The 131,486-nt window shown below is 42.7% G+C and overlaps 2 protein-coding genes and 1 long non-coding RNA gene across 3 annotated transcripts; 2 read left to right on the top strand and 1 right to left on the bottom strand.

Moving 5' to 3' along the window:
- Nucleotides 1–44,548: 44,548 nt before the first annotated feature.
- On the bottom strand, nt 44,549–101,416 carry LOC140206372 (uncharacterized). The gene is made up of 3 exons (XR_011888131.1): nt 101,391–101,416; nt 98,669–99,030; nt 44,549–46,268 (listed from the first exon to the last, which is right to left on the bottom strand). It is a non-coding gene; the product is annotated as an uncharacterized lncRNA (long non-coding RNA).
- LOC140206075 (regulator of G-protein signaling 21-like) lies at nt 93,475–98,401 on the top strand. The gene is made up of 5 exons (XM_072274199.1): nt 93,475–93,644; nt 94,453–94,563; nt 94,878–94,939; nt 95,047–95,213; nt 96,425–98,401. The coding sequence occupies exons 1-5, from the start codon at nt 93,490–93,492 to the stop codon at nt 96,611–96,613; spliced, it is 684 nt and encodes a 227-aa protein (XP_072130300.1). The 5' UTR covers nt 93,475–93,489; the 3' UTR covers nt 96,614–98,401.
- An 11,578-nt stretch (nt 101,417–112,994) lies between the features above and the next one.
- Nucleotides 112,995–116,591, top strand: LOC140206074 (regulator of G-protein signaling 21-like). The gene is made up of 5 exons (XM_072274198.1): nt 112,995–113,214; nt 113,644–113,754; nt 113,869–113,930; nt 114,549–114,715; nt 115,271–116,591. Exons 1-5 carry the CDS (start codon nt 113,108–113,110, stop codon nt 115,454–115,456), a joined length of 633 nt encoding a protein of 210 aa, XP_072130299.1. The 5' UTR covers nt 112,995–113,107; the 3' UTR covers nt 115,457–116,591.
- The last annotated feature ends 14,895 nt before the right edge of the window (nt 116,592–131,486 follow it).

Here is a 131,486-nt window from a genome sequence, read left to right as displayed (position 1 = left end):
GAAAAATAAAGGGTTAGCAGAGACAATGAACTGAAGATGCTGGAAATCTGGAGCAACATACAAGAAGCAGGAGGAACTCGGCAAGTCGGGCAGCATCAATGGAGAGAAATGGATAGTTGATGTTTGAGGTTGAGACCCATCATTAGGACTGAAGGGTCTCGATTTGAAACATTGACTGCCCATTTCTTCCATAGATACTGCCTGACCCACTGAGTTCCTCCAGCTTGTTGTACACTGTGTAATGAGTTGATAGGCCAGCTTGATTTATGTAGCATATAAGAATGTTATGTGTGGACAGGCAACCAAGTGGTTAAGGCATTGGACTAGTGATCTGAAGGTCGTGAGTTTGAGCCCCAGCCGAGGCAATGTGTTGTATCCTTGAGCAAGGCACTTAACCACACAGTGCTCTGCGACGACACTGGCTCTGCGACGACATTGGTCCCAAGCTGTATTGACCCTTGCCCTTCCCTTGGATAACATCGGTGTTGTGGAGGGGGGAGATCTGCAGCATGGGCAACTGCTGGTCTTCCATACAACCTTGCCTAGGCCTGCACCCTGGAGAGTCAAGACTTTCCAGGCGCAGATCCATGGTCTCACAAGACTAACGGATGCCTTAAAAATAAGAAGGTCATTAATAAAGCTAATTGGGAAATCAAAGATGGTACACCACGGTGTAAGAAGAACAAGAATGCATTATCACAAAGAGTAATTGAGAGAACTAGCATGGATACATTAAATCAGCACACGAAGGACACATTGATAGTGTTGAGTTGCAATGTGGTAAAAATCGCTCTGTTGGTAACCACAGTTCTGCTCCTCAGGCCCTTATTCAAGCATCATTATGGCACTGGTGATTTTAAATTCAATCGAATAAATGTGGAATTAAAGCTCGTATCAGATCATATTCTCATTCTATACTACTTTCACCATGACATATTGCTGGCGTATTTGATGACTTCCCCAACCAAGGGCTCATCACAACTATCAGCAAATCCTTAGAGATTTTGAAGTCCATCACTGACCCACTGAGAAAAAGAAACTGACTAATTTGGAGCTTCATTCAGATTCTGAATAAAAGGCAGATTCCAGGGAGTCAACGTTGAAATTACCCCTGAACCCCAGCAAGGGAAGGAATCACTGTCTTGATAAAGGGCCATACCCAAGCATAATCCAAAGTGCCCAATCTCAGTCAGTGCTTGGCTCTACCAAAAGCCACAGAAGAAGAATGTTCAGAAAAGAAAGATTAAGGAACACTGAAGTTAGCTTCATGGGAACTAAAATGTTAACGATATCTCAATCTGCAGATCTGCTGTCATATAGCCTGGCTTTATTTTGTGTTTGCATGCAGTATTTGCTTTCATAATCTTAAGGATTTGGCACCGCTCCGCTTTCATGTCTGCTCCAAAGTGACTGCAGATAGAGTTCCTGGAGGCACTGAAGCAGATAGATATAAAAGATCTTTATCATCATGACAAGCAGGCACTTTGTTGGTAGAATCTCTCCCAAGCTTTTGTACGTCAAGCTTTTATATATCTGAGAACAGAGATAACAGCAGGTAATTCAATACCATTTCAACAGCTGCTAAGACGTTGTTTACTGCAATACCACGTTCCTGACAAAAGGTTTCATTACCTGTTTGTGGATGGCATTAATCTAGTATTTCTTCAGGATACCCAAGATCCTTCCAGAAACTGTGGAAATATTGGGAAGGCAGACGGTAGTAATGGAAAGGATCATCAGAAAAACCAGGAGACCTAACAACGAGGAGGAAGCCATTGCTACCACCTTTCTTCACTATATTTCCACAGTTTCTGGAAGAATCATCAGGATCCTGAAGAAATACTGCATTAATAACATCCACAAACCCATTAGGCAGCCCAAATCACAGCTTATGTTGGTCAAAGGTGACCTGGGAGTCAGGACAGCTGCCATTTACAGAATTCACTGTGAATGCAGAGCAGCATATATCAGCCAGATGGGACACATGGTGGAAACCCCATTAAGCAGCACAGAAGGTGTATCCATTTGGGTTACCCGGAGAAATCGGCGATAGCAGAACATTGCATTTGTAATGGTGAAAGGATTGGCTTCAATGACACAAAACTGCTGTGCCACGCCAGTGGCTTTTGGGTCTACCTGGTGAAAGAAGCCATTGAAATAAAACCAGAGGAAAATAATTTTAACAAAGACAAAGGTCTCACTCTAATTAAGAACTGGAATTCGATTGTAAACAAGGTGGGACAACAGAAACCTGATTGGATGAGGACTAACCAATCAGGAGGGACTGACGATGGGGGTATAAATACCACCGGACTAGACATGCCCAGGTACCATCCCTGATGAAGACAGCAGAGTTTGTCATCGAAGCATCAGTTATAATCAATACGTACCTGGCTGGAAGCCCGAGAAGTGTTTATTTGTGGCTATAAGTAATTTATTCTTATGCAGAATATAAGTTGTGACAAGAATACACATAGACTACGATGTAGCTGTCCTGTGCTGGCACCAGTGGAATCAGCAGTTGATCTGCCACCTGTCTTCAGGAGAGAGAGAGATAAGGAAAGCAATGGAGCAGCATTTGGAGATGTTAATGAAGGAGGGAGAGCTGGCAAAAGCGGCTCCCCCTTTGAACCCTGAACTGTTGAAGTGATGGACAGGCGATACCCCAGCAGGGGGATAAAAAGGGACAGGTTCGCTAAGGCAGGACACACACACGACACCCGAGGTAACGAGACCCTGGAAGCAGTGAGTCTCTCACAAGTCAGTGGGAAGTACCAGGCCATAGACGCACAGGGTGGAAAGGCACGATCGGCGGGAACCTGGTGTGTTTCCACCCTTGCCTGGGTGCCAGGTCCACCGCAGGGAAACGGTCGTATCTGGAAACGGAGGGGTCACGGTCGGTGACCTCAGACGACATCACAAAGGACTCGCCCGACAGCTGACTGCTAAGGTCTGTGTGTGGAAGCCTTGAATATTCATTCGCTTTTGCTCTCTCTCTCCTTCCCCCACACTGTCCATCTCCCACGGCAGCGATTACTGCGAACTGAACTGAATTAAATTGAACTGAACCTTGCGTCACTTTGAAACTGGTCATTTACCCCTAGACAACGATAGAGCTTGATTGATCTTGTTATCTTAATTCTGTGTACATGTATGTTTATCATTGCTGAACTGTTGCATTTATTATCCTTTTGATTAGAGTACTGTGTTGCTTGTTTCTTTAATAAAACTTTCTTAGTTCTAGTAATCCAGACTCCAACTGAGTGATCCATTTCTGCTGGTTTGGCAGCCCAGTTACGGGGTACGTAATAAAGTCTAATGGGAAATTTATGAGAAGTTTACTCATGGAATAGATAGAATGTGAATTAGTTGCTGCAGGGAGTAGTTGAGAGAAACTATAAAGAATGGAGTGGGGAGTTAAGGGGAAGGACATATTGATGGTACAGTTAATAGTATTTAAATCACAGGATTAAAAACCAGAGTTTTGGGCCAGTGGTGTACAAGCCCAAACGTGACAGCTGGGTAATTATAATTCAAGTCACTGAACAAGCCTAGAACTAAATTTAGTATCGTGAACCTGTTGGGATTGTCAGAAAACAGCCATTTGGTTCAGAAATACCCTCCGGGTGTGGGTGGGGAAAAGGTGCTGATTCTTTGCTGCCTCCTCCTAATAAATGCTGGCATAGTGCCCACAACCTGAGTACAGAAAACAAGATGAAGAGGTGAGAGAGTTGACTCATATGAAACAAAGCTTTTGGACTGAATGGCCTATTCTTATATATGTATACTGGGCACTTGACTACAGATAGGTCTGGCTGAAGGGCAAGTGTCCGAGCTGTGTAACTTTTTGACTCAATGATTCTATAAGTTCCAACATCTTCTCACCATTTTTCTGATTGACTACAGATGTTTTTCTGTCCAGGTTACACCCTACAAAATTGATTGGATGTCAATCTGGAAAATGGGAAATAAGATAACTATTTCTCAAGACAATTAAAAGCCCTGCATTCAGCACAAGACCGCCTGCGCTTTCTGAGCCCTGCCCAATAGTTTTCTGAGTGAGCTGGCTTGGCAGCAGCCTCACGTCGAGCTATTTCTAGCTTCCATAGTGGGGAGGAACATCAGTTTACACTGCAAATGTGCTGTTTGAAATAACCAGCAGGCAGAAATTCTTTTTATTCCACAGGGCAGCTCTGAGGGATTACAGGATCTTGGCTAGACAAACATCTAATGTTACATTTTTTTTATGACCAGGCATCCTATTTCAAATCTCACATAAGAAAATGAAATACTGGTTATGAAAGAAGCACAAGAGATTCTGCAGATGCTGGAAACCCACAGGAACAAACACAAAATGCTGAAGGAAATCTGGCAGCATCTATGGAGGGGAATAAACAGTCAAACTTTCAGGGTCTCAGCTCAAAGTATCAATTGTTTATTCCTCTCCACTGATGCTGCCTGACCCGCTGATTTTCTCCAGTATTTTTTTTTGTGTTACTGGCCAAGCAAATTGAGTTCAAAGGAAATGGAAGAAATGCCACTGTATCCCCCATCTCTCTGCTACACTATTAGAAACATTTTCATAAATTCTCTCCAACCACACAGGACACGGTGCTTAAGTAGCAGAGATAGGCTTGTTTGCCATTACACCAAACTGTGGCACAATAATGACCCAACACTATATTCTGCCTGCTACACCCTCCTATATATAAACTTCACTCATCATCCAACTCCTGTGTTGTGTGTAACTGATATGTGCCCCTGAGTGAGTCCTTCACTGTGTACGGATTGATTACTTCTTCCCATTTGCCTGTAAAATGACAATTGTTTTCTCTAAGAAGCACACATGAAAGACAGATCAAAGCACCTTTGCATAAAATTTACTTAGCATCATTTACAGTTTCCACCTCACACTGGCTTTTAACGAAGTCAAGTTTTAAATTTTCAACCTTTTCCAGCTCACTATTGCGGAATGTAGTGATAGCCATGACTCCCTGAGGGGGGTGAGGTCTAAGTCTTTGTTCCTCACCAACTTACTCTTTTATAGCATATATTAAAATGTGTACTGAACATCATTAACCCAGAGGTCACAGACTCAAATCCCATCAAACCAAAATTGGATTGAACAAGCCATTCATTGGTTTGAAAATTGGGCTGCCTCTAACAATAGACTTGGTAATGAAGGAAAAGATTCTCCCTGATTTGTTTTAAATGACAGAATTATAGTCAGGTTCCAACTATATTTACATTTTGGGTTAAGAATACCAGAATGGGTCACAGAGCCCTTTGAATCTCCTCTATATGTAAATAAATGCATGTTCTATCACCTATGATACTCATGCCAAACATAAATGTTGGTGCTAACATTTTCAATTGAATCAGCTTGAAAAGCTTTTTGGGGAAGTGTTCTAGATTTACAAAACAACTTTGTGTTTGTTGGCCTTACCTCTGAAACATTTGGCTCCAAGTTTAAAGTGTACACAGCCTTTGAGTATGTCCACATAGCCTCTGTTTGTGACATTGAAATAATGGGCAATTTTAACAGTGCCAGCTTAGTCCAAAAGCACTCAGAGTTAGCTTCCTGTCACTCACACCATAAATTCTTGTCTTGTCCCCAAATGAATTGCCCAGTTTGATTCTTGTCACAACTGAATGGTGGACAATATCATGTAAGAACCTGTCCCTGAAGACCTCTAAAGACATAATTCATTTATCTTTCATTTAGACATTGCTTCCAGGGGTTCAGGATATCTCAAGTCACCTCCTTTAGTGCTTTCTGTTGAGGTCAACCAAATAGCAGTCAATTTATACACAGCAAGATTTCACAAGCAGTAATTGAATATATGATCAGGGATCCAGATTGAGAAGTCACCATTGATTGGTTTCTGGGAGAACATCCCATCCTTCCTTGAATAGAGCATTGGATCTGTTGCCAGTGTCTGAGTGAGCAGAATCGTCTGTATTTTAAGGCCTCTTCTGAAAGATGTCTCCTCCAACAGTGAAATCATAGTATTGCTTACACAAAGTTCTCAAATTTTTCGTATGAGACTTAAATGCACAAGGTTTCACCTTCAGTGTAATCAAGATTCTATGAATCAACAAAGAAGGAACCCACAATTTCAGGGCAACATTCCAATTCAGTGAATATCCTAAGCCAACTCTAAACTGAATTTTGAAATATTTTAAAATTGCTTAATAAATTTGTTGATTTTTATCAAATGTTTTGTGAGTGAAAACAGGCTCAACTAAAGCCTCATTCAGGAAGCTGTTTATTCCCTAAGCACAGAAGTTGCAAAATAATAGTAATTGATTCTGTGAAAACCAAACAGAAAAGGCCTGAAGATTCTAAAAATCTGAGAAGTCTTGAAATCACTTAGCAGATCATGCAGCATCTGTGGAATGGGAAACAGACTGGGTTCTTTAGGTCAAAGGCCCTTCATCAGAACTCAGTTCAACATCAACAGAGCATTAGTGCAAGGGGTTTAGAGTCAGTGGAGTTTGTTAGGTGTGTTCAGGAAGGTTTCCTGATGCAATATGTAGTTAAGCCAACTAGAGGAGAGGCTGTACTTGATATGGTATTGGGAAGTGTCAGATCTCTCGGTGGGACAGCATTTTGGCGATAGTGACCACAAATCTATCTCCTTCACCATAGCGCTGGAGAGGGATAGGAGCAGACAATTTGGAAAAGTGTTTAATTGGGGCAGGGGGAAATATGATGCTATTGGAGAGGAACTTGGGAACATAAATTGGGAGCCGATGTTCTCAGGGAAATGCATGGCAGAAATGTGGCAAATGTTCAGGGAATATTTGCATGAAGTTCTGCATAGGTATGTTCCATTGAGGCAGGGAAAGGAGGTAGGGTTAAAAAACCATGGTGTACAAAGGATGTAGAAAATCCAGTTAAGAAGTAAAGAAAAGCTTGCGAAAGGTTTAAGAAACTAGGTATGGTTCGTGCTACACCTGTCCCTACACCTCCTCTTTTGCCACCATTCAGGGCCCCAAACAGTACTTCCAAGTGAGGCAGCACTTCACTTGTGAGTCTGTTGGGGTCATCTATTGCATCCCGTGTTCCCGGTGCGGCCTCCTCTACATCGGTGAAACCCGACGCAGATTGGGGGACCGCATCATCGAGCACCTCCGCTCCGTCCGCCAAAACAGACAGAATCTCCCAGTAGCCACCCACTTCAACTCTGCTTCCCATTCCCATTCGGATATGTCCATACGTGGCCTCTTCTACTGCCATGATGAGGCTAAACTCAGGTTGGAGGAGCAACACCTCATATACCATCTAGGTAGTCTCCAGCCCCTTGGTATGAACATAGAATTCTCCAACTTCTGGTAATACCCTCCCCCTCCCTTCCCCTATTCCTATGTCACTCTGCCCCCTCCCCCAGCTGCCTACCACCTCCCTCTTGGTTCCGTCTTCTTTTACTACCCATTGTGTTTTCCCGTATTCTTTCTTCACCTTTCCTGCCTATCACCTCCCTGCTTCCTCTCCCCCACCCCTTTATCTTTCCCCTTACTAGTTTTTCACCTGGAACCTACCAGCCTTCTTCTTCCCACCCTCCCCCCACCTTCTTTATAGGGCCTCTGTCCCTTCCCCCTACAGTCCTGACGAAGGGTTCCAGCCCGAAACATCGACCAATCTTTTCCACGGATGCTGCCCGACCTGCTGAGTTCCTCCAGCGTGTTGTGAGTGTGGGTATGGTTAGAGCTCTTGAAAATTACAAGGTAGCTAGGAAGGAGCATAAGAATGGAATTAGGAGAGCCAGAAGGGGCCATGAGAAGGCCTTGATGAGCAGGATTAAAGAAAACCCCAAGGCATTCTACAGGTATGTGAAGAGCAAGAGGATAAGCCATGTTAGAATAAGACCAAACAGGTGCGATAGTGGAAAAGAGTGCATGGAGTCGGAGGAGGTGGCAGAGGTACTTAATGAATACTTTGTTTCAGTATTCACCAGGGAAAAAGATCTTGGCAATTGTGGGATGACTTACAATGGACTGAAATGCTTGAGCATATAGACATTAAGAAAGAGGATGTGTTGGAGCTTTTGAAAAGCATTAAGTTAGGTAAGTCACTGGGACCTGACGAGATATACCCTAGGCTACTGTGAGACTCAAGGGAGAAGATTGCTGAGCCTCTTGCAATGATCTTTGCATCATCAATAGGGACAGGAGAAGTACTGGAGGATTCGAGGTTTGCAAATGTTGTTCCCTTGTTCAAGAAAGGGAGTAGAGAGAACCCAAGAAATTATAGATCAGTGAGTCTGACTTCAGTGGTGGGCAAGTTGTTGGAGAAGATCCTGAGAGGCAGGATTATGAGCATTTGAAGAGGCATAATCTGATTAGGGATAGTCAGCATGGCTTTGTCAAGGGTAGGTCGTGTCTTACGAGCCTGATTGAATTCATTGAGGTCGTAGCAAAATGCCTTGATGAAGGTAGAGCAATGGATGTAGTGTATATGGATTTCAGTAAGGCACTTGATAAGGTTCCCCATGCAAGGCTCCTTCAGAAAGTAAGGAGGCATGGGATCCAAAGAGACTTTGCTTTTTGGATCCAGAATTGGCTTGCCCATAGAAGGCAAAGGGTGGTGAAAGGTAGTTCATTGTCTGCATGAAGGTTGGTGACCAGTGGTGTTCCGCAGGGATCTGTTCTGGGAACCCCTCCTCTTTGTGATTTTTATAAGTAACCTTGATGAAGATGTAGAAGGGTGGGTTAGGAAGTTTGCTGATGACACAAAGGTTGTGGATAGTCTGGAGGCTTGTCAGAGGTTACAGCGGGACATCGATAGGATGCAGAACTGGGCTGAGAAGTGGCAGACGGACTTCAACCCAGATAAGTGTGGAGTGGTTCATTTTGGCAGATCCATTTTGAAGACCGAATATAATATAAACAGTAATGTGGAGGAGCTGAGAGATCTTGGGGCCTGTGTTGACAGGACACGCAAAGTTGCTGCGCAGGTTGACAGTGTTGTTAAGAAGATGTATGGTGTGTTGGTATTCATCAACCGTGGGATTGAGTTCAAGAGCCGTGAGGTAATGTTACAGCTATACGAGACCTTGATCAGACCCCACTTGGGGTACAGTGTTCAGTTCTGGTCACCTCACTACAGGAAGGATATGGATACTATAGAGAGAGTGAAGAGGAGAATTACAAGGATGTTGCCTGTATTTAATAGGTTGAGCGTACTTGGCCTTTTCTCCTTGGAGTGACGGAGGATGAGAGATGACCTGACAGAGGTGTATAAGATGATGGGGACATTGATTGTGTGGATAGCCAGAGGCTTTTTCCCAGGGTTGAAATAGCTAACATGAGGGGGCATAGTTTTAAGGTGCTTGGGAACGGGTACAGAGGAGATGTCAGGGGTAGGTTTTTCATACAGAGAGTGGTGGGCACTGCCAGTGGCGGTAGAGGAAGCAGATACAATGGGGTCTTTCAAGAGCCTTTTAGATACATGGAACTTAGAAAAATAGAGGGCTATGCACTGGGGAAATTCTAGGCAGTTTCTAGAGTAGGTTACATACTCGACACAACCTTATGGGCCGAGGGGCCTGTAATGTGCTGTAGGTTTCTATGTTCTATGTTTACAGCAAGCAGTTTTGTAACTCTATTTCAAATTGCTCATGATTTCTTTGCCCTTAATGTAACTTAATGACATTATTCATCCAGCAATGTACCATAAGTCACAAGGGAGTTCTTCCCCATTTTACTACATGATACAATAAAGCAAAAGTGTTTCAAAGTAGCATTTGATATTTGCTTTTTGCCAGGAGTACATCTGGCTTTTAGCTCCCTATTTAGAAATAGAGATGGAGGGAAGAGAAGATGGCGGCGCAACGCAACGCACAAGCCGTTCCGAATGATATCAATATGTGTTAACTAGGGGCCGTGCACAATCCTGATTTGATGGAGACAGCCATGCGAAGCACGGAGGAACACCTGGACAAACTTCTGAAATGCCTGCTTCGCTGCCGCTGCTACTGTGCGATCGAGAATCTCCGGAGGGGAAGGTCCTAAGTCCTCGGCTTTGCCTATTGCCTGTTGCCGGGGCCGGGGTCGAAGCACTCGGCAGAGATGGTGCTCAGTGTCGGAGAGCTGGTCAGAGGCTCGGAATTTTCGGACGGACTCGGAGTCAGACTGTGGTCGGATGCTTCCGGGATGCTGCATTGGCAAGTTTGCGGCGCTGGAGGTTCACCGCCTGCGTGAGATGATGGGACTTCCGAGAGACTTTGAGACTTTTACCGTACCCATGGTCTGTTCTTATCAAATTACGGTATTGCTTTGTACTGTTGTAACTATACGTTATAATCATGCGGTTTCTGTCCGTTTTTAAGTTGGTTTGTCATGTGTTTCTGTGATATCATTCTGGAAAAACATTGTATCATTTCTTAATGCATGCATTACTAAAATGACAATAAAAAGAGGACTGCGTGTACTCAATCTAATCTAATCTAATTTTACATCATTCATTTAAATATTCCTTGTATTACATCTGGTTAGAGTGCCTGAACTACATGGAACTTTATTTTCCTTTAGACTGCTCTGCACTTAATCTAGAACTGTTTGCGACTGACTTCCATGTTAAAAGCCAAAAAGAAAACAACATTTAGTATTTCATTCCTCACCTTGAAGTTCATAAAGTGCATTATAAATGTAAAGTTGGATTTTGTGTTGAGAGTACCACTGAATTAGGTTACTCTGTAATAAAAATGTTGGAGTCAACTGTAGTGCCCTGGTTAAGAACATGTTTTATTGTATTCCTACTGCAATGCTGTGAGGTATTTTATTCTGCAAAACACAATGTGTCCTGTTAGTAAGCTTCATAGACTAGTGTTTTAGCTTTGGCTAAATATGAGACATTTGTCCAACCTAGGAATGTTGTGTCAGCCAATCAGGTTTGCCTTGGGAACGTGATGTAATCTTTTGTCCAGTGGGATGCTATGGAAGATTTGGGAGCGCTGGGCGTGGTCAGATTTCTGAAGGACAGTAGCCTGGATTGGGGTCTTTTGTGAGGAAGTGCGTAGAGAAGAACACAAGGGAAGACATTCGGGGACCACACCCAAAGTGAAGACCTGTTGTAAGAAGTACTTTGTGCAGGCAAATGGTTGCAAGGAGGAAGTGACAATACTCCTGAGTTAGTCAGTTTGTTTGGAATGTCCTTCAAGGGAAGTTCAAGCTGCGGCTGGTATCCTTCATGCAGAATGTGGGTTCAAAGTGAAGCATTCAGAAACGAGCTCTAACGTTTATGTGCATATTTGGACTGGTTTAACTATAATGGGCCCTTTACTTCTTTTCTTTTTTTTCCTGTTAACTGTTTGTTAAAGTTCAAATATTTGTAATTTTTTGCCCTGTACAATCTGTCTATTTTCTGGCAAACAATAACTTTGAATGGGGCAGTATTTACACAGCATTTGTTACAATTTACATCCTTCCCTGGAACATTCCAACTTCCCTGTTTGGTTGGACCCAAATCATACTGACCCTAGACATGGGTTGCTTATGGAAAGTGCCCTTCTCACCGCTGAGTTACGGGGCTGTTTGCAAATTTAGCTAATAAGCCAAGTTTGTATACGAGTCTCGGTGAAAGGGTTACACTATGTTAACTTCTGCTGATGGTCAGACAATATCACGTCCAGGAATGGGCCATTCAATTTGCCTCTCCATAGCCATCAATGGGAAGTAAAATCAGGCAGGGTGGTGCTGATGCAATGTTGCTCTCGGCAAAAAATTACAATTACCCCCGGTTAATGAATTCAAGATTTCAAGAGTACCAGGAAAACAATATATGACCAGCTGAAAAGAAGAGGAATCTTTTGGGACATGAATGTATCAGTGCCTTATTTATTAAAGAGGCAAGTTGCGACCAAATCAGACTGAAAGCAAAAATAATTTTTAAAAATCTTTGTCGTTATAAATACTTGAGAAAGTGCAGGCCAGATGAAAGAACATAATGTAGTGATGGGACTGAATAACATATTGATTTATGGAAAAGACTGGAGGCCTAGTGGAATGAACAGAAAGAAAAGAGAAGTGAATTCAGATCATGGAAAGTGCTTTTGCCGTAATCTTAACTCACACATCCACCCCTCCCCGAGAAGCTGTCATGGGGCCCCATCAGCAGAGCAATAGGTCATTATATTAAACTGGTTCAATTTCCTATTCAGTTATCACTATGATTCATATTTATTTCAAACAATCCATTCCTGCCAATTACTTTCCGGTAAACACTTGCTTCAGTTTCTCTCATCGCTCTCACCCTGCTTCGTTTTCCTTCTTCAATGACCTTGCATCCTGTCTCCACCTCTCCATTTCACGCTGCTACTGCTGAAACTCGTATTAAGTGGGTTGCAAAAGATTTCATGTGTAAAAGGTGCTGTGTGTATTTCAGATGTAATGACAGCATTAGGCTCAGTTTACAGGTTGTCTGTGGCTTTTAGCAGTACAGAAAAGGTTTTATATGGCAATCCAGACACTTAAATGAATGACAATGTCTGGTGAATGCTTTACTAAATAAGGTAAAGTAAATAATTACATTATATAAAGGTTGTGTTTGAATAGCTAATATAAATATTGTTTTTATAGCAAGGAGCTTGGATCAGTCCTTCAGAAAAACTGACCCACTCAATGATTCACTGATATCCATTATCTTGTTTGTTAAAGTGGACAGCACGGAGGAGAGGTGATACTTGTTTGCTGTTAAAGCTGCACATAAGACTGGTTCAGTTATGCTCTACTGGCGAATCTACGATTGCATTTGTATTCAAGCAGGTACTATCTGACACTTGGTGCTATGTCAGCTGTTTTAACTTGTGTTTTGTTATATTCCTCCCACACCAATGCACCAGGAGTTCGGTTCAATTTACATTCAGGTTCTATTAATCCAAAAAACAAAGCACTGTTGATGATTCAGAGCTGCATTTGTATTTAACCCTTTTCATCTTTTAAACATCCAGTCATTTTAAACCAGTAATCAACATGGTTTATTATAAAACTCTGTCTGTAAATACATTATCTTGGAAAATAGTGTCAAACAGATTGAAAAAAGAAGCCCAAAAATATTTTTTAACAAAGAAGATTTCAGCATATTAAGTTTTATCAAACTTGCAAAGTGCAGCTAGAGCTATCAGGTGTCCTCCTTAACAATATACAATCACACCTATTTCTATTAATACTAATGATCATCTCAGTCCTTGAGAGGGAGAATTTTCGTCAGTGCCATCCAGCAAAACCACAAACTAGGCCAATAAGTGCCTTAGTACTACCTCCTAGCCAATCCTCATTTATTTATTGTTGCTAAACTAAGATCCTCCCAAGAGATTTCCTGTCATTCAAGCTGAAATATGTTCATTATCCAATATGGAGGAATTGTTTGCTACCATGACATGTAAAGGGTTCTTCAGGAAATTAGATTTATTTTTTACACTCCGGCTGGTGTCACATCCAAAGTCAAAAGACAAACTCACTATTAATGCCCACAGAAGGCTATACAGATGTCATGGATTCCTAACCTTTAGACTTCATTAGAAGTGTCAATTTTCCAACATAACTTGGACTAGATTTTGCAGAGACTTGACCAAGTCACCTGCTTCATAGCTGATGTCCTGTGTAGAAGAAGGGTCTGTCTTTATCATATCTACACAGAATCAGAGTGAAGCCAGCAAGTGAAAGACATGGGAGATTTTGTTCCTTCTCTTGGAACTTTTTCCAGACATTCCTGACCATCCTGCCTCGCCAGCATTTATTGCTCCCAAGCGAAGATTCTCTGTGCACCGATGGGAGGAGCCAGGCATAACCATTAAAATGGATGTAGACTATAGTATTTTATTAGTCAGCAACCAGTTTGATATATGGGTAGAATAACCTCCTGAATTTATTCTGGGAGTGGAACAGCATACTTCAGTAACTGATAGCTTCTCTGTCAGTGATGAAGAGCAGATAATCCAGAGCTGGCAGCTTCTGGAGGAACAGCACATGGACCAGCCTTCCTAGGCTCATGCCCAGTATGATCCTAAACATCTCCTTATACCTCTTGATGTTCCTAAGTTACTGAGTACATGCACGACCTGCTCCGTTATTCTTTCAAGTAACACTGTCTCAAGGCTGCTGTCAGTCTAGTATCTTTGTTGTTGCTGCTTGTATAAGCAAATAAGCAGGAGGAGAAGATGGCAGCGTGACACAGCGCGTGCAGCTCTCCGGTGAAATGATATCGTATTTGTTAAATAGGGGCCATGGACAATTCTGATTTGATGGAGACAGATGTGAGAAGGCACAGAGGAACATCTGGAGAAACTTCTGAAATGCCCGGTTCGCTGCTGCCGCTGCTACTGTGCTATCGAGAATCTCCGGAGAGAAGGCCGCAAAATCCCTGGCTTTGCCTGCTGCTGGTGACCGAGGCTGAGGCCGAAGCGTCTGGCAGAGATGGTGCTCGGTACTCGGTGTCGGAGGGCTGATCAGAGCTCGAAGTTTTCGGACGACTCAGAGTCAGACTGTGGTCAGACATGGCAGGGAGAGTTTTCTTCCTTCTCCCGTCTGCGTGAGATGTGGGACTTTCGAGAGACTTTGAACTTTTTTACTGTGCTCACAGCCTGTTCTTCATCAAGTTATGGTATTGTTGCACTGTTGTAACTATATGTTATAATTATGTGGTTTTTGTTAGTTTTTCAGTCTTGATCTGTCCTGTGTTTCTGTGATATCACACCGGAGGAATATTGTATCATTTCTTAATGCATGCATTACTAAATGGCAATAAAAGAGGACTGCGTGTCCTCATAATCTAATCTAATCTCATAAGCAAAGCTATGAACAGAATGTCACCTTGGACAGCATGACCTCTCAACTAAACAGCAATGTCAACAAGAACAATGTTTCAAAGTCCAGCTATGTGGTACACTCAATTGGGCAGCACAGCAGTTAGCACAACGCTATTACAGGTCTGGGTGTTGGAGTTCAGAGTTCAATTCTGGCACTGTCTGTGAGAAGTTTGTACGTTCTTCCTGTAACCGTGTGAGTTTCTTCTGGGTGCTCCAGTTTCCTCCCACAGTCCAAAGAGGTACCAGTTAGTAGGTTATTAGGAACTTATCATGTGATTAGACTAAGGTTAAAAAGGTGGGTTGCTGGGTAGTGTGGCTCGTTGGGCCAGTAGGGCCTGCTGCGCACTGTATCTCTAAATGATTAAATAAATAAATAAAAGTAAAACAAGTTGATTCTTAAAGATGAAGTTATAGATACATATTCTTCCCTAAAGAAAGGTTGTGGACTCTTTAGAGAGGCTGCAGAGGAGATTTACCAAGATGCTGCCTGGATTAGAGAGCACGTTGAGTGAGCTAGAGGCTTTCTCTTGGGGCAACTTGAGGTGTATAAGATTAAAGTGAACATCCAGCACCTTTTCCCAGGGCAGCCATAGCTACTACCAGAGGACATCTGTTTAAGGTGAAAGGAGGCAAGTTTAGGGGAGATATCAGAGGTAGGATTTTACACAGAGAGTGGCAGGTTCCTGAAATGCACTGCCAGGGATGGTGATAAATTTGCTAGATAGGCACACGGATGTAAGAAAAACGATGGGTTGTGGGTTGGGTTGGAGGGAAGGACTAGATTGACTGTGGTGTGGTTTTATTTAGGCCGAAAGGCCGATGCTACTGTGTTCCATACTCCTAGCTCTCTTGAACTGACCCATGTTATTCACCTTCAATACTCCATGTGGTGGCAAGTTTTATATTCTGGCTATTCTCCATGTGAAATATATCTGCTAAGTTCTTTGCAGGATTTATTTGCAACTATCTTGTATTTAAAGCACCTAATATGAAGTTCTAAAGAAATGGAAACAGTTCCTTCTGCGTTTAGATGCTGCCCATGGCTCATGAGTGAGAAGACTGCTTTTGTCCTTGTTGCTGGGTGTGATGATAACTGTGCAAACCTGCAGTGTTGCCATGAGCAGTCGCTGCATCTTTCAAATGTGACCACAGGCTTGTGGAGCAAGCCTGAGAGCTTGGCTTGACAAATATTAAGATATATTTGCTTTTTGTATATACCGAGACAGAGAGGATTCATGGAAGTATAAACACTATAACATTAGATGTGTATGTAATAGTAATCTGTCAGGGCTTGCAGTCAGCAGTGATTTTGGGTTCAGTAACCTTTCACTCAGTTACAGGTTGTCATTGCTTAACTCAGCACCAGAGACTATCACTTTCAGATACACAACATCTAATTGAAGAAAGATTTCTCTATTGCCATTTTAATTGGATTGCTCTTATGCTAATTGCTTTGTCAATTTCCAAATTTCCATGGCCATACTGACCTCGGACAGGGTTTGTCTGATGTTGTGCATTGAGCTTGTCCCAGCTTCATTTAGTCATCCTGACAGCAATGAATAATTTCTATCAATACCAGAGATGTGTATATTCTATCCTTATGTGTATATTTTCACCCAGACTAAAGTCTCCTCCAGCACAATAACACACTGAAAACTCCACGCTCCTACAAATCAATGCTGGTGCTTGTCACCATTTCTCAGTGCTCACTGTAGCGTCCAGTGTTTAGTTACCAGTGCCCTTACATTTTGGAATTCATCCCCAAAACTTTTTTCTTGTCATCTCTTCTATCCTCTTTCAAAATCTACCTGAGTGTCCATAATCATAGATGGCTAAAATTAATAATGAATAAAATCAAATTAAAACTATTACATTGTAGAAGCAGGCCACTTGGGTCATCAATTCTAAACTGGCTCCATTAACTTTACTTCCCCCACTTTGGTAGGCAACATACTGTATCTCATTCCGTAACCCCACATTAAAAAGTTTATCTTTTTATTCTTAATGACTCTTTTACCTGTCACTTTAAAACTGTGTGTCGCTGAATCACCTTCTGTCTATTTACCCCACCTTAACTCATGGGAAGCAGGCTGGGACATTTCTGCTGCATGAAAAGAATTCTGCAAATCTTTTTTTTTTTTTTTTTGCATGATTTGCTGCCCTGCCTTCAGGCTTAAAAATTCCCCTTAATTGGTAGGAAATCACACGCCACAGAAGAAAAGTGATGGAAGAAGAGATGAGGGATTTTTTTTTAAATACTGCTTTGTTTGATCTGGCGTTCACTGCATAAGTGGGTGGTGAAAGCAAATCCAATAATAACCTACAGGTTCTACACTGAAAAGGGACAATATTGCAGGGCACAGAAGAGAGACTAGAGAAGGGGCTAATTGCATAATTCCTCAAAGAACAAACATGGGAATGATGGGCCAAATGGCTGCGTTACCCCAAAAGTTAAATAGAATGAAAATAACTTTTTAAAAATGTAATTTGCACAAAAATGGCAGCAGAGTTGTGCAACAGTAAGTGCTTCCGCCACACAGTATCCGGGGCTTTGATTTGATCCTGAACTCAGGGTGGTGTCTATGTGAGTTTCCCCTGGGTGCTCCTCCCACATCCCTAAAAGATGCGGGTGGGTTAAGTGCCCACTGTAATTTACCCCTTAGTGTTGGTAGCAAAACAACCAAAGGGAAGTTCCCAAGTATATGTGCAGGAGAATAAGTTGTGGGAGAAAAGGGAATGACTTATTCTTCAAAGAGTCAGCATGGATGTGAGAGACTGAATGACCCTTTTCTGTGACATAATAAGTATACACTTTTGCAAAAAATCAAATGCAATTAAAAACAAAATTATGGTGGTTTGTCCTATTGCCAGATGAATTACGTTTGAAAGTTTGATTAGTCTGACACAAATTTATTGAAACATTATCTTTTAGCAGACTTTAAAGCTTGAAATCTTATGACATTGCTTTTGAAAATTACTGGGCAATTCTTATCTCCTAAAGTTTTACTGTTTTCGAATGTTTTGATAAAATATTGCCAGGACATGATGACGACAAGGAACCATTAATATGAAAAGGACATTCTCGCTGTCTCTGAAGGTACTGCTCTTTTCCAATAAAATAAGATCCTGGCAAAGAATATACAGATAAATTGGCACACTTTGAAGGAAATTTAAAAGCAAATAAACTAACTGTCATGTTTTATATTCAATATTGCATATACTTCATTTCAGTTGCCATAAATAAAAAGGGAAAATGAATTAGTTTTATTTACTATAACCATGGCTTATAGTTAAGCAATAGCATTGACACAGAACACAATATAAGATCACAAGCCCATGAGATACAAGAGCAGAATTAGGCCATTTGGCCCCATTGCTCCACTCCAACGTTCCATCATGGCTGATTTATGATCCCTCTCAACCCTATTTTCCTGCCTTCTCCCCATAACATTGATGTCCTGACTAATCAAGACACTATCAACCTCTGCTTTATGTACACTCAATGACTTGGCCTCTGCAGCTGCCTGTGACAATGAATTCCACAGGTTCATTAGCCACTGTCTAAAGAAATACCTCCACAAGTCATTGTAAATGGATGTCCCTCTATTCTGAGGCTGTGTCCTCGGGTTCTAGAGACTCATACACCAAGCATTCTCTCCACATCCGCTCTTTCTAGGCCTTTCAATATTCGATAAGTTTCATTAAGATCCCCCCTCATTCTTCTAAACTCCAGCAAGTACAGGCCCAAGTTCCTTCAAATGCTCTTCACACATTAACCCTTTCATACCCAGAATCATTCTGGTCTCTCCCCAATGTCAGCACATCTTTCCTTAGATAAGGGGCCCAAAACTGCTCACAATACGCAAGTGTGGTCTGACATTACAACCTCAGCATAACATCCTTGTTTTTACATTCTAGTCCTCTCAAAATGAATGCTAACACTGCATATGCCTTCCTTATTGCTGACTCTACCTGCAAGTTAACCCTTAGGGAATCCTGCACAAGGACTGTCCCTTTGCACCTCTGATTTTTGAATTTTCTCCCCATTTTGAAAATAATCCTCCCCTTTATTTCTCCTACCAAAGTGCATGACCATAAACTTCCCTACACGATATTCTATCTACCACTTCTTTGCCCATTCTTCTAAACTGTCTAAGTCTTGCAGACTCCTTGCTTCCTCAACACTACTTATCACTCCTCCTATCTTCATATAGTCTACAGATTTGACCATATAGCTCTTGATTCCCTCATCCAAATCATTGTGAAAAGAAGCAGTCCCAACACCAACTGGTACAGACATCACTAGTCACCAGTATTGAACCAGAAAAGGCCCCCTTTATTCCCAGTCTTCATCACTTGCCTCTCCTTAGTAATAGCAACTCACTTCTGCCCACTGACACTCACATTTCGAGCATACTGCTAGTGTCTTACACAGAGAAGACCGACTCAAAAGTCTTCTCTGGCTGGATGTGGGGGTAGAAGGGTGGGTTGGCAAGTTTGCAGATGACACAAAGGTTGGTGGTGTTGTACTTTTGTAGATTGTTGAAGATTGCAGAGATATTGATAGGATGCAGAAGTGAGCTGAGAAGTGGCAGATGGAGTTCAACCCGGAGAAGTGTGAGGTGGTTTACTTTGGAAGGACAAACTCCAAGGCAGAGTACAAAGTAAATGGCAGGATACTTGTAAACACAAAATAATCTGCAGATGCTGGGGTCAAAGCAACACTCACAACACGCTGGAGGAACTCAGCAGGTCAGGCAGCATCAGTGGAAAGGATTGATCAACATTTCGGGCCGGAACCCTTCGTCAGGACTGTAGGGGAAAGGGGCAGAGGCCCTATAAAGAAGGTGGGGGGAGGGTGGGAAGGAGAAGGATGGTAGGTTCCAGGTGAAAAACCAGTAAGGGGAAAGATAAAGGGGTGGGGGAAGGGAGGCAGGGAGGTGATAGGCAGGAAAGGTGAAGAAAGAATAGGGGAAAACACAATGGGTAGTAGAAGGAAGCGGAACCAAGAGGGAGGAGGTAGGCAGCTGGGGGAGGGGGCAGAGTGACATAGGAATAGGGGAAAGTAGGGGGAGGGAATTACCGGAAGTTGGAGAATTTTATGTTCATACCAAGGGGCTGGAGACTACCGAGACGGTATATGAGGTGTTGCTCCTTCAACCTGAGTTTAGCCTCATCATGGCAGTAGAGGAGGCCATGTATGGACATATCTGAATGGGAATGGGAAGCAGAGTTGAAGTGGGTGGCCACTGGGAGATTCTGTCTGTTTTGGCGGATGGAGCGGAGGTGCTCGACGAAGCGGTCCCCCAATCTGTGTCGGGTTTCACCGATGTAGAGGAGGCCGCACCGGGAGCACCGGATGCAATAGATGACCCCAACAGACTCACAAGTGAAGTGTTGCCTCACTTGGAAGTACTGTGCTGAATTCAGGGCCCCAAACAGTACTTCCAAGTGAGGCAACACTTCACTTGTGAGTCTGTTGGGGTCATCTATTGCATCCGGTGCTCCCGGTGCGGCCTCCTCTACATCGGTGAAACCCGACACAGATTGGGGGACCGCTTCGTCGAGCACCTCCGCTCCGTCCGCCAAAACAGACAGGATCTCCCGGTAGCCACCCACTTCAACTCTGCTTCCCATTCCCATTCAGATATGTCCATACATGGCCTCCTCTACTACCATGATGAGGCTAAACTCAGGTTAGAGGGGCAACACCTCATATACCGTCTAGGTAGTCTCCAGCCCCTTGGTATGAACATAGAATTCTCCAACTTCCGGTAATTCCCTCCCCCTCCCTTCCCCTATCCCTATTTCACTCTGCCCCCTCCCCCAGCTGCCTACCACCTCCCTCTTGGTTCCACCTCCTTCTACTACCCATTGTGTTTTCCCCTATTCTTTCTTCACCTTTCCTGCCGATCACCTCCCTGCTTCCCCTCCCCCACCCCTTTATCTTTCCCCTTACTGGTTTTTCACCTGGAACATACCAGCCTTCTCCTTCCCACCCTCCCCCCCACCTTCCTTATAGGGCTTCTGCCCCTTCCCCCTACAGCCCTGACGAAGGGTTCCGGCCCGAAACGTCGATCGATCTTTTCCACTGATGCTGCCTGACCTGATGAGTTCCTCCAGCGTGTTGTGAGCGTGGCAGGATACTTGGTAGTGTGGAGGAGCAGAGGGATCTGGGGGTACATGTCCACAGATCCCCGAAAGTTGCCTCACAGATGGATAGGGTAGTTAAGAAAGCTTATGGGGTGTTAGCTTTCATAAGTCGAGGGATAGAGTTTAAGAGTCGCAATGTAATGATGCAGCTCTATAAAACTCTGGTTAGGCCACATTTGGAGTACTGTGTCCAGTTCTGGTCGCCTCACTATAGGAAGGATGTGGAAACACTGGAAAGGGTACAGAGGAGATTTACCAGGATGCTGCCTGGTTTAGAGAGTATGCATTACGATCAGAGATTAAGGGAGGTAGGGCTTTACTCTTTGGAGAGAAGGAGGATGAGAGGAGACATGATAGAGGTGTACAAGATAATAAGAGGAATAGATAGAGTGGATAGCCAGCACCTCTTCCCCAGGGCACTACTGCTCAATACAAGAGGACATGGCTTTAAGGTAAGGGGTGGGAAGTTCAAGGGGGATATTAGAGGAAGGTTTTTTACTCAGAGAGTGGTTGGTGCGTGGAATGCACTGCCTGAGTTAGTGGTGGAGGCAGATACACTAATGAAGTTTGAGAGACTACTAGACAGGTATATGGAGGAATTTAAGGTAGGGGGTAAAATGGGAGGCAGGGTTTGGGGGTCAGCACAATATTGTGGGCCGAAGGGCCTGTACTGTGCTGTACTATTCTATGTTCTGTGTTCTATGTTCTAAAATACTTATTCAGTTTGTCTGCTATTTCTTTGCCCCCCCATTATTAACTCTCCAGTGTCATTTTCCAGCAGTCCGATATTCACCTTCGCCTCTCTTTTATGTTTTATATATTTTTAAAATCTTTTAGTATCCTCTTTTATATTGTTGGCTGCCTTAACTTCATATTTCATCTTTTCTTTCCTTTGGCTTTTTTAGTTACTGTCTGTTGGTTTTTAAAAGCTTCCCAATCCTCCAACTTCCCACTAATTTTTGCTCTATTATATGTCCTCTCCTTTCCTTTTATGCTGCCTTGTCAGCCAAGGCTGCCTCATTCTCTCTTTAGAATACTTCTTTATGTTTGGAATGTATTTATCCTGCACCTTCAAAAATACTCCCTGAAACACCAGCCATTGCTGTTCTGCCATCATCCCTCTAGGGTCCCCTCCAATCTACTTTGGCCAGCTCTTCTCTCATGTCTCTGTAATTCCCTTTACTCCACTGTAATACTGATATATATGACTTTACCTTCTCCCTTCCAACTGTCGGGTGAATTCTATTATATGATTATCAATGTTTCCTAAGGATTCCTTTACCTTAAGCTCCCTAATCAAATCTGGTTCATTACACAACACCCAATCCAGAATTACCTTTCCACTAGTGGGCTCAGCCGCAAGATCTTTCAAAATTTTTATTAATATTATATAAATTTCATGAATACAAATACAAAGTTCATAAGGATACAAGTAAGTAATATGAATTACATTACATTTAAATCACAGTAATATGATCACAGTATCCCATATTCCAAATCAATCATGTAGAAAAAAAGATTGAATTATGAAATGAAATAAAATAAAATAACTTTATTTTATTAAAAAAAAATCTACCCCCACTACCAAAATGAGCTGGTTGGTAAAAAAAAAAGAGAAGAAAAAATACCTTACCATATGATATTATTATAATAATGGCTCAGATCCATACTTTAATAACAGTTCAAAGATTATGAAAATAATTCAGAAAGGGTCCCCACAACATTAGAAAATCATGTTTAGAATCAGAAATCGAATCTTCTCTAGATCTAGGCATAACATAACATCAGATAGCCATTGAGCATGAGTGGGCGGGGCGGCCTCCTTCCACTTGAGCAAGATCTTTAATTTTATCTAAAGAGGCCTTTTTCAGTCCCAACAGCAGACCGTAAATGTAAGATATTGAACCGTTGTCAAAGGGTTTCAGATTAAAAATTGTATCTATTGTATTCCTATCTGGACTTGTAGGAACGTATGTAACTGAGATCTTAAAAATCACTAATCTGTAAGTAACGAAAAAAGTGGATACTGGAAAGGTTAAATTTCATTGAAAGTTGCACAAAAGAAGAGAGATTCCCTCCATCAAACAAACTCTGAAATTGTTTAATACCCAATCTATCCCATTCTTTAAAAGATAAGTCGAATATAGATGGTTTAAAAAAACAATTTGAAAAGATGGGACTCAAGAGGGAGAATCTCAATAAACCGAAATGTTTTCTAAACTGTAACCAGACCCTCAAAGTATGTTTGACCACCACATTGTCAGTTAGTTTATTTAAAGGTAAAGGAAGCGAGGACCCAGCCACAAGCTGAAAAGCCATATTGTAGACTCTCTACAAATTCCCTCTCTTGGGATCCAGCACCCACCTCATTTTCCTAATCTACCTACATATTGAAATCCTCCATGACTATCATCACATTGCTCTATTTACATGCCATTTCTATCTCCTTCCATAATTTGTATCACACATCCTGACTGGTATTTGGGAGCCTGTTTATATCTCCCATCAGAGTCTTTTTACCCTTGCAGTTCTTAAATCTAACCACAAGGATTCTACATCTTCCGATCCCATGTCACCTCTTTCTAAAGATTTGATTTCATTTTTTACCAACAGAGCCACCCCCGCTCCCTCTGCCTACCTGTTCAGCTCAAAATGCCTATTACTGTAAATGGTTTCATACACTTAGACATTTAGATTCCAATCAGAACATTTCTTGTTATTCCTGATAAATGTATGTAACGACCTGGGAAAGGGTTCACTGCTGACGTAATGATTTCTCTGTAGTGCAATGTTTGGGTTATGACTAGAGACAACGGAGTCTTTGGAATGTGCACTGGCCAATATTTTATAGGGGAGATATTTTTCTTTCTTGTGTGCCCGAGAGAAGGTTTTTGCCGTCTTCTGTTGGACAGAAGATGGAGAGAGAAGATGCCAGAACAGAGAAGTCGTAGACTGCAGGACGGAGTGGACTTGGAATGAGGTCGGGAGTCGACGCTGGGCGGCGGGGGGGAGGGGGGGTGGAATTGATGAAGAATGAACAGACAGGAAACAGTGAGCTCCAACGTTGTGCATTAGACTGTTCCATGAGAATGGGCCCTTTTTCTTTTCAGTTTTCTTTACTATCCCTATAATCAAAGTAAGAATTATAAATCTCAATCGCTTAACTGCATATTGTGTACTGTTTGTTATTTTGTGGTACTGATTTGTAATGGGGAACACATCACACAGCATCCACCCAAACAAGATTTCTCAAGTTTGGCCGGGTTGGAGGCTGTCTTCCCCTAGATTAAGCCACCAGCTGAACCTAAAGGTTACATGTATATAAACAAGGCACAGAACTCAATATCTCTCAGACATATATATTCATATAAAACTAGACATCTTACAAACATCAAGATACCAACATTCACAGAAAACATGCTCTGCCTGCTCATTAAAAAGTGTCTGGAAGATTTTGCAAAAAAAAACCCTTTAATTATCATCTAAAAAGATGCTATTGGACAGATTGGGACTTTGCTTGATTGTTTTTCCAATTATAATTTTGACCAGTTGCAAAATTGAAATCAAATATGTGACTGTGTAGTAATATACCATACAAAAATGGCCCCATTTCAATGTGGTGTTTCCCCCACAGCAGCTATTTCAGACAAATAAAAGATTAACTTGAGACTGAATTTTTTAACCACATTAACAATCATCATTCACACCATCAACTTACATTTTTGAATACAAGAACCTTGGTTAGGGAGTAATTAATACTTCTCATTATCTAATAAAGTGGCTTAGCAAACTAAAAAAAAGATCACCATAAAACCATAAGATTAATGATATGAATGTCATGCCTGCTCCAGAGATAAAATTGCTCCCACTAGCTTGCACTGTCATTACAACTCTGCAAATTGCAAATATTTATCTGATTCCCTTTTGAAGATAACATTGAATCTGCTTTTAATCAAGTAATACTTTCCAGAATTGAGCTTTTCTTTTTCTCAGTTGTGATTAATTCAGGTTAGTACACCTCCTGCCATGGGAATTTTTTTTTACATTTCCTCTATCTAACCTCCTCCTGATTGTGGACACCTCTATTAAATCTTACTCTGTCTGTCCTGAGAAGAAAATCTTCATCTTCTTGAGATACTCCAAAGACGTCGTTCCTGTAATATTCTCGTAGATCTCCCTGACTTCCTTACCAAAGATTTAGCTTCTTTCCTCAGATGCAGATACAATTTTCCAAATGGAACTGATACAATCCAATTTAAGATGATCATGACAGTAATTTGCCCATATGACATAATATTATCACAAATAATAAACTATATTGGCTGACCCAAACTAAAATTGAAATACTCTATCCCCAAGTCATCCCATTATTAATTTAAGGCCTTAAGCCAACACTTGGAATTTAGATGAAGGTCGTAAAGTGCTGATGCTCTGCTTTAATAGTTTATGACTTTATGTAATAGACAGCTCATTAACCTTACAGTAACTGTTAAATCGCAGTCTGCAACTCTCCCTTTAATTTGTTGTTTACCCATCCAGTTATTCTATTCCTTTCGTATGGTTTTTATTGGGACCAAATGATTAGACGAGAATGGCACCAAGGGAGTATTAATTCTAAATTTAGAAACTGATTGGCTGAACATTGTCACTGAAGATGTGCCCAGTGATTTATAATACATCACGATCAATTAGTTAATATTATGGGATTCCATGACCTGCAGGAGGTGATAGCTGCTTCTGTTGCATTCCTGTCCAGGGCACAAGTAACTGTCATTAAAATAATTAATTATTGACAATAAATTTGTTTTATTAGTGCATGTAGCTTCAGGAGTTATGACAGCCACTGAGCTGATCAACTTTGAAATGTTAATTGCTTATACTGTCAAACCTTTTTAATGGTTTAATAACTTGGAGAGTTAAGGAATGTATTGTTTTATGATCAATCCCCAGTGCCAGAAGCTTAAATGAATCCGGTAAACAAAATGTTTTAACTATTTTTGATAAGCATGTGAAACTCTATTAGTCAAGTGCCTTCCTCCACCAATGCAATCACTTGCTCCAGGATTCTTACTATGAATCTGAGTTACTTTCCGTCACTACTAAACATCTTCTTAAACGCCTGTCCTCTGCACCACCATCATCACCTGTAATACACAAAACAAACTCAAGGACTTTCTTGTCAGTTAGACTGAGACCAACCCTTCACTTTCTCTTACCAAATGAAAGCCATTCCTTGCTCACATGGACAAATTTTCAGAGTTAATGTTAATTTTATCCTTATCCTGTCTGCTCTCCCTCATCAAATTCTCTCTAAGCTCACCAAGGCCTTTCTCATGTTCTGTTGGCCCATATTTCCCTTCCAAGCCCCGTGCTAATTGAGATGGCTGGCAGTTTGCTTTCCTTGGGTACTTATTTGCTCCTTTTCAGAACTGTCACAGACGACTCCCGATGAGAAGCCTCATCACTGGTTCTGTTGAGAGTGAAATCATCACCAATATCTAATTCTTCACCAAGTTATTGCCTCCCAAATCTATGCCTAACTTACTCTTAGCTTCGTTAAGATTTCCCTCCAATTTGATTTCTAGCCCGCCTCAGCTGTTCAGACACTAGGATCTGAAATTTCCTGCCTTACTTAATTTAGGGTCCTTGAAACCTACATTTTAGACTAATTTTTGAGTTATATTCAAAGAGCCATATAGGCCTAGTGAGTCTGTACCAATTTTCAAAGTTAATCCCAGGGCTCCTGGAGCTCTGAAGCAACAGCACTATTAGATAAGTTACTATACTGCCCAAATAAGATGCCTCTTATAGCTTCTTCCAGGGCCCAATCTCAACTTTTGCCTGATTTTGTAACTTGAAAATGCCTGAGGAATTTCCCTAGGGCATAGGTATTTGATACACATGAACAGGCAGGCAATACAGCCGAGTTCTGTCTTTTGTGCAAACTTGTTGAAAGACTAAATGTTTCTAAAATCATCACCTCACAACCCAAATGGATGAAAAACAAGAATGTCAGCAAATACTTTCTGCATCATACATGGAGCTTTACACTAGGAGTTCAGCAAGTGTGAACTGATGCAATCTTCGATACAGCCATTCAGCTCCTAACCACAGTATTCAGAAAAACACCAACATAACCTCCTCGTGGCAGCTTAATTTTCACAAAGACACAACATAGAGGAGTATTATCACTAAATAAAACTATCAAAATGATCTCTTAGCTGGATTCACACATAACGTTCTTTTAACTCAACTTCAGTGATGAGCTAAACTCTGTCTCTTATCTTGGTCTTAATATGGAAGTTAAAGAAACTGATCTTAATACCATTTTAAGACTGGACTCTAGCTATCTGTAAGGGCATACTTTTCGCACAAATTTGGCTTGGAGTTAACCTCTGTTAAAGCATTTTCTCAGCTTAGTTTGGACGTTGATGTAAACTAGGCTTTTCCAGGAGTTACTCAGAACATCTTATCATATTGCAGTTCCTCCCTGTATCAAGAACAAAATACAGAATCATTTGCAGAACAGAATGAATAATTAAAATGCAATCCCCCCCACCCCCAAGTCAGATTAAAACTATGGAAGAAGAGGCTGGAAACATACTAGAATCACACAACACTGAAACAGACCTCTGACCTAACACGTCAATCTTCAATTAATTAACTACAATAATTCTGTTTACCAGCACTTGCTATGATCTCCTTTGCTTTCTTTACATGATGATCTTGCCATCAGAATTGATAACAGTCAATTGCTCCTTACCCTGCAGCACCAAAAGCAGGGGCACCATCCTTATTCCCATTCTGGTTTTATTTCAGATTAATTCATTGGATGCTGTCCGTTTGGAGTTAATGGCACGGAGAAAATGGTGGCAAGCTGTTTACTCAAGTAGGAGTCATAGAAATGCATCATTGACACAGGCTGTTTGGCCCGCTGATACAAGGGACAGTCTTTCAACAACTGGGGCGAGTTGTTACAAAAAAAACAGATGCTGAAATGATAGAAGAGTACAGGGAAGTATTCCCATGGGGTAACTAAAAAATGTCATTAAGAAGGTAAAGATGGAATATGAAAGTTAGCTAGCCAATAATATTAAAGAGGATACCAAAAGTTTCTTCAGATACGTAAAGTGTAAAAGAGAGGCAAGACTGGGTATTGAACCATTGGAAAAAGGTGCTGGAGCAGTAGTAATGGGGAACAAGGAAAGGGCAGACAAACTAATTAAGTATTTTTCATCAGTCTTCACTGTGGAAGACACAAGCAGTATGGTGGAAGTTCCAGGTGTCAGAGGCCATGAAGTGTGTGAAGTTACCATGACAAGGTACAGGAGAATGTTTTTGAGAAACTGGAAGGTCTGAAGGTACAGAATTCAAAGGAGTTTCAAGAAAATGATTCCAAGATTGAATGGCTTGCATATGAAGAGGGTTTGATGGCTCTGGACCTGTATTCACTGGAATTCAGAAGAATGAGAGGTGACCTCATTGAAACCTATTAAATGGTGAAAGGCCTTGATAGAGTGGATGTGGACAGGATGTTTTCCATGATGGGAGAATCTAAGACCAGAGGCCAAAGGACTCAGCCTCAGAATAGAAGGTCGTCCTTTTAGAATGGAGATGAGGAGGAATTTCCTTAGCCAGAGAGTGCTGAATCCACAGAACAACCATGGAGATCAAGTCTTTATGTTTATTTAGAGCAGAGGTTGTTAGATTCTTGATTGGCCTGGGCATAAAGAGATGCGAGGAGAAGGGAGGAGACTGGGACTGAGAGGAAAATTATATCAGCCATGCTGAAATGCTGGAACGGACTTGATGGGCCAAATGGCCTAATTCTGCTCCTATATCTTGTGGTCTTATTGTCTTATAAAACACTTGGTCTAGATGCTGTACACCCCGTGGTTCTGAAAGGGGTGGCTGAAGAGATTGTGGAGGCATTAGTAATGATCTTTCAAGATACTGGGATGGTTCCAGAAGACTGCAAAATTGCAAATGTCACTCCATTCTTCACAAAGGGAAAGAGGCAGAAGAAAGGAAATTATAGGCTAATTAGTCTGATCTGACTGGTTGGGAAGATGTTGGAGTCGATTGCTAAGGATGTGGTTTTGGGTTGCTTGGAGGCACATGATAAAATAGGCCATAGTCAGCATGGTTTCCTCAAGGGAAAATCTTGCCTGACCAATCTTTTGGATTTTTTGAAGAAATAGCAAGCAGGATAGACAAAAGAGAATCGGTTGATGTTGCGTACTTGGATTTTCAAGCCTTTGACAAGGTACCACACATGATGTTGCTCAATAAGCTTTGAGCCCATGGTATTACAGAAAGATTCTAGCATGAATAAAGCAGTGGCTGACTGCCAGGATGCAAAGAGTGGGAATAAAGGGTGCTTTTTCTGGTTGGTTGTCAGTGACTTGTGGTGTTCCAAAAGGATCTGTCTTGGGACTAATTCTTTTTACATTATATGTTAATAATTTGGATTATGGAATTAATGGCTTTGTCAAAGTTTGCAGACGAAACAAAAGTAGACAGAGAGGCAGATAGTTTTAAGGAAGTAAAGAGGCTATAGAAGGACAGACAGATTAGGAAACTGGGCAAAGAAATGGTAAATGGAATATAGTGTTGGGAAGTGTGTGGTCATGCACTTTGGTCAAAGAAATGAAAAGATAGACTATTTTCTAAATGGAGAGAAAATACGAAGAACCAAGGCATAAAGGGACTTGGGAGTCCTTGTGCAGGATTCCCTAAAGGTAAATTTGCAACTTGAGTCTATCATGAGGAAGGTAAATGCAATGTTAGCATTCATTTCAAGAGGACTAGAATATAAAAGCAAGGATGTAATGTTGAGAATTCATAAAGCACTGGTGAGACCTCACTTGGATTATTGTGAACATTTTACGATCCTTATCTTAGAAAGGATGTGCTGAAACCAGGGAAGGCTCAAAGGAGATTCACAAAAATGGTTCCAGAATTGAATGGCTTGTCATATGAAGAGGGTTTGATGACTCTGGGCCTGTATTCGCTAAGACTCAGAAGAATGAGGGGTGAGCTCAATAAAACCTATTGAATTGTAAAAGACCTTGATAGAGAGGATGTGGGGAGGATATTTCCTATGGTGGGAGAATCTAAGAATAGAGGACACAGCCTCAGAATAGAGGAGCATCCTTTTAGGACGGAGATGAGGAGGAATTTCTTTAGTCAGCGAGTTGTGAATCTGTGGGATTCTTTGCCACGGGCAGCTGTGAAGGCCAAGTCTTCATGTATATTTAAGGCAGATGTTGACAGATTCTATATTGCTCAGGGCATGAAGGGATACTTGAAGAAGGCAGGCAGGAGACTGCAGCTGAGAGGAAAAATGGATCACCCATGACGAAATGGTGGAGCAGACTCGAAGGGCCAAATGGCCTAATTCTGCTCCTATGTCTTATGGTCTTATGGTCATGAATCTGTACAGACTGGTGAGGAGTTGCTGACGGGAGCCATGTTCTTTGTGCACGGCCTGAGCCCATCAGGACAATATCATGTGCTCCTGGTTGAAGGTTGCTAAGAAGGTCTTTGACAAGACAAGAGTGCAGTCTGTGAAGGATTGTGGCCATTCTGCCTGTCCCTGTGGGCTGTAGGAGTAGACAGAACCAGAAAGGAGTCAGATTTATAATCACTGATTTCCATGAGGAAGGATGTGTTGCTTTTCAGCAGCATTATGGAGCAAATTTCTATAAAATTACTATAAATTACAAAACTAAATAAATAATTTTTAAAAAAAGAACAAGGTTCATGAACCATTCAGAAACTTGATGGCTGAGGAGAAGAAGCTGTTCTTGAAATGAAGAGTATGTGTCTTCAGGCTTCTGTACCTCCTCCCTGAAGGTAGTAACATGCCTTCTTCTAGTACTACCATCAGGGAGAGGGTACAACAGCCTTAAGGTGTGCAGGATGGTGAGCATCTTTATGATAGACGTCAAAGTAATGGAGAAAATCTCCTTCCCTTGAGTTTGGAGTTCATACCACCGAGAAGCAAACAAGGAGACGTGGCAGAAACATAAATGAAGAAACCTGATATAATCCAGAAGTCAGGAAGTTTGAAGTAGTCAAGACCTTGACCTGCACAATCAAGGCACATGTGAGGTTATATCTGGGGTCACAACAAATCACAAATATCAGTGAGGTCAAAGAATGCAATCTGATTGTTTGCTTTTTCAATAATAAAGTTTCAGGGAAATCACAGTAGCAAAACCTACTTGTTCTGTAAATAAATATGGAATGTTGCATTTCAGCCCAGTGGGGTTGAAATCTCACTCAAGGTAAATTCAGTTGTTGATATAATTTTGGTGAACGACATCAATTCTGTTAACTGATTTCATTATGAGAAGTCCAAGGAATGATAAAAAATACTACTGAAAAATCAAAAACTCATTTCCCAGCCAATTGCTAAAACACCATGGAATGTGTACAATTTTGCTCTACACTGGGTTACCTGATTTCTAATACCACAGCATTGTTTGCTTTCAAGTTGTGTGAATGTATTTCCAGCCCAGGACATTGCTCATTAGCAAATGAGAGCAAATGGACATGGAACCTTGAAGGGAATTACCATATCTTAGACAATCGGCAGAAGAAAAACTGAAGAGGACAAATTCATTTGAGTGACGAAATGGACTAAGATGTGCACTGACTGAAAAATGATCAAAAGAAATTCAATAAGAATTTTCTGTCGAGGTTAAGTACCAGAAAACACTACAAATTAATATGAATTACTGGGGAATAAGAGTTGAGAAACGGTTCTTAATGGAAACCTTTTAAAGAACCAGTAGGTGCACAATGAGCCAAATGATTGCTTTCTGTGCTATGATGGTTTTACTTCTATTTTGCATTGGCTACCAACTAACACTAGGGAATGAAACACATTTTCTACATTAGACACAGTCAAAAGTAGTTTGGGAAGATGTTTTCTGTGCACTGATCCATCTTTCAAGATCCTCTTATTTCAGAAAAGTAACCTCCAACTGTAGTCTGATAAATGTTGCTGTTTTCCATTAAACCATTCTAACAGCCAGCGCAGATTTGCTAACTCTCTTGACAATTAATAGACAGTTTTATGCTGTGAACCTAGACGCACCATTTCTCTTACCAAGTGAGTTGAAATCATGCAAATCCTTTAATGTGAGATATTCATAGACAGCCAATGAAAAGACTTGGTACATCTTTCCAGATGGATGAAATAAAGGCTAAATGTCAGCTAAGACAAAGTAGTGCAGAAACTTATAAATGCAATCAGATCCAAGGGTGCAAAACGTTGAGAACAGTGAATGCTAAATATTGTAATATATATTATGTACAATATCATATCCCAACATATGTAGAATTAGCATTAAATATAATCTGAGGATGATTCCCTCTGTGCGCTGTGCAATAAAACTATATGAAAAATTATGTTTCAATGTAAAATGTAAATGAATGTGACACACAGTGATGTTTCAGTGATTTCGTACCTTAGAACCAGAACCATTAGAACCAGAACCAGAAATTCCAACTACCTAGTTATCTCAGAAAAATGTATATATGTCAGGACAAACAAATGGCATGATTTATGGGGAAGGTGATGAATTGTAATAAGTAAAGGAAGTCCAAGTTAAAGACAGTGAAATCTTTTGTGAAGAGCAAGAGTGGTAAGTGAAGGAGGAGAGACCCAAGACCGAGGAGGCGATTAAGGGAGGTGGGTCTAATGGGGGAGAGGATTCGAAAAGGTGAGAGAGAAGCAACCCCTCATCCTCACCACATTCTACAGAGGATGTATCGAGAGCATCCTGAGCAGCTGCATCACTGCCTGGTTCGGGAATTGCACCGTCTCGGATCGCAATACCCTGCAGCGGACAGTGAGGTCAGCTGACAAGATCATCAGGGTATCACTTCCCGCTATTACAGACATTTACCCCACATGCTGCACCCGTAAAGCTAACAGTATTGTGAAGGACCCCACAAACTCTTCTCCCTCCTGCCATCTGGCAAAAGGTACCGAAGCATTCGGGCTCTCACAACCAGACTGTGCAACAGGTTCTTCCTCTAAGCCATCAGACTCCTCAAGACTGACACCTACATCATTTATTATTATATTGTAATTTGTCCTCTACTTTGCCCATTGTCTTGTTTATTAATTATTGTACTGCCCTGTGCACTGTTTTGTGCACTTTATGTAGTCCTGTGCAGGTCTGTAGTCTAGTGCAGTTTTTATGTTGTTTTACATAGTCTAGTGTAGCCTTGTGCATCTCACATAGTCTAGTGTAGTTTTGTGTTGTTTCATGTAGCACCATGGTCCTGGAGAAACGTTGTTTCATTTTTACTGTGTACTGTACCTGCAGCTTATGGTCGAAATGACAATAAAAAGCGACTTGACTTGAAAGAAACAAGATGTACACAAGATCTCATATGCTTGTGCACATGCTTGTTTGTTTGTGTGTGTACATATATATATACACACACACACACATTATATACATACATATATACACATATACATACTGTATACATGTGTGCACATGTATGTGTGTGTATGCTCAAGCATGTGCAGTGCATCTCTACTTTAAAGTGATTAATGGAAATTTGCCTACAAAATTCAAAATTCATTGACAAACATTTTGAGATATAGAATAAAAATGTATTTTCATAGATTCATTTCCCAAGTTTAAATCCATGCATTATGAGGCACAAACAACACACAAAATACTGGAGGAACTCAGCAAATCAGGCAACATCTATGAAAGGAATAAATAGTCGATGCTTTGGGCCAAGACTCTTCATGAGGACTGGAGTGGAAGGGGGCAGAAGCCAGAATAAGAAGGTGATGGGAGGGGACTGAGTACAAGCTGGCAATTGATAGATGAGCCCAGGTGAGGGGGAATGTTGGTAGATGGATAGGGGTGGGGAAAAAGGGAGGAGGAATGAAGTCAAAAGCTGGGAGGGGTTGGATGAAGGAGGTTAAGGACTGAAGAAGGAGTCTAGTAGGAGACTGTGGACCATGGAAGAAAGGGAAGGAGGTAGGGAGGCAGGGCAGACTTTAACACCACTAATCAGTGGGGTGTTTGTTTTTGTTGGTCTCCCCTCTCGCTGTGTGACACTTCTCTGTCCCTTTATTAGGGAGAGAGTGAGCCTGTGACATGTCGAATTTCTTTTGCACAATTAGCTTTTGTTGTACTGCAGATCATGGTCTTTCTTGAGGGCTTTGCTATTGCTTACTTAGTTGATGGAGGGGCTGATGCTTTTTTTTGCTGAAGTAAGTGAGGGAGAGGGAGGGTCATTGCTTTGTTGCTGCCTGGGCATGGAGGAAATGGGGGAACTTGCAGTTCTAATGTTTTTACTATCGCTCATTCTCTGGGCCACCCTCCTGTTTTGTGGTTGTCGGTGAAAAACAAGAATTTCAGGTTGTATGTTGTATACATTCTCCGATATTAAATGGAACTACTGAGCTATTGAACCAGAGGGAGGTGACGTGCTGTTGAGGAGAAGAGAAGGGTTAAGAGGGTAACCAGACAGGGATAAAGAGAGAAATGGGGAGGGTGGATAAATGAATGGAAGTTGGAGAAATCAACATTTATGCCATCAGGTTGGAGACTACTCAGATGGAATATGAGGCATAGTTCTTCCATCCTGCGTTTGACCTCATCATGGTGGTAAAGGAGGCCATGGACAGTCATGTCAGAATGGGAAAGACAAGTTGAATTGAATTGATTAGCCATTAGGAGATCCTGCCTTTAAGGGTGCTCAACAAAGTTGCCCCCCAATCTGCATCAGATCTCATCCATGCAGAGGAGGCAGCACCAGGAGAAATTGACTTCTCAAGTCCATGATTATTTCATTCAGACCCTGTCCTGCCCTGTCATTTACCCCTTGTTCACAAAGAAATTACATCTGTCTTAAAAATATTCAACTTTTCTACTTCCACTGACCGATGATAAGATCCAAAAGCTCATGAAACTCTGACAGAAAAGGATCAGCCTCATCTCCATCTTAGTTTTAAACAACAACCCTTAATTCTAAACTTCTAAACTCCCTTACAAGTGAAAAAATCCTCACATCACAATCCAGTCAAGACCTGTCAGGATCTGAAATGTTTCAAACAAGTTGCTTCTTGCTTTTCTAAACTCGAAAATTGCAGAAGACTAGTATTCAGGTGCAGCATGTCATTAGAAAAGCTAACTGAGTGTTATTGTTAAGAAGGTGTGGGGAGTGGGGAGGAAAATGTACTTCCCCCTCCACACACCCCCACCTTCTTAGTCTGACTCGTTCACCCTTCCTTTCCAGTCCCGATGAAGGGTCCTGGCCTTCAGAAACATTGACTGTTTACTCTTTACCATGGATACTCTCTGGCCTGCTGAGTTCTTCCAGCATTCTGTGCACGTTGCTCTGGATTTCCGGCATCTGCAGGTTTTCTCGAGAATGTTAGTATTTTGGTAAGGGCATTGGTTCCTTTATTAAGGAAGAATTATGACACATTGAAAACAGTTCAGAGAAGGTTCACTGCCCCTTCCAGCTTCTCATCCTCTTCATCCTCCCTCCGGCCTTTCCCCTCTCACCTATCACCTGCCTGTTCCTGTTCCTTCCCCTCCCACTACTGCTACGTCGACTCAGGCCTAGAGGAACGATGACGGATCCTCCACTTCTCCCTCTCCCTCATCAGTGTGTTCAGTTCATCTACATTAGCCGCACCGCTGTCTTCTAGGAGTGTGTTGACCATAGTCTTGGGAGGGTGCCCAGGGTTCATCCTCCCGTGCTTGGGCTGGCAGCTAGCTCGGGGTGGCGTAGACAGTGCCCCGCTAGTTGCAGTCTTCTCGCCTCGATTTTAGTGGTGAGCATCGGTAGGTCGTTATAGAGCTCGACGTTCGTCATGTGCTGTTGCCAACTCACGTCAAGAGCCATCCGGAGCATTCGTGTATAGCAACCATCTAGAGACTTTCGCATCATCTTGGTGAGTGTCCACGTCTCGCATCTGTACATGAGAATGGACTCTATGACTGCTATGAAAATCCTCTTTTTAAGCCCTTTGGTCAGGTTCGACTTCCAGATTTCCTTCATGTCGTTCATAGCCCTCCACGCCAGCGCCTTCCGTATCTTTATGTCCTTCTCCGAACTCATCATTCTTGACCCGAGGTACTTGTAGTCAAAGACTTTCTTAATGGTATCGTTCTTTACGGTCTTGAGAGTACCTTTGTCGCAGTTAAACGCCATGTACTCTGTCTTTTTAACGTTTAGGTGAAGTCCAACTTTATTGCGCTCAATTTCCACTTTTGTCAGTAGCTGCTGTGCTTCCTCCACCTGGTCAGAGAGCAGGACTATGTCATCTGCAAAATCGAGATCTGTGAGTGTAACTGGTCTGACCCTTTTGGTTCATCCTGGTTTTATGGTAAAACCAAGCTTGTCATGATCTTTGGTAGCTTGACGCAGAGCGTAATCAAGGATGATTATAAAGATGTAGGGTGCCAGAGTGTCTCCTTGCAGCACACCAGCTAGGAGCTCGAACACGCTGTTTCTCCATCTGGTGATACAACTGTCGCCATGGTTTTGGTATAGCTGGACTCTATTGCTCTCAGTAAATGGTCTGGCACTCCGTAAGCTTTCAGGATCTTCAGCATTTTACCTCAGCGAATGGAGTCAAAAACTTTGCGAAAATCGATGTGTAAACACGGCTGGTAGGTTGTTCTTCTTGACTTCCTCAATGATCCTACGGAGAGAAAGTATTTGCATCACTATTGTGCGCTTCTGCCGTAAACCATTCTGATTGAATCTTAGCTTAGGATCAATGGCGTTGCAAATCCTGTTCAAGGTCATCGGATTGTATAGCTTTGCTAAGATGCAGGTCAAGCTGATACTGCGGTAGTTATCTGTCTTTGTGAGGGATCCAGACTTGGGGACTGGGATAATGTTTGAGAGTGACCACTGTTCTGGTTTGTCGCCTTTCATTAGTGCCGTATTATGTATGTCCAGCAAGATATCATCCAGGTCACAGTTCTTCAGGACATCTGGTCCTGCACTCCTGCCCTGCTTGAGTGCATATTTGGCCTTCTTCAGTTCCTTAATGGTGAATGGGCCATCATCGATATCGACTTGCGTTAGTATCATGGGTATGTCCTCTTCCTCTTCCATGATCATTGGAGGACTTCCCAGCAGGTTCTTAAAGTGGGTAAACCATGTCAGGACACGGTCCTCTGCTGTTTTACCACTTATTTGACCTGATGGGGACATCTTCCGTCTACTGATCTAGTTGACTAGGTGCCATGCTTCTCCATGCTGCTTGTCTTCATTAGCAGCCTCTACTTCTCTAATCCTCTCAGCTAGTTCCTCTTCTTTCAATCGGTCGTAGGTAGCAAAGAGATTCTTCTTTGCTGTCTTGAACTTGTCTCTTAGCTCCTCTGTTTCACTCCTTCTAAATTCAGCATGACAAGCATTGACCACACTTCTTGCTGTGACGACATCAGGATGTTTCGAGATCCGGCTCTTCTTAATCGCTTCACAGTAGGCAAACTCTTTGTTGCATCTGTGTATGCGTCAATGAGCCGTTGATAGCGGTCGGTGGCTGTCTCTTCCTCCTCCCTTTCCAGTGGGCCAAAGCGATTTCTCACCTCCACTGTCTACTGGGCTTGAAGAACAGGTGTGAGGAGAATGCCTTCCAGTCTATCTTCTCCTTGGGGCCTGTAGCTTTGGGCTGCCGCAGGCTCAGTCTCACTTGCCTTGACACTACTCTGTGATCAGAACTGACCGAGTTGAAGGTGCTGTAGGCTTCTGTGTTGATCACACAATTACGCCATTTTGTTCTTATGAGGATGTAATTGAGCTGTTTCTTGTAGATGGAGGCTCTGTTTTCATATGTCCACAGTTTACCAGCTTGCTTCTTGAATTGTGTGTTGGCGGCAATGAGACTGTGTTCCTGGATGAAATCAACTAGATATTGTCCATTTCTGTTGGTAAAGTCGGTATGAGTATGGAACATCTTGCAGTCCAACCTGGGCGTTAAAATCACTGAGCACAGCCAGGAAGTTATGTGCCGGTATTGAAATGACAGCTTTGTGAAGTTTACTGTAGAAGGCCTCCACCTCCTTCTCCTCGCTGCAGTTGTGCGGGGAGTAACAGGTGATGACAGAGGTTGCCGGGTTTCCGTCGAATTCCGCAGTAAGGATTCTGTCACTGACTGAGACTATGCCCCTCAGTGCCTCCTTCGCCTTGCGGCTCAACATCAGCCCTACTCCACCTCGTGCTGACATCGTCGTCGGCTCTCTCCATGCAGACGAGGTGATGAGCTGCATCCCCTCTACCTCTGTGAACCTTATCTCTTTGTCAGGGTGTACATGACAGTGTTCTTGGATCCCCAGGATGGAGATCTCGTAGCTGCTTGCCTGTGATGCCAACTCTGTGCTTCGAGGCAGGAGGCAGGTGGTGTTTGCGTTGAAGGTTGAGATAATCGTTTTTACCTTACAACACAAAAGAGGCGCAGTTCGCTCAACCCCCTTGTCGGACTCAACCCTCCCTGTGGGGTTTGAGGTTGCATCTTCATACTGCCTAACTAGGCCAGGGTCTGGGCATCCACAGAGTTCCTGAGCACTCCCGGCTCTGGAAGTATAGAGTTTGTTGGGTTGTCTGTCACCATAATGCCTTACAAGGCACAAAGCGGAAGACTGTGTGGCGTGCCACTCCTCACACAGACAGTAGGTGGTCGTTGACTCACAAAGAGTTCATCCGCACTTTGACAGGTTTTTTTTTTAGTCCTGCTGGGTGCCTACACACCCTCCTCCCTGGTTAACCAAAGAGGGGATGTGCTGGTTGAGCTGCCGACAACCTGACCCAAGACAGGTAGTACTGGGTTACGTGGTACCAGTCGCAAGGCAAGGCCCTGACCTGACAGGGTCCCCTCCCCCTACTCTTTTATTCTGGCTTCTTCCCCCTTCACTCCCAGTCCTGATGAAGGATTTTGCCTGAAATGTCAGCTGTTCATTTCTCTCCTAAGATGCTGCCTGACCTGAATTCCTTCAGTATGTTGTATGTGTTGATCCAGATTTTCAGTATCTGCAGTCTCTTGTGCCACTAGACCAGCACCTGGAATGGGAGTTTTGTCTCATGAAAATATCACCCTCCCCTCCCACATCGTAACATCATTTCCCCTTTTAGAGGTCCTGCTCCTTTCAAACTATGCCAGAGAATCCTGGAGGCAGCACTAGTCTGGAGAATTTGTGGTCCCACTATTTTCCACTGTGTGCAGGAACTGTAGTAGGCGAACAGAACCTTATGTAGCTTACAGCTTTAGAAAGCATTCTCAGGCATTCAAGGATGTTCAAAGCTGAGCAGCTTTTCTGTAATCCAGCTCACTGAAAAGATTTCCCTTGTCACAACATAATCTCTCAATGCCAGCTTTTCTGCTTTTGGCAGAAAGTTACACTAAATGGGGAGAGAACCTTTGCTAAGTACTGACGTGTAAGAGGCATGAGAGTTCCAGTCAGGGAGTGTATAAGTGGCTATCACACTAAGAAAACTGCCCATAACTTATCCTAATGGAAGCTTCCAAATGGGACATTTGTCAACGTTTAAACATCCAGTTTCCTTGGTTCTACGGCTTGATGCAGCTGTTTTCTTCAACACCAGTGTAGCAACGGATAGTTCAAAAGGAGCTACGTGACTTCCTGGCAACTTATGATGTTCTGGCTGTGACTGATTGCTTAAGTACTTCCCATGAGCATCTTCTCAGTGACAAGATGATGCCCATAACAGGAAAGGTTTACACTTACTGAAGCTGCGTGCGGAGAGCAATGCAAAGTTCTAATAAATTCTTTGTCATGCCTCCAGAATCCTGGTGTTAATGCAGCCACTAATTACAACTTGGCTGTCTCACTGAACCGAAATGAACTTGAAGGAGGCAGATCGTGCGAGGATATTTGGTTGCTGCAGGTTTTGCATTATGCCTGTGCCGGCTTATAATCCACCCTTGGAACTCCAGTAGTGTTCTGCAGTGCAGAGCATTATTTAGGACTAGTTTTGCCGGAAAGCCTGAGAGCATCAAGAGGTACAGTGCCTTAATGTTTCAACTGCGGTAATGCAACCTAGCACCAAAATCTCTTTAATGTTATAGTGGGGTTGAAATTGGGCATGGATGCAGTGAAGATTTGGGTCTCAAAAGTGGGTAAACCTGTGTGCGTACATGTCCTAGTCCAGAGGACACTGGACACCATAATAATAAAGGAACATCTGACTGAAGCGTGCAGAATATGATGCTAATTAGCACCGGCAATATGGACTACCCATTCCAGCCACTACCATCGGAGCACGCCCACCATGTGTGCCACAAAAGCAAAAACACCTTTACGTATGCCTTGGACCACTCGGGAGTAGCCAGGCAACTCTGGGAGGAGCAGAAGCATTGGCAGGATGATGAGCAAAAACAGAAGAGGAAAGGAAATAACTTTCTCTCAAGAGTTATATGTGAATTATGTCATTTCTGTTTACTACCAGTAAACTCAGACTCAATTCTCCACGTATCACATGCCTCACATCCTACCCTTCCTTTGTTAATAGTAAATATGTTTACAGTCAGCCATAAAGCAAACAATAAAACTGATCCCAGAATACATTTTTAAGCTAAAAGTATTCACAATTGTGCCTGTCTTTCTGAGAATTGCACGACCTTGGCATGTTAACAAAATCTGGCTGGGATGGCACAAATGCTGCAGTGCTGAGGGAGGGCTGGAGGTTTGGGCTCCAAGGAGCCATCAGAGGACAGATCGTTGGAGTACTGGACAACTATTAGTATCTACTGCCGTGGCAAGGGTTGTTTGAGCTTCCAGTGTGATACTGGCTGCTGCTTGTGCTGCAGCGGGAGCTGAGGCAGGGTTCACGATGCTGCAACACACACAAAATGCTGGAAGAACTCAGCAGGCCAGGCAGCAGCAGTGGAAAAGAGTACAGCCAATGTTTCGGGCTGGGACCCTTCAGCGGGACTGGAGAAAAAAAGATGAGGAGTAGAGTTAGAAGGTGGGGGGAGGGGAGGGAGAAACACAAGGTGATAGGTGAAACTGGGAGGGGGTAAGGGGTGAAGTAAAGAGCTGAGGTCGATTGGTGAGAGGGATACAGAGGGAATCTGATAGGAGAGGACAGAAGGCCATGAAAGAAAGAAAAGGGGTAGGAGCACCAGAGGGAGGTAATAGGCAGGTAAGGAGATAATATGAGAGAGGGAAAAGGGAATGGGAAATGGTGAACAGGAAGGGCTTTGCCAGAAGTTCGAGATATCAATGTCCATGCCATCAGATTGGAGGCTACTCAGATGGAATATAAAGTATTGCTCCTCCAACCTGAGTGTGGCCTCATCGTGACAGTAGAGGAGGCCATGGACTGACCTGTCGGAATGGGAGTGGAAGTGAAATTAAAATGGGTGCCCAGTTGGAGATCCTGCTTTTTCTGGTGAACGGCACGTAGGTGCCCGGTGAAGTGGTTCCTAATCTACATTCGGTCTCACCGATATATAGGAGGCCACACCGGGAGCACCAGATAAAGTAGGTGGCCCCAGCAGACTCCCAAGTGAAGTGTTGTATCACCAGGAAAGACTGTTTGTGGCAATGAATGGTAGTAATGGAGGAGGTGTAGGGGCAGGTGTAGCACTTGTTCCACTTGCAAGGATGTGCCCGGAGGGAGATCAATGGGGAGGGATGAATGGATAAGGCAGTCACGTAGGGAACAATCCCTGTGGAAAGCAGAAAGTGAGCAGGGGAGAAAGATGTGCTTGTTGGTGGGATCCCATTGGAAATGACGGAAGTTACAGAGAATTATGTGTTAGACATGGAGGCTAATGGGTTGGTAGGTAAGGACAAGAGGAACCCTATCCCTGGTGGGGTGGCTGGAGGACAGGTTGAGGGCAGGCATGCATGAAATGGAAGTTCCTATCAATCCTAGATGTTCCTGTCTCCCCAATGGAAAATATAGGCTCTGTTCAAAGTCTTGTTAGTGCCAAAATTCTGCAAGCTGTCTGACAATAATATAGCATTTTTGGAATGATTTCTTTTGGAGTAATCATACCCACACATCGGCCTTGTGGAATCCGTATATAAAAGTTGAGAATGCTGAAACAATCAGGCGGTCAGGCAGCATCTGTGGAGGGAGAAGCAGAATTGACATTCCAGGTTGAAGAGCCTTCATCAGGACTGAGAGAAAACAAATTGGTTTTAAGTTGCAGAGAGGGTGCATTTGTGATGGACAGGACAAAGAGAATATATGAAAATCATGGGATTCACTCTTATCCACTGCAGCAGAACTGACTGTTATCTCAGCCTCAGTCAGTGCTTTTGTTTCTTCCTTTCCTGGAAACAACTTCCATTAGTTTTTACATATCATGAGTCACAACTCTAGCAGCAACGATGTCCCCTCACTTTAAGAGATACTGGCCAGGTTAAAATATGGTGATTCTGCCAATACCAGCAGCCAATCAAAAGTGAAGATACTGTTGCCAGACAAGCACAGCAAACTCTGCACCCAACAGGCAGCACCAGCTTTTCACATCTCTTGCATTGTACTGAATGACTGCAGGTTTGATGTCATATCTGCACATCCTTGGTTGTTTTAAATGTTGCCCTCTATTTCTTACACACAACAACAAATCTTACTTTGTGTATCTGCCAGTATATGTAATTGTGCCAACTAAAAAAATTAACGCACATGGCAGCTCTCCAAAGTCATAGACTGCCCACCATATTGTAATGACAAAACCTTTACTGAAATAGGAATTGGGCCTTTTGCATATGCAAATAAGGAGTCTTACACGCTGTATGAAACCTAATACCAGGAACTGTATCTTCTGAGGCAATTATTGCCAGACCAATATCATACTTATGCTATACCAGTTACTGTCACTCCTGACTTATCAAATAGAATCACTGACGTATTGTTTTATTAACTGTATTAACTGAAGTTATGGTTTACCCTGCATTTCTATACATGGGCTTGGTGGCAGTATCATCCTTGGCTCAGAGATGGAAGTCTCCGACTTCACTGGCAGGCTCAGGCTTTGCTAGCCAGATCTTTCAGCGTATTTTTGAGGGAACACTGCACAGTTGAATGCCGTGCTTCAGATAAGAGGCTAAAGATTGTTTGATTTACAAAAAAAACTCTTCCCTCAGGCAGACTCTCTTCTGCAAACATTCCCAAGGAGATCACTGCCTGTGTGAATGCAGCTGTAAGAACATTTTTGCTGTGGTTTTTAGAGAACATTAATGGAAGTCCCTATAAGGAATTGATATTTCTATCAGGTGTTGAAAAACATAAGCTGATTATCCTGAAGCATATTACCTTGACGGTGTTTTCTTGTTCTCTCTCTCTCTGTTGAAATGCAACAGAGAAGGTGTCTTTCTAAAGTACACCATACATTTATACATCACTTTTGCTGGAATATAATGTCTCAGGGCACTTTTACAAAGCATGCACATGCAAGGAAAATTAATACCACGTTAAAGAGGTGACGGAGAAAAACAGCAAGGAATATTGTAAGGAAAGAAAGAGCGTGCAAGAGGTTTAGGTTGTAAGTTTAACCTGGTCATTGGGAAGGCCCAGCCATCAGAGCCAAGTCAAATCAATCATGCTTTAACTGCTGCTGGAGCCCTCTCACTGGAGAAGTGACAATAATGGTGTTTAATACATTAAAGGTTCTAAACAAAGTGAAATTGATATGTTTTTCCCACATAACATATTCCATGATACGCTGAAAGATAAGGACCTTGTCCCTAACTGAAAACTTGCACATTCCAGGTAAAATATAAATTGCTTAAACAGAACATTGCTGCTACTTCCAGAAGAAGGGGAAAGATGAAATATGAAAGCAAGCTAGCAAATAGTATCAAAGTGGATAGTAAAAGATTTTCAAGTATGTTAAAAATAAAAGAGAAATGAGAGTGGATATAGGACCGCTAGAAAATAAGGCAGAAAAAATAATAACGGGGGCAAGGAGATGGCTGATGAACTAAATGAGTATCTTGCGTCAGTCTTCATTGTGGAAGACACTAGCAGTATGAGTGATGTTGTAGTGTGTGAAGGAAGAGAAGTGGGTACAGTTACTGTTACAAGAGAGAAGGTGCTCAAAAAGCTGAAAGACCTAAAGGTACATAAGACACCTGGACCAGGGGATCTGCACCTTTATAAAGGTACCCCATAAATCCTACCAGATGTAGGCATTCCTTCATCTGTACATCTGTACAGCCATTTCCATTGGCAGTACAAGTAAAAAGATTTGGCTAATTCTGGGTTAATATGCTCCATCCCTAATGGTTAGCTCTGATCACAGCGAACTACAGGACGACTGCCTGCTACAGTACTGTGCAAAAGGCTTAGGCACACACTGAATATATGGCTAGTCTGCCTAAGACTTTTGCACAGTACTGTATGCGTTAACGTGGAGCAGAGAACCAGTTTGTAATTCTGGTGGGAGTGAAGGATGTTGGAATGGCAAGGGTGGGGTGCCTTGGGACAGGTGGCAGATAGGGAGTGTCGGGGCAGGGATGTTCAGAGTGCAGACACACCCAATCCTGAGTCACCAGGCAAGGTCATTTGATTCCAAACAACTGGTTTATTGATCTTTACAGAATGTCTAAGAAGAGCTACCTTTCAGTCAGATCCACATTCAAGATTTAAAAGCAGAACTTGGCGCCAGTTTTCTCCGTGTTAGACAATCCGCACCAGGGCTGCGTAAAAGGAACTACCTTTCAATCAGGAGGATGATCGAGATTTCAAAGGCTGAATTTCACCACAGTTTCTGAGTTGAGGAGCGAACAATCAGCAAGAGTGATTTATTAGAAAGGGCCAATAAGAATAACTCAAGTGCAAGTGGAGTGGCCACTGCTTTGGGGTGTGCCGGTGTTTAGAGTGGCTTTGGCCAATGAGGTTTGGGTGAGGCACATTGTCTTGTAAGCTACTCTCTCTCACTCCATCCTTATTTGTTCATTCCACATCTGTTAGGGCAAAGTAGGTTCATTGGAATGCCTCCAGGGGCAGTGTGAGATGTGGGAAGTCTGGGAGACCTCCAGTCTCCCACATAAAAACATCTGCGCCATGTGCAGCGAGCTGCAGCTCCTGAGAGAGCATATTAAGGAGCTGGGGATTCAACTCGATGACCTTTGACTCAGACAGGAGAATGAGGAGGTGATAGGTAGGAGCTACAGGGAAGTAATCATCCCTAGGTTGCAGGAGACAGGTAACTGGATGACTCAGGAGAAGATGCGGAAATGCACGCCAATTCAGAGTACACCTGTGGCCATTCCCCACAGTAATAAGTATACATTTTAGATACTATTGAGGGGGAACAACCTACCAATAGGGAGCCACAGTAACAGGGTCTCTGGCACTGAGTGTGATGCTGTGGCTGAGAAGAGCAGAGAGGTGAAGAGGACTGCAGTGTTGATAGGAGATTCCTTAGTCAGAGGAACTGAGATGAGGTTCTGGGGGCGCAATAGAGACATCCAGATGGTATGTTGCTTCCCGCTGCCAGGATCAGGGATGTCTCATATCAGATCCGTGGCATTCTCAAGGACGAGGGTGAGCAGCCGGAAGTCCTGGTGTATATTGGCACCAATGACATAGGTAGACAAGGTGAGGAGGTCCTTTTATGGAGTTAGGTAGAAAACTAAGGGACAGGATCTCCAGGGTGGTCAGCTCTGGATTGCTGGCTGTGGCACTTGCCAGTGAGGGTAAGAACAGAATGATTTGGCAGGTGAATACGTGGCTGAGGAACTGGTGCAGAGGGCAGGGGTTCAGATGTGTGGAACATTGGGATTTTTCCTGGGGAAAGTATGATCGGTACTAAAGGGACGGTTACACCTGAACCCAAGCGGGTCCAATATCCTTGTAGGTAGGTTGGCTAGAGTTGTTCGGGTGGGTTTAAATTAATTTCGCAGTGGGACAGGAACTGGAGTGACAGTGCTGAAGATGAGATATTGGGTTTACAAACAGAGACAATGTGTAGAGAGACTTCTAGCAAGGAGAGGCTGATGATAGGGCAAACTTGTTGTTCGTCCTTCGTAGTCGAAGATGACCATGGCTTCAAAGTCAAACGGGAGATTGGTGGCTGTGGGTCTGGAGGTGACTGATGAGGCCAATCCGGGCCCTGAAGGCTCGCCCACACGTGGGATACAAGTGGGTGGGTGCTGTTGTGGCAGTGGATGCTGCTCGGGCCTTGTGCACAGCACGCTTTCGTTGCGCCTCGATGATGCGCCTGACTTCAGTTGCACGGGCTCCTGTGGTGATCTTGCTGCGCCAAGCTGGACGGTCAAGGGCAAGCGTCTCCCAACTTACAGTCAACAGAATAAGCTGCAACATAAAAGGAGGACAAAATCAAAAAGGGCGATTACAGGACTGAAGGTGTTATATTTGAATGCATGCTGTATGTGGAATAAGGTATATGAACTTTTCACATAGTTACATATTATTTAAGTATGATGTTGTAGGCATCGCTGAATCAGGGCTAAAAGAAGATTATGGCTGGGAGCTCAATGTCCAAAGATATACATATCCAAGAACAGGCAGGAAGGCAGAGGGGATGGCATTACTCTGTTAGTAAAAAATGAAATAAAATTATTAGAAAGAGGTGATATAGGGTTGGCAGGTGTTGAATCATTGTGGATAGTGCTACGGAACTGCAAGGGTAAAAAGACCCTGACGGGAGTTATATATTGATCCCCAAACATTTGTAAGGATAGGGTCTACAAATTACGATGGGAGATAGAAAATGCATGCTAAAAGGTCAATGTTACAGTAGTCATGGGGGATTTCAATAGGCAAGTAAAACATAGAACATAGAAATCTACAGCACATTACAGGCCCTTCAGGCCACAACGTCGTGCCGACCATGTAACCTACTTTAGAGGCTGCCAAGAATTTTCCTAGCGCATAGCGTTCTATTTTTCTAAGCTCCATGTACCTACCTAAGAGGCTCTTAAAAGACCCTATACCAGGCACCCACCACTCTCTGTGTGAAAAACTTACCCCTGACAGCCCCTCTGTACCTACTTCCAAGCACCTTAAAAACCCTGCCCCTTCGTGTTAGCCATTTCAGCCCTGGGAAAAAGCCTGACTATCCACATGATCAATGCCTCTCATCATCTTAAACACCTCTATCAGGTCACTTCCCATCCTCTGTCACTCCAAGGAGAAAAGGCCAAGTACACTCAACCTATTCTCATAAAGCATGCCCTCCAATCCAGGCAACATCCTTGTAAATCTTTGTAAGTAGATTGGGAAAATCTGGTTGGTGCTGGATTCCAAGAGAGGGAATTTCTAGAATGCCTACAAGATGGCATTTTAGAGCAGCTTGTGGTTGAGCCCTCTAGGGGATCAGCTATTCTGGACTGGGTGTTGTGCAATGAACCAGAATTGATAAGAGAGGTTAAGGTAAGAGAACCAAATTCACCCTGAAATTTGAGAAGGAGAAGCTAAAGTCAGATGTATCTGTGTTATAGTGGAGTAAAGGGAATTACGGAGGCACGAGAGAGGAGTTGGCCTGAATTGATTGGGGCTCACTGGCACACAAACTGTCAGGATGCAAGATAGCTTTAATGCAAGGAGGCTATAGGCGGTGCAATGACAAGGGCCTGCTGTCCCTTGTAGACACACTGAAGCAGGAGAAATGTAAAAAGAGACAGCTGGCAATGATAGAGGCCAAAATCCAATCTGCTGCAAACTGCGAAATCATAGGAGATGAGGGTCGATGTGAGGAGGAAGCTGCAGTTCCCGGAGGTGGTGTAAACCACACTTCAACCAGACATCGTACCCAGTTTCTTTTCTTGTGAATTGGTCTGTAGAGAGCACACGCTATGACTCAAGAGCCAGTACGTGCAAGGTAGACTCCCCAGCTGCCCTGCAACATGTGATGTGTGCCCTCACTGTAACGCATATGAACAGATGGAGTTAGGGATGAAAAGGCCATTCCCTGGGTCTGCCTCCTACTGTTCACTCTCCTGATGCTGATCGCAACCTCCCATCAGATCAGTGCCACCAGCCTGCACCTCGGAAGGATAGGCTCTGGGACAACGACTAGGTCTGGCTGTTCAGACTGCCTGGAGAGGGCGTCTGGCTTCTGGTTCTTCGAACCTGCCCAGTAGGTAATGATAAAATCAAAATGTTTAAAAATGAGACCCCACCGAGCCTGGCGCAAATTTAACTGCTTCGCCTCCGAACACCGGCCAGGTTCTTGTGGTCACTCTAGACCACAAAATGGATGTTTGACCCCCTCCAGCCAATGTCTCCACTCCACCAGGGCTAATTTGACTGCTAGCATCTCTCTATTCTCTATGTCATAATTCCTCTCCACAGGAACGAGCTGCCAAAAGAAGAAAAAGGTACGGGGAGTAGGTTTCTGGTCAGACGGAGATCATTGTGAAAGAACAGCCCCAACCAGGTTGTATGCATTTTGGAGGTGCAGTTCAGTAAAGGTGGTTGGCCCTTAGAGCAACTCAAAAGCCATGGTCATCAGTGGAACGATGTGCATTCCAGTTCTTCTCTGTGACCTTATTGGGACCTTGATAATCTCTACATGGTAGGAGTCCACCATCCTTCTTTGCCACGAAGAAGCTATCATCAGCAGGGGATGTGGAGAGTCGGATGAAACTAGGTGCTAGGGCATCACAGATGTACTTCTCCCTGGCCAGCTTTTCTGGAGCTAACAGGGAGTAGAGTTTTCCTAGGGTCGACAGGGTTGCAGGCAGCAATTTAATTGCGCAGTCATAGGTGTGATGAGATGTCATCAGTGATGGTTGTCATTCAGTACAGTCTTGATTGATCTTCCCCAAACCTTATCTCCTCTTCTGTCCTAGTTTCGCATAGCCCCCAATTCCCCAATCTTTCAAAAATGCATTCACTTCCTCTTTTAATACCTCTAGCTGTCTGTCCTTAAGACCACTCAGGGTGGAGAATTCCAGAGATTTGTCTCCATCAGTGAGAAGAAATTTCTACGCATCAAGTTTTAAATGACTACCTCCTTAACTTTGTAACTTTTCCTTTGTTCAGAGCTCTCCTACTCATCCTGCGACTTCTGGGAAGTTGAGGAGAACTCCTTCTCTTTCTGGCTCTACAGGAAGATTCCTCTTAATGAAAGGAAACAAATAAAATAATTCCCTTAGTTTTGGGAAGTGATAAAGCTATCCAAATTTATGGAAAAGACGAAGTATAAATGGCTTTGCACCTATCCAAGGCCACCTACAGTATGTTTCAGATGAGAATATCAATTTGTTAGATTACGCTGATATCAGTAAAATCATAAATAATAAATGCATGTATTCATGTGGCCTCCTGTCTTGAAAGTGATGACAACTAGAGGTCACGGGTTAAAAGTATATCACGAGGAATTCCTTTGGCCCCAAGGTCTTGTTTTTCTCAGTTCAACTGTTCATAAACCATTTTAAGCACACTACCTCACTTTTGGCTCACAGCATGATGTGTTTTTTTCCAGCATGTGAACCGTAGATACCTTTAAAGTCTTGAAGAATGTACACATATTGTGGTTATTGGCTGGGTCCTGAATCTCTCATGTCCTTGCAAATGCAAATCAATTTTCCATTCAGTTTTGCATAAGAAAATTACATAGTCATTGTAGATTTAACTCCTGCAGCAGGGAACTAAAAAAAGCAATAATTTTTGTTTTGGCAGGTTAGTAGATATAAATAATGTCCCATAATGTTCTACAGATATTCTATTTGGCAGGGATACATTTAAGTCTGTTTCCTTATTTTGCACGATATTCTGCACCTTTCTTCAGGTCTGGTTGTCCCAATTTAAAACCAGTGACGTACATTTGAAAGGGAGCCACTGTTATAAAGTAGGAAATCCAGCAGCTAATCGAGTCAAGTGAAGTTTATTGTCACTTAACTATATATAATGTACATAACCATATAATGCATAGAGAAATTAGACAATTCTTCATACCAGGGTGTAAAGCACATAACACACATAACACATGATAATTTATGTAGGTAAGGGTAAAATCTACAGATGAATCACACATAAATAACAATCTAAAGTGCATTAATATTAAATACTGTAAGGTACGGAACACTTCGAATACGGTGCGGCCAAAAGTTCAGAAGCCTAATAGCCTGGGAGAAGAAATTGTTTCTCATCCTGACCACTCTTATTTCTATGCATCATATTCTCCCACCTGATGCTAGAAAGTCAAAGAGGGTGCTGGGTGGGTGGGTGGGATTCTTAATAATACTAAGGGCCCTGCATATGCAGCGCTCCTGATAAATGTCCCTGATGGATCATAGGAAGACCCCTATGATCCTCCCGGCTGTTCTCACAGTCCTTTGTAGAGACTCCTGGTCTGATGCGCGGCTGCTCCCATATCAGATGGAGATGCAACTTGTCAGCACACTCTCAGTGGTGCTCCTGTTAAAAAGAGTTAAGTTGGGGGATTGGAGTCTTGAGCCTCCATCTTCTTAGGAATTGGAGGCGCTGCTGTGCCTTCTTGTTCAGGGAGGGGATATTAAGGGACCAGGTGAGGTCATCCGTGATGTGAACTCCCAGGAACTTGGTGCACTTAACTCTTTCTACAGAGGAGCCATGTATTCCAGAGGGGGGTGGTTTGTCTGCAATTTCCTGAAGTCCACAATGATTTCCTTTGTCTTTTCCACATTCAAGTTGTTCTTCTCACACCAATCTACCAGCTGCTCCACTTCCTCTCTATCCTCCATCTTGCCCATCATTCTTGATTTCACAGTTGGAGCCGGATCCTGCAACTCAGTCATGTGTTACACAGGCTTGTACTTAATAAATGCCCCAAAGCAACCAGGTAATAATGGCTATGAAACTCATTGTGGAAAAATTGCTGGTGTGGATAATGATTTTTCTCATTATGTTTCATCTTTAACTAAAACCCACATTTGCAATGCATCTGATTTCAAGTTGTCAGAATATTCAATACAATTCAAGATCTGCTCTCAATCTAAACATTCATAAACGTGAAACAGCACTTCCCATGTAATACTTTGTTCACAGTGACTGTGCAAAAATTCAGTTACAACTTTCTTTTGTCTCAGTAGAGCTGCAGGATGACTATTTCCATCATCACAGCCGGAATTAATTGGGACAATAGGCAATGATTATGATAAGAAATATTTGAAGCTTAGTCAGTGTTTAAATGTGGGGAATACAGCAGTCAATTTCTCTCTGCAAACTCCTATAGACATCTTTATAAAAATGGCTAGGACATGTGGGATCACTTCATTGAAATATTGCTGCAAACACCTTTACATATACCTTGTGGAGCACCAATAGCCTTATTTTCAGATCTATTTGGAAAGATGACAGCTCCAACAATGCGGAGAACATGTCTTGGACACACGAACTTCATAGACAACAGTGGTTCAGATCAGCCCTCACTAATTTTGGAATCTGACGAAGTAGCACTTGGTGTGCATGCAGAATCAAAAGACAAGCTTGCATGAGCTCAGGATCATGTTTGCTAGTTGAAACTACCCATGGTCTGGCTTTAGTCCTTACACATTCAATAATTAAGCTCAACAGAAGCTTGGAGAAAATCACCGCACGTTTTGATTTCTTACTTTTTTATATTACGAACAGAACGTTGACCTCAGCAAGTTCAAACCACAATCATGATTGAATTTCAGCCATGGCCTCCTACATATCAGTAACCACCAAGGCTTACAACTGTTTCTGATTGTGCACCCTCATTTCAATGGTGATACAGGCTTGAATTGTTCTATAACATGTGATCCTGAGTTCTGGCCCACATAGCAATGGCATCACTGAGCCTGTCTATTTTTGGAGTCATACAATCGTAGATGGTTACTGCACAGAAACAGGTCCTTTGGCCCATCTAGTTCATGCTAAGCTGTTATTCTGCCTAGACCTATTGATCCATACCTGCACCACAGCCCTCCATACTCCTCCCACGTATGTGCTGATACAAACTTCTCTAAACATTGCCATCAACCTACACCCACTGCTTTCACTGTCAGCTCATTACACACTCACACCACCCTCTGAGTGAAGAAGATGCCCCTCAGATCCTCCTCAAATATTTCACTTTTCACCCTTAACCTATGACCTCTAGTTCTAGCCCAACCTCAGTGGTAAAAGCCTGCTTGCACCTACCCTATCTAATCTCCTCTTAATAATTTTGTATACCTCTAACAAATCTCCATTTATTCTGCAACACTCGCCACAGTAGCGTAGTAGTTAGCACAACGCTGTTTCTGCTCGGAGTGTTAGAGTTCAATTCAGCCATCATTTGTATAGGGATTCTAAGTCCTCCCTGTGGAATGCCTGCATTTTCCCCGGGCACTCCAGTTTCCTCCCACAGTCCGAAGACCTGGTTAGTAGATTAATAGGCTATTATAAATTGTCCCGTGATTAGTCTAGGTTTAAATCAAGGGTTACTGGACAGCGTGGCTCAAAAGGGATGAAAGGGCCTATTCTGTGCTGTATCTCGCTAAATAAATAAAATCCTAACCTAGCCTGGCCTGCTGCATTCCACCAGCATTTTGGGTGAGTTGCCCTTTTTGATGTTTCTCTAAAACTGGAAAGATTCCCCTAACAAAATCAAAGATTACTCAGGGACGCAACCCACTCCATCATGAGTAGAGCCCTCTCCACTACTGAGTACATCTACATTGTGTGTTGTCACAGGAAAACAGCATCCATCATCAGGGACCCCACCACCCAGGTCAGGCTTTCTTCTTACTGCTGGCATCAGGAAGGTGGTACTGGAGCCTCAGGACTCACACCTGCAGGTTCAAGAACAGTTATTACCCAAAACATCGACCCTGTATTCCTTTCCACAGAAGCTGCCTGATCTGCTGAGTTCCTCCAGCATTTTGTGCGTGAAGCCTTGGATTTCCAGTATCTGCAGATTTTCTCATGTTTGTATTTCTACTCTGTTTCCTGAAATCTTCAAGAATTGAATATCACTCTTTTGAACACTGCTGTGGCTCATTCAGGAGAAAGTTCATCAGAACACTAAAGAAATTGCATTCAATGTTTCCTTTGTATTAACCTCGGTTGGAATTAGGTATAAAGCTACCAGAAATGAGATGAAACATCATATGGATCAAAAAGAATATACCGGAATCAGAGGAGGAAGGTATAGTGATAGGAGACTTGATAGTGAAAGGGACAGATAGGAGATTCTGTGGCCACAGGAAATAAAACAGTTTAGCAATCTGTATTTGATTCTGTGCCTCAAGAGTGGTTTATGCACGTGAAGTACCCCCATGCTACATGTGATTTATCCACATCAAGTTACATAGAGGATCTTATCCACATTACTCCAATGGATTACATGTCAGGGATTGGATTCCATTCCTGAATAACCATGAAATTAACAGCACTGCAGAGTTGAAGAGTATTTTAGATCAAGTATCATTCAGAGGGTCTGCCCACACTCTCATGTGGACTCCACGACATTATTTCCAAGAAAAACAAGCAAATTTTCAGTGATATCTTGACCAATATCACTCAATCCTTCACTCTACATCATAAAGAAGGATTATTTGTCTATTGTAGTTTTTGGCACTTGTCTGCAAATTGACTGCTGTATATCCCATATTACAATAATGCCTGTGATTCCGAAGGACTTGCTTGTCCTTAATGAGCTTTACAACATTCTGGGACTATGCATAGCAGAGTATAAATGTCAATCATTCGTAGTGCCATAGAAAGTTGTACAGTATAGAAACAGCCCAGCTCATCCATGCCAACCAAGTTGTCTATTTCAGCTCGTCCACTTTCTCTATGTTTGCCTCATGTCTCTCTAAACCTTTCCTATCTGTGTACTATGTCCTATTATCTATTAAACAGTATAATTGCTCACCTCTATCACCTCCTCACCAACAAGCCTTTGTGTGAAAAAGTTGCCCCTTAGATCCCTTTTAAATCTGTTCCACCTCACCTGATAGCAATGCCCCCCAGTTTTGACTCCCCTCACCATCCACCGTATCTATGGCCTTCATAATTTTATAAAACTCTATAAGGTCTCTCTCAGCGTCCTATGCTCTAGGGGGTAAATCTCCCAACCTAACCAGTTTCCCTTTATAGTTCAACCCCTCAAGTCCTGGTACAATTCTTGTGAATCCTTTCTGCACCTTGTTCAGTTTAATGACATCCCTGTCCTACCCAGGAAACCAGAACTGTATACAGTATTCCAGCTATAACATAACATCCCAAATCTTGTGCTCAGAACCCTAACAGATGAAGACAAGCACGCCAAAGGCCTTCTTCATCATCTAGTAATCTGGCTCACATTATTTAACACTGTTTTCCAGGGTGCTCCCAGGTACTGAGTAAGTCCATACTTACCAAAGGGCATTGCCTCACACTTACCCAAGTTAAATTCCATTTGCCATTCTCTGGCCCACTTCGCACATTGGTCAAGATCCCCTAGTAAACTTACATAACCCTCTTTACTCTGTCCTATACCACCAATGTTGCTGCCACCCACAAACTAACATTGTCATCCAAATCATTAATAGAAATTACAAATGGACAATTCTGCATTGTTCCCTACAGCACGCTGTCACTCACAGGCCTCCAAAACAATTCTCCATAACTAACCTCTGCTTCTTTCCACCTTTCCTATTCTGTCAAGAAAGAATAGAGACAGACTTGAAACTGGCATCCAATGTATAGAGGTGGTGATTACAGTAGGTGTCATTTGAATTTAGATTATCTGGGGATTGGGATTGGACTGAAGAGCTAAATTTGCGTGTGTTGGCAGTGCAGTGTGAAAGCTTAGAGCCAGTGCTTTTCATTAGTGCTAGTTACCTTGCACATTTGTTTCTTTACCTAGTCATGTGTGACCAAATCTTATACAAATCCTCTATTACAGAGGATTATGTGCATCATATTAATAAACCAGATGTCATCATCCAGAAAAGCAATATATTCGTTTTGTTGTGACAACAGATGGGGCTCCCTATCATCAGCTATAAGGAAACACATTGTTAGGGTTCCCCCAGTAACAGAGACATGTGAAGGTTTGCATAGACTTGCCTTTGCTTACTATCTCCTCCTTATTGACCCATGCCTAACCACTCCACAATCCATTGTCGCCCCTCATTCCATCCCACTACAATCTGACCTGACAATTTTTTGGACACTTCCATCTGATCCCGCAATCTGTTCCACCTCAGCGTCTGTGTGAACATCACAATATCCAGCACCCTCCCAATGGTGGAGCCCTCCTTAGAGATACTTTTGTCAACACCAGACACAGGTCCAAGACCTCCTGTTCTCCTGCTTTAATCTGCTATAGCATGCAATCAAGGAATTATTTGTAATATCATCGCAGCCTAATTATTTACTTATTTGCCACACAGAACAAGTCCAACAAGCCACACCTCTCAGAAACCCACCAATTTAAACCCAATCTGAGCATGGAACAATTTACAATGACTAATTAACGACTAACTGGTCTGTCTTAATTTTGTGGAAGGAAATAGGAGGACCCAGAGGAAACCCCCCTGCTCACAGGAAGCACACACAAACAGTCTGGCCCTGTGGCTCAGAAGGGTAGGGAAAGGAAGAAGACAGCAGTAATAATGTACTCTATAGTTAGAGGGGCCTGACGAGCGATTCTGTGGACGCAGGAAAGAAACACGGATAGTAGCTTGCCTCCCAGGTGCCAGGGTCCGGGATGTTCTAATCGCGTCCACAATATTCTGAAGTGGGAAGGTGAACAGCCAGAGTTCATGATACATATTGGTACCAACGACATAGGTAGGAAAAGGGAGGAGGTCCTGAAAGCAGACTACAGGGAGTTAGGAAGGAAGATGAGAAGCCGGGCCTCAAAGGTAGTAATCTCAGGATTACTGCATGTACCATGTGACAGTGAGTATAGGAACAGAGTGAGGTCAGGATTAATGGATGGCTGAGGGATTGGAGCAGGGGACAGGGATTCAGATTTCTGGATCATTGGGACCTCTTTGGGGCAGGTGTGACCTGTACAAAAAGGATGGGTTGCTCTTGAATCCGAAGGGGACCAATATCCTGGCAGGGAGGTTTGCTAAGGCTATTGGGGAGAATTTAAACTAGAATTGCTGGGGAATGGGAACCAAACTGAAAAGATGGAGGAAGGGGCTGTTGGCTCACAAATAGAGAAAGCTTGGAGACAGTGCGAGAGGGAGGATAGGCAGATGATAGAGAAGGCTGTGCTCAGACCGAAGGTTTGAGATGCATCTATTTTAACGCAAGGAGTGTGGAGAACAAAGCGGATGAGCTTAGAGCGTGGATCAGTACTTGGAGCTATGATGTGGTAGCCATTACGGAGATTTGGATGGCTCAGGGACAGGAATGATTACTTCAAGTGCCGGGTTTTAGATGTTTCAGAAAGGACAGGGAAGGAGGCAAAAGAGGTGAGGGGTGTGGCACTGCTGATCAGAGATAGTGTCATGGCTGCAGAAAAGGAGGAAGTCATGGAGGGATGGTCTACTGAGTCTCTGTCGGTGGAAGTTAGAAACAGAAAGGGGTCAATAACTCTACTGGGTGTTTTTAATAGATCAACCAATAGTAACGAGCTGCAGCTCCTTAGGGACCGCGTTAGGGACCTGGAGCTGCAGCTCAATGACTTCATCTGGTCAGGGAAAGTGAGGAGATGATAGAGAGGATCTACAGGTGAGTAGTCGCACCATGGACTTGAGAGACCGATATGTGGGTAACAGTCAGGAGGGGGAAGGGCAAGGGTCAGATACTAGACAGTAACCCTGTGGCTGTCCCCCTTAACAATAAATACTCCTGTTTGAGTACTTTTGGGAGGGACAGCCTGCCTGGGGGAAGCAACAGTGGCCGCGTCTCTGGCACAGAGTCTGACCCTGTGGGCTCAGAAGGGTAGGGAAAGGAAGAAGGCAGCAGTAATAGGGGACTCTATAGTTAGGGAGTCAGACAGGCAATTCTGTAGATTCAGGGAAGAAACTTGGATGGTTGTTGGCCTCCCAAGTGCCAGGGTCCAGGATATCCTGAAGTAGGAAGGTGAACAGCCAGAGGTCGAGGTCCTGAAAACAGACTACAGGGAGTTAGGAAGGAAGTTGAGAAGCAGGACCTCAAAGGTAGTAATCTCGTAATCTGGGGCAGGTGTGACCTGTACAAAAAGGACAGGTTGCACTTGAATCTGAGGAGGACCAATATCCTGGCGGGGAAATTTGCAAAGGCTATTGGGGAGAGTTTAAATTAGAATTGCTGGGGGGGTGGGAACTGAACTGAAGTGACGGAGGAAAGGGAAGTTGGCCCACAAATGGAGACAGTGTGAAAGGGAGGATAAGCAGGTGATAGAGAAGGGATGCACTCAGACCGATGATTTGAGATGTGTCTATTTTAATGCAAGGAATATTATGAATAAAGCGGATGAGCTTAGAGCGTGGATCAGCACCTGGAGCTGTGATGTTGTGGCCATTACAGAGACTTGGACGGTGCAGGGGCAGGAATGGCTACTTCGAGTGCCAGGCTTTTGATGTTTCAGAAAGGACAGGGAGGGAGGCAAAAGGGTTGGGGGCGTGGCACTGTTGATCAGGGATAGTGTCACGGCTGCAGAAAAGTAGGAAGTCATGGAGGGGTTGTCTATGAAGTTTCTGTGGGTGGAATTTAGGAATAGGAAGGAGTCAATAACTCTACAGGGTGTTTTTTATAGACCACCCAATAGAAACAGGGACATCGAAGAGCAGATAGGGAGACAGATTCTGGAAAGGAGTAATAATAACAGGGTTGCTGTGGTGGGAGGTTTTAATTTCCCAAATATTGATTGGAATTTCCCTAGAGTGAGGGGTTTAGAAGGGGTGGAGTTTGTTAGGTGTGTTCAGGAAGGTTTCTTGAAGATGTAGATAAGCTTACAAGAGGAGAGGCTGTACCTGATCTGATATTGGGAAATGAAACTGTTCAGGTGTCAGGTCTCTCAGTGGGAGAGCATTTTGGAGATAGTAATCACAATTCTATCTCTTTTACCATAGCATTGGAGAGGGATAGGAACAGACAAGTTAGGGAAACTTTTAGCTGGAGTAAGGGGAAATATGAGGCTATCAGGCAGGAACTTGGAAGCATAAATTGGAAACAGATGTTCTCAGGGAAACATACGGAAGAGATGTGGCAAATGTTCAGGGAATAATTGTGTGGGGTTCTGCATAGATATGTTCCAACGAGACAGGGAAAGGATAGTGGGGTACAGGAACTGCAGTGTACAAAGGCTGTTATAAGTCTAGTCAAGAAGAAAAGAAGAGCTTACAAAAGGTTCAAAAAACTAGAGATCTAGAAGATTGTAAGGCAAGCAGGAAGGAACTTAAGAATGAAATTAGGAGAGCCAGAAGGGGTCATGAGAGGGCCTTGGTGGGCAGGATTACGGAAAACCCCAAGGCATTCTACAAGTATGTGAAGAGCAAGAGGAGAAGACGTGAGAGAATAGGACCAATCAAATGTGACGGTGGAAAAGTGTATATGGAAACAGAGGAGATAGCTGAGGTACTTAAAGAGTTACAAAATACACGTGGACTAAGATGTTAACTGTCCTGTACTATCACCAGTGGGATCATCAGTTGATCTGCCACCTGTCTTCAGGAGTTTCAGCCCGCTTATGATCAAGACTCCCTCAAGGTGGTGGGCCAACAGTGCTAAAGCACCATATCCCACCGGTGAGCTTAAAAACTTGGCATCTGCCTCTGTCAGAGTTGTTGGCCGCTTCCATCCAACAGATAGTCTGCTCTTCAGGTGCCTATGCAACTACTGAAGGGTTTGCAAGATATGTGTACACTGTCTGACTATCTGCTCCTCTGGACATACTTGGTCCACACCCATGCTGATCCTTTCTCTGCTGCCTCAGCTACAGCCCTGCTGGTTGACTTGATCTCTCTTCTAGTGAAGCCAAGGTCACGCAGCCACTTCTGGAAAGTGAATACAATAAACCCACAGCAGCCTACTTTGAATGGATAGCATGAGACCTTCCACCCTCTGTCTCTGCACTCTGATCTTAACTCTGCATACTTGGTTAACTTGCGCTCATGGGCTTCATCGATGTTGTCTTCCTAGGGGACTGTGAGTTCACCAATAACCACTTCTCTACTGGTGTCAGACCATACGATTATATCTGGACGCAATGTTGTGAAAGCTATTTGCTCCGGGAAACTGCCTTTCCCGCCCAGGTCGGCCTTGACACACCAATCATTGGCTGAAGAAAGTATGCTTGATCGTGAGCCTGCGCTGTACACCCTTGACTTGGAGCCTTCTTTCACAAATGATATGCGATGTTCTGTGCAGCATGGGGCATGAGATAAGTTGTGCTGCAGTACTCTCCGCTCAACCGCTTCTGTCACAACTTTGAGAACGTTGTTATGTCTCCAAGTGTACATGCCGCTGGAAAGATTGACTCTGCATGCACTCAAGATATGTTGAAGTGTTCCCTTCTCGCCACAAGCAGCACACCTGTCTGTCTTATCTTCATACCAGGTGCTGAGGTTGGCAGGTGTTGGGAGCAGATCGTACGCTGCTCTGCATAGAAAAGAAATGATTTACAGTGGATTGAAAAGCTTGAGCATATAGATATTGAGAAAGAAGATGTCTTGGAGCTCTTGGAAAGCATCAAGTTGTATAAGTCTCTGGGATTTGACGAGATGTACCCAAGGCTACTGTGGGACGCAAGGGAGGAGATTGCTGAGCCTCTGGCAATGATCTTTGCATCTTCAATGGGGACGGGAGAGGTTCTGGAGGATTGGAGGGTTGCAGATGTTGTTCCATTATTCAAGAAAGTGAGCAGAAATAGCCCAGGAAATTATAGACCAGTGAGTCTTACTTCAGTGGTTGGTAAGTTGATGGAAAAGATCCTGAGAGGCAGGATTTATGAACATTTGGAGAGGCATAATATGATTAGGAATAGTCAGCATGGCTTTGTCAAAGGCAGGTCATGCCTTACGAGCCTGATTGAATTTTTTGAGGATGTGACTAAACATGTTGATGAAGGTAGAGCAGTAGATGTAGTGTATATGGATTTCAGCAAGGCATTTGATAAGCTACCACATGCAAGGCTTATTGAGAAAGTAAGGAGGCATGGGATCAAAGGGGACCTTGTTTTGTGGATCCAGAATTGGCTTGCCCACAGAATGCAAAGTGTGGTTGTAGACAGGTCATATTCTGCATGGAGGTCGGTGACCAGTGGTGTGCCTCAGGGATCTGTTCTGGGACTCATTCTCTTTCTGATTTTTATAAATGACCTGGATGAGGAAATGGAGGGATGGGTTAGTAAATTTGCTGATGACACAAAGGTTAGGGGTGTTGTGGACAGTGTGGAGGGCTGTCAGAGGTTACAGTGGGACAATGATAGGATGCAAAACTGGGCTGAGAAGTGGCAGATGGAGTTCAACCAAGATAAGTGTGAGGTGGTTCATTTTGGTAGGTCAAATATAATGGCAGAATATAGTATTAATGGTAAGACTCTTGACAGTGTGGAGGATCAGAGGGATCTTGTCATCCGAGTCCATAGGACACTCAAAGCTGCTGCGCAGGTTGACTCTGTGATTAAGAAGGCATACGGTGCATTGGCCTTCATCAACCATGGGATTGAGTTCAAGAACCGAGAGGCAATGTTACAGCTATATAGTACCCTGGTCAGACCCCACTTGGAGTACTGTGCTCAATTCTGGTCGCCTCACTACAGGAATGATGTGGAAATTATAGAAAGGATGCAGAGGAGATTTACAAGGATGTCGCCTGGATTGGGGAGCAGGCCTTATGAGAATAGGTTGAGTGAACTCGGCCTTTTCTCCTTGGAGCAGCCAAGGATAAGAGGTGACCTGATAGACATGTATAAGATGATGAGAGGCATTGATCATATGATAGTCAGAGGCTTTATCCCAGGGCTGAAATGGCTAACACAAGAGGGAACAGTTTTAAGGTGCCTGGAAGTAGGTACAGAGGAGATGTCGAGGTAAGTTTTACTCAGAGAGTGGTGAATACGTGGAATGGGCTGCTGGCGATGGTGGTGGAGGTGGATATGATAGGGTATTTTAAGAGACTCCTAGATAGGTGCATGGAGCTTGGAAAAATAGAGGGCTATGGGTAACCCTAGGTAATTTCTAAAGTAAGTACATGTTCGGCACAGCATTATGGGCCAAAGAGCTTGTATTGTGCTGTAGGTTTTCTCTGTTTCTATGTTTCTACCTCCCAGAGGACACCGGAATTGAACTCCAAGGTCCAACACCTTGAGCTGCAATGGTATCACATTAACGGCTACACTACCATTGGCACCCTACCGTGTTTGGTACAGCAGATCTCTCAGTGCTTGCTGATCTGTTGTCTGCTAAGCCTCCCTCCATTCTACTCGCCCTTTGACTCAAAGCTGCCCATCGACATTATGGGCTTCTCCAAGGAAATGGCTGCCTCTCCAGTATTTGATGAATGCTCTCGGGGCATAATCCCTTACAGATGAGCCCGTCCTCCAACCACAGAGGAATACGATCTGGATATTACGTCACCAGTGCTACAATGTGGCACAGTAATATTTATTGAGCCATTATTTTCCGATGGATAGCAAGAAATGGAATCAGTTGTCCAGGAAGATTGAGGGTATGTTTTCCTAGTCATCTGATTTCAATCAGTGAAACAGTGAGGGTGATATAGTTGACCTTACCAACCTGAAACTGGGCTGTGTAAACAGTTATTTATCGACACATAAACAATACTGGGATGTGCCCATGACTGACTCAGATCACTTCCTGCAGCTCTGTAATACAGGATGCTGTGTTCTGTTCCCTGCGAATCACTCTCCATGAAAGAGAACCAGTGGTCCTCCTGAAACTTGCTTGAACTCCCATCTGAAGGACAATGGCATGACTTAAGTTTTGTCAAGGCAGGGTGCAGCCTAGGTCAAAGCACACACTGTTTTACATCCCACATTGTTTTTCTCCCCTATTTCCTCACAGTTTTAAACCAACCAGTACATTCTCATTAAAAAAAACTATATATATGAGAAACACATATCAAAGTTGCTGGTGAATGCAGCAGGCCAGGCAGCATCTCTAGGAAGAGGTACAGTCGACGTTTCAGGCCGAGACAGGCCAAGAGCTGGACAGGTGATTGGCAAAAGGGATATGAGAGGATCATGGGACAGGAGGCCCAGGGAGAAAGAAAAGGGGGAGGAGGGGGGAAATCCCAGAGGATGGGCAAGGGGTATAGTCAGAGGGACAGAGGGAGAAAAAGGAGCGTGAGAGAAAGAATGTGTGTATATAAATAAACAACGGATGGGGTACGAGAGGGAGGTGGGGCATTAGCGGAAGTTTTGGGCCTCCTGTCCCATGATCCCCTCATATCCCTTTTGCCTGGACCTCCTGTCCCATGATCTTCTCATATCCCTTTTGCCAATCACCTGTCCAGCTCCTGGCTCCATCCCTCCCCCTCCTGTCTTCTCCTATCATTTTGGATCTCCCCCTCCCCCTCCAACTTTCAAATCTCTTACTCACTCTTCCTTCAGTTAGTCCTGACGAAGGGTCTCGGCCTGAAACGTCGACTGTACCTCGTCCTAGAGATGCTGCCTGGCCTGCTGCGTTCACCAGCAACCTTTATGTGTGTTGCTTGAATTTCCAGCATCTGCAGAACTCCTCGTGTTTGCGTTTTTAAAATATCTACGAGAAAATAAGTTGTACACGCCAGCCCTTTACTTTTCCTGCCCACCTGGCTTCACTTATCACATTCCAGCTATCAGAATCAGAATCAGTTTTAATATCACAGGCATATGTTGTGAAATTTTTTAACTTAGCAGCAGCAGTACAATGCAATACATGATAATATAGAAAAAATAAGTTAATCAATTACAATAAGTACATATATATATAATAGTTAAATTAAAAATAGTGTAAAAACAGAAATAATTTGAGAAAGTGAGGAAGTATTCACGGGTTCAATGTCCATTTAGGAATCAGATGGCAGAGGGGAAGAAGCTGTTCCTGAATCACTGAGTGTGTGCCTTCAGGCTTCTGTACCTCCTTCCTGGCGGTAACAATGAAAAGACGGCATGTCCTGGGTGATTGGGGCCTTTAATAATGAACGCTGCCATTCTGAGGCACCGTTCCTCTGTCCTGCTTTCCCTCTCCCCAATTTTTTATTCGGGTCTCTTCCCCCTTCCTTTCCAGTCCTGCTGAAGGGTGTCAGCCTGAAACATTGACTGCTCATTTCGATAGATGCTGCCTGACTTGCTGAGCTCCGCCAGCATTTTGTGTGAGTCGTACTTCATGTTTTGAAATATGAGATGTAATACATGTGAACTGCAATGTGTTAGTTGGAACCACGTATCTCCGTATTCTATCTTTGTACCTACAGTGGGTATGTATAACTTTCCTTGTTGAAAAGTAATGTTTTTACATTCCTTAAAAAGTCCATGCTTCTACACCAGGGCAGTTAAAAACCTACTTGTCATGGGCATTGCAATTATCAGAGTGTAAATGCCACTGGATTTATGTTTGAGAAGGGCTCTGCGCACAGCAGGATAAGACTAAGGAGGGGGATCATCAGGTGATGTCAAGTACCAAGTGGCGAAAATTTTTATCTGCCTCCCTTAAAAAGCAGACATGAATCTAAATTTCAAAACTGAGATAGATCTTTCAGCAAAAAACAACCTGCTGGAGGAATTCAGCAGATCAAGCAGCATCTGCGGGAGATGAAGATTTGTCAACATTTCTGGTCAAACTCTTGGATCAATGTCCTAAAAATGCCACTGTTCCAGCAGGCTCTTTGTTGTCCAGATTCCGGCATCTACAGTCTCTTACGCCTCCTCTAGGAACATCCTTGTTGGCCTACTGTTATTAAATGGTTTGTAATCAATGTCAGCAGGCTCAAATCTGCCCTAATCTAATTGAATGGAACAGGCAGAAAGAATGAATGTGGTAAATGTGGTAGGTGTATAAAAGGCAGGGCCAAAGGGGAGAAGCCCATTCTAGTAATGCTTCTTCTACACAGGTACCAAATAATGGAAAGTATGAATGTCCTCAGACTCTCCCTCAGTTTAATCCCCTGATGATCTCAGGGAGCTGAGTGAATCAGTAACCTCATGATGTCACAGCCAGCCAAAAACTAAAGCTCTCCCCCAAGCTTCATTGCTAGATTATTCATCTTGTGTAAAGCCCGTAAACAAAATTTCCCTTTCATACTTCAAAGCCAGATGAAGTACTTTACCGGGGTCTGTACTACCCTGAAACTCTCCAAGACCCCACCCTCATAACTTAGCTCATGGGCTTTTTATTTAGTTATTTCCCCTGCTGCCTAAGCACCAGTTTCACTTCCCTTTCTGTTCACATGACAAAAGGTTTACCTCAGCAACAGACATCACATATTGATACTAAATGCTCCTGTTTTAATATTAGCTGCACATCATGTGTTCTGAATGAAAGCTTATCACAAAAATAACCTTGGAATATTGAAAGTCCCACGCAGTTTACTGTGTTTTGGGTAGGGGAAGGAGGGATGAACTATGACTTGTCTGTACAAGAACCTCAATGTAAGAAGTTATACAGTAACAAAAACAACCTTCATTTAAAAACAGAAATCGGTCACTATATTGTCACATGATTCTTTCCTTATCTTAAGATCTCAGCATTTTCAGATTCAATGTGAGCTTTGGAATGTTTAGGCAATGATCCATTTCCCAGGCTTTCTGTTGTTTCCCTGCAATGGTGAGATAGAGTGTAACTGACATTGGCCATTCCTGTTTGACATGGCAGATTCTAGTTCAGAATATAGGATCCTTACCATCAGCTGGCCTTAGTCCTTGGGCACAGCATTGCTGAATTATACCCTACAGTGGAGAAGGGACAATTACTGAGGCAAATCCAACCTCAGCACTCCAGCTGTAGAAAACATTCTAGCCATGAAACTGTTGCTCTATAGCAAATACTAAATGCTAAATGCAATTAACTATTTTATGATGTTTGAGCCCCAAGAAATGGCTCCCAGCAAACGGCTAGCAAATTTACCAGCTAAAATATTCATTACTGAAATCTATTTGGATAGTTTTTAAAAGTCTCTGACTAGCAGATAAATGGAAAGGCTTCTATGTCTGAAAGAGGAGCAACTAAACCAAACCCAGCACCACCCTAGCCCTGGCATCTAAATAATTGGCCCTCTCTTCGAATGCTAAATTTTGGGTGTTCCATGCCCATATTAAACAACCTTCCAAAATAGTTAGATAGCTTCTTAGTTGCTTGAGGTTTGAAAACCCTACCTTAAACATTTGAGACAACAACCTCCAGAAATCTGAAAAAAAAACGGAAAATGTGGAAAGTACTCAGTAAGTCAGGCAGCATCTGCAGGGAGAGAAGTAAAATCAATGTTTCAGATCAACCATCTTCCATCAGAACCCATAAACGAAGGTGAAAGGAAATGGGGGTAAGGGTGGAGAGACAAAGAGATGTCATAATAATGCTGTCAAGGTAATAATTCTGTCTTAAGATGGCTTCTGATTTAAGATGGCACTGCTGAAGTTCGATGACTACTTGCTGGTGGCCAGTGAAACAAAGAAATCAACTAAATACTTTGCTGTTCACACTTCTCCTGGTAAACAATCGCTGCAAACAGAGGCCTGTAGCTTCCCTATCAGAGATGAGTGGAATCGCCAGTACGATCTGGCACTTTTACGATATAGGCTGAGATTTCAGAGAGGTACGACAGTAGCAGCAAGCCCAGGCCAGAGTTGCTGGAGTGGACTTGGAGGCAATTCGATGCATCGAAGCTGAGGCGAAGTCGATGAAAGATCAGAGGTTTGGTTGATTCAAGAGCCGAGCCTAATTGAAAAGTCGGGTACTGTCTGAATCAAGGTGGCAGAGCGTGAGCCCCAGGGCATATCGAAGTGGAAGAGGCCTGCAGCTAGGGAACTTCAGAACAAAAACTTCACTACCGAAAGCTGTTTGCTTGCTTTTATTGTTTGCACGATCTCTCTCTCTCCCCCTCCCCCCTCCGCCACATTGAATGTTTGATGGTCTTTGTTTTTAATGGGATCTATTGGGTTTCTTTGTTTCGTGGCTGCCTGTAAGGAGAAAAATCTCAAGGTTGTTTAAAGCACACATACTTTAATAATAAATATACTTTGAACTTTGAACTTTGAATTACTTCAAAACTTGTCAGTCAGAGACAGAAGGGAATAAAATCAAATTAAAACAAGAAAGCACAGCTGTATCCATGGAGAAAAAATAAAAGTTTTGTGACCAGATTGATAAATTCAAAGTATTGAGTTCCAAAGACTACAGCATTTCCAAGATGAAAGATGAGGTGATTTTACTTGGGCTTATATTGGACAGTGTTGTTGCCATCTAGCAGGATGAAGGCACAGAGGTCAAAGACCGGGATGGAGAATGAAGCTGCTAAGCAACTCAGAGTCACCTCTGAAAACTGAACAGAAGTATTTTACAATTAGGTTACCAGCCTTGTTCGATCTCTTCAACGTAGAGGAGACCATAGTCTCATGAGAAGGAGAGGGAGTGCTCGTGGAGGTGCAAGAACCACCAGGGTGTTGTGGAGGCAAATGACCTAATTGAAATTCCAGAAGGAAAAAGGGAGGGGAATCTTGGTAGCCATGATAGGAATTACAGAGGATAACCTGTTGAAGGTAGAAGCTGTTAAATTAAAAAGGGGAATTCCATCAACCTGGGAGGAAGTGCAGGAAGTAGAAGATTCCAGTTTAACAGCCCTGACAACTCTGGAAGGGGGAAACCAGCAAAAGAGATAAATAGAATTTGTCTTTAACAAACTAGCACAAAAAGCCTATTAAAATGTCAGAGACATCAGATGTATTCCTGATGATGACACATTTTCATTGTTGGTATAACCAGTTCCCTCCTTCGTCTTTTCCATGTAGACACAGGAGGTGCAATGCCCTTCCTTTTTCCTCCTTCCTTCCCTTCGCCCAGAATCCAAACAGCTCTTCCAGGTGAAGCAGAGATTCACTTATGCTTTGTCCAAATGAGTACATTACATTAGATATTGAAGATGTGGTCTCCTCTACATTAGAGAAACCAAATGCAGTTGTAAGACCACTTCGCAGAACATCTAAGAGCACGTTACTTGCCAATTTTTTTTTCTTCAGCCAGTTTCTGATTGCTCTCTGTCTTTATTGTTTCAAAACATTCTTAACATTGGCTTGAGGAAAATCATCCATCTGAGTAGGTTGCAGTCCTTGGATGTAATTTAACATCCTTTTTCATTCTCTCATCAGAGGTGGTTGCACTTTCCTGTTTCAGATTGATTCTTTTTTTTAAATTTTTATATCAATCTGCCTAACTGTCACTTAGGCAACTTTGGTCTCCATCCTTTGGTCTTTTATCTCCACAAACACCCCTTTGGTTCTCTCCATCCTTCTCCTCTCTGCAACGTCAAATACGTTTGTTGTTTCAGTTATCCTGTTCTGATTATTTTTTCCTCTCCCCATGGTTGCTGTTTGACTTGTAGAGTCTTTGCAACATACTCTATCCTGGATAACTGACCCTCCCTTGCAATGGATTAAATTTCCAAAACTGCAGGTGAAAAATGCCTTCAGAGAAGCTAGTTTGATTTGTGGTCAACAAGCTGTCCAAGAGGATGAGCTGCCACAGGAGGAATGAGTCTCTTGTTTTTGCTGGAAAAATCAAGATTTGCTGCACCCCTCATACTCATGGTGAGCTGCTCAGAGTTAAGGAACTTCCAATCCATAACAGTCAGCGGAATACGGGATTTACTGTTGCCAGGTTCGAATATGGCCCAAGTGTGGAATGAGAGACACTGAAGCAGGTCACTACATCACAGACTTTAATGCGAACATTGTTAGAAGGAAAAAGAAAACAATAAATGCTAGGCCAAACAGGGTTGTTGACTAAAACACTCAAATGGAAAACGAAGCCTACACTGCAGCTGAAAAGAACAACTAAGAATAAAATGAATTCCGCTAGTCTTCAGAGTCAGTTGACTCCACAGTCCAATTTCTCAGGCAAGGCGGAATGCAGGTAACGAAGTGTAGCTATGTCCATTTCCAAGTCTCGACCAATACTATGATGGAATGAATAGAGTTAATACTAGCACAATTAAGTAATAATTAGCTGACATGTGCATATTCACGAGCGCAATTTCCGAATCTGTTGTTCCGCTGAATCCGTGGTTGTGACACTTACATTTCATCTAAGTAAAGACTAACACTGGGTCAGATGTAAAACTGGAACTATCCTCCCAGGAGTCCAGAACAAGTTGCAGCTGGGCAATATGGAAATCCAGTGTTAGCTCCAATCCCATCACATAAATTATATACAATTTTTACAAGAAACATCACAATTGCAATAAAAGAAACAAAGTCCATTGAAGTGAACAAAGTGGTCACAATGTTGTTATACTGAGGTAGTGATTTGTGTTGTGCTGGTTAGTTCAACAAACAAATGATTGAAGAGAAGTAGCTGTTCTTCAAGCTGTTGGTTTGGGACTTCAGGCTTCTGTGCTTCCTGCTGATAAGTGAGATAGAGAAGCCTGTACCTTTAAAACTGGGCAGGATGCAATTCCAGTGTTAGTTCCAATCCCATCAGTTTCCATGTGGATAGCTCAAGTTACAATTACCGGGCCCAGACTCCCTCCTGTAATCCATGTGCCCATTTTCAGATCAACTTACTGAACTGTTCACTCACACTCATCCACTTTCACCAGCATTGCCTTTCATCCTGCAACAAAATGTCTCAATCAGACCTACCTTTGAAATTACTCAGTAAGAACATCAAGCCAAATGGGCAATTATTGGCCAGACACCAGAGGTTTCATAGGGTTTCTCAGCTGGTGAGGCAGCAAATGCAAGCCTTGTCCAAGTTTGTGTTCACTCAACCAGCATGAGAACTGTCGGATAGAATTCATTTGGAAATTGCTTCACTGTTTAAAATAACTCACTGGAATGCAACTCGTGCTAACTGCACTGTTCAGTGCCTTCATGGCACAGAGGAAGACCACGTAATGTAACTAGTTAAAGCCAGTTAAAGCTACACGGTATCTCTTAAAAGATGGGGACATTGTGAATTCAGTGGATGAGTGCCTGAAGTTCTTCAACTGAAGATTGATCTGCCACTGAAAAATGGCAGGGCAGGCTTTGCATCTTACTTAGAGGCTATATCAGAGTACATGGAGAGGAGGAAAGACACCTTCCTTCTAAAGTGATCAGGAGACCTTCCATGCACACGTTCAAAAGGTGGATAGAGGAGAAAGAAGTGGACATCAATGCCAAGAGTCAAGCCCTGATGACGAAATGCAGAGAGGCAAAAATTTCAGTGACTTCACCGACAAATACAAGGAAATAGAATGTGTCCGAGACTTGTAGTTACCTGATCAGATCATTAAATTTTACATCCTAAAGTCAGAATTGGGGTCTGTATCTGGTGAGTTACCAGGATAAGTAGCTTGAGGATTCCAGCTTTTGCGAGGCTGAAGTCACATGCAAATACTTGATGTGAAGGGCTCAGCCAAGGAATACACATGAAGGCTGATGCCCGTGTACTTCAACGACATGCCCAAGTGATGGCTAACTACAGCCTTTGAGCCCAACCTCACAACAATGGAAGGCTAGTGTCTCAACAAATTCACTGTCCCAAGCTCATAAAGCATACAAATATCATCTAATCACCTCCCTTCTGTGTAATCTTATCCCCTCATGAGCTTTCCTAACCCCTGGTCAGGCTGCACACTTCAAATCCTCAGTGTTTTGCCGGGTTCAGAGTCTACCTTTGAGATACCAATTAAATTTCACACAGCATCAGTGTCTATGCCTTTGGTTGTGTGTGTGCCCACTTTGTCAATGCTGTTCTATACTCTTTCCTAAGCGGTTTGAGATCTTGGAGATCTGAAAGGTATGATGAGGTGGGGAGGGGAGCATGCTTACCTCATCTGCAACCTAGGAAAGAGATAGCAGAGTGAAGAGCAGCTGGATTATAAGGATAGCATTATCTTCAATGATTTCAGCCATACTGCTGACACAGATTCAGCCACAGCAGCAATAAAGGCCACCATCCTCTCATCTATAGGAATTGTGAAGATTTCTATCCGCCCTGATAAACTACGGCTACCTCCGGTCATAAACCCAGTTGAAATTCAGACTGTTCAGCAAGCTGAGTGATGTGGCTTTCATGGTTGAGAAGGTGATACAGCCTCTGAGAGGTGGGTGGGAGATTCAGTCAGATGCAATAACCATGCACCTATGAGGTGGAGCATGGTTATAAGCCTGACTGACAGCTATTGTTGGGAGCTGAGTCACAGGGTCTGTTGTACTGAAATGTGTCTGAGTTGAAGCAAGCAGTTGGATAACTATGGCACTTGAAGGTATACTCACTTAAGCATTTATTTCAGACTTCTGACCTGTATGCAGTATTGCACCCAAATGGTTAGGAATGGCTCTTAGCTGTGAACTCCATGGCTTTGGCTATCAACTTTTACTATTTTCCAAGTATGTGCCAGGAAGGCCTTCCAGCTCTCTTAGATACGGAATATCTCTCCCTCTCTGCTGGGGGGAGCACAGTGGTACAGCGGACAGAACTCCTACCTCCCAGCTCCAGCAACCCAAGTTCAAACCTGACCCCAGGTGCACTCTGTGTGTGGTCTGCATGTTCTCCCCACGACCACTTAGCTTTCCTCTGAGTGTGTCAGCTTCCTCCCTTATCCCAAAGATGGGGTGAATTGCCCATGGTAAATTGCCTCTGGCGTGCAGGTGGGCCGGAGGAGGAGGAGCAAATGGGAATGTAGGGGAATAAAATATGGTAGATGGTCAGAGGTTGGTGGCGGACCAAATGGCCTGTTTTCCTGCCGTATCTCTCCGTGACTCTATCATCCTTCTAGTATTGTGTCTGAAAGCACTGAAACCTTTGCACTCCTGTGCGACGTTTTTTGTCACTGTTTCCCCAATCAACCAGAACCAGTAAATGTTAACTGTGAGTCTCTCTCCATGGACGCTACCTGACCTTAGAACATTCAAGAAAGAGTATGACAAGTTTTTAAACTCTAAAGTAATCAACAGAGTTAGAGCAGAGAGGTGGCATGAAGGTTAAAAACAAATCCATGATCTTATCAAATGATAGAACAGGGATGGCCCCCACCTGAACCTGCTTCACATGCCCTCCTAATGAGTGATGCATTGGCTGCACACAGGAATCCTACAGATAATCAGGCAGCTTATGATGCAAACAAGAGGCCTGAAGTAATTGTCCGTCGGGATCTCTGTGCTTATTTTTGGGTGTTGTCCATTTTGTCCACAAGTAGTACAGGCAACGCCTGCTATGCCAGAATTTGATGTGAAACACTTCTGTAATCAAGGTAAACCTCCTGTCTCATTTCAGCCCAAACAAAAATTGCCTGACATAAGTAGTTGGTCGGCACTTTGAGCAACAGATGGGACTTTCGTGCTCCCTCATGATTCTTTTACTTGTACAATGATTCAGATCACAGAATGAACAGAACGCCATCAGGCTGGGTACTGTGGTGGACCACAGCTTTGCATTACCAAAATGCCTGACGGAGCACTAAAATTATATATTTTTTCCATTGGAAATGAGATGGGCTTTTGTTTAGAGACAAAGAACCCATGTTCATGATGACTTAAGCTCTATAGTTTTAGTTCCTGTTTCTCAATTGGTCAGGGCAACCCTTTGTTTGTGGTTGTAAATATGATCCACAGTAGAAGCTGACTGATTATTATCACCGACTGGGTGCTATATTGAAAATATGAGAAGCACGGATGTACAGCGAATGAAAAAAAGTACCATGTGTTTTATGGAAAGTAAGACTGGCACATAATTCAGCAACAAAGTTGAAAGCCAACTCTGAATATCCAAATATTATGTAAATAAACAGAAGGTATCAGAGTGTACTGTGCTAGTTTATAGTCCGTGATCTCACCTTGGGAGCCCAGATCCATTTCCTGTTCAAATGGGAGGAAACCCCAGAGGGAGATTGGTCTTAGTTCATCTGTGCTGCACTGAATGTCGAAATACACGCCATTGCATATCTAAGGAAACCCACAGCAACTTCTTCTAATGCCATGTTCTAAAAAAGGCATACAAGCTGTCTAACGTCCGCAGTCTCCCTTTTTACAATTACTTCAGATCTGATAGTAAACAATATAATTAAGATCGGTTAGAATATGGTGGAGTTACATTCAGGAGTGATTTTGATCAGGATAAAAGTTCAAAGTAAACTTATCGAAGTATATATATGTCACCACATACAATGCTACCTTGAGATTCATTTTCTTGCAGGTGTTCACAGTAGAGCAAATGAATACGACAGAATCAATGAAAAACTCCACACAAAGACTGACAGACAGTGCAAAAGAAGATGAACTGTGCGAATAGGAAAAATAATAAATAAATTATCAACAGATACACAATACTGAGAGCATCAGTAGTAGAGTCCTCGAAAGTGAGTCCATCATTTGTGGAATCATAGTCATAGTCATAGTCATACTCATAGTTATACTTTATTGATCCCAGGGGGAAATTGGTTTTTGTTACAGTTGCACCATAAATAATAAATAGTCATAGAACCATAAATAGTTAAATAGTAATATGTAAATTACGCCAGTAAATTATGAAGTAAGTCCAGGACCAGCCTATTGGCTCAGGGTGTCTGACCCTCTAAGGGAGAAGTTGTAAAGTTTGATGGCCACAGGCAGGAATGACTTCCCATGACACTCTGTGCTGCATCTTGGAGGAATGAGTCTCTGGCTGAATGTACTCCTGTGCCCACCGAGTACATTATGTAGTGGATGGGAGACATGGGCCAAGATGGCATGCAACTTAGACAGCATCCTCTTTTCAGACACCACCGTCAGAGAGTCCAGTTCCATCCCCACAACATCATTGGCCTTACGAATGAGTTTGTTGATTCTGTTGGTGTCTGCTACCCTCAGCCTGCTTCCCCAGCACACAACAGCAAACATGATAGCACTGACCACCACAGACTTGTAGAACATCCTCAGCATCGTCCATCAGTTCAGAGATGAGGTGAGAGAAGTTATCCAATTATGCACACTGGTTCAGGAGCCTGATGGCTGAAAATTTGTTCCTGTACCTGGTGGTGGGGGACCCAAGGCTCCTGTACCCCCTTCCTGATGGCAGCAACAAGAAGAGAGCATGTCCTAGCTGAATGGGGTGGATGCTGCTTTCTTGTGGCAATGCTCCGTGTAGGTGCTCAGTTGTGGGGATGGCTGTGTACATCACCTTCTGTAGGCTGATGGTGATTGTGTATTGTGGATTATCGTGCCCATTTTCCAAACCAGTAGAGGATGTACTGGGTTTAAATTCACGGTTCTAAGAGTGATGAAAGGCGATGTCATATACTGGGATAGCCAGGTTGTCATGCAGTGGTTAGATATAGACGTGAAATTATGTGTGGTGCTGCCTTATATTCAATCACAGATCGCAAGCTGCAAAAAGAATTCTTCAGATTAGAAACTCACAGCCTTTGACCCAAAATTGCAAATGGAACCTTTTCAATTGCAGCTACGCTTTTACTGTAACTGGCTTTATCTGGACTGCCTTTTCAATTTCACAGAACACGCAAAAGACTTAATCTGCTTGCCTCTAATAGAGAGGAATTCCTGATATATTCAGGATGATGTAGATAAGCCAAAGGAGTTCTTACCTTATTGAGTGACAATGTGGGAAGCGAGATATTGGAAAGCAAAAGAAAGCATTTAAAGCAGTGTAAACTGAGGGGGATATATCCCAAAGATAAACACAAGTGTTTCAATTGTTGCAACTATTTAACCACCAAAAAAAAAGAAAATATCACCAAGTCCCTTCTTTTAAGTACTGTGGATTCCGGTTAATTGGAACACATTGGGACCAGTACATTTTGGCCCAATTAAGCAGCTGCCCCAATTAGCCAAAGTTTCATGGAAATAGTTAAAAACATATTAAAAAGACAAACTAATACTGAGTAACAAATTATGTATTTAAATCAGAGCACTAAATAATTCTTAATACTATAATAGTTCTTAATAGTTATCGACGGCTGAATTCATCCTGTGTGTTCATGCCATGTTCCTTTGATTGACTGTAAATGAACAAAATCAGCATAGAGACCTAGTGCGGGTAATGGATGTCCTTCAGAAAATGCTCTTGACAATTGCGTCCTCCAAATCTTCATTTTCATTGTAACATTCGCGATGATTGTTGACACTTTCAAATTTTTCGTAGCTCCTAAGGTACTACTGCTGTCGTACAAGGCCTTGGTGAGACCACACCTGGAGTATTGTGTGCAGTTTTGGTCCCCTAATCTGAAGAAAGACATTTTTGCCATAGAGGGAGTGCAAAGAAGTTTCACTAGATTGATTCCTGGGATGTCAGGACTTTCATATGATGAAAGACTGGATCGACTAGGCTTATACTCTCTGGAATTTAGAAGTTTGAGGGGGGATCATATTGAAACATATAAAATTCTAAAGGGATTGGACAGGCTAGATGTAGGAAGATTGTTCCCAATGTTGGGGAAGTCCAGAACAAGGGGTCACAGTTTGAGAATAAAGGGGAAGCCTTTTAGGATCGAGATGAGGAAAAACTTCTTCACACAGAGAGTGGTGAATCTGTGGAATTCTCTGCCACAGGAAACAGTTGAGGCCAGTTCATTGGCTATATTTAAGAGGGAGTTAGATATGGCCCTTGTGGCTACGGGGGTCAGGGGGTATGGAGGGAAGGCTGGGGCGGGGTTCTGAGTTGGATGATCAGCCATGATCATACTGAATGGCGGTGCAGGCTCGAACGGCCAAATGGCCTACTCCTGCACCTATTTTCTATGTTTCTATGTTTCTAACTTGTTGAAGTAATGAAATTGTTTCCTTTCCACTCCTGGCCATTCCTTCAAGCCTGCAGTAAGGAAAACATTTCTGAATTGTCTTACTGCTTATTAATCATCAACCAGTGGCATGCAAAAGTTTGCACAACCCTGATCAAAATTTCTGTTACTGTGAATAGTTAAGTGAGTAGAAGATGAACTGATCTCCAAAAGTCATAAAGTTAAAGATGAAACATTCTTTTCAACATTTTAAAGCAATATTAGTGTATTATTTTTGTTTTGTACAATTTTAGAGTGTAAAAAAAGGAAAGGAGCACCATGCAAAAGTTTGGGCACCCCAAGAAATCTGAGCTGTCAGATAACTTTTACCAAGGTCTCAGACCTTAATTAGCTTGTCAGAGCTATGGCTTGTTCACAATCATCATTAGGAAAGGCCAAGTGATGCAAATTTCAAAGCTTTATAAATACCGACTCCTCAAACCTTGTCCCAACAATCAGCAGCCATGGGCTCCTCTAAGCAGCTCCCTAGCACTCTGAAAATTAAAATAAATGATGCCCACAAAGCAGGAGAAGGCTATAAGAAGATAACAAAGTGTTTTCAGGTAGCCGTTTCCTCAGTTGGTAATGTAATTAAGAACTGACAGTTAACAGGAATGGTAGAGGTCAAGTTGAGGTCTGGAAGACCAAGAAAACTTTCTGAGAGAACTGCTCGTAGGATTGCTAGAAAGGCAAATCAAAACCCCTGTTTGACTGCAAAAGACCTTCAGGAGGATTTAGCAGACTCTGGAGTGCTGGTGCACTGTTCTACAGTGCAGCGACACCCGCACAAATATGACCTTCATGGAAGAGTCATCAGAAGAAAACCTTTCCTGCGTCCTCACCACAAAATTCAGCGTCAGAAGTTTGCAAAGGAACATCTAAAGAACCCTATGCATTTTGGAAACAAGTCCAGTGGACTGATGAAGTTAAAATAGAACTTTTCGGCCACAATGAGCAAAGGTATGTTTGGAGAAAAAAGGGTGCAGAATTTCATGAAAAGAACACCTCTCCAACTGTTAAGCACAGGGGGTGAATCAATCATGCTTTGGGCTTATGTTGCAGCCAGTGACACGGGGAACATTTCACTGGTATAGGGAAGAATGAATTCAATTAAATACCAGCAGATTATGGAAGCAAACATCACACCGTCTATAAAAAAAAGCTGAAGATGAAAAGAGGATGGCTTCTACAACAGGATAGTGATCCCAAACACACCTCAAAATCCACAATGGACTACCTCAAGAGGCACACGCTGAAGGTTTTGCCATGGCCCTCACAGTCCCCCGATCTAAACATCATCGAAAATCTGTGGATAGACCTCAAAAGAGCAGTGCATGCAAGATGGCCCAAGAATCTCACAGAACTAGAAGCCTTTTACAAGGAAGAATGGGTGAAAATCCCCCAAACAAGATAGGAAAGACTCTTAGCTGGCTACAGAAAGCGTTTACAGGCTGTGATACTTGCCAAAGGGGGTTTTACTAAGTACTGACCATGCAGGGTGCCCAAGCTTTTGTTTCCCGCCCCTTTCCTTTTTTGTTATTTTGAAACTGTAAAAGATGGAAATAAAAAAGTCACCTTGCTTAAAATGTTAAAGAAATGTGTCATCTTTAACTTTATGCCTTTTGGAAATCAGTTCATCTTTTACTCGCTTAGCTATTCACAGTAACAGAAATTTTGACAAGGGGTGCCCAAACTTTTGCATGCCACTGAGAAAAACGGTTCTGAATTGTCTTACTGCTTATTAATCAACAACTATAAATGACAAAAAAATATTTTTTGAAAAGAAGCACAGTTTAAAAACTGTTTGCTCTAAGCACGTGTATGTAGTATTTAATGGCCACACAAGTGCACGCAACTGATGCTAATAAAAAACTGTTTGGCAACAATGTCCTGTCCCAATTAAGTGGCATAATATCCCAAATAAATGAAGGGAATCCCAGCTACTTTCTCGATTGGCTTTTGTTCTTTAACATTTGTCCCAAGTAAGCAGCTACCCATGGTCTAATAAACTGGAATCCTCTGTGTGCCCAAGGGCACTGCACAGGCAAATTCGTATTTTCATCTCTATGGATAGATAGCAATCAGATGGGCGACCAGTAAACATGTTTCAATGAAGATAATTAAGGGAGAATATCAGAGGAGGTCCTTCTGATCTTCATTCAATAACTCCTTCGCACTTTAATGTTTTATCTGAAGGACATTATTGCACACTTGGATAACAGGCAAGCTTTTGACTTGGGGTAGGTTTTAAACTCATGACTCCCTGACTCTAAAGCAAGAGGCTATAAATGTTTTATTTATATCTGGAACATGCATTTGATGATAAGCCCAGCACTTCTCATCTGGTGGTGATAGATCACATTCTTAAACAACTTCGTCCTCTGCTAAATGCCATTGTTGGGAAATTAGTTTCAGGATTTAAAGTGACACTGAAGGATGAGCAATGTATTTCCAGGTCAGGATGATGTGAGGGGAGGAGGGGAACTTAGACACGTTGACAAACCCAGGTGCTGTTGGACAAACCCAGGGAGCAACTGCAGCACATTCTGTATGATGGCACAAGCTGCAGTCACTGTCTGCCAAACCTGCTGGGAGAGCTATAGAAAAAGACCATGCCAGACTGTGAGATAACTCACACAAGGGAAAATCCTACTTAATCAGGTCCTTCCTGATCTACCTTTTGCAGATTTGTCCATGTTAAAGTAATTGCCAAATGTTTTTGGTCGAGATAAATTTTTGTCCTCACACTGAAGAAATCCCCCAAAGGTGTAGCTATTCTTCTAAATGGGATGGTTGGAAAATTGGGCAACCATGAGATGCAGTGAACATAAAATCATAAGATATTAGAAATAATTCAGAAAATGTGTAGCTCAGGAGATTAATGATTAGGTTGAGCTGTTCTCTGATCCAGACCACAATGTACGAAGTTCACCACACAGCCAATCAGTGAGGAGATTTCCTCCCCATATCACAATGAAAGACTATTCAGCTGATTGATAAGCAAAATGAAGGCCAAGCATTTGGAGGACACACCAACCAATACATACACTGAAGATGTCTCCTTGTGTGGTGATAAAATGTTGCAAGTAAGTTATCAAGATCGGAGAGCAACTCAAGGCAACCACCCTAAGATATATATTAGAGATTAGATGTTCCATGTACAGTGAAATGTGTTGCTTGCATCAACAACCAACACACTCTGAGGACGTTCAAACTAGAATTGCATGGGGATGGGAACCACAGTGTCTGAAAAGATAGTGGATTGGGTGTGGAGTCAGATGTTGCTAAGACCTCAGACAAAGTCAGTAATCAAAAGGCTGCACATGGTGGGACAAATGTTCTGAGTTGTGTATATTTCAATGCAAAAGTATTATAGGAAAGGCAGAGGAGTTCAGGGCATGGATCAACACATGGAATTATGATATTGTAGCCATTAGTGAGGCTTGGTTGCAGGAGGGGCAGGACCAGCAGCTCAGTATTCTGGGGTTCCATGGTTTTACACATAATAGAGCAGGAGGGATGGCATTACTAGTCAGGGAAAATGTCACAGCAGTGCTCAGTCAGGATATATTGGAGAACTCGTCTAGTGAGGCTTTATAGGTGGAACTGAGGAATAAGAAAAATATGACCACGTTAATGGGGTTATATTATAGACCACCCAACTATGCACGGGATTTAGTGGAACAAATTTGCAGAGAGATCACAGGCTGCTGCAAAAAACATGAGGTTGTGATAGTAGGTGATTTTAACTTTCCACATATTGACTGGGACCCCCATATAGTAAAAGGACTAGATAGGACAGAGTTTGTCAAATGTTTTCAGGAAAATTTCCTTAATCAGTACGTAGAAGTCCCAATGAGAGAGTGTGCAATACTTGATCTCCTATTAGGGAATGAGACAGGGTAGGTGTCAAAAGTTTGTGTAGCAGAAAACTTTGCACCTAGTGAACATAGTACCATTACTTTCAAGGTAATAATGCAAAAAGATGGGTCTGGTCCGCAGTTGAGATTCTAAATTGGAGAAAGGCCAACTTTGATGGCCTGAGAAAGGATCTGGTAACTGTGGACTGAGGCAGGTTGTTTTCTGGCAAAGATGTACTTGGTAACTGGGAGGTGTTCAAAAGTGAAATTTTGAGAGTACACACCTTGTATGTGCCCGTTAGAATAAAAGGCAAGGATAACAGGTCTAGGAAACTTTGGTTTTCGAGAGATACTGAGGCCCTGGTTAAGAGAAAAGAGAGATCCATAGCAGCTTTAGGCAAGTAGGAACAATTGAGATACTTGAGGAGCATATGAAATGTATGAGAACACTTAAGAAAGAAATTAGGAGGGCTAAAAGAAGGCATGAGGTTGCCATAGCAGACAGGTGAAGGGGAATTCTAAGGGATTCTACAGATAGGTTAAGAGCAAAACGATTGCAATAGCCAAAGTTCTGAAATGGTAATCAATAAGTGGAGACAAAAGATCTGGGTGAGATCTTAAATAGATTTTTTACATCTGTATTGACTCAGGAGACAGACACAGTGTCTATAGAAGTAAGCAAAATAGCCACAAGTTGATGGACACTATACAGTTTACAGAGGAGGAGATGTTTGCTGTCTTGATGCAAACTAAGGTCAACAACTCCCCAAGCCCTGACAAGGTGTTCCTTCGGATCCTGTCTGAAACAAGGTGCAGAAATTGCAGGGGCTGTAGCAGAGATATTTAAATCATCCAGAGTGACAGGTGAGGTACTGAAGGACTGGAGGATAGCTATTGTTGTTGCTCTGTTTAAGAAAGGCTCTAAGAATAAACTAGGAAATTACAGGCCGGAGAGCCTGATATCAGTACTGGGACAGTTATTGGAAGGTATTCGAAGGGACTGGATATGTGAGTATTTGGATAGACCTGTTTGAGTCTGCATGGGTCAAAGCCGTGCACTCATTTAACTCCATTCCTTTTGAAGAGTTTGGCAAGCTCAGCATGAATGAAGCCACCTCTAATGTCTGTCACAAGTAACTCTGGAGGACCATGCTTAGCCAAGATCTTTCCCAGCTTTGAATCTGTTGCTTGAGGAGCAAATGGTGGCGATGCATTTGAGTGGATTGGACAAGAGCACAAGGGAAAAGGGTTTCAAGGGATACACTGATAGATGAAGAAGAGAAAAGATGGGATGAGGTTTGAATGGAGCATTAGTACTAGCATGGGTTGCTTTGCCCAAATATTATGTTAGTGTATCATAAATCACCATGCATGTACAATGCTCAGTTTATCTCCTTATCCCCCATACAATGAAGCAGTCAATCCCTGCAGGTAGCAGGACCTGCAAAACATTCAAGCGGTGCCTATCGAGCAACGAGTGCCCTTCACGCTGCACAGGCCCGTCTCCGATAAGGAAGAGATGTACCAACTGACAGTGATGCCCAACAGCATTACCAGTGGTGAGGCCACCTCATCCACATCCTAGAGCTCACACGTGAACAGAAAATAAACTGGACCAGTCACACAGACACTGCAGCTACAAGAGGAGGCAAAGCCTTTTCACCATCCATAGGACATGTCAGGAGTACACAGTAGTTGGACATTTATCTGAATAGGTACAGTTCTAACAACTTGCAAAATGGCGGAGGACATCTGGAATCAAACAGCCTACCAAACTAACTACTCAGCTAGTTTCCTGAATACTCCCTCTATTTCCAACCGTCCCCCCACCCCCCCAACACACATGTGGCCACATTCTGACCCACCTACAAAATACGCCATTGCAGCTTGAAAGGTCAAAATACAATGGACAGGGGAAAGGATATTTCCAGTAGTGAGAGAGTCTAGGACCAGGGCCACATCCTCAGAATAAAAAGACATCCCTTGAAAACAGAGGATAGGAGGGATTTCTTTAGCTACAGAGGGCTGTGGAGAACAAGTCATTAGGTATATTTAAAATAGAGGTTGATTAGTAAAGGCACCAAATGTTACAGGGAGAAAGCAGGAGAATGGGGTTGAGAGGGAAAATAAATCAGCCATGATCGAATGGTGGAACAGATGTGATAGACCAAATGGCCTAATTCTGCCCCTGTATCTATGGTCTTATAGTCTTTCCAAGGCATCCTCAGCTGCATCTGTCTGCTACCAAAAAGCATAAGGACAGTGGGAACACCACCACCACCTCCAAATCTATTCCTAATTCTTCAAGATGCTTGGTCTCATCTGAACTCCCAACCCAACAGCATTGACACCAAGGGTTCAATAAGATGGTTCACCACGACCTTCTAAGGAAAAGGGAAGAATGGAGATTGTCTCATCTCCCAAATGTCTCCTGTCCATGATTTTCTCAGCGACTGGCAGATGCTGTTAAAGAAGGCTTGTAAGGAATGAGGAAAAATGTGCACTTGAATTCACAAGGAACTACCAAAGCAGCACTTCCAGATATACTTATATATTCACACCTTCTTTCTTACTCTAAATCAATATGGAAAAATTTAACTGACCAGACTTTATTTTTTTAGTTGCAGGCACAGCAAAGTGAAACAAGAGAAGCTGTGTGCCCTTTCTTTGAACTTCACAGTTTTGTGGCCTTTGGGGGGTTTCTACCTTCTGCGCATTGAGTAGCAAGAAACTTGCCATGTGTGCCTGAGAGAGAGAGAAAGAGACAGAGTGAGGCAGACAGACAGACAGAGTTATATCCTGTGCCCTCGTCCAGTTTGTCCACTTGTAGAACAGATGCCAGGCAACAGTAAAAAGTTTCATGCATGCCCTGCATTTTGCTTCTTTAACACTTTTCTATTTTTGTGCTCTTAAAAGCAAGTGAAGCCCAAATTGTGGTGGAAAGCTCGATTTTATTTCCACCGCTTCTCTCGCCTGTGTGTCTAACAATACAACAGAAACTTACTGTACACTAATCCTAAAACCCATTGCACAAATGTAAGTTTCTGCATTTCATGTCACAGTCCATACTATGAATGAAATAGATGATGGTTGTGCATGGCGTTGGAACAGATTACTTTTATTTCTTATGTTATTATGCCTGCACAAGCTTTTGAAAATGGTGGGCTTCTTGTGGGCATTTTCTCTATCCATTACTTCCTAGTGCAATGACACAATGGGCATCAATCAGCATGTCAAGCCGGAACAGACATATGAAAAACATGGCTATTAATGTTTGATGAACTGATTTCACATACATGCCCACCCAGTATGTGAGTAACTGAACCCTCAGTGGCTGACCACACAAACACAGATATCATCCGTCTGTAATGTTTCCCTAAGCACAACGAGATGAGTCATTTATTATCATTTCTACCTGTGCTGTCATAAGACAGTTCATTCATTTCCCAGCACTTAAGCACCAAGATAATTTTGTGGATATAGAGCAGGAATGTTTTCCAATGTTGGGTCGCTCTCTCTCCAAGCACCAGAGGCCGAGAAGGAGGCAGGCAGAGTTTTTTTTTAATTAATGAGAGAGGTAGGTAGGATAAACAGTCAAAATCTTGTCCCTAGGAGAGGAATGTCATGATTTTAAGGTTAGAGCGGGGAAGTTTAGAGGCGATGTGAAGGGCGAAAGTTTTTACACAGAGTGCGGTAGCTGCCCAGAGTAGGTTGTTGGAGTTTAAGAGGCTTTAAGATAGACCCATGAATATGAAGGGAATGGAGGGGTTATGGATGATATGCAGAAGGGGTGGTGTGGTAGTGTAGTGGTTAGCACAATGATTTACCGTACAGGTGGCATGGGTTCAGTTCCCACCACTGTCTGAAGTGAGTTTGTACGTTCTCTCTGTGACCATGTGGGTTTTCTCTGTGTGCTCCGGTTTCCTCCCACGATCCAAAGACTTTCCGGTTAGAAGGACAATTGGTCATTATGAATTGTCCTGTGACTAGACTAAGATTATATCAGGGGATTGCTGGGTGGCGTGGCTCGAAGGACTGGAAGGGCCTACTCCACTCTGTATGTCAACAGTCTAGGGTTAAGTTAGGGGTTTCTGGGCGACATGGCTCAAAGGGCCAGAAGGGCCTATTCTGCACTGTATCTTAATAAATAAATAGGTTTAGTATAAATCTGCATAAATATCGTGAGCTGAATGGTCTGTCCTGTGCTGTACTGTTCTATGTTCTCTGACAGTCACGAATGATTTGTGCTTAACTGGCAAATACAACCAATCATTCTCTCTCTTTTACTCAGCTTCACTCCTGGGATTGTCTCAGGACATGAGATGAGCATTGAAATGGACTAGAAGATTAAATTACACAACACTTACTCATAGAGGTTAAGACAAAACTTAGCCCCTGCAGAGAGATTGCAAGCTAAACAGGAAAGTGAGTAAATATTGCTAAATGCTTGTTCTAAAAGGAAAACTTCTATTTCAAAAACAAAGTTTATTCATAATAAAATATCTGTATGAAAAGAAAAACAGTTTTAAAATATTCTACATTCTTAGTCAATATAATTAGTATTGATATCACTTTTGTTAAAACTGTGGTGGTTGTCTGTAGTATCCAATGCTGACAGGAAACCTGTGAGCTAGTGTTTTTAAAGTGGAAAGCCATTGCACTGGGGCAGTTCCATTCCCTTGACCTCAGAACTCCAGGTCCAGTGATAGGAACAAGCGTCAGAAACTGGGGGTTCTTCCTTGGTTGCAGTGGATGACTGTGAAGTCTTCTGTGCTTTGTCATGCCCTTCGCTCTCCATGGAGTGTTACAGTACACATTCCTGGCTGTTAGATTTCACTATAGATCTTATTCACCCAGACCACCCAATCTACGCCAGGTCTCACCGATATACAGCATATTCTCCGCAACTTCCGCCGTCTTCAACAGGATCCCACCACCAAGTACATCTTTCCCTCCCACCCAAATTTATGCTTTCCGCAAGGATCACTCCCTACGCGACTCCCTTGTCCATTCGTCCCTCCCAACTGATCTCCCTCCTGCCACTAATCCTTGCAAGCAGAACAAGTGCTACACCTGCCCCTACATCCCCTCCCTCACTATCAGTCAGGGCTCCAAACAGTCCTTCCAGGTGAGATGACACTTCACCTGTGAGGCTATGGGGGTCATACACTGTGTCCTGTGCTCTTGATGTGGCCTCCGATATATCGATGAGGCCCGATGTAGATTGGGACTGCTTTGCCAAGCACCTACGTTCTGTCCACCAGAAAAAGCAGGTCCTCCCAGTGGCCACACATTTTAATTCCGCTTCTCATTCCTATATGTCTAACCATGGCCCCCTCTACTGTCGCAATGAGGCCTCACTCAGGCTGGAGGAACAACACCCTATATTCCATCTGGATAGCTTCCAACCTGATGGCATGAACGTCGATTTCTCAAACTTCTGGTAATGGGCCCTCCTCTTCTTCACCGTTCCCCTTTTTCCTCTCTCGCCTTGTCCCCTTGCCTGCCCGTCACCTCCCTCTGGTGCTCCTCCCCACTCCTTTCTTCCATGGCCTTCTGTCCTCTCCTGTTAGATTCCCCCGTCTCCAGCCCTGTATCTCTTTCACTAATCAACTTCCCAGCTCTTTACTTCACCCCTCCCCCTCCCCGTTTCAGCTATCACCTTGTCCTTCTCTCTCCTCTCCCTTCACCTTTCAATTCCACTCATCTCTTTTTCCCCAGCCCGAAACGTTGATTGTACTCTTTTCCATAGATGCTGCCTGGCCTGCTGAGTTCCTCCAGCATTTTCTGTGTGTAGCCTTAATCTGTTGTTCTCTCTGCGTTGTGGGTCCTTATAAGGGTAAATGCATTGTGTAATTTGCCAGTAAAGTGTCATCGTCCAATATCAAACTCAGTTCACTTGGCCATTAATTGATAGTTACTAATGTGGTGAGGGGAGACAGTTTTGCTCCCCTTTTGAATACATCTTGCCTCCGGCTATGATATCTGCACCTGGAATGTGGCTCCATTGAAGCAAGATAAAAATAGGGGAAAGGCCTCAGTGCAAGATCCAACTTTAAGTTCCTTGTCTGATGATTGATTGAGTAATTCTTGTCCTGTTTTTACACTATTTGCCTGGCTAAAGGAAGATTATTTTGGTAAAACAATAAAAGGAATGGTGGGCTGGGGTGTGACTGAGAGCAAATGGACAGTGGGCAGGATACGAGAGTTATCCAACTGTTCTCACAGAGGTTTCCTTAACAAAAGCAAGGGTCCCAAAGTCACCCATTCTCCTCATCTTGCCATTCACATCACTGTTCAAAGACATTTTTCAAATCAGCTTAAATACGAGGAATTCCGCAGATGCTGGAAATTCAAGCAACACACATCAAATTCGCTGGTGAATGCAGCAGGCCAGGCAGCATCTCTAGGAGGAGGTACAGTCGACGTTTCGGGCCGAGACCCTTCATCAAGAAGAGTCCTGACGAAGGGTCTCGGCTCGAAACATCGACTGTACCTCTTCCTAGAGATGCTGCCTGGCCTGCTGCGTTCACCAACAAATTTGATGTGTGTTGCTTTCAAATCAGCTAAGGGCCAGTTTTCCAAACATTGGCTAATTATTCTCACCACACAGATGCACATACAAATTACACAAACACACATACAAGCTAGCAAGAAAAGAAAATGCCAAATTTAGTTAAAATAATGTAAAACTTTGTTTCCTGTTCAGCAAGATTGGTTTTCACCTCCTAGTGCCAATAGCTTGCAAATGCTCAAGGTATTGATTTTTTTTTTCTCCTATCTGATAGGTGAACTAAGAAAAACGATAAACAGGTTCTGGCCTTCAGTGCTGTCTGAGTAGTTTGCACATTCTTCTTGTGGGAGAGTGGGTTTCATCTGGGTATTTCAGTTTCCTACCACTTTCCAAAGACATGCAGGGTATCAGTTTACCCAGTAAGTTGTCCTTCAGGTATTTCGCATGGGAGAAGCAGCTTCGTATTACAGGGCATATGAAAGATAATAGGTTGCACGAAAATAAGGGTGGGAATGGGATTGGTCGAATTCTGTTTAGAATTTGGATTGGCCATATGACCTCCTTCCCTGTTGTAAGAAAAAAAATGGAAATTCCAAAAATCCCCATTTCAGTAAATTATCTTTTGGCATTTTTTCATTAATTTTCCCTTTGAATTTTGTTAAAGCATGTCAGCCTTCCAAGACAGCCATTTTCTATTGATTGATCTATGGGATCAGAATTCAGTAATTTAATCGTATTTCTGCTTCTTGCCCTCATGATACCTTCTCCATTTCCAACGATGTCAAAGGAAGAATGAGCATCAAATATCAGCACCAATCTTTATTCCTAAAAGATCTGTGTAACATTTCACTCTCAGCATTCTACAAAAATCTGTTAACAACTATGTTTCTATGTAATTTGTTGCCCATATTAATAAAAATAGATATCGATAGGCTTGCATCTTTAAATTACGGAGAGCGGATGCAGTGCAGTGCGGGTTCCACCTGCCCAGTCACTCGTTCTGCCACTTATGGAGATGTACATCAATGGTTTACCCGTATACCTGCTCTTTAATGCAAATATCTAACCAGCCTGTCACGCGGCAGCAACACAACACATAACAGCATGCCAAGACCTTCAGTTGTTGCTCAGAACAAACATCAGAATAAGGAAGAAATGTGATCTAAGTGACTTTGACTGTGGAATGGTTGCTGATACTTGGCGGGGTGATTTGAGTATCTCAGAAACTGCTGATCTCCTGGGATTTTCACACACAACAATCTCTAGAGTTTACAGAGCATGGTGCGAAAAACAAAAAAAAAGACAGTGGCAGTTCCGTGGGCGAAAATGTCTTGTTAATGAGAGAGGTCAGAGGAGAACAGCCAGACTCGTTCAAGATGACAGGAAGGCAACAGTAGTTTAAATAACCATGTATTTTAACAGTGGTGTGCAGAAGAGCATCTCTAAACACACAACACATTGAAACTTGAAGTGGATAGGTTACAGCAGCAGAAGATCACAAACATACACTCAGTGGCCACTTTGTTAGTTACAGGAGGTACTGAATAAAGGGACCAGTAAGTGCATGTATTATATAGCAAAAGGAGGCAATTCAGCCGATTATACCTGTGTTATCCAACTGAAACAGTTACATCTTAATGCATGTAATAAAGTTACTGTTACTTTCGTTTCCTCTTTAATCATCGCCATACAGATTATGATTTACAAATTTAAAAACAAGCTCATTTCCTGCCCTCCTCACATTTTTTGCAAGTGAAAGCAGTTTCTCCAACTAGTATATCAAGAATCCAAATAACCTTTGCCACCTTAACAAGAACCTTGACATTCAAGGACCAAGGACCCTGACACTTGTGAGAACAGTGGTATGCTAAAAGGTGGTTATACTAAAAAATGTCACCATTAAGAAAGAAGATGCTGGATCCTTCGAAAAACTTTAGGATAGATAATTCCCCGGAGCATATGGGATTTATTCCAGGTTACTCGGGGAAGTGAGGGCAGAGGTTGTTCACCTTTGGCAATGATCTTCATGTCCTCATTGACTACAGGAGTAATACCGGATGATTGGAGGATAGCAAATGGTATTTCCTTGTTTAAGAAAAGCAGTAGAAGTAACCCTGGGAATTATTGAACAGTGAGTCTTAATTCAGTGGTGGGGAATTTATTGGAGAAGATTCTTAGAACAAGGTTTACAAGCATTTGGAGAAGCATAGTCTGATTAAGAATGGTCAGCAGGGCTTTGAGAGAGGCAAGTCATGCCTTACGAGCCTGATTGAATTCTTTGAGATTTGGGGAAAAAAACACTGATGAAGGAAGAGCAGTGGATGTGGTTTATAGGGATTTAGTAAGGTGTTTGATAATGTTCCCCATCGTAGGCTCATTCAGTAAGGCAGGAGGCATCGGATTCAGGGAAAATTGGCTGCATGGATTCAGTATCGGCTTACCCATAGAAGGCGGAAGGTGGTTGTAGATAGAGCATATTCTGCCTGGAAGTCAGTGACCAGTGGTGTTCTGCACACATCTGTTATGGGACCCCTGCTCTTTTTTAGAATTGACTTGGATGAGGAAGTGGAAGGGTGAATTAATAAGTTTGCAGATGACATGAAGGTTGGTGGTGTTGTGAATACTGTAAAAGGTTGTTGTGGGTTACAGTAGGACATTGATAGGATGTAGAGCTAGGGCTGAGAAGTGAGAGGTGCTTCACTTTGGATGGTCAAATTTGAAGCCAGAATACAGGATTAATGGCAGAATATTTAACAGTGTGGAGGAACAAAGGGATCTTGAGGTCTAGGTCCATAGATCCTTCAAAGTTCCTTCACAAGTTGATAGGGTGGTTAAGAAGACCTGTGGCAAGTTGGCCTTCATTAGAAAGGAGGTGGAGTTCAAAAGCCGTGAGCCAGTGTTGCAACTCTATAAAACCCTAGTTAGATCACACTTGGAGTAATGTGTTTAGTCCTGGTCATTTTATTATAGGAAGGATGCGAAAGCTTTAGAAAGAGTGCAGAGGAGACTTACCAGAATGCTGCCTGGTTTGGAGAGCATATCTTATGAGGGTAAGTTGAATGAGCTAAAGCTTTTCTATTCAGAGCAAAGGTGGATGAGAGGTGCCTTGATAGAGGTGTACAAGATGATAACAAGCATAGACCGAGAGGGCAGCCAGAGATTTTTTCTCAGGGCAGAAATTAATAATATGAGTGGGCATTATTTTAATGAAATTGGAGGAAAGTATAGAATCAGAGTCAGGTTTATTATCACCGGCATGTGACGTGAAATTTGTTAACTTAGCAGCAGCAGTTCAATGCAATACATAATCTAGCAGAGAAAAATAAATAAATAAATAAAATAAAAATAATGATAATAAATAAACAAGTAAATCAATTATGTATATAGAATAGATTTTTTAAATGTGCAAAAACAGAAATACTGTGTATTAAAAAAAAATTGAGGTAGTGTCCAAAGATTCAATAACCATTTAGGAATCAGATGGCCAAGGAAAAGAAGCTGTTCCTGAATCACTGAGTGTGTGCCTTCAGGCTTCTGTACCTCCTACCTGATGGTAACAGTGAGAAAAGGGCATGCCCTGGGTGCTGGAGGTCCTTAATAATGGACGCTGCCTTTCTGAGACATTGCTCCCTAAAGATGTCCTGGGTACTTTGTAGGCTAGTACCCAAGGTGGAGCTGACTAACTTACAACCTTCCGCAGCTTCTTTCAGTCCTGTGCAGTATCCCCTCCATACCAGTGAATTTTTGAGTGTATTTGTTGACATGCCAAATCTCTTCAAACCCCTAATGAAGTATAGCCGCTGTCTTGCCTTCTTCATAACTACATCGATATGTTGGGACCAGGTTAGATCCTCATAGATCTTGACACCCAGGAACTTGAAGCTGCTCACTTTCTCCACTTCTGATCCCTCTATGAGGATTGGTATGTGTTTTTTCGTCTTACCCTTCCTGAAGTCCACAATCAGCTCTCTTGTGTTACTGATGTTGAATGCCAGGTTGTTGCTGCAGCACCATTCCACTAGTTGGCATATCTCACTCCTGTATGCTCTCTCGTCACCACTTGAGATTCTACCAAAAATGGTCATATCGTCAGCAAATTCATAGATGGTATTTGAGCTATGCCTAGCCACACAGTCATGTGTATATAGAGAGTAGAGCAGTGGGCTAAGCACACACCCCTGAGGTACGCCAGTGTTGATCGTCAGCGAGGGCGTGATGTTATCGCCAATCGACACAGATTGTGGTCTTCCAGTTAGGAAGTCAAGAATCCAATTGCAAAAGGAGGTACAGAGACCCAGGTTCTACAACTTCTCAATCAGGATTGTGGGAATGACAGTATTAAATGCTGAGCTTTAGTCGATGAACAGCATCCTGACGTAGGAGGTATGTCAGAGCTAAGTGTTTTATACAGACAGTGGTGGTTGCCTGGAATCAAGGGTAGTGGTAGAGGCAGATACATTAGAGACATTTAAGAGACTCTTCAATAGACACATGGATGATAGTAAAATGAAGGACTATCTGGACAGGATGGGTTAGGGTGATCTTAGGTCAGCATAACATTGTGGTCTGAAGGGCCTGTACTGTGACGTGCTGTTCTATGTTCTATTTTCTATTTTCTTTGTTGTAGTTCCAGCTTTCCTATTCTCTACTGAAAACATTCTCCTTTATTACTAACCTGTTAGATCAACACATTATCAGCTTTAATTTAAAAACATTAGTATTTTCGACTCTTTTATGCGTCTTAACATCGTTTCTGCAAATCAGAGCCTTTGTGCTTCTTAGATGCAGAGGATTGTAGATAAAAACAATAACCTGCTTATTTTATAAATCCTACATTAAAAAGGGCACAAATACATAGCTCTTCAGAGACTAGACCAGGAGTCAACACATGATTACAGCTGAAATTCAGAAGTGGGTTGATCAGTCCATGGCAGACACTGGTAAATATAGTAACTAGCAAATACTGACAACAAAGTAAATAAAACTTGTCCATAGCACCCAGTAATCACTGACAGTTCTATGTGTTCAAAGTTCAACACAAATTTTATTCTCAAAGTACATATACGTCACCATACACAACCCTGAGATTCATTTTCTTATGAGCATACTCAACAAATCTAAAGAACAATAACCATATCTGGATCAATGAAAGATATCCTAACAAGAGCGTTCAATCAGAGTGCAGAAGACAACAAACTGTGCAAATGCAAACAATAGTAAATAAATAAATAAGAATAAATATCAAGAACATGACATGAAGAGTCATTGAAAGTGAGTCCATTGGTTGTGGGAATATTTCAATGATGGGGCAAATGCAGTTATCTCCTTTGGTTCAAGAGTCTGATGGTTGAGGGGCGGTAACTGTTCTTGAACACGGTAAACTAAGTCAAAACTAAGTATTGTAGGGTTCAAAGCAGGAATTGCTTCTGCAACATGTGTAATAGAGAGAATCAGGAACTCTCTCCCATACAAGGCCATTGAGATGAGGCAGACAGGAAATTTCAAAAGTGGGATTGATAAATTTTTATATGGCCATATTACTGTTGGTAAATAGTTTTCAACTGATGGTAAATAAGATAGTAGAACAAACTGAGAAGGCTGAATCTTGTTCTTGTGCTTGTGTAGAGTATCTGTAATGAGCTTCACGGGATTGAGGAATTAACTTGTTGGAAGAGTTCTTGTGGACATTGTTTTACAGCTTAAATGATTCCGACCAAGCAGATTTTGTAAATATAAGATTCTCCAAAATGTTGTTCCTTGCTTGGTGGTTTTATTCCTTTTATAGACATAATAAATACAAATATTTTCAGATGAGTTCCCTGGAATATCAGTAAAACCTGATTTTAGTTTACTTCCGTTATCTTTGTTCATCTCGAATTACTTTTTCTCTGCCTGTTATCTTTTCTTAATTATCATCGATTATTATTAACAGGGTGGAAAGTCTCTCAATCAGATATTTGTTTTGTGTGAACGGTGTGGATTAGACAGCAATCACAGCCAGCCAATTCCAAGGTGTGATTCTCACACTGGATTTGAATGCACTCTAAAAGAGTAGATTACCAGGTAATTCTTTGTATTTACAGGAAAAACTCAGTGAACATGTTTAATCTTGGTGGTCAGCCCTCCATTAGATTATAGCATTTGGAGTGTCATCTCAGGACATTTTATTATTTAATGAATATTATTGAAATGCAAGTTAAAAGGCAAGAAAGTGTAAATCTCCTTCAAAAACAAACTTTAGAACTTTAATATTTGTAGAAAATGAAAATGGGTTACAGATGTCACTGACTGACTATAGTGTAGTGCTTCGTGTAATGCATTACAGCACCAGTGACCTGGGCTCAATTCCCGCTGCCGGTGCCAGTGATAATAAACCTGATTCTGATTCTGTCTATAAGGTGTTTGGACCTTGTAAATATATGCTGGTATTTATCTGGGGCACCATGGTAACGTTGGGTAGCATGATGCTACTACAGTTCGAGGTGTCAGAGCTTAGACTTCAATTCCGGCATTCTCCGTAAGAAAGTTTGTACGTCATTCCCATGAAGTGCGTGGGTTTCCTCCAGGTGCTCCAGTTTCCTCCCACAGTCCAAAGATGTACCTAGTGTGATTCTTTGAGGTAGACAAAGGAGATGAAGTGGACATGGTGTACTTGGATTTTCAGAAGGCCTTTGATAAGGTGCCGCATATGAGGCTGCTTAGCAAGATAAGAGCCCATGGAACTACAGGGGAGTTACTAGCGTGGGTGGAGCATTGGCTGATTGGCAGAAAACAGAGAGTGGGAATAAAGGGATCCTATTCTGGCTGGCTGCCGGTTACCAGTGGAGTTCCACAGAGGTCAGTGTTGGGACCGTTACTTTTTACGATGTATGTCAATGATTTGGACTACAGTATTAAGGGATTTGTGGCTAAATTTGCCAATGACACAAAGATAGGTGGAGGAGCAGGTAGTGTTGAGGAAACAGAGAGCTTGCAGAGAGACTTAGATAGTTTAGGGGAATAGGCAAAGAAGTGGCAAATGAAATACAATGTTGGAAAGTGTATGGTCATGCACTTTGGTAGAATAAATAAACGGGCAGACTATTATTTAGATGGGAAGAGAATTCAAAATGCAGAGATGCAAAGAGATTTGGGAATCCATGTGCAAGATACCCTAAAGGTTAACCTGCAGGTTGAGTCGTTTGTGAAAAAGGCAAATGCAATGTTGGCATTCATTTCTAGAGGTATAGAATATAAGAGCCGGGATGTGATATTGAGGCTCTATAAAGCACTCATGAGATGACACTTGGAGTATTGTGTGCAGTTTTGGGCTCCTTATTTTAGAAAGAATATACTGACATTGGAGAGGGTTCAGAGAAGATTCACAAGAATGATTCCAGGAATGAAAGGGTTACCGTATGAGGAACGTCTTGCAGTTCTTGGGCTGTATTCTCTGGAGTTCAGGAGAATGAGGGGGGATCTCATAGAAACATTCGGAATGTTAAAAGGCCTGAACAGATTAGATATGTCAAAGTTATTTCCCATGGGAGGGGATTCTAGAAAAAGAGGGCATGACTTCAGGATCGAAGGACGTCCTTTTAGAACTGAGATGCGGAGAAATTACTTTAGACAGAGGGTGGTAAATCTATGGAATTTGTTGCCACGAGCAGCTGTGGAGGCCAAGTCATTGGGTGTATTTAAGGCAGAGATTGATAGGTTCTTGATTAGCTGGGGCATCAAAGGGTATGGAGAGAAGGCAGGAGAGTGGGAATGAGTGGATGAAGTGGATCAGCCCACGATGGAATGGCAAATGGCCTACTTCTGCTCCTAAATCTTGTGTTCTTATGGTCTTCTGGTCATTGTCAACTGTCCTGTGATTAGGCTAAGGTTAAAGCAGTGTTTGCTGGGCCCGAAGGGCCTGTCCGTGCTGTATCACTAGATAAAAATAAAATAAATATATTGGCCATCTTATTATCCAGCTGTATGAGTATTTCTTTTAGATGGCAATGCCAATACAACTTAGACCCTTAACATATACCCAGCAGCAACTTAGAAGTTGCAGCAAAACATCGCAATAAACACCTGGGTCTTCCGTCACACTTTGGACAGTATAATCATAAAATGAGAACATTTGCATGATCTTGAGATATAGTGTTTATTTGAATCTAAAACCAGAGCGTAGCTCTACATGCACATGAGGCTGCTGCCTGATTGAGCAATCACGTCAATGATGGTTCAGAAGAAAAACTTCCTTTTTTTGTGGTGTGAATTCGCATCACCCAGTTCTACTCACACAAACAGTACTTCCCCCAACCCAGCCCCACACTCCACCCCTCCACCACCATAAGCCCTGCCTATATATGACCCAGTGTGAGAGGAAGAAACATTACAAATGAAGCAGAATTTACAGAATCATCCAGAGCACATCAACCAGACAGACATGCCTGAGTTCATGCTCCCCTTGAAAGCATTAACCAAACAGAAGGACATCAATAACGGTGCCGCCACCAGAACTCAACTGACTGAGGAAAGGAAAGCAAAGTGTCTGTAAGCATTATCTTCTTACTATTACTCAAAAAGCACCCTAAATTATAACTTTGTGAGTAGATTTCATGAACTGTACTGCAAAACATAACTGACCCTTGCCTTTCAGACTGCACTTCAACAGATATTCTCTTTTATTTCAAAATTATTTAAAAACAAACCAGTAACTTTTTTTTACTAATTCAGTGTTAGATATTTGAAGTTATATTTTACATGTACATAGTGAGCTGCTTCACTTCTTGATAAAGTTACCAAGTGCAGAAGGGTGTGTGTAAAAACAGAAGTGTAGATAATAATGGATTCATACTTCAGTATAAATACTTTGCTGTTCATTGTGTTAGGATATGTAAATATCACACTCTTAACTTAGATCTAAAATGGAAAACAAATGCAAATTACCTGAAGAAAATAACTAACGTCATCAGAACTCAAATCAATTTTAATAAACGGACTTTATCTATAAAGCATAGTTTGCTGGCATTAGTCAATCAATAGCTCAGGTCATTTCAACAGCAGATCCGCAGAAGGCAACCTACTTTATTATACCTCATGCTGTATTTCCTGAACAAGCTTAACTAGGCTCTCTCTTAGTAACTTCCATATGACTGAGAATGATGTTTTTATTAAAATATTCTATCAGTTTGTATCTGAGTAAAGAAATGCTAAAGTCAAGAAGTCCAATTATTGGTTCTTAAGTATAGAATACAATAAGTTGGAGCAGAAGTAGAATTCTTCACCGTTCAGGTATTGCAGTTACTTAATTTAAAATAATATTGTTAACACTGACCTTTCTTTTTTACTTTTTCCTTAGACCCAAGGACTTGAAATCTCGCCTGCTTTCCATTTGGCTGAACTCTGAACCTCAACATCCAGCGTTTAGTTTTCTATCCAACATGTCAGGAAAACTGGATCTGTCCCTGGGGTAAGTATATTCTCTTTCATCAATTTTAGAAATACATTATTTCTAAATTTAAACATTAGGTGATCATCAGACTACAGATTATAAAAGAGAGTACAGTATGGGAGCTTCATTATAATCATTGCACTAGCAGTATAATATATATTTCAAAAGCAAATTCACTGAAATGGGTCAGCTCCTTACTCCAGTATTTAAAAGTAAATTTGTACAAAAGGGATATAAATTTCAGAACAAAATAGTTATTTTAGGCAATTGAAAGTTGAGTTGAATTTAGGAATAAAATATCCATGTAACTCAGTCTATTCTGTTTTCCATAGGATCACACTTGAAGAAGCAACAGGATGGTCTAAGTCTTTGGATATTCTCCTTGCTGATCCATGTAAGTAACAATTCCTACTCTGATGCTGGATGATCACTACCAATGATTCCTTTCATGAATGTTCTCTCTAAATAACAAATCTAAAGTGATACTTTCTCTTCCTCAAGGTGGCCTTGCAGCTTTCAGGGCATTCCTCAAGTCAGAGTTCAGTGAGGAGAACATTGATTTCTGGTTGGTCTGTGAGGACTACAAGAAGACCAAATCTACAGATAAACTGGGTTCCAAGGCACAACATATTTACAGAGAGTTCATTCGAAGTGATGCTCCAAAGCAAGTGAGTGCTTTTTTTTGTAAATAGACATTGTATCTAGACTGAACTGCACAAGTAATGATGGTAGAAATAATATTTTTTTCCAGTAATTCAGTTGCATCTATTATTTTTATTACTATTACTTCAGTAAAATTGATGCATTCATTACAGGTATTTTACTGGTCTGTTCATTCTGAATGTCACCAAGCCTTTATTAACTTCTGTGGCAAAACCAAAGAATGTCATTGTAGGTTGGTCAATCCCAAGAAAATCACCCAAAAATCTTTAACGTATTTAAGATCAGTGCCCAAGTGAAGCAACTGTGAAATATGCCGTTCTCTCCTCAAGTTATAGTGCATCCTGTTCGACTATCACTTCAAAGGAAATGTTTGAACTCTTACCAGTGCATTTCCAACTCACCAATCGTTACATTTCAAAATTTAAGCTCTGCTTATCTAACAGAAATTTTCTAGCGCTTTTTGCGCAGTAATTAATAGGAAGAAGATGCGGGGTAAAAAAACAAATGTGTTTTTTTTATTCCATACTCACATCAGTCTTTTCACTCAGATTTCCACTTGTGTGGACATTCCATAATAAGGGATTATTAATAAGCATAGCTGGGAAAATGCATATTGGTATCTCCTAAAATTCTGCAGAATATCTTTATATTCCCTCCCTGAAAACAGTATGCAACTGCATGGTATTTCCAAGAAACCTCCACAAGATAATAAGTCCAAGATTGATCAAAAATATACTTGACACTGAACTTCAAAGACAGCTTTGACTTTTTTTTTCATTCAGATTTGAATCCAAAGCAAATTTATGTGTACCAATACTGAGTAAATCTAACACTACTGCAAGCTTGGTAGTTCAATATATGAATAGACAGCAGGGTGCCTAGTGGCTGAGTAGCAAGGAGGGGTTAGGGAACATTGTGTTGATCTGTCAGTAAAAGAAAACAAATTAACAACAGAAAAGCATCACAGTTATTTAACAGGTCCTGCATTTAAAGATTTAGTAGAACTGAAACTATAGACAGTTAGAGCTCGAAATCTTCATGACTCAATGCCGGAAAACAATTCATTTGGGCATCATGGGGAAATTCAGCACTCTGAACAGATGTACATTCTCAGATTTAGCAGGGTGTCAATTTTCAGACAAAAGTTACAGATTTTTTAATATAATGTTGAAATGAATGCAATTAAGTATTTATCTACTATCCTTTTCTAATATAGGTCAACATCGATGGCACCATGAGAGATTTGCTCAGCCGGAGTGTTTTAGTGCCAACTCCCCGCTGTTTTGAGGGGGCCCAGAGAATTATTTTCAGTTTGATGGAGAAAGACTCCTACCCTAGGTTTCTAAAATCGGATGCCTACACAAACCTGATAAACAAGATACAAGCCAGCAACAATAACAGATAAATGAAGAGTTTTCACCAACAGTAAAATGATGAAAACATGGATGGTCAAGACTGTATTTCTCATATTTGTGTGTACCACAGCCCTGCATTGAACTAAAGATAAAATCTGCCAGGAAGCAGGAAAAGAATAAATAATGATTGTGACACAGTTAAATTCTTTCAGAAGAAGGACAAGGAGTACTGCCCAGCTTCAGGGACAAATACATTTCCACGTGCTGTGTCATTTGTGTATAATTGTGAGGCTTCTCTCCAGGACCAGGACCATTTTCTTTTCTTTCACCAAAAGAATTACAAGGAGAACGTATGCCAAATTTGATTCAGTAGAGGGATAGTAAAATATGAACCTACCTTCCTCAGTCATGTTTTAAGATGAACTGGAAAATATTTCATCCGACCGTTGCATGCAAGCCATGTGAAACAGTTTAGGCCTGGATTGCTTTGCACTATGCTTCATGACAAATTGCATAATTACATATGATGATAAAAGTATTTATTTATTATTTCTGTTTCTTTTCTAATTTTAAATGAATAGTTAAGATCAATGTCGTAAGATCACAGTTTCTTTTAAAATACGCTTCTTTCAACAATGGTAGTGCCTGACCTCGGATCATCACAAGCATTTAGGTGACTTGTTAGTGAGAGCTTTTTACCAAGGGGTTAAGTGTGGGAAAGCTGAGAGCAGTTAATGCAATGATGGTATCAATTACGATATCTGCGCTGTTACCTCACTAACCATCATCCTGCAAGTTATTTTCTGCAGGGGCAATCCTGACCCAATCATTAGAGTAAGTCTGAATGAACAGTTATTGTAATACCGTTACTGAAGCTGGATTATAATCTTTTACTCATAAAGCAAAACTCCTTATGAGAAATATCATTGATAGAGTCATCATAGCAGTAACATGCCGTAGGATGACAGGGGAGTATAAATAGAACAATCCTCCTAACCCAATAAAGAACACGTGATCAAACAGTTGTTCAAAGGGACTTACATCTACCTGTCTGCCTGCCTTCTATATGTTTGATTGATTTCCTGTTGACAATTGCATTGGTCATTCAGCGATGTCACCTGCAGCACAGAGCATTATGATGGGGGATAGTGAATAGTTTGAAGGATATCTATTGTTTAGGTTAACAACTCATGCTTTTGGATCACACCACTTGTCCAGCAAAGAGATCATATTCACCTATTTTCCAGCAACCTAATCAAAGATCACTTTACTTGAATTGGCTACACTTCTTCCGTTAGATCCTAACAGTTCTATTCAGTCTGACTAGTGATGCTAATGACTATAAAAGGGCAATGAAACATTTACTGCAGTAATTAAACTGACAGGAGAATTCACTTTTTTTTCAGCTTGATTGCATTAACATGCAGCGAAGTATATTGTTCAGTCAGAGAACAGAGTTAACCATTTGCTCAAGGCCTTTGATGTGTTCAGATAATGTTAACAAGCAGCTCGATGGCTTTTTATAACTTGGGCCCTTCTCGGGACATGATGGCTGTGTAAACTATCCACACTAAAGAATAAATGGGTACTCGGCCCGAAAGGTCAACTGGTTACTCTTTCCCATCGATGCTGCCTGACCTGCTGAGTTCCTCCAGCCTTCTGTGCGTGTTACTAATCACTCATAGGCCATGAACATAGTAGACAGATATGAGAAAAATAGTCAAAGAAGTAATGTAATGAAAATAAATAATGTTGATAATATGTTTTGCTGTGCTCTACATTCGTCTGTTCACTAATTATGCAGAATATTAAATGAATATATAAAATGTGGCCTTGTACTTCACTATTTACTGCACATTTTTACTACTACTGCTTCTCTACCTTCAAGCCAAGTCAAGTTTATTGTCATATAAACATGTATATGCATGCACAGGTACAATAAAAAAACTGATTATGTGCCCAGTGTCACAGGCACGTAGCATGAGACACACAGCTTTCACAAGAAAAACATAAACATACTGTAAACTATACAAATTACACAAGAAAGAATACAATTTAAAGAAAACAAATAACAAAGTCTATCATAGTGCAAAGTGTTGACATACCAGTGTAGTAAAGGTTGGTTCAAGAACAGAAAGGTTGAAGGCAGTTAGTTGTCCTTGAACTTGATGGTGTATGACTTCGGTCTTCTGTATCTCCTGCCCAATGGTAGCTGTGACAAGATGGCATGGCCTGAATATCGGGGTTCTTCGATGACAGATGTTGCCTTTTAGAGGCAGCACCTCATGTAGATACTTTTGATGATGAAGAAGGATGTGCCCATAATGTATCAGGCTCAGTTCACAACATTCTGCAGCTTCTCAACTTACATTCCTGGGCATTCAAATTGCCATACCAGATCACAAAGTAAAAATGATTTCAACAGTATCTCGGTAGAATGCCGGGTGACATGCTGAACATCCTTAACCTTATAAGAAAGTAGAGACGGCACATGAGTCTGGAACTATAAAGAGAAATGATCACTCCAACAGATTGTTTTTCTATCAACATAGGCTATGCAACATTGCCCTAGCAACAGGGAAATGTTACACGGAGGGGCTTTCTTTATGTCTGGCCTATTCGCCATCTTCCGTTAATCTCATCAAATTATTCATCATCTACAACAGAACACAAACTAATGCTACAATATGAAGCTGGGTGCATGCAGAATAACACGTTCCAAGTAAAAAGATTTTAGTAAAATTTTTTTTTTATTGAGATACAATGTGGAATAGGCCCTTCCGGCCCTTTGAACCATGCCACCCAGCAATGGAGGCTACCTCAGTAAATATATTTCAGACAAAGTTAGATAGATTTTTGCATAGTAAGGGAATTAATGGTTAAGGGAAAAGGTAGGCAGGTGGAGATGAGGCAATGGCCAGATCAGCCATGATCTTATTGAATGGCGGAGCAGGCTCAACAAGCCAGATGGCCTACTCCTGCTCCTATTTCTTATGTTTTTATGTTCTTACCGCCCGATTTCATCTGAGCCTAATCACAGGACAAATTGCAACGGCCAATTAACAAACCAACCAGTATGTCTTTGGACTGTGGGAGGAAACGGGAGCACACAGAGAAACATGCAGTCACGGGCAGAACATACAAACTCCTTACAGGCAGGAATGGGAATTGAACTCTGGTCCTCTGTGCTGTAAAGTGCTGTGAATACCACTACGCTACCGTGCCACCCCCTTAATGTAATGTGACATGTCCCAAACTACAGTCAACATAAATTAAGAGGCAGAAGAGAAATAAAACTCCTTCTTACTATTGTATTCATGTGCGTTCACAAAACAATGCAGAGAAAAGTATGTCTGAAATGACTATATAGTTGTAGTTAGCAATGCAGTTAGGAGCCATAAACTGAATATGGATGTTTTGTACAGTGAGCTGTTTATATAGCTACAGAGTTCCAAATAGCTCGTGCATATTCCTAAGATCTGTTTATTACAAAAAGTGCCTTCATGGTGGCAACCTTCAGCAGATTATTATGACTATAGTCCAGTCTCAAGAGAAAATAAAACAGGATGCTCTTGCCACAGCATAACTATCAATTTGAAATGATAAGGCAATTTCTGACCATGTTTGGTCGGTTAATGTGACATGCAGAACAGTAATGTTAGGAGGGATTATTCACCTCCTTTTGCAGCTGAGTGCGTGGAAGAGGCGTGGCTACAGACTAAATTCATGTGCAGTAATAATTGCAAATTATTGCACAAGTAAGACCCACTGCCATGAAGATATATAGTTCATTTATCAATACATCTGATGCAGATAAGCTCTAAACAAAGCAGACTGTTAAAAAAAACTGTACTAAATACATGAGTCTTTTATTTATTTGTCTTTTAGGCATAGGTCATTGCTGGATGGCCAGCAATTATTGTCTGTGCCTAAATGTTTTTGAGAAAGTAGTGAGAGTCAGCCTGAAATACTGTGGTCCTCCTGGAGAGGTCCTCCAACAATACATATGGGGAGGCAGTTCCTCAATGTAAACCTGACATAGGTGAAGGAGTAGCAACATACACTCAGTGGCCACTTCATTAGGTATATCCCGTGCCTAATAATGTGGCTACCGAATGCATGTTTGTGGTCTTCTGCCACTGTAGCCCATCCATTTCAAGGTTCGATGTGTTGTGATCGAACCATTGATGTAACGTGTGGCTATCTGAATTGAACCAATTTGAATCTCTCAATTTGAACCAGTCTGGCCCTGCCTCTCTCATGAACAAGAAATTTTCACCCACAGAACTGCTGCTCACTGAATACTTTTTGAGTCTCAGACCATTCTTTGTAAACTCTAGAGATTGTTATGCATGAAAATTCCAGGAGATCAGCAGTTTCTTAGATACTCAAACCACCCCATCTGGCACCAACAACCATTCCACAGTCAAAGTCACTTAGATCACGTTTCTTCTTCATTCTGATGATTGCTCTGAATAACAACTGAACCACTTGGAATGCTTTTATGCATTGGGTTGCTGCCATATGATTGGTGAATTAGATATTTGTGTTAACAAGCAGGTGTACAGGTGTACCTAATAAAGTGACCACTGAGTGTATTTCCCAGTCAGGATGATGTGAAACTTATAAGGGATCATGCACGTGATAGTGATCCAAAGTGCCTGAAAGCTTTGTCCTTTTTAGTGTTAGAGGTTATGGGTTCAGCATTACGGCAGCATCATTTCTTAGAATTATCAATGCAGAGAAAACCAGCATTGTAAGCAACCAGCAGCGCCTAAACTCCTTCCCTTCCCCCTCACGGCTTTATACTGGCCTCCCTCTATCTACCTGAAACGTTGACCATCCATGTTCTTCCATAGTTGCCGCCAGGCCTACTGGGTTCCTCCAATATTTTACTTGCTGCTCCACATTCCAACACCTGCAGTTTACTGCGTCTCCTGCTTCACCCTTTGGAGCCAATTACCCAGACATTTCAGTTTTAGCTTGTAAACTTGCTCAATAGCAGCACGATCACGTACTGTGTACTCTGTCTGGCATCTTTTAAAACACATTTCATGCTCATCTAATTGCGTGGTCAGAAAGGTTATCACCTCACTACGTCCACAAGGTGTCAGTATCAAGCATTTGTATTTCTGGTGTAGGGCAGATGTCAAAGTTTGAGCCATACACATTGTTATCACACAGCCTCAGTTGTTACCACGGCAGCATCACTTTGCCTAACAGGGGAGATCTGTGTACTTGGGTTTCGGTCTCATACAGATAGTTCAGATCCAACAGCTAACCCAAATAAGATTGTCCCTTGGGAGTTTGAAAAGGATTTCCATTATGCAACCAGTCAGTATTTGGCCAAAGGCACACTCTGTCCTCTTAAATTAAGCAGTATCAGCTGCAAAACCCATCAGCAAATGATTAGTAATCAGCTATTCCTACCAACTAAGTATTTCTTCTCTGCAAATCTGTGCCAGATCAGACAACACTTCAGATCCCACAGCATTCTATGGGAAAACAGGATGTCTTAGATGGTCTAAAATAGTTCAAAGAATGTTCAAGCCATTGCTCATCGGGACAGATGCATTACAAACAAAATCTAACCGTGTTCTGCAAGGGAATAAATTCCTGGCATAACCAAGAGGATAAAATATTAAAATCTAATATCAAATGAATGATCAACTGGATAAGCATCAAAAACCTCAAACTCATTGAATTTAATTCGGGGATTTGGAGGTTTAATATCATTCAAGATAATGTTACCTCAGTGAGGAAAATCTCCTTCTCTTTAAATCTGGAGGGGGAAAAAAAATCAATCAAAATGGAAAACATCTAAACACAAATTAAAATCTCACCTACACAGTGAAGTACAAGTGCTAGACCTGTGCAGATATTTAAAAAACTGTAGAAGCATGTCTGTCCATACGTTATCACAAATGTTAAAACGCACATCAGGTATGCATTGTGGTGACTAAGCCCCTGGGGACATTCTGAATACACACAATACTTATGCATATTAGTCTTTGCCTGACGTTTGCAATGTGACAGGTGATGTTAGAATTTGTAACCAACTAGATTGTACAAGTCCTAAATCACATGTAATGACATGTTTTTCTCAAGGTACTTAATTTTAGTCATAGGTAGTATGCCAAGGTGAGAGGTGGAAGGAGCTTTAAAAGGAGGTAAGTCATTCAAAGCCTTGACTACCTTGGATACACCTTTGTTCCTTCCTCAGTAACTCCACAAGTCACATATTGCTCATTCTCACTCTAATTCTGAGAGTGGGCGATGCCTGCATAATTATCTTAATGTTGGGTGGTGGTCGAACAACAGCACCAGAGCAAAGTCTGAGTAATTTTTAATCAATGTATGTATACTGTATGTTACCTTGAGTTTCCTTTTCTTACAGCATTTACAAGAATTGCAATCAAATTTATGAAAAACCAGTTATGAACAAAGATTGACAAAGAACCAATGTACAAAAGAAGACAAATCATGCAAATAGTTTGAAAGAGAAAATAAGTAGGTTGTGTTGAGCTGAATGAAGTTATCCACACTGGTTCAGAGGCCTCATTGATGCAGAGCAATAACTGTTCCTGAACCTGGTGATGGAGGACTTAAAGGACTTTCCTGTACCCCCTATAAGGTTGTTTAATGTCATTTGATGTGCACAGGTATAAGTAAAGTGCGAGACCATGGATCTGCACCTGGAAAGTCTTCACTCTCCAGGGCGCAGGCCTGGGCAAGGTTGTATGGAAGACTGGCAGTTGCCCATGCTGCAAGTCTCCCCTCTCCACGACACCAATGTTCTCCAAAGGAAGGGCAAGGGCCGATACAGCTTGGCACCAGTGTTGTCGCAGAGCACTGTGTGGTTAAGTGCCTTGCTCAAGGACACAACACACTACCTCGGCTGGGGCTCGAACTCACAACCTTCAGATCACTAGTCCAATGCCTTAGCCACTTGGCCACGTGCCCACACACTTACAAGTGTAAAGAGAAGGAAATAATTGTTACTCTGGATCTGATGCTGCACAAAAAAAAAACACAATAGATAAAGAACACATAATAATAATAAAAAACATACAATACATATAAATACATAAGATAGCTTATATACATAGATTGATCGTATGTCCATAAAGTGACACTAGGCTGAACATAAGGTGACTAATGGGAAATAATAAAATAGGGGCGGAGTTAGTGGGTGGAGGTGTTGATCAGCCTCAGGGTAAGTAACTCTTTTTGAGTCTGGTGGTCCTGGCATGGATGCTACATAGCCTCCTCCCTGATGGGTGTGGGACAAACAGTCCATGAACAAGGTGGGTGAGACTCTTCATGATGTTACTGGCCCTTTTCCGGCGTCTTTCTGTATACATGTCCTTGATGGCGGGAAGGCTGTTGCCAGTAATGCATTGGACAATTTTAACTACACATTGTAGAGCATTCTTGTCCGCTGCAGTGCAGTTTCCGTAGCAAGGAGTGATGCAGCTTGTTAGGATGCTCATTGTTGAGAATCTGTAGAATGAAGTGAGTGTGGAGGTGCAACGTGCAGCTCTCTTCAGCCTCCTCAGAAAGTAGGGGCAGTGGTAAGCTTTCTTGACTGTGTAGGATGTGTTCTGGGACCATGAGAGGTTGGGTTTGATGTACACTCCCATGAGTTTGAAACTGCTTGTAGTTTGCATTGCTGTGCCATCAATGTAAAGGGGGGTTGTGAGTGCTCCTGAAGCCGACAACCATCTCCTTTGCCTTGTTGACATTAAGGAAGAGGTCAATTACCTGGTGCCAGTCCTTGAGCTCTTCCTGATTGCTTGACCGTACAGTTATGCATGAGCAGAGGGTTCAGCAGTCAGCTCAGCACATGGCCCTGGGCTGGGGGGGAAACCATGTTAAAGATAATGGGGAAGGAGGAGCAATTGTGCATCCTGACTATCTGGGGTCTGTTCGTTAGGAAGTCCAACACCCAGTTGCACAGTGGTGTATTTAGAACAAGGAGCAGGAATTTTTTCACCAAGGTCAGTGGGAAAATAGTGTTAAATGCCAAAATGAAATCCAGAAACAGTGTTCTGACAGACTTGCTTTCTAGCTGTGTCAGGGCCAGGTGAATGACAGATGCTATGACATCTTCGGTAGAGCAGTTCTGTCAATAAGCATTCTGGTGAGTGTCCAGTGTGGCGGGAATGGAGTAGTTATCAGCAGGTAGTAGCATGAAGAGGGTCTGGCCTGGGTAGGGGGGTCCTTGATGATGGATGCTGCTTTCTTGTGGCAGCTCTCCTTGTAGATGTGCTCAATGTTGGACAGGGCTTTTCCTGAGATGGACTGGGTTGTATCCACCACTTTCTGTAGACTTCTCAGTTCTTAGGCATTGGTGTTTCCGTACTAGGCCATGATGCAAACAATTCGGAGACTCTCCACTGCACATCTATAGAAGTTTGTCGAAGTTTTAGGTAACGTGCCGATTCTTCTAAGAAAGTAGAGGTGCTGTCATGCCTTCTTTGTGATGGCACTTACATGTTTATGTGATAGCACATGGGGTTGACACATAAAGATCCAGGAGAACTGGAAGCAAGGTTCTCTTGCAAAGACTTAACACACAAACATGAACATACATGTTCGTATATACATGCACATTTATACGCATAGACACATACTCACAAAGTGTACATCTACACATGAGCCAATGCACAGATACATAGAAACATAGAAACATAGAAAATAGGTGCAGGAGTAGGCCATTCGGCCCTTCGAGCCTGCACCGCCATTTATTATGATCATGGCTGATCATCCAACTCAGAACCCTGCACCAGCCTTCCCTCCATACCCCCTGATCCCCGTAGCCACAAGGGCCATATCTAACTCCCTCTTAAATATAGCCAATGAACTGGCCTCAACTGTTTCCTGTGGCAGAGAATTCCACAGATTCACCACTCTCTGTGTGAAGAAGTTTTTCCTAATCTCAGTCCTAAAAGGCTTCCCCTCTATCCTCAAACTGTGACCCCTCGTTCTGGACTTCCCCAACATCGGGAACAATCTTCCTGCATCTAGCCTGTCCAATCCCTTTAGGATTTTATACATTTCAATCAGATCCCCCCTCAATCTTCTAAATTCCAACGAGTACAAGCCCAGTTCATCCAGTCTTTCTTCATATGAAAGTCCTGCCATCCCAGGAATCAATCTGGTTAACCTCCTTTGTACTCCCTCTATGGCAAGGATGTCTTTCCTCAGATTAGGGGACCAAAACTGCACACAATACTCCAGGTGTGGTCTCACCAAGGTCTTGTACAACTGCAGTAGTACCTCCCTGCTCCTGTACTCGAATTCTCTCGCTATAAATGCCAGCATACCATTCGCCTTTTTCACCGCCTGCTGTACCTGCATGCCCACTTTCAATGACTGGTGTATAATGACACCCAGATCTCGTTTCACCTCCCCTTTTCCTAATCGGCCACCATTCAGATAATAATCTGTTTTCCTATTTTTGCCACCAAAGTGGATAACTTCACACTTATCCACATTAAGTTGCATCTGCCATGAATTTGCCCACTCACCCAACCTATCCAAGTCACCCTGCATCCTCTTAGCATCCTCCTCACAGCTAACACTGCCGCCCAGCTTCGTGTCATCCGCAAACTTGGAGATGCTGCATTTAATTCCCTCATCCAAGTCATTAATATATATTGTAAACAACTGGGGTCCCAGCACTGAGCCTTGCGGTACCCCACTAGTCACTGCCTGCCATTCTGAAAAGGTCCCATTTATTCACACTCTTTGCTTCCTGTCTGCTAACCAATTCTCTATCCACATCAATACCTTACCCCCAATACCATGTGCTTTTATGTTTGCACACTAATCTCCTGTGTGGGACCTTGTCAAAAGCCTTTTGAAAATCCAAATATACCACATCCACTGGTTCTCCCCTATCCACTCTACTAGTAACATCCTCAAAAAATTCTATGAGATTCGTCAGACATGATTTTCCTTTCACAAATCCATGCTGACTTCGTCCGATGATTTCACTGCTTTCCAAATGTGCTGTTATCACATCTTTGATAACTGACTCCAGCAGTTTCTGCACCACCGACATTAGGCTAACCGGTCTATAGTTCCCCGGTTTCTCTCTCCCTCCTTTTTTAAAAAGTGGGGTTACATTAGCCACCCTCCAATCCTCAGGAACTAGTCCAGAATCTAACGAGTTTTGAAAAATTATCACTAATGCATCCACTATTTCTTGGGCTACTTCCTTAAGCACTCTGGGATGCAGACCATCTGGCCCTGGGGATTTATCTGCCTTTAATCCCTTCAATTTACCTAACACCACTTCCCTACTAACATGTATTTCACTCAGTTCCTCCATCTCACTGGACCCTCTGTCCCCTACTATTTCTGGAAGATTATTTATGTCCTCCTTAGTGAAGACAGAACCAAAGTAATTATTCAATTGGTCTGCTATGTCCTTGCTCCCCATAATCAATTCACCTGTTTCTGTCTGTAGGGGACCTACATTTGTCTTTACCAGTCTTTTCCTTTTTACATATCTATAAAAGCTTTTACGGTCAGTTTTTATGTTCCCTGCCAGTACACACACACACACACACTCATTCACAAAAACACCCATATTCCCAGTTGATGTTCTATGTGCACATAATGGGCTTAGTGGTCTTTATCAGCTTCCAAAGAGTGATCAGCTGGACTACACAGGTCATAAGGAAATTCCAGGTGGAAGTGTAGTCATAGTATAATGACAAAATGGAGAAGAGCTTTGAGCAAGCAGCTTTTGCAAGTGAGCATAAGGCTTGAAGCTCCACATTTCTCCCTGCACCAGAAACAACACCCTTATCACCACACCTACAGAAAAGCAATGAGCTTATCATTAGAGCTATCTAATGTTTTAGATAGTAAACCTAAAACAGATAGTAGATGTACTCAGAGAGTGGTTGGTGTGTGGAATGCACTGCCTGAGTCAGTGGTGGAGGCAGATACACTAGTGAAATTTAAGAGACTACTGGACTGGTATATGGAGGAATTTAAGGTGGGGGTTTATATGGGAGGCAGGGTTTAAGGGTCGGCACAACATTGTGGGCTGAAGGGCCTGTACTGTGCTGTACTGTTCTATGTTCTATGTTTTAGCACATTTTGTGACCTTGGGTCATGTCAACCACAGAACAGATAATTTTGCAAGCATCATGCCTGTGACAATGTAGGAAGTGTGGAAATCGATTGGTGTACAGCAAGTTCTTACACTTTGCACTGAGATAAGAAACCAAGTGACCGGATCTAATGATATAAGTCGGAAGGTAAACGCGATGAGGTCAGGAAGCATAAACTTCTGCTTTTACTTGCAATGATGGTACAGCGTCTTTTCCATCCATCAAGGAGAAAAGCCTATGTTCTACCCCTCAGTTCCCAGCTAACACTTCTGACAGAGCTGTGCTTACAGTACCTACAAAAGTACTCACCCCCACCATCCCCCCCCCATATGTTTGGTTTACAACATTGAATCACAGTAGATTTAATTTGGCTTTTTTTGACCCTGGCCAACCGAAAAATAATCTTTCATGTCAAAGGGATAACAGATCTCTACAAAGTGATCTAAATTAATTACAAATATAAAATACAAAATAATTGATTGTGAAAGTATTCACCCCCTTTAATATGACACACCAAATCATCACTGCTGTGGCCAATTGGTTTTAGAAGTCACATAATTAGTTAAATGGCGATCTGTTTTTGGAGACCTGTGTGCAGTCAAGGTGTCTCAATTGACTGTAGTAAAAATACACCGGTATCTGGAAGTTCCAACTGCTGGTGAGTCACTATCCTGGCAAAAACTACACCATGAAGACAAAAGAACGCTCCAAGCAACTCCACAAAAAGGTCATTGAAAAGCACAAATCAGGAGATGGATGCAAGAAAATTTCCAAGTCACTGAATACCCCTTCGAGTACAGTTAAGTCAATTATCAAGAAATGGAACAAATAAGGCACAGCTGTAAATCTGCCTCGAGCAGGCAATCCTCAAAACTGAGTGACCGTGCAAGAGGGGACCTAATGAGGGAGGCCACCACGAGACCTTTAACAGCTCTGGAGGAGTTCCAATCTTCAGTGTTTTATACTTAAAATTAATTTAGATCATTTTGTAGAGATCTGTTTTCACTTTGACATAGAAGAGTCTTTTTGTGTTGATCAGTGTCAAAAAAAGCCATAGTTAAACCACTGTGATTCAATGTTGTAAAACAATAAAACATGAAAACTTCTAAGGGTGGGGGTGAATATCTTTTATAGGCACTGTATATTTCACATTATTTTCTTATGGCATAGAAGGGCATTTGGCCCTTCAAATCTAGGCCGGCCTTTAGAGACAATTCCATTACTCCACTTACTTTCCTGGATCCTTTCTTTGCACAAAGGTCCGTGAACGCCCCTAACCCTACCTCCTAACCACCGCCCGCCCCAGCCTCCCATTCCTCTGGCACCTACACCAGGGCAATTTAATGTAGCCAAGTAATCTATTATCCCTGGGATAAGGGAAGAAACCAGAACACTTGGTGGAAATCCGTGCAGTCACAGAATGAACGTGCAAACTCCATACAGGCAACATGAATTTGCGTGTCAAGATTATGTAGAAATTTAACACAAGGTAAACGTCCATCTGATTTTGACAATGAAAACTTTGAACCAGTGCAAATGAGCCTCAAAGGAAAAAGGACTATTTAAAGTCAGACTGATTCATTGAGCATTGCTTTATTTACTTTATAGCTACCTTTGCAAGGTACCCCATGCAAGGCTTATTGAGAAAGTAAGGAAGCATGGGATCCAAGGGGACCTTGCTTTGTGGATCCAGAACTGGCTTGCCCACAGAAGGCAAAGAGTGGTTGTAGACGGGTCATATTCTGCATGGAGGTTGGTGACCAGTGGAGCGCCTCAGGGATCTGTTCTGGGACCCCTTCTCTTTGTGATTTTTATAAATGACCTGGATGAGGAAGTAGAGGGATGGGTTAGTAAGTTTGCTGATGATACAAAGGTTAGGGGTGTTGTGGATAGTGTAGAGGGCTGTCAGAGGTTGCAACAGGACATCGATAGGATGCAAAACTGGGCTGAGAAGTGGCAGATGGAGTTTAACCCAGATGTGTGAAGTGGTTCATTTTGGTAGGTCAAATATGATGGCAGAATATAATATTAATGGTAAGACTCTTGGCAGTGTGGAGGATCAGAGGGATCTTCGGGTCCGAGTCCATAGGATGCTCAAAGCAGCTGTGCAGGTTGACTCTGCGATTAAGAAGGCATGCGGTGTATTGGCCTTCATCAATTGTGGATTTGAATTTAGGAGCCAAGAGGTAATGTTGCAGTTATATAGGACCCTGGTGTTATGGTCCAGTCCGTGAAGTCCGTGTTCCGGTCCATGGTTCCTTGTTCCAGGGTTTCTGGTTTTCCCCCGTTTCTGTTGTGGGCACATGTTTCTCGTTTTGGGGCTGAGACATAAATACCTCTGCAAACCAGTAATTCCCTGTTTGACTGACCTGTTCCCCTCCTTGTCTCCTCCCTCCCCCTCCCCCTCTCTCTCCCCCCTCTCTCCCCCCCATCTCCCCCTCCCTCATCTCCCCCCTCTCCTCTTACTTCCCCCTTCCTCCTTCCCCCTTCCCCCCTCCTCACCTCCCCCGGCTCTCTGCCTGCTCACCTAGCCTGGAGACCCGAAGTTTTACTGCTGGAGCAAGACCGGAATCTGGTTAGGTCAAGAAAAGGAACTGTCTTTCATTGTGTGGGATTGTCTCTCTGTGTCCTTGCCTTCGCTAGGTGGGTCTGGCATTTGCCACCACCTTGTGTTGGGATCCATCTCTTCATGTTCAGTGTTCTGTGTATGAGTCCCAGCCCTACATCCTGTTCTCAAGGAGGGGTCCCGGCTCTGTGTTATGTGTGTGAGTCCCAGCTCTACGTCCTGTTCCCAAGGAGGGGTCCCGGCTCTGTGTTCCATGCTCCTGTCTCTCCTAGTCCAAGGCTCCATGCTCCTGAAGGCCCTTGTCCTGTCTGTGCCTAGTCCAGTCCTATCTGAGTCCTGTCCATGTGTCTTTACCTGTCCTTGTGTCTTGCCCTACCCAGGAGTTCCTCACCCAAGCCATGCTAAGTCCTGTAGCCTCGTCTTGTCCTCGCCTAGTTCTGGAGTCTGAGCCTGAGTCAAGTCCCAGGTGCTGGGTCCTTGCCCAGTCTCCGGCTTGGAGCCCATACCCAAGCCTCTGCATTTCAGGACCCAAGACCCCAGCCTGCAGGCCTCAAGACCAAGACCCCAGCCTGCAGGCCTCGAGACCCCAGCCTGCAGGCCTCGAGCCTCGAGACCCCAGCCTGCAGGCCTCAAGCCTCGAGACTCCAAGCCTGTCTCCAAGCCTCAAGACCCCAAGCCTGTCTGCAAGCCTCCAGACCCCAAGCCTTTCTCCAAGCCTCGAGCCTCGAGACCCCAAGCCTGTCTCCAAGCCTCGAGACCCCAAGCCTGTCTCCAAACCTCGAGCCTCGAGACCCCAAGCCTGTCTCCTAGCCTCAAGCCTCGAGCCTCCTAGCCTCGAGATTTACAAGGATGTTGCCTGTACTGGGGAGCATGCCTTATGAAAACAGGTTGAGTGAACTCAGCTTTTTCTCCTTGGAATGACGGAGGATGAGAGGTGACCTGATAGAGGTGTATAAGATGATGAGAGGTGTTGATCATGTGGATAGTCAGAGTCTTTTTCCCAGGGCTGAAATAGTTAACACAAGGGGGCACAGGTTTAAGGTGCTGGGGAGTAGGTACAGAAGAAATGTCAGGGGTAAGTTTTTTACGCAGAGAGTGGTGAGTGCGTGGAATGGGCTGCCGGCAACGGTGGTGGAGGCGGATGCGATAGGGTCTTTTAAGGGACTTTGGGATAGGTACATGGCGCTTAGAAAAATAGAGAAATTACCCTAGTAATTTCTAAGGTAGGGACATGTTTGGCACAACTTTGTGGGCTGAAGGGCCTGTATTGTTCTGTAGGTTTTCTATGTTTCTATGCTTTGCAAAAAAACAATTAGAACATAGAGGAAATGTTGATGCTCAAAACTACCATGATTCCTAAACATTTACAAAACATCTAACTGATGGAAAATAGAACAACCACTTAAAATCATAAGAAACATGGAGGCAACAAATAGGGCACTTAGCTCTCAAACTCACTCCACATAAGGTTACAGCTGACCCAACTTTGGCCTCGATACAACTCATCTGTGTTCTCCCAATACCCCTTGACTCATCTGCAGCTCAAGTATCTATCAGTCCCTGCCTTGGTTGAATGCACTAATTTCACCTCCTCAGATTTCTGAAGTAGGACATTTCACAGTCATAATGCTGTGACAAAATTCCTCCCCATCTTTGACATCACTGAGCAACTCCCTCTCCTGAAATTAGTTCAGGATGCATAGTCTAAAAAACACTCACAACACAGTGTGAGCATTTATACTTGTGCGTTGGTGTGTCTGCGTCGCTCTGCAATTCGGACACATCGTGCATGCGCACACACCCGCCCGTGCAAGGCTTCATGGTCATGGGAGTCTTTCTCGGGGTAAACAAGTTTAAAGCAAGCATCTTTTTTCATAAAAGCGAAATGTGTCCTCCATAATTTCGGAGGTCTGTAGAGCTTCATGGAAAGCATTGCAGCCAGAGTTTCTTCCCTGCCCTTCAGTCGCCCAGTGGGAAGCTATTGCAGTGTAGGAGGAAATGCGATGCTACCAAGCGGACCAATCACAGTTGTTGCGGTCTGCGTTGCCGCTACGCGTAGTTACATTTTGGGAGAGGTGCGCGTCAGGCTACGGTGTAGGGATCCGCGTCGGCTCTGCGTAGGGTTTGCAGCGATGCCATACCTACAACATCGATTTGACGCAGAAGTATAAATCAGCCTTAAAATTCAGGCAAAGTAAGACAGAGGCCCACAATTTTAATTAATTTATAGATCAGTCTCTTAAAAACTCAGATTAATGCAGAAGGACAGTAACCAAGCCAAGTTAGTTCTGTTTTATTTTAAACTCCTTTAAACAGACATCTGCATTTTTGCAGTTACGTCAAAGCTGTACAAATGTCCCAAAGTGCACTGTTAAGTTTGTTCACGTCAACAACCAAATCAAACCTGATATGCGGCAGGTCACATCCTTCAAGGATTTGAACCATTTAAAATCCTTTTGCATTATCATTAATCTCATTTCCTGTGGCTGTTTGTTGACACGTTGTTTGCTTTCTCCTAATGAGCCAAGAATGTTGTTTGTGCCCTAGCGACATAGGCAAGCCTAATCTGATCTGCCTTGAGGTAACCTGAAGCAGGACATGCGTCAGCACTGGGTTCCCAGCCCAGGATCTTGAAACCAGTTTCAATTTGTTGTTATAAACAGTAAATCATCCTTCACTCTAGTCACAGCTAATCCACACCCACAAGCGAAATGGGTGTGTATGCCTGTGCGTATATATAAGGAGGCAGAAGAGGAGAAGGGGCAGATACTGTCAGCTCTTGCCAGAGGGATAGTGACAGGAGTATAACTGAGGAAATCCAGCAGCAGCTTCTAGTGAAGAAAAACATGCAGAAGTCCCTGATTTTGCTTGTGCACTCAAAACATTCTCCAAGCAAAACTGAATACCAGAGCAAACAGGACGAGATGCAAACGAAAATGCACAAACAGAGCTTGTAAGTAATAAGTAATAAGCAATAAACCCTGCATTAACAGCTGTTACACCACCTAGTGTAAAGCTTCTTGTTTCATGTCTGCCTCTCTGGGTAGACAGATTTAACTTTTGCACTTTCAGAGTTTTAGATCTACTTCTGCTTTGCATAGTACTGACCAACTATTTTCAGAACTGTAAAAAATCATTGCTTCAGTAAAACAAAGATAATTGCTAGAATTATAGAGCATTGCCCGAGATTTGAAATCTAATTGTAGACAATAGGGCAATGTCGCTTTGCATTTCTTTTGGAATTAACACTGTAGGTTTTTGCTTCACTATTTTCTCACTTTACTTGTGGAGTTTTGAGGAGAAAGAAACATCTTTTGGATTATAGGTTATTATAGTTATACTTCTCCTGACATTCCTAATGTCTGTATCTTTTCCTTTGCAGTATTAAAGAGCTGAAGAATCGGTGTTCACACCTATTGCAGCATCAGAAGACAACCACCAATTCCTCTCAACATGCAAAGGTCAAACCAGGAGGAGGAAAAATCATTTTAAAGTAAGTTGCTGTGCCTACTTAAACCTTGGTGCTCCAAAACATTTATTTGAAATGTGCATTTGTAACCTTGAATGCAAAGACGTCAATAATCATTTTATTTCTATTTCTCCACAGTCCCACCCATGAAGAAGTACTGAAATGGGCTGAATCACTGGACAACCTACTGGGTCATAAATGTAAGCAGCTTACTGTACATCACTTATGATCAGTTGCCTCTCTGTGCTGATTACCCTTCCTTCTTTGGAATATAATGAGAAGTTCTGAATTCCCATTAAATCTGTCCAAGAGGGAAAGGCACTCTTTAAAATTCAGTGCCCAAAGTAAATAATCTGATGCTTTAATGGAAAATTGCAACCTACTTAAATCCAAATAATACACTTAGAGATATAAAAACATGGAAGTTTAAATCCTGAAGTTTCATTTCATTTTTTAAAATCCTTCATAACATTGTTACATAGATTCTACTGCATAGATTCTTTTACAGTTTGACTTGAAAGAAATTAATTCAAGTTCTAATAATGTAAAGTCAGGTGATATTAATGTGATGAACATTAAGAATAATGTTCACCCTTTCCCTAGTAACATTTGCACATTGCATTACGTGCTGCATAAGTAAGCATTATGGCCAGCAGTAGCAAAGAGTAGCAGTAATCTGCACTGCAAATATCAGAGTTATAATATTATGGGCTTTAGAAAGTCAACAGAGCTGTTAAGAAATTTTAATGTAATTACCATGACAATTGAGGAATGAAGTAGCATGAAGTAATGTATTATTTCTTTTTTCTTCTCTCCAGATGGGCTGATTGCCTTTAAAACGTTCCTTAAGTCTGAGTACAACGATGAGAACATTGAGTTCTGGCTGGCCTGTGAGGACTACAAGAAAATTAAGTCACCCACAAAACAAGCCTCCAGAGCAAAGAAGATCTTCTCAGATTTTCTTGAGCCAATGTCTCCTAAAGAGGTAATTGTTGACTGACTTCTTCCTATCGATTATCAGGGTTTACTTCATTGAAAACTAAACAGGCATCAATGTCCATGGGATCAATTATAATGATAGACTGAAGTAGAAGCTCCACAGTAGTGCTGGTTCAATATGTACATAATGATTACTGACACACATGGACAAGACAAGTCTCAGACTCCGTTCTGCGTGTGTGGTGAGCACAAAGGCTCTACATTCTTCCTGCGTTAAAGGTACTCAACAAGTGAAGCTGCACCAACGCAGGGGCATAAACAGTCAATGTTTTGGGCTGAGACCCTTCGTCAGGACAAGGAGCTCAGTCCAAAACATCAACTGTTTATTCCCCTCCATAGATGCTGCCTGACTTGCTGAGTTCCTCCAGCAATTTATGTATGTTGCTCAAAATAGCCAGCATCCACAGAATCTCTTCTTTGACAATCACCCTTAGCTGTCTGCAATAATAGAAGTAAACAAATGTCGTAGACGAGACATGTTAATGCTGACAAGAGCTCTGCAGCAATCACTAATAGTGTTACAATTTATTTTTTATAACAGATTAATGTGGATTACTATACTAAAGATGCAATCACCAAAAACCTTCAACACCCAACCTGCTCGTGCTTTGAAGTTGCACAGAAGAAGATCTACGCTTTGATGGAGAATAATTGCTATGCAAGGTTCCTTCAGTCAGATATCTACCAGAACATACTCAACAACAGTCTCGACCATCACCAAACATGAACATGCTCATTCGTTCAAAGCAAATCTGAAGATGACCTCTTGTCGAGATGTGGTTGTTTTCTTTGCTGTGAGTAAAGCACTCCATGGGAAAGGACTGAAAGCTAACAACTCGTTGGACGTGAACAGTGAAAGGCCAAGACGAGGTCCCAGAAAGGATAGAGAAAAGTCCAATGAAGCCTTTTGAAAGGCAGAGAGAGAAAAGTAACAATGGCCCACTGTGAGCAGAAAACTCAGTGGCTTACCAGAGCCAAGTTATCTGCGTGGAGGTGAAGGAGACAAAGCAGAGTGCAGAGCCTCCAGGAAGACAAAAGGACCTTTGGAGGTCAGGAAGCCTGCCCTGCCTTTGAGAGAGAGAAGAGAAAAGTTAGTGAGGAGAGAGGTGCATGTTGCACTGGCAGTGCACCAGCAGTAAAAAGTGCATTGACACAATGACAATGCTTTCATTTAATAGTACTTAAGATCTATATAATTAAATGTGTGATTGCTTAGTCTTTCAGTGTACTTATCTAACATTGGAAAATGCAAAATCTTCCTCTGTAATCTCTAATAAGATTGGATTTGTGCTTCCAGCTGTCTAGATAGTTAGTCGGATCTAATACAGCTATCCCCAACTTGAAATATTTAGGGATAGAGAGAAGATTAACTGCTCCAAGTTTGCACCATGTTATCCCTGTAAAAAGCGACTTGGCTGACTGCTTAAGATCTGATATCTTCGTGTAACTAGTGATTGCCTGGCTTCTCACACTATCAGTGTTTCTGTTGGACATGATCCAAAGTGTACAAAGCCAATCGATCATAGAGTCAGTAAAAGATTTTTAATCATTTTAATGTACTGAAGCTGAACTTTGGATGATGACCCTTCAAATCCAATGTATAAACCGTGCTTTTGTGCTTCATTTCAAAATGCAACCCAACCTTCATTACCTATATCACTTCTTGATACTTAACCAAGCTCAGAACTTTAAAGGGTGTGGCGGGGTGGTGTGAAAATATTCAGAGATGTGATTTACAGACCAACATTGTGCAGATGCTAAAACTGTATTCTTGCCTGTGATGTGAACAACTTAAACATATGTTGATTCAGTTATTGAAGAATTCTGAATTAATAGGTTATAAATAAAGTTATTTGAATTCAGCTCAGATGTTATACCAGATTTTTTTTGTGCTTCTAATTTTTTTATAGTAATCTCACTCTTTCATTAAGCCTTAAATGCAATTACATTCTATAAGGTGATACAGTTGTGGGACAACATTAAGAAGTCACAGTAGAGGTTTGATTGGAAGCAACTGAATTTTCACCATATACTTATCAGCAGATTGACCCCATGAAGGCAGAAACCAACAGTAGTAATTGGGAGCTGGTGAACCCTGTGAAGTATGGCGTGGGGACCTCCCTGGCTGAGGAATGATAATGAGAAAGGCAAAGGGCTGTTACCAGACCTTACTGAGCTCACCGGGAGCCAGCCTCCTCATGGTTGTCAACAAAAAAAGCATTTTCCAGAAACACTCAGCAGGTCGGGCATCATTTGTGGGAACAGTTACCGATTCAGATTGCAGACACTTTGCCGTGCTCTGTTTTCACTCCTCTCAGAAGGCAGGATAAAGCAGTCAGATCCTGAGGTCAGCAAACATCACATTCAGTCATCAAGTGAGCTGGTCCGTTGACATCGACCTATGGCATGCACTAACTCCAATGTTGACTGTCCTCTGCAGCTGGACCAATTTCGTATCTGCCGGGCATTACTTAGAGCCAGCATGCATTACCTAAAGACACTTGTAAATAGCAGCTCTCTTCTGGCTGCAGAGCTCAGTATAATTCTCCTGAGGCACCACTCCCTCCTACATCCCCATCAATCACCTACTTTTCTTCCTGAGCACCGCTGAGCCGTTGCACTTCATGACAGCCTGAGAGCCACAACTTGCAGTTTCATATTTTATCATCTGTTCTGCCAACATTCGAACAACACTAACTGGTGCACTTGGAACGTGAACTGCAGAGTCCTCCAAAAACGAGTCCGCAACCGTAGAGCGCGATCAGAGCTGAGGACATTAAACATCAAACCGCAATATCCCCCCCTCCCGAGAAAGAGTCCCACAGCCGCAAGTCACGCAGAGGTGGTCGAACCTGCACCCTCCTGCAGCAGCAGCGGGAGGGAGAGCAGTCAAATGCAAGCTGAGGCTTTAATCGACGAGGAGTAACGGAACTCACCACAGGTCCACGTTCTGCCATTAGGAAACGGTGGCCATGCACTCCACTCCCAGCCTAGCCAAATTCCCCAGGAGATTGCTGGAGTGCCAGATCACTCAGGTCAGCCCAAACACATCTGACTGTATGTTGGAGCTGGCCTGTCAGGAGGGGATAACTAAAGTCAGATGAAATCAGTGAGATTAAAAGGGAGGGGGTTTAACTGTGTGGGAGAGTCAAAAAGCAGCAAGTGGTGGCAAATGGTTGTTTTTCAAACTGAGCCGAACTGCCTCACATGGGGTCAACCAACACTTTTTACTATACACTATGTTAATGAACAGCACTTGGCATAACTTCAATGTTTGTGGGTGACTCCGAAAGGAAGTAAAGTGTAACGTATTACAGGAGAATGAAGGCCGGCTGCTGAGAGAGACAGCATCATGACAGGTGAAGTTTAGCATGGAGCAGAGGAGGGTGATTCGCTTCAACAGAGCAATATAAATAGAGAGTAGTCTGGAAAGAGATGCAAGAACAGAAGAACCGAGGGGCGTCTGCGCAAAATCTTTGAAGGTGGGGGGACAAATTATGAAAGCTATTAAAGGAAATGAGAAGAAAAGGCATCTGACCATACATCCCCACAAGGGACTGTGAGGACTGCTGAGAAGATCATCAGGGTTCTCTTCCAACCACCAGGAGCGTTACCTACACAGAGTCCTTAGCATTGTCAGTGACTCCACCCCCACCCCCACCATCTGTACCATAACCTCTTTAACCACTGCAACACACATCAAAGTTGCTGGTGAACGCAGCAGGCCAGGCAGCATCTCTAGGAAGAGGTACAGTCGACGTTTCGGGCCGAGACCCTTCGTCAGGACTAACTGAAGGAAGAGTGAGTAAGAGATTTGAAAGTGGGAGGGGGAGGGGGAGATCCAAAATGATAGGAGAAGACAGGAGGGGGAGGGATGGAGCCAAGAGCTGGACAGGTGATTGACAAAAGGGATATGAGAGGATCATGGGACAGGAGGCCCAGGGAGAAGGAAAAGGGAGGGGGGGAGGAAACCCAGAGAATGGGCAAGGGGTATAGTGAGAGGGACAGAGGGAGAAAAAGGAGAGAGAGAGAGAGAAAGAATGTGTGTATAAAAATAAATAACGGATGGGGTACAAGGGGGAGGTGCGGCATTAGCAGAAGTTTGAGAAGTCAATGTTCATGTCATCAGGTTGGAGGCTACCCAGACGGATTTAAAGTGTTGTTCCTTCAACCTGAGTGTGGCTTCATCTTCATAGTAGAGGAGGTCGTGGATAGACATATCAGAATGGGAATGGGATGTGGAATTAAAATGTGTGGCCACTGGGAGATGCTGCTTTCTCTGGCGGACAGAGCGTAGGTGTTCAGCAAAACGATCTCTCAGTCTGCGTCGGGTCTTGCCAATATATAGAAGGCCACATCGGGAGCATTGGACGCAGTATATCACCCCAGCCGACTCACAGGTAAAGTGTCGCCTCACCTGGAAGGATTGTTTGGGGCCCTGAATGGTGTTAAGGGAGGAAGTGTAAGGGCATGTGTAGCACTTGTTCCGCTTACAAGGATAAATGCCAGGAGGGAGATCCGTGGGGAGGGATGGGGGGGAATGAATGGACAAGGGAGTCACGTAGGGACCGATCCCTGCAGAAAGCAGAGGGGCGGGAGGGAAAGATGTGCTTAGTGGTGGGATCCCGTTGGAGGTGGCGGAAGTTACGGAGAATAATATGTTGGACCCGGAGGCTGGTGGGGTGGTAGGTGAGGACCAGGGGAACCCTATTCCTAGTGGGGTGACGGGAGGATAGGGTGAGAGCAGATGTACGTGAAATGGGAGAGATGCGTTTGAGAGCAGAGTTGATGGTGGAGGAAGGGAAGCCCCTTTCTTTAAAAAAGGAGGACATCTCCCTCGTCCTGGAATGAAAAGCCCCATACCAGCTAATGTAGCATTGTGACAAAAACTATTAGGATGTGAAACAGCTTCTTACCCAGGCAATGAGACTACTGGACTCCAACCCAGGTCTCATCACTTATGAAGTGTCAATACTGTTATACTGTTCACTTTTTAACCTGTGCTGTAAATGCACCTTATGCTAAATGCCAGTTTTCTAGAATCGATTTTATTTGTGGTGGAATTACTCTGTGCTGTTAGTGAGTTATGTGTACTGTGGTTGTGTCCCTCAGTCTGGAGGAACATTGTTTCATTGGCAGAATACATGCATACTGTTGAATGACAACAAACCTGGACTCGAACGTAAAAACGGAAGGGGATTACAATGTCACCAGCTACCCCAGCACGCGCCAGTGAGCATGAATCCACAGTTTCCGTTGCAAACGTAAGGTCAGTCTTCTGGAGAGGGAATCTGTGGAAAGTAGCTGGACCAAACAGTGTCCCTGGCTGTATCTCAGATCCAGCACTGATCATCTGGCGTGAGTATTTGCAGATATTTTTAACTTTCCCTGGTACAATCTGAAGTTTCCACCTGCGTTAAGGAGACCACAATCATCCCAGTACCTTAGAAAAACATGAGCATCATTCTTACCCTTAGCCATTAGGCTCTATGAGTCAACCAGTAGCTGGGGAAGTGATGACCCCCTCCTGTTTCCTTCAGTTAGCCTTGACGAAGGGTCTCGGCCTGAAACGTCGACTGTACCTCTTCCTAGAGATGCTGCCTGGCCTGCTGCATTCACCAGCAACTTTGATGTGTGTTACCCCCTCCTGTTGGACTGTTTGTGGTAACTTATTTTTTATTCTTTCCACTTCTCTTCTAATATTTATATCTGTATACTTGTAATGCTATTGTGACACTATAATTTCCTTTGGGATCAATAAAGTATCTACCTACCTTAATAACTGCTTCCTGTTAGCTCTGGCATCCACCATCTTGAAGTGCTTTGAGAGACTGGTCATGAAATGCATTAACTGACAACCTCGCCCCACTGCATTTGGCCATAATAAACAAATTTACTATTAAAAAAGCTCAAGAACTCCTTGATTTGATATTGACATTGGTTTAATTATTGTCACATACACCAAAATGCAACAAAAAAAGTGTTTGCATGTCATCCAGACAGAACAGTACAAGCATAAGCATATTAAGATAGTTAAATGGAAAGCAGAACATAGTGTTTCAGAGAAAGTGCAGTGCAGGAAGGCAAGCAAAGTACTGGGGAACAGAGACAGGCTATACAGTATAACACCAGTCAGCCTTTAGCTGAAATGTTGTGCTTAAATCTGAGTGGCAATTTGTAGCAAGAAAGAATGGCCTTTGAAGAAGTGTAGAGGAGATGTGTTCCAGTGATAGTGGAGTCTAAAAGAAGGACAACTCAATGGCTCAGCTGATAGAGCTGCTGTCCCCCAGCTCTGGCAACGAGTGTTCAATCATGACATCAGGTGCACTCCATGTGGAGTTTGCACGATCCCCCTGTGATGGTGTGGGTTTCTCCCCATAGACTCCAGTTCCTTTTCACATCATAAATTTGAACAGGCTTGTGAGTTAACTGGTCACTGTAAATCACATTGGCAAGTCACCACCATTTTCAGGGTGCTTCCAGTCAAGACAGTACTGAGCCGCGATGTCTCTCGAGGTCATCACTTATACTTATTTGTTCTATAGGTTTGTAGGGATGGTTATTGGGGCACCACAGGGAGCTAGGGGACAGGTTAGGGATTAGGGACAGGAATCAGGGAGAGTTGGAGGATAGCGGAAGTAAACGATGAGTCAGGCAGGGGTCAGATCCAGATTGGAATGTTTTGTAATTGAAGGCCAGTGATACACATGGATGCATGTTGAGTTGGCAGGTGCTGAAGATGAAGATCAGTGATCCCCGTGGTCAACGTTCGAGGTCAGAGAACCGCGTGGATGAGGGCTAGTCGCCCCCCCCCCCCCCCATGTTGGTGAGGTCTAAGATTGGAGGTACATGTGGCAGGAGGCATGTAGGCCAGTGCCTCCTCGGTCAGCGAGTCCTGGGGTTGGAGGCCAAAAGTTCAAATTCCTGTGATTGTTTTGTCCTGGGCTGGATACCAAAGGTCAAAGCCCAGTGGTTGAAGACTGAAGTCAGCAAGTCCAGAAGTTGGAGGCCTGATGGTCAAAGCCCCTGATTCAGTGTGTCCAGAAGTTGGAGGGCCGATATCTACGAGTGCTCAAGTCCAAGCCAAGGACTGGAGGTTGGAGGCCCGGAGGCAGCCTATCCTGCGGTTAAAGGCCTGTCTGTATGTGAGAGAATGGGTGGGTGGGAGAGAGGAAAGGAGCTTTTATTGCCGTTGTTGTGTTGTTGTTGCTTGTGTTGGTCTGCTGAACATTGTGGGCATTCTATGTTGGCGCCAGAAAGTGTGGCAACACTTGTGGGCTGCCCCCAGCACATCCTCTGGCTGCGTTGGTAGTTAGTGTCAATGATGCATTTCACTCTGTTTCAATGGACATGCGATAAAAGAAATAAACCTGGATCAGAATCTCAAGCGGTGGAATAATAGTGGAGAATTGATGGGAGAATAAAATGAGTTGAGTATAGGATTGGTGTAAGTGGGTGCTCACTGGTCAGCATGGACAAAAGAGGCTGTTCCATTCCCAATGTCTGTGACGGTGTATACAGGGAGAAGGGAAAATGGGAACCTGTCTTTGGAGCACAGCAGATAACAAGGGACATTTGATAGGGTTGTTGAAAATTATGGAAAGTTTAGTTGAAGAGAAATTGTTTCAGTGGAAATGATCAATAACCAGAGGAACAGGGTGACAGGGTGGAGAGAAGTCTCTACCAAAGGAAGTGTAAGGGTCTCCTTCCCTCCACTAGCCTGCAGTTCACCCTTGGGCAAGGTGTAGCACCTCTTAGCCCCTGATCAGGGAGCAGGTACTGGATGGTCGTATGAACAGCTGATGCATATATCACAAGTCCTGCGGCCACTGACACCAGGCAGACAATCACTGGAGAGTATTGGTAATGGCTGGGATCACCAGTCTTGTAAAGACACTGCCCGGAAGAAGACAATGGCAAAACTTTGCCAAGACAATCATGGTCATCGAAAGGCCATGACCACCTATGTCATGCGGCCGGCACCTAACGAACAAACCAGAGAAATAAGTATAGGAACTAAAAGGGACAAAAATACAGTATGTAGCAAGATCTAGATTGTCTGCAATAGAATGGTAAAAGCAGAAGGATAACCCACAGCAGAAGAATATGCAGGTCTATGGAGAAAGAATAGTGAAGTGGAACAAACTGGGCTGCACTTTCAAAAGTATCAGATAAATTAATATGATTATGATTGTGATTATGAGGACACACAGTCCCCTTTTATTGTCATTTAGTAATGCATGCATTGAGAAATGATAAAAATGTTTTTCCAGAATGATATCACGAAAACACATAACAAACTGACTTAAAAACTAGCAAAGACCACATAATTATGACACATAGTTACAACAGTGCAAAGCAATACCGTAATTTGATAAGAACAGACCATGGCACAGTAAAAGTCTCAAAGTCTCTCGAAAGTCCCATCATCTCACGCAGACGGTAAACCTCCAGCGTCGCTAACTTGCCAATGCAGCATCCCAGAAGCATCCGACCACAGTCCGACTCCGAGTCCGTCCGAAAAACTCTGAGCCTCCGACCACCTATTCGACACCGAGCACCGAGCACCATCTCTGCCGAGCGTTTCGACCCCGGCCCCGGCAACTGGCGATACGCAAAGCTGAGGATTTGGGGCCTTCATCTCCGGAGAGTCTCGATCGCACAGTAGCAGCGGCAGCCAGGCAGGCATTTCAGAAGTTACTCCAGATGTTCCTCTGCATTTTCACGACTGTCCCCATCAAATCTGGACTGTGCACAGCACTCCTAGTTACACATATCGATATTCATTGGGAACGGCCGTGCGCGCTGCGTCGCACTGCCATCTTCTCCTCCCTCTTTCAGGTGGAAGATAAAATGGTTCAAAGGTTGAAAGATCCAATTTAATATCAGAGAAATGTATACAATATACATCCTGAATTGCTTTTTCTTTGCAAACATCCACGGCAACAGAGAAGTGCCCCAAAGAATGAATGACAGTTAAACATAAGAACCCCAAAGTCCCCTCTCCAAGCGCCCCTCCCTCCCGCACATAAGAGGCAGTGAGGAACAATCCCCCCCCACCGCCGGCAAAACAGAAGCAAGCTTCGCACTGCCACCAAGCACTCAAGCGTGAGCAAAGCAATTGTAGAGACACAGACCTGCAAAGACTACCTGTTCCACCCAGCATTCGACATACCACAGGTTCTCTCTCTCCTTAGTAAGGGAGAGGGAGATGTCTCCATTTTCCCAGCGAGTGGGGAGACATAATAAACAACTCAATGATTTACAATGTTAGAAGTCTGTTACATCACTTTTTTCCAACTCTGTGCCTGAAGATCGCAAAAATCCCGGGTCTCCAGGCACATAGCAGACATCCCGACTCCTCTGACGACACACGGGTCTCCTGCCGTGACACTGACCCTCGGTCAGCCCATCTCCAGAGCCCCGGGATCTTAGGCTTCCAAAACCGAGCCGGACTTTCAGGCCGAACCCTTGGCCGAACAACAGCCAATCCTGAAACCCCCGAGATCAGGTCCCGCAAAGAACCGAAGCCTGTGTGTAACTCCAAGTCAAGGTCTTCAAAAGAACCCTGAAAGGGAACAATAAAGACATTATAGATAGGAATAGAGCTGTTTCCGAAGATGCAAGCAATGGAATCGCCGTTTAGCGCATCTTTACTTCGCTCCACCTCCCAGAAGTACTGGGATTTGTATAAATTTTGAGAGGTGAGATGAGGCAAATGAAGGATGTCAAATGAACTCTGCATGGAAATGTGGGCCATATTCTCATATGATGCAGCCATACAGTCCACTCATCAGGTTTGGGATGATCAATACAATCCAGAATCAAATCACTCCGTTCACTTACCCGCTGCATGGTCTAAATATTTTAATTTTAGCAATGATATTGTGAATCAGATAGCAACCGTGATGACTCACAGAACGCCAGACAGGGGACACTCAGTCACACCTACCTGTTGCGTAATTTCCTATCAGGTAATGGAAAAAAGGATAGGCTTGAGGATGACACAAGAATTGGAATCGGGGAACATTTTTAAAAGTTTTTTCTCAGTCTGCTGTGGTTATCATATCCTGCGTGGAGATCGGTAGCTAGAGGTGTTCTGCAGAGACCTGTTCGGGAACCTCTGCTGTTTGTGATTTTTATTAATGACTTGCATGAGAAAGTAGAGGGGTGGGTTTTTAAGTTTTCAGATAACACAAAGGTTGGTGATGCTGTGAATAGTGTAGCAGGTTGTCATAGGTCACAATGGGACTTGGTTAGGATGCAGAGCTGGAAAGATGAGAGTCTCATCCAGAAAAACGTGAAGTGATACACTTCAGAAGGTCAAACTTGAAGGCAGAGTTAATGGCAGGATTTTCAGCAGTGTGGAGGAACAGAGGGAACTTGGGGTGCATATTCTTTGTAACCTCAACACTGCCATGCAAGTTGGCAGGATGATTAAGAAGGCGTATGGTGTACTGACCTTCATTAGTCAGGGGACTGAGATCAAGAGCCGTGAGGTAACATTGCAGCTCTATAAAACTGGTTAAACCACATGGAGTATTGTGTCTAGTTCTGGTTGCCACATTATACGAAGGATATGGAAGCTTTAGAGAGGATGCAGAGGATATTTACCAGGATAATGCCTAGATGTCTTATGAAGTTAGGATGGGTGAGCTAAGGCTTTTCTCTTTAGAGGTATATAAGATGATAAGAGGTAGAGATAAAGGGGACAGCCAGAGACTTTTCCCTGGGGCAGAAATGGCTAATACAAGAAGGTGTAATTTTAAGATGATTGGAGAAAAAGTAAGGAGGGAGGTTGTCAAAGATAGTTTTTTTTAAAGGTGGGAGCTTGGAATGCCCTGCCAGGGCTGGTGGTAGAGACATTAGGGATATTTAAGAAACTCTTCGATAGGCAGATGGCTGATAGAAAAATGGAGGGCTCTGTAGGAGGGAAGGTTAGATTGATCTTGGAGTAGGTTAAAAGATCAACACAATTTGAGAGATGAAGGGCCTGTACTGTGTTGGACTACCCATGTGCCAAAGCAGTCCAATAGAACCTACGCCTGCTGTGCAGAGAAACAGCAAAGACATCAAAGGTTCATTGTGCAATGAGTCGAAATCAACATAAATCCATAGAATCATACTGCATGGATATGCAGCCTAACATGTGCAAATCAAACAAGATGCCATCTCTGCGAACTAATCCCATTTGCCCGATTTCGCTCATACCCCTTTAAACCCGTCCTATCCATGTACCTGTCCAAACAACTTTTAAGCATTGCAATTCACTGCTCTCTACAACTTTCTGTGGAAGCTTATTTCATATACCCACCACTCTCAGTGTGAAAACCTTGCCCCTCGGATTTGCCAAACTTAGACCGAGTTAATTTTGTCCTGGTTGCATAAACGCATTCATAGACTGTATTTAGCCTGACATATGTTGCTAAATTGGGACTCGCTAATTAAATCAGCTTTAGCATTTTTTACCATAACATTTTTTACATAGGCCAGCAATTACAAGGGACGCTTTGTCATCGACAAGTGAGTCTCTCTTGTTTCCTGCTGCCTCTCCCTGCAAGAAATGGAAATTGAAACATTCATGTTTAAACAGAAACCTGAAATTAATTCATGAGATCAGCTTAGTTGAAAGTGTTTGATGACAAATAAATCTTCAGGATTCTACCATTCAGAGTCATAGATTCTTAGAGCACTAAGCACAGAAATAAGCCCTTTGACCCATCTATTTCGTGCCTAGTCCCATTGACCTGCACCTGGACCATAGCCCTTCATAATATCCTCCCATCCATGTACCTGTCCAAAGTTCTCCTAAATGTTGAAATTGAACCGGCTTCCACCACTCCTGTTGGTAGTTTGTTCCACACCTCATCACCCTATAAGTGAAAAGATTGCCCTTATCTTCACCTTAAATATTTCACCTTTCACCCTTAACCCATAAGACCCTAAAACATGGGAGCGGGATTAGGCCATTTGGCCCATCGAGTCTGCTGCACCATTCAACCATGATGGCTGATCCTTTCTTCCCCTCCTTAGACCCACTTCTGCCTTCTCCCTGTAACCTTTGATGCCATGTCCAATCAAGAGCTTGTCAAGCTTTGCCTTAAATACACCCAACAACCTGGCCTCCACAGCTGCTTGTGGCAACAAATTCCCCAAGTTCAACACCGCTCGGCTAAAGAAATTTCTCCGCATCTCTATTTTAAATGGATGCCCCACTAACCTGAGGCTGTGCCCTTTTGTCCTAGACTCCCCCACTATGGGAAAGATGCTTCATGTTTTCCACATCTACTCTGTCTAGGCCTTTCAACATTCAAAAGGTTTCAATAAGATCCCCCCCTCATCTTTCTAAATTCCAGTGAGTACAGACCCAGAACCATCAAACGTTCCTCGTATGATAACTCTCTCATTACTGGAATCATCCTTGTGAAACTCCTCTGGACCCTCTCCAATGCCAGCACATCTTTTCTTAGATGAGGAGCCCAAAGTGCTTACAATACGCATGGTGAAGCTGACTAGTGCCTTATAAAGCCTGATCATCACATCCCTGCTCTTGTATTCTGGACCCCCTGAAATGAATGCTAACATTGTGTTTGCCTTTCTCACCACCAACTCAACCTGTATATTAACCTTTAGGTTGTTCTCCCAAGTCCCATTGCATCTCAGATTTTGCATTTTCTCCCCACTTAGAAAAGAGTCTACACACTTATTTCTACTACCAAAGTGCATGACATGCATTTTCCAACATTGTATTTCATTTGCCACTTTCTTGCCCAATCTCCTAATCTAAGTCCTTCTGCAGCCTACCTGTTTCCTCAACACTACCTGTCCCTCCACCCATCTTTGAATCATTTACAAACTTGGCAACAAAGCCATCTATTCCATCATCTAAATCATTAATGTGCAGCATAAAAAGAAGTGGTCCCAACACCAACCCTTGTGGAACATCACTAGTCACTGGCAGCCAACCAGAAAAAAGATCCTTTTATTCCCACTTGCTGCCTCCTACCAATCAGCCAACACTCTGACCATGCTAGAGAAACTCAGCAGGCCGAGCAGCAAAGGTCTCGGCCTAAAACGTTTACTGTTCATTTCCACAGATGCTGTCCGACCTGCTGAGTTCCTCCAGCGTGTTGTGCGTGTTGCTTTGACCCCAGCATCGGCAGAGAATTTTGTGTTTACTCTAGCCATGCTAGTAACTCTCCTGTAATACCATGGGCTTTTAACTTGGTATGCAGTCTCATGCGTGGCACTGTGTCGAGAGCACACAAGTCCAAACAGACAACATCCCCTGCATTCCCTTTATCTATCATACTTGTAATCTCCTCAAAGAATTCCAACAGGTTTGTCATGCAAGCTTTTCCCTTAAGGAAACCATACTGATTTTGTCCTACCTTCTCCTGTGTCATCAAGTACTCTATAACCTCAACCTTAACAATTGGTTCCAACATCTTCCCAACTACTGAGGTCAGGCTAACTGGTCTAGAATTTCCTTTCTGCTGCCTTCCTCCTTTCTTAAAGACTGGAGTGACATTTGCAATTTTCCAGTCTTCTGGCACCATGCCAGAGTCCACTGATTTTTGAAGGTTCATTGCTCATGCCTCCACAATCTCCCGCTACCTCTTTCAGAACCCTAGGGTGCAGTTCATCTGGTCCGGGTGACTTATGTACCCTTAGGTCTTTCAGCTTTTGAGCACCTTCTCCCTTGTAATAGTAACTGCTCTCACTTCTCTTCCCTCACACCCTTCAACATCTGGCACACTGCTAGTCTTCCACAGTGAAGACTGGTGCAAAATACTCATCTCTCTTTTATTTTTTACATACTTGAAAAGCTTTTACTATTCACTTTGATATTGTTTGCCAGCTGGCTTTCATATTTTATCTTTTCCATCCTAATGATTATTTCAGTTACTTTCTGTAGGTTTTAAAGGCTTTCCTCCCACTGTTTTTTGCTTTGTTGTATGCACTCTCTTTTGCTTTTACATTAGCCTTGACTTCCTTTGTCTGCCACAGTTGTACAATTTTGCCATTTCAGTATTTCTTTGTTTTTGGAATACATCTATCCTGCACCTTCTTCATTTTTGTCAGAAACTCAAGCCATTGCTGCTCTGCTGTCATCCCTGCCAGAATCTCCTTCCCATTTACTTTGGCCAACTCCTCTCTCATACCACTGTAATTTCCTTTACTCCACTGAAATACTGCTACATCAGACTTTGCTTTCTCCCTATCAAATTTCAAGTTGAATTCTATCATATTGTGATCACTGGTCTCCTAAGGGTCCTTTTACCTTAAGCTCCCTAATCACCTCTAGTTCATTACCTACCATCCAATCCAGTATAGCTAATCCCCTAGTAGGCTCAACGATAAACCACTCTAAAAGGTCATCTCATAGGCATTCACCAAACTCACTCTCTTCAGATCCATTACCAACTTGATTTTCCCAATTTCCCGCATGTTGAAATCTCCCATGAATTACATAACATTGTCCTCCTGACACGCCTTTTCTATTTCCCATTGTAGTCTGTGGTCCACATCCCAGCTACTGTTTGGAGGCCTGTATATAACTGCCATCAGGGTCCTTTTACCCTTGCAGTTTCTTTACTCAGCCCACAAGGATTCAATATCTTCCAATCTTATGTCACATCTTTCTACTGATTTGATGCCATTCTTTACCAGTAGAACCACACCACCCCCTCTGCCTACCTTCCTATCCCCCCAATAAAATGTGTAACCTTGGACATTCAGCCCCAACTACAACCATCCTTCAGCCAGGATTCAGTGATGGCCACAACATCATACCTGGCAATCTGTGATCATGCAACAAGATCATGCACCTTATTTCTTATACTCCATGCACTGAGATATAAAACTTTGAGTACTGTATTTGCTACCCTTGTTGATTCTGCATCCCTAGTGCATTGGTACTCACCCTGCTGGGTGCAATTTTTGTCCTATCATCTGCCTGCCCTTCCTGACAGTCTGAATGCATGCTATATTTGATTTTTTTTTACCATTCAACCTATCCTGAGTCCCTTCACTCCAGTTCCCCGACCTTCTTGCCAAATTAGTTTAAACCCTCCCCACCAGCTCTAACAAACCTGCCTGCGAGAATATTGGTTCCCCTCAGGTTCAAGTGCAAACCGTTACTTTTCAACAGGTCATTCCTCCCCCGGAACAGATTCCAGTGATCCAAGAACCTGAAGCCCTGTCCCCTGCACCAGCTTCTCAGCCATGCATTTACCTGCTAAATCATCCTGTTTCTACCCTCACTGGGGTGTGACACAGGCAGCAACCCAGAAGTTACTACCCTGGGAGGTCCTGCTTCTCAGCTTTCTGCCTAGCTCTATAAAGTCTCTTTTCAGGACCTCTTTGCTTTTCGTTCCTATATCATTGGTGCCAATATGTACCAAGACATCTGGCTGCTCTCCCTCCCTCTCCAAGGTGCTGTGGACGCGATCCAAGACACCCCTGACCCTGACACCTGGGAGCAACATACCATTCAAGCGTCCCATTCACATCCACAGAATCTCCTATCTGTTCCCTTGACGAATGAGTCCCCTATCACTACTGCTCCCCTCTTGTCCACCTTTCTCTCTGCACCACGGACCCATGCTCAGTGCCAGTAACCAGGTCCCCATGACCTCTAGTTCTAGTCTCACCCAACTATGTGGAAAAAAACTTGCTTTCATTTACTCTATCTATACCCTCATAACTTTGTATACCTCTATCAAATCTCCCCTCATACTCCTATAGTCTAGGGAATGAAGTCCAAGCCTATTCAACCTTCCCCTATAATTCAGGTCCTCAAGTCCTGGCAACATCCTTGTAAATTTTCTCCACACCCTTTCAATTTTATTTAAAGCTTTCCTGTAGGTATGTGTTCAGAACTGCATTGAATACTCCAATTAGTAATATTTCATAGTGCATGTAAATGATTTGGATGTGAACGTACATGGTGTTATTAGCAAGTTTGCTGATGATATTAAATGAGGGGTTCTTATTGATTGTGAAGCAAATTACAATGAATTGCAAGGAGATCTTGATCAGTTAGAGTTGGGCTGAGGATTTCGCTATTTCTCTTTCAATATTTTTATTAGTTTCTGCATAGAAGAATACAGAGTACAAGAAGGTACATATTATAAGTCAAAAGAAAAAAATAAAATAGCATCAAATACATTGTATTAAAAATGCAATTACAATCACAAAACCCTGTAGTCATAAAAATTAAATTAAATCGTAATATTGAAATATAATAATTTTGTTATACAGAAAAAAAATCCAAACCCACTACCAAAGTCAGAGCTGTTAGGAAAAGCACAAAAAAAGGGGGAAAAAACCCTTATCATATAATAAAATATATTACTAACCACCATCTGTACTTTTCAACAAATCAAAGGTTTTGAAAATAACTCAAAAATGGTCCCCATAATGTATAAAAGTCTTGGCTAGATTCAAAAACTGAACAACTGATCTTCTCTAAATTTAAGCATGACATAAGGATTTCACTATTTAACAGAAATTTGGATAGGCACGTTAATGGGAGGAGTGTGGAGCGCTATGATCCAGGTGCAGGTCGACGGGAGGAGCAGTAGAGTAGTATTGCTACTAGGACTTGATATTTCAATCCCTATGGTAAGTCGGCACTCTCGATGTTGGCAGTGGGTTTGGAGTGGTGACAAGGAGGAAGGGTAGGTACATCATTAGGGTCATCAGGTGGGCACCCTCCATCTTTGACATTTCATTGATAAGCCCACAATGTC

This window comes from Mobula birostris, chromosome 12 (assembly GCF_030028105.1).
Source record: "Mobula birostris isolate sMobBir1 chromosome 12, sMobBir1.hap1, whole genome shotgun sequence".
Lineage (NCBI taxonomy): Eukaryota > Metazoa > Chordata > Chondrichthyes > Myliobatiformes > Myliobatidae > Mobula > Mobula birostris.
Note: the sequence above shows the minus strand (reverse complement) of the source record. Positions and strands in the feature narration are given on the sequence as shown.

Bases quoted from the DNA above. Each gene is read 5' to 3' on its own strand.
- LOC140206075 (XM_072274199.1), top strand. From the start codon at position 93,490: ATGAAGCAGAATTTACAGAATCATCCAGAGCACATCAACCAGACAGAC. The intron at 94,940-95,046 runs GTAAGTAACAAT...CTCTTCCTCAAG, and splicing joins TATTCTCCTTGCTGATCCAT to GTGGCCTTGCAGCTTTCAGG. The intron at 95,214-96,424 runs GTGAGTGCTTTT...TTTCTAATATAG, and splicing joins GAAGTGATGCTCCAAAGCAA to GTCAACATCGATGGCACCAT.
- LOC140206074 (XM_072274198.1), top strand. From the start codon at position 113,108: ATGCAGAAGTCCCTGATTTTGCTTGTGCACTCAAAACATTCTCCAAGC. The intron at 113,215-113,643 runs GTAAGTAATAAG...TTTCCTTTGCAG, and splicing joins AAAATGCACAAACAGAGCTT to TATTAAAGAGCTGAAGAATC. The intron at 114,716-115,270 runs GTAATTGTTGAC...TTTTTATAACAG, and splicing joins AGCCAATGTCTCCTAAAGAG to ATTAATGTGGATTACTATAC.